The sequence below is a fragment of the Staurois parvus genome, unplaced genomic scaffold (genome assembly GCF_062004578.1).
Source record: "Staurois parvus isolate SC_StPar_1 unplaced genomic scaffold, SC_StPar_1.0 ptg000191l, whole genome shotgun sequence".
Classification (NCBI taxonomy): Eukaryota; Metazoa; Chordata; class Amphibia; order Anura; family Ranidae; genus Staurois; species Staurois parvus.
Window position 1 is genome coordinate 1,653,680 of NW_028317987.1, and position 144,179 is coordinate 1,797,858.

The 144,179-nt window shown below is 46.7% G+C and overlaps 3 protein-coding genes and 1 pseudogene across 3 annotated transcripts; 3 read left to right on the plus strand and 1 right to left on the minus strand.

Annotated features, from left to right (window-relative positions):
• Positions 1-1,798: 1,798 nt before the first annotated feature.
• Positions 1,799-109,943, plus strand: LOC149461839 (uncharacterized). Its single transcript, XM_089677717.1, has 6 exons — positions 1,799-1,814; positions 18,099-18,945; positions 23,564-23,569; positions 38,470-38,508; positions 54,326-55,067; positions 108,024-109,943. Exons 1-6 carry the CDS (start codon positions 1,799-1,801, stop codon positions 109,062-109,064), a joined length of 2,691 nt encoding a protein of 896 aa, XP_089533843.1. The 3' UTR covers positions 109,065-109,943.
• Positions 50,541-51,097, plus strand: LOC149461840 (uncharacterized). Its single transcript, XM_089677695.1, has 2 exons — positions 50,541-50,696; positions 50,786-51,097. Exons 1-2 carry the CDS (start codon positions 50,541-50,543, stop codon positions 51,095-51,097), a joined length of 468 nt encoding a protein of 155 aa, XP_089533821.1.
• Positions 82,243-84,997, minus strand: LOC149461841 (uncharacterized). The gene has a single exon (XM_089677637.1). The coding sequence runs from the start codon at positions 84,580-84,582 to the stop codon at positions 83,518-83,520; it is 1,065 nt and encodes a 354-aa protein (XP_089533763.1). The 5' UTR covers positions 84,583-84,997; the 3' UTR covers positions 82,243-83,517.
• Positions 109,944-123,805: 13,862 nt separating the features above from the next.
• On the plus strand, positions 123,806-126,553 carry LOC149461842 (uncharacterized; annotated as a pseudogene).
• Positions 126,554-144,179: the final 17,626 nt, after the last annotated feature.

The window sequence follows — 144,179 nt, forward strand, 5'->3', positions numbered from 1 at the left end:
ACCTCCTGTCTGCAGACCTATCTCCGTGCACCAGCTGTGCTTCTGAGTGGACCACCAACCAGCACTCCTACAGGCGACCTGTGCCACTTTGGGCCTGACTCCCGCTGTCCCACTCTCAGGGGAGTCCAGAACCAAGCTGCAAGGGAAGCCCTCTCTCCATTGGCCTCCATCACCAGGTATGTGATAGGAGTAGTTAAATTTGCTGTTTCCACCTGAATTCCGAGTTGGGCAGTGAATGGGGGAAGTATGGGTGCTGCAGAATTTGTGGGCTGCTAATCGGGATTTGCAAGCACATCCGGAAGGACACCATGGGTTCTACAGGCCTGTGTGCAACTTTGGTTGTGCTCGCCACTGCACCAGCTTGTACTGTACTTATGGGACTTGCCACATCACAAAGTGATACTGCAGTGCTGGTATGTGAAAGACCAGGATGTACTAGGCCGCTGGTGCTCGCCAGTTCACCAAAAGGTAGCGTGGCACTAGTACTGGCACTCTGTTGCACATGAGAGTCATCAAAATTTACCGGCAAGTGCTAGCAGAGATCAGGCCTGATTCTGCCAACACTGTGGTTTTGTGTGCAATGTATCAAGTGACAGTGACCTACTGACACTGCACTTGCTGGGGGAGAAGGGGGGTGAGTGTAAGGGCTAAACGCAGGTGCCAGGGCTGATCCCGCTAACGCTGCATTTTTGGGGACACTATACTAATGTGAACGCTGGTATAGTGCTGATCTGATCAAAAATATTGATCCGTTCAGACACTATATTAGCAATGGAGGTTTATTGTGCATGAGCGTCTTCCTAGCAATCAAGGGGTTAAATGTTATGACTGGTGTACTAACGGGCAATCTGATGCCATCTGGGAGGGGCATGAAAACCACGGGAGCACGAATCATGTGTATATATATATATATATATATATATATATGTGATTTTGCGCACTTGTGCTGCCCTGTAGCAGTATTTCTGCTGTAGGGCGGTCAGGAAGCCGTTACAGAAGCGGTTTGTTTTACGGCGCTTCATTAATTTAACTGACAATTGCACGGTCATGCAATGCTGCACCAAAATGAAATTTACTTCATTTTTTTCCACATGAATTGGGTTTTTGTTTTGGTGGTATTTGATTGCCTGTGAAGTTTTTATTTTTTGCGCTATAAAAAAAAAAGACTGACAATTTTGAGGAAAAAAAACTATATTTTGGACTGTTTGCTATAAAACATGTCCAGTAAAAAAATTTAAAAATTTAATTTTGTCAAATTTGGGCCAAAATGTATTCTGCTCCTTGTCTTTGCTAAAAAAAAATCCCAATACGTGTAAATTAATTGGTTTACGTGAAAGTTATAGCGTTTACAAATGGCGGTATAGATACTGGATTGTTTTTTATTTTTATACTAATAGCTGCGATCAGCGACTTATGGCGGGACTGCGGCGGACATTCTGACACTGGGGGGGAACTGACTTGGGATCACTGACATCCTGAGTGACACCAATACAGTGATCAGTGCAAAAAAAAAAGCACTGACACTGTACTAATGGCACTGGGGAGGAGGGGGTTAACATTTTTAGGCAATCAAAGGGTTAACTGTGTGAGGGGAGTGTTTTACTAGTGGGCGGGGAGAGGTGTGCTTCACAGGAACACACTGATCCGGAAAACTGAAATCTGCTCTCCGGAACAGTGTGCTCTAAACTGACAGGGATGAGAGCTGCATTGAAAACAATGCAGCCTTCCTGCCTGTGAGTGTTTGCCGGGCTCTGGCGAGTAATCACTGGTCAGGACCCGCTGATTGACACCCGTGGCCATGATCGGTGCCGCAGGTAGGACGGTTGCATGCCGCGCGCGCCCCCTAGCAAGTAAATAGGACGACGGTTATAAACATGATCCTGCACACAGAGGCCACTTTGTGGCAGTATATGTACTGTGGGCCGTCCCCTAGTGGAGTGATCAGTGATAATCCCATACACTGTCACTGGACTAATGACACTGGCTGGGAAGGGGTTAACATGTAGGACCATGAAGAGGATCCATGTGTGTAATTACGTGTAACGTGTGTACAGTGTGCTGCCTTTACTAACTCATCTCTCATTGAAGGAGAGAAACTTGCTGAATCTGGGCTTTATTTCCCTTAGCCCCTCCCCACAGAACCAGCCCAGGGTTGACGGCCCTCCTCCCCCGCTTTCACCTCTGTGGTCCCCCTCTTCAAAGAAGAAGAAACCTGCTAATCCACGTTAGGTCCCTTGAGGACCCTGCTGGCTACTAGTTGATTTCTATCGGGCGGGGACCTCTACATGGTCTTGTTATGGGACATTGGCCTCCGCCCTTGTTCTTCTTTGAATTGTTATTGCAAATATTATGTTTTTTAATTTTATTGCTTTTTACCTGTTTACTGGCTAGATTGGATATATTTCAGGTATTCTATTTCTCTGGGGTTAGGAACCTTTCTTATACATGTCTGTTACAGACCCCATGGTGCCGGGAAGTGTCTATGTGCTCTTCCTAATTGGAAGACTCTCCCCACTGCTATGCTTTGGTGGAGACTCTTCCAGTCCTTGACCTTGTGTCTGGGTTATTTGGTGTTTTACTGTGATAAATTAAACTCGTGAGCCAAAAACAAGATACTTCCCTTAACCTAATAAGTACTAACCATACATTTACTACTGGTGCTTCAGCACTATACACATAGCTCATAAACTGTGTTGAAGACTAAACCATAAATAGTGATATGTATCTAAATATACATATACGTGCCGCGCTCCATATTAATAACACAAACTACATATAATATATAATAGTGATAATAATATCGTGAAAACACAGTGCCCAAAACAAGTGCAACATAAACATGAAATGTGTAAAGGTATGATTCTGCCAATATGTATAACAGTCCTCTTTACACTTCTATAAATATTCCAGTGAAAGGTGAGGTACAGTCATGGCCGAAATTGTTGGCACCCTTGATATTTCTCCAGGAAATCATGTATTTCTCACGAAACGTATTGCATTAACACATGTTTTGCTATACACATGTTTATTCCCTTTGTGTGTATTGGGACAAAACAAAAAAAGGGAGGAAAGAAAGCAAATTCGACATAATGTCACACAAACCTCCAAAAATGGGCTGGACAAAAGTATTGGCACCCTTTCACAACTGCGGATAAATAAGAATGTTACAAGCATGTGATGCTCCTGTAAACTCACCTGGGGCAAGTAACAGGTGTGGGCAATATAGAAATCACACCTGAAAGCAGATAAAAAGGAGAGACGTTCACTTAACCTTTGCATTGTGTGTCTGTCTGTGCCACACTAAGCATGGACAACAGAAAGAGGAGACGAGAACTGTCTGAGGACCTGAGAACCAAAATTGTGGCAAAATATCAACAATCTCAAGGTTACAAGTCCATCTCCAGAGAACTAGATTTGCCTTTGTCCACAGTGCGCAACATTATCAAGAAGTTTGCAACCCATGGCACTGTAGCTAATCTCCCTGGTCGTGGACGGATGAGGAAAATTGATGAAAGATTGCAACGCAGAATAGTCCGGATGGTGGATAAGCAGCCCCAAACATGTTCCAAAGACATTCAAGCTGTCCTGCAGGCTCAGGGAGCATCAGTGTCAGCGCGAACTATCCGTCGACATTTAAATGAAATGAAACGCTATGGCAGGAGACCCAGGAGGACCCCACTGCTGACACAGAGACATAAAAAAGCAAGACTACAGTTTGCCAAAATGTACTTGAGTAAGCCAAAAGCCTTCTGGGAAAACGTCTTGTGGACAGATGAGACCAAGATAGAGCTTTTCGGTAAAGCACATCATTCTACTGTTTACCGAAAACGGAATGAGGCCTACAAAGAACAAAACACAGTACCTACGGTAAAATATGGTGGAGGTTCAATGATGTTTTGGGGTTGTTTTGCTGCCTCTGGCACTGGGTGCCTTGACTGTGTGCAAGGCATCATGAAATCTGAGGATTACCAAAGGATTTTGGGTCGCACTGTAGGGCCCAGTGTCAGAAAGCTGGGTTTGCGTCCAAGATCCTGGGTCTTCCAGCAGGACAATGACCCCAAACATACGTCAAAAAGCACTCAGAAATGGATGGCAAAGAAGCGCTGGAGAGTTCTGAAGTGGCCAGCAATGAGCCCAGATCTAAATCCCATTGAACACCTGTGGAGAGATCTTAAAATTGCTGTTGGGAAAAGGTGTCCTTCCAATAAGAGAGACCTGGAGCTGTTTGCAAAGGAAGAGTGGTCCAAAATTCCGGGTGAGAGGTGTCAGAAGCTTATTGATGGTTATAGGAAGCGACTGATTTCAGTTATGTTTTCCAAAGGGTGTGCAACCAAATATTAAGTTAAGGGTGCCAATACTTTTGTCCAGCCCATTTTTGGGGTTTTGTGTGACATTATGTCATATTTGCTTTTCTGCCTCTGTTTTATATTTGTTCCAATACATACAAAGGGAATAAACATGTGTATAGCAAAACATGTGTTAATGCAATACCTTTTTTGTGTGAAATACTTGATTTTCAGGAAAAATATCAAGGGTGCCAACAATTTCGGCCATGACTGTATATAGTGCCACACTCCTGTGCTTTGTGGATAGGTGTGCGCTCACCTCCTTGTCAGCCAGACAAGCTGACTAAACACACTTTTTGTCCTCACTGGACAAGGTGGGAATCTTTGCTTTATCTGCGTGTCTCCATCCACTGCTGGGTTGCCTAATTGCCACCAGAGGTCTCCCTCCTTCCACACTGGGACCTCAATGGATTTCTTATGGGGATGGTAAAGCTGGTACTTCTCCTCTCAATTATACCATGTAAGAAACAGAAACCACAAATGGTGCCTTATCCTTTGTGTGGCCAGAGCCCATTTATTATCAAGGAAACGCCACTCACATTTTAGTCCATCAGTTCAGCAAACAGCTGGCGTGTCTATCAGATCCTGTGAAGCTAGCGCCGCTCGTCCACCTCGGCGTCGTGACGTCAGAGCCCCTCCCCTACGCGTTACGCCACAGGGTCACGTGGCTTCATCAGGGGGATCATAATACAACGTCACTGCGCTCTACTCTCTATATATAGAGACAGTCGGCGCCATTTTCTTGTAGTCCGCTTGGGCGCGGCCATTTTTCCATGGTCTGTATGCACCTATTTATCTCTGATGTGTGTGATATACATCAGGAGTTATTATTACGGGTAACGGATTCACTGTACTCTATTCTGACTAAATTGTCACATAACCCCAGCTTCCAGGATCATGAGACACACGCAGCTTCACAACTGAATAAGTATAATACAAAAACCGAATGGCATGATACTAACTATTAAAAACAATCTAACTTTTATTTAAATGTGTGCTAATATAAAAACATATTGCAAATATGTAATCCCTACCAGATAAAATATATCCATGTGTGTGCCCGGGAATTGCCACACACACACATAAATATACTGAAAAATTACATAAACTTATAATATAGAAAAATCATAAAATGTAAATAAAAAATGACAATAAAATTATAAAATGTATACGAAGGTACAAATCCAAACACCCACTAAGTGATCAGAGGCCCTCATATGCGCCTCCTACCACCCCATACCCTTTTCTGTCTCATTTCTTTATTAGTTTCCCTATTCATGTGTCACTACAACTTCCACTCTACCTATTCGTTTGATATATAATGGGAACCAATTCCTATGCTTTATCAGTACTGTATTGATGTTATGTTGTGATTGAGTACTTTCTATATCTCCATATACTGCTTACAAAATAGTGTTTATTATAAAGTCCCTATGGGAGTTAATATCTGCTAACTATAACTTCTTTTTAAGAAATGAGACAGAAAAGGGTATGGGGTGGTAGGAGGCGCATATGAGGGCCTCTGATCACTTAGTGGGTGTTTGGATTTGTACCTTCGTATACATTTTATAATTTTATTGTCATTTTTTATTTACATTTTATGATTTTTCTATATTATAAGTTTATGTAATTTTTCAGTATATTTATGTGTGTGTGTGGCAATTCCCGGGCACACACATGGATATATTTTATCTGGTAGGGATTACATATTTGCAATATGTTTTTATATTAGCACACATTTAAATAAAAGTTAGATTGTTTTTAATAGTTAGTATCATGCCATTCGGTTTTTGTATTATACTTATTCAGTTGTGAAGCTGCGTGTGTCTCATGATCCTGGAAGCTGGGGTTATGTGACAATTTAGTCAGAATAGAGTACAGTGAATCCGTTACCCGTAATAATAACTCCTGATGTATATCACACACATCAGAGATAAATAGGTGCATACAGACCATGGAAAAATGGCCGCGCCCAAGCGGACTACAAGAAAATGGCGCCGACTGTCTCTATATATAGAGAGTAGAGCGCAGTGACGTTGTATTATGATCCCCCTGATGAAGCCACGTGACCCTGTGGCGTAACGCGTAGGGGAGGGGCTCTGACGTCACGACGCCGAGGTGGACGAGCGGCGCTAGCTTCACAGGATCTGATAGACACGCCAGCTGTTTGCTGAACTGATGGACTAAAATGTGAGTGGCGTTTCCTTGATAATAAATGGGCTCTGGCCACACAAAGGATAAGGCACCATTTGTGGTTTCTGTTTCTTACATGGTATAATTGAGAGGAGAAGTACCAGCTTTACCATCCCCATAAGAAATCCATTGAGGTCCCAGTGTGGAAGGAGGGAGACCTCTGGTGGCAATTAGGCAACCCAGCAGTGGATGGAGACACGCAGATAAAGCAAAGATTCCCACCTTGTCCAGTGAGGACAAAAAGTGTGTTTAGTCAGCTTGTCTGGCTGACAAGGAGGTGAGCGCACACCTATCCACAAAGCACAGGAGTGTGGCACTATATACCTCACCTTTCACTGGAATATTTATAGAAGTGTAAAGAGGACTGTTATACATATTGGCAGAATCATACCTTTACACATTTCATGTTTATGTTGCACTTGTTTTGGGCACTGTGTTTTCACGATATTATTATCACTATTATATATTATATGTAGTTTGTGTTATTAATATGGAGCGCGGCACGTATATGTATATTTAGATACATATCACTATTTATGATTTGGTGTTTTACTGTTTTATGCTGCATATCGTTGTTTTACCACTTGAACTGACGCTAGCCATTTTCTGGGCTCGGTGTCTTTTGTCTCTCCCCTATTTCTTCCTTTTTTTCCCTCACTTTTTTAATTGTTTTTCTTTGAGGGTCATCTCGGGAATTTTCATTTGGTCCTGGATTCTCGATCTCCCCTACGAGGGGATGTATGGGTCTCCCCATCGCTGTCTTGCATTTTTCTATGTCCACCTTAAGACCTAATAGTGGCATTGTTCCCTTACTCTCCTATAATGTGCAGGTTCGGGATTCCCCTCTAAGCATCTCAAGGTTTTTTCTCATTATCCTCGCGCACTCTTCTCCACCACTCTCTACTCTCGCCACCCCCACCTCCACCCAGCACCTCACTCACTGCCCTTGAGATTGCCAATCACTTCAAAAACAAGATTGACACAATTCGCAAGGATATTGCCGCAACTCACACACCCTCTCAACCCGTCCCCTCTCACACAGCTACCCCCTCATCCCCCCTCTCCCTCGACATAACCCGCAGGGACTTCGTCGCTGCTTAAACTCCCTCCAACCCCGTTCCCCCTCCCTCAGCCACCCCCTCATCACCCCTTTCCCACGGCCCCACCACTGCTCTGACTTCCACTTCCACCCCACCCTGCATTCCTCATACTGAAGCCCCCCCAACACTTCACACCTTTGACCTTACTACCATCGAGGAAGTCTCCAAGATCCTCTCTGATGCCCGCCTCACCACATGCCCTCTCGACCCTATCCCCTCACAACTCCTATGACCTCCCTCCCCCTCCATCCTACGCTCCCTCATCCACATCTTTAATCTCTCCCTCTCCTCCGGCACTTTCCCCTCCCCTCTGAAACATGCACATATCACCCCCATACTTAAAAAGCCCTCCCTGGACCCCAATGACCCGAACAACCTCAGACCCATCTCCCTGCTCCCATTTACATCTAAACTCCTCGAGCGCCTAGTCTACACCCGCCTATGATCTCACCTCAATGACAACAACCTCCTTGATCCCCTACAGTCTGGCTTCCATCCCCTACACTCCACCGAAACTGCCCTACACTCCACCGAAACTGCCTTACTCAAACTCTCCAACGACCTGCTAACCGCCAAAGCTAATGGCCACTATTCAGTGCTCCTACTCCTTGACCTCTCTGCGGCCTTCGACACAGTCGACCACCCCCTCCTCCTCAAAAAACTACACTCCCTCGGCCTCAGAGATTCTGCTCTCTCCTGGCTCTCATCCTACCTGTCACAACGCTCTTTCAGCGTTACCTATAATGCTACCACCTCCCCCTCACTCCCCCTCTCTGTTGGGGTCCCTCAAGGCTCCATCCTCGGGCCCCTTCTCTTCTCCATCTACACCTCCTCCCTTGGCCAACTCATACACTCTCACGGCTTCAACTACCACCTATATGCTGACGACACACAAATCTATCTCTCAACCCCCCACCTCACCCCCTCGGTCTCCGCCCGAATCACACACCTACTGAGCGACATATCAGACTGGATGTCGCTACACTTCCTTAAACTGAACCTCTCCAAAACCAAGTTTCTTGTCTTCCCCCCAGCTCGGACACCACCCCCCATTGACTTCTCCATCATGTCCAACAACGCCACCATCAAACCTGCCCCGCAGGCCAGAGTACTTGGTGTCATTCTGGACTCCAACCTATCCTTCCAGCCCCAAGTCCAATCTTTAACAAACTCGTGCAGACTCCACCTCCGCAACATCACCAAAATCTGCACGTTCCTAACCCCAGAAACCACTAAACAGCTCATCCACTCCCTCATCATATGATGACTCGACTACTGCAACTCCCTCCTCACTGGCCTCCCTCACCACAGGCTATCCCCGCTTCAGTCCATCCTGAATACGGCTGCCAGACTCATTCACCTTTCCAACCGCTCCATTTCTGCCACCCCCCTCTGCCAATCCCTCCACTGGCATCCGATTGTGCAACGGATCAAATTCAAAATCCTAACACTGACGTACAAAGCTGTCCACCATACTGCCCCGAACTACATCACTGACCTAATATCCAAGTACCGCCCAGCACGCACACTCCGCTCCTCACAAGACCTCCTTCTCTCTAGTTCCCTGGTCTCCTCCTCCCATGCCCGCCTCCAGGACTTCTCCAGGGTGTCACCCATCCTCTGGAACTCCCTGCCCCAACCCATCAGATTATCACCTACTCTCCTCACCTTTAGGCGCACCCTGAAAACCCATCTCTTCAGGGAAGCCTACCCCACCCCCTGCTAACTTGCCGACCTCCTCCACTCTTCCCACCACTCCATCCCCCACCTCCTAGATTGTAAGCTCGAAAGAGCAGGGCCCTCGATCCCCTCATGTTTTGCATTGTATTGGTATTGTTCTGTCACATGTTCTGTCCCCCTTTGTAATGTACAGCGCTGAGCAAACTATTGGCGCTTTATAAATACTGTATAATAATAATTATAAGTCCCTGGGAGCTGATATAGTTGCTCTGTAGGAAACCCATTTTGTCTCCTCTTTCACACCACGTTATATTCATAGAGATTTCCCTGTGTGCTTTTTGCTAATCCATCTGAGAAAGATCGAGGGGTAGCGCTCTGTTTGGCCCAGCGGTTCTCCTTTACTGAATCTAAAGTGATATGAGACAAGGAAGGGCGATATCTATTGGTTAAAGGCCACTTGGGGGGAAACTTAGTGACTTTCCTGATTTACTACGCCCCTAATGTGAATCAATTAGACTTTTTTCGATCCCTGTTTCAATCTTTAGCTCCGGAACTGGAAGGCGATGTCATTTTAGTGGGGGATTCAAATTTGGCTTTAGATCAAACGCTTGATAAATCGCATGCAACCAAACTTGTATCCCCCGAAACAAAGTCACAAATTTGCTCAACCTTTATATGGCTATAATTTGGTGGATGCATGGAGAGAGGCCAATCCTACTTCTAGAGACTACTCTCATTTCTCTAGAGCTCACAACCATAAAGCTTCTATCAGAGGTTTTTGTATCCAACGAGCCTATAGACTAAAGTGATCTCGTGAAGAGTTGATCTCTGCCAAACTAAGGAATACGAGGCTTTACTGGCCCAACGTAAAATTACTCCAACCCCGGACTTGTTACTTAAGGTAGAACAGGCTCGTTTGGAGCTTAATCTTTGTCTCCCCACAAAACTGGAAAAACAGCTACGATGGAGGAATCATAAATTCTTCACATGGCAAGACAAACCGGAGTGTTGAGAGAGACTTGTTGGAGGGCTGCCCATGTGCTGGGAGCTGCCAAGTAGCCAGAGATGAACTGGGCTAAACTTGGGGATGATGGAGTCATGAGATGTTTGCCTAAGGATTGGAACCCCATCTGTAACATACTGGAGTGAGAGTCCAGGGAGTGACTACAACACTGGAGTGAGAGTCCGGGGAGGGACTACAACACTGGAGTGACAGTCCAGGGAGCGACTACAACACTGGAGTGACAGTCCAGGGAGTGACAACACTGGAGTGACAGTCCAGGGAGTGACTACAACACTGGAGTGACAATCCAGGGAGCGACTACAACACTGGAGTGAGAGTCCAGGGAGCGACTACAACACTGGAGTGACAGTCCGGGGAGCGACTACAACACTGGAGTGAGAGTCCAGGGAGCGACTACAACACTGGAGTGACAGTCCGGGGAGCGACTACAACACTGGAGTGAGAGTCCAGGGAGCGACTACAACACTGGAGTGACAGTCCGGGGAGCGACTACAACACTGGAGTGACAGTCCGGGGAGAGACTACAACACTGGAGTGACAGTCCAGGGAGCGACTACAACACTGGAGTGACAGTCCGGGGAGCGACTACAAAACTGGAGTGACAATCCAGGGAGCGACTACAACACTGGAGTGAGAGTCCAGGGAGCGACTACAACACTGGAGTGAGAGTCCAGGGAGCGACTACAACACTGGAGTGAGAGTCCAGGGAGCGACTACAACACTGGAGTGACAGTCCGGGGAGAGACTACAACACTGGAGTGACAGTCCGGGGAGCGACTACAACACTGGAGTGACAGTCCAGGGAGCGACTACAACGCTGGAGTGAGAGTCCAGGGAGCAACTACAACACTGGAGTGACAGTCCGGGGAGCGACTACAACGCTGGAGTGACAGTCCGGGGAGCGATTACAACGCTGGAGTGACAGTCCGGGGAGCGACTACAACGCTGGAGTGACAGTCCGGGGAGCGACTACAACACTGGAGTGACAGTCCGGGGAGCGACTACAACACTGGAGTGAGAGTCCAGGGAGCGACTACAACACTGGAGTGAGAGTCCAGGGAGCGACTACAACACTGGAGTGAGAGTCCAGGGAGCGACTACAACACTGGAGTGAGAGTCCAGGGAGCGACTACAACGCTGGAGTGAGAGTCCGGGGAGCGACTACAACACTGGAGTGAGAGTCCGGGGAGCGGCTACAACGCTGGAGTGAGAGTCCAGGGAGCGACTACAACACTGGAGTGACTGTCCGGGGAGCGACTACAACGCTGGAGTGAGAGTCCGGGGAGCGGCTACAACACTGGAGTGACAGTCCGGGGAGCGACTACAACACTGGAGTGACAGTCCAGGGAGCGACTACAACACTGGAGTGACAGTCCAGGGAGCGACTACAACACTGGAGTGACGGTCCGGGGAGCGACTACAACACTGCAGTGACAGTCCAGGGAGCGACTACAACACTGGAGTGACAGTCCGAGGAGCGACTACAACACTGGAGTGAGAGTCCAGGGAGTGACTACAACACTGGAGTGACAGTCCGGGGAGCGACTACAACACTGGAGTGAGAGTCCAGGGAGCGACTACAACACTGGAGTGACAGTTCAGGGAGTGACTACAACACTGGAGTGACAGTCCAGGGAGCGACTACAACACTGGAGTGACAGTCCGGGGAGCGACTACAACACTGGAGTGACAGTCCAGGGTGTACTCTTTAAAGGCTTGCTATTACTCTAATGAGGGTAATTGTATGCATTTCAGCTATTTAGAAGTGTTCACAATTTATATCATTTTATTTATTTATTTCCTTTATTTTATTTATTTTAATTGTATTTATTTCATGTTTTGTTTTATGAGTGTACACTGATTGTTCACATTTATATATATTTATAGTGTACACAGAGTGATTTCATGATTCACGTGTTGCTCACGATTTGAATCTTGTTTTTATTTTATTTTGTGCATATTTTGTTAAGTATATATTATTGTTGGTAAAGTTATACCAGATGATATTGAAGGTAATACACTATTTTTAGTTTTTCCATTTTTTTTGAGGTACACATCTTATCTGGATTTATGGGGAGGTTGAAGTTGGACACGGAGGATTCATTTATTTGGACTTTAATTTCTTTGGACTATAATTTTGGATTTTAAACATTGACTGGCACAAATAAGATTTTTGTATAATGTCTGATAGTTACTAGATTTTGGATCCTCATGTTTAACCTTATGTACAGGGTGATGGGGGTTAATGTTGGTAGGGCCCCGGAAACGGCCCTCTTCCAAAAATATCCACTTACAGTACCAAAAGAAGACCCTTAACCACTTGCCAACTGCATATAGCCAAATGATGGCTTCATTGTGGCCGGCTAGTTCTGGGAGTGTCATATGACGTCCTCCCAGAACACGCCCTCCCGCATGCCCTTGGAGGCACGCACTCGGTGATCTCCATGATCGCTGTGTCCTACGGACACAGCTGATCATGTGATGCGATAAAAGGCCAATCACAGCAACCTTTTACCACATGATCAGCTGTGTCCAATGACACAGCAGATCACCAGGAAATGTAGTTGCCAGTTATCGGCTGCACTTTCCTCACACTGTCACAGCATGAGGAAAGTACTGCTGATAACCAGCAATTGTCAGAGGAGGGATCAGCACCGATCATCAGGGCACTGATGATCAGTGCCAAGCAGTGCCAGTCACCTGTGCCCTGCAGTTCCGCCCACAAGTGCCCAGAGGTGCCCACCATTGCCGCCCAGCAGTGCCACCCATCAGTGCTCAGCAGTGCCGTCAGTCAGTGCCACCCATCAGTGCCACCTCTCAGTGCCTATGAGTGCTTCCTATCAGTGCCCAACATTGTTGCATATCAGTGCATCATCATCAGTGCCACCTATAAGTTCTGCCTATCTGTGCCACCTCATCAGTGCCCATCAGTGCTGTCCATCAGTGCTGCCTATCAGTGCTGCCGATCAGTGCTGCCTATCAGTGCAGTCTCATCAGCGCACATCAGTGAAGGAGAAAAATTAACTGTTTGCAAAATTTTATAATAGAAACAAAAAAAACCCTTTTTTTTCAAAATTTTTGCTTTTTTTTGTTTATAGCTCAAAAAATAAAACCCCCAGCAGTGAGTAAATACCATCAAAAGAAAACTCTATTTGTGTGAAAAACAAATGGTATAAGTTTCACATGGGTACAGTGTTGCATGACCGCGCAATTGTCATTCAAAGTGCAACAACGCTGAAAGCTGAAAATTGTCCTGGTCAGGAAGGGGATAGAACTGCCCAGTAGGCGAGGGGTTAAGCATCTTACTTCTATGCTGTTAGCAGCGAGAATCACTATTGCTGAATATTAGAAGAGATCAATTATTCCGCTTCAATATGTTCAGAACAAATGAGATTGGATCCTGATTAACGACAGACTCACCTGTGTTTTACATCATAATACCAACATGTGTGATAAAACGTGGGATCCGTGGAGTCCATACATCTCCGTGCCCTAGTACTTCCTGATTTGGCTCTCTTCTCCTTCCCTCCTCTTCTCTCCTCTTCCCTCCCCTCTCCCCTCTCCTCTCCCCTGCACTCCCCTCCCCTCTCCTCTCCTTTCCTCTGACATCTCCTCTTCCCTCCCCTCTCCCCTCCCCTCTCCACTCCCCTGCACTCTCCTCTCTCCTCCTCTACCCTCTCCCCTGCCCTCCCCTCCCCTCCCCTCTCCTCTCCTCTGCACTCCCCTCCCCTTTCCTCTTCCCTCCCCTCTCCTCTACCCTCTCCACTCCCCTGCGCTCTCCTCTCTCCTCCTCTACCCTCTCCCCTGCCCTCCCCTCTCCTCCTCTCCTCCTCTCCTCCCCTCTCCTCCTCCCTTCCCTTTCTCCTCCTCCTCTCCTCCTCCTCCCTTCCCTTTCTCCTCCTCCTCTCCTCTCCTCCTCCTCCCCTCTCCTCCTCCTCACTTCCCTTTCTCCTCCTCCTCTCCTCCTCCTCCCCTCTCCCCTCTTCTCTTCTCTTTTTTTCTTCTCTTCTCTTTTCTTTTCTCTCCCCTCATTACTGTTACCCTCGTTTCTTCCTTTCTGCTGTCTCTTTTATTTCCCATGTTCTGGTGCTAGTGTAGTTCCATGTTGTATGTGTTGTGCACTATGTGTGGTGTGTATGATGAATGCTCTGTGTGATCCATATGTCTCCTATTATTGCTTCCCCTGTACAAGGTGGACTTAATGCTGGGAATGTTCTATGTGACGTCTCCAGTCATTATTGCACACATTTCCTGCTTCCCTGCGGGATGTCTGTTGTTTATTCATCCGCCTGTTTGTTGGGGATATTTCATACCTTATTTCATAACATGACACTTGTCTATTACATTTTCTGTAACTTCAAACATTTCAATAACAATATTGGAAAATAAATAGTTGGTTGCATAAGAGCTAGATTTATTTTTTCTCAGTTTTGTTTAGTTATTTTTCATCTTTCATGGAAACCACAGGAACGGTTATTTTAATGTTTCTCGGGGCTGCAGTTCCTCTGAACTCCACAAGGTGGTGATCTCACTTCTATCCAGAAAGGAAGTTATTATAGAACACAGACAGGAAGTGATGTCAGGTACACACAGGAAGTAATCTGGAATAAAGACAGGAAGTTCCATACCATAGGAAGCAGCGTGGAGACAGTGGTCGAAGTAGCAGCAGAGGAGGTAATAAGATGTTATTTTCTATTTACACCCAGTAACCCTCGTCATGTCCGTCCTCTTCCTCCATAGTCATGTCCATCCTCTTCCTCCATAGTCACATCCGTCCTCTTCCTCCATAGTCATGTCCATCCTCTTCCTCCATAGTCATGTCCGTCCTCTTCCTCCATAGTCATGTCCATCCTCTTCCTCCATAGTCATGTCCGTCCTCTTCCTCCGTAGTCACTGTGATGTCTTTTATCCCCAGCAGATGATGATACACACATATATAGTGTGGGAACCCAGATTACCCCCTTCAGGGGCAGAACATTCCCCCACTTCCGGGGCCGGAACATTCTCCTCATTGTGGAGATAAATTCTAGTAATATGGTCCTCTAAACAAACAGCACTGACAATAAATAGACAAGACAAGGACCATCCTGACCATACATGGCCTACAAAGGGCAATGATGACACTACACAGGCAGCCAATGGGCAATCATTACACTATGCAGCCAACACAATGATGGAGTGCCGGGGTCAGGAGTATGGAGCATAGAGCCCCTTACATTGCTGCTCAGGAGGAAGGAAACATTCCCCAGCCGGCCATGAAGAATATGTTCCATCATTGGTGTCAGAGGGAGGGAAATTCTGAGGGAAATAGAGGAGCTGAGGGGTCTCTCAGGGGTTACTGAGGATGAGGGACTTTAGGTCCCCTAAGGGTTAGTGGAGCTCAAGGGCTTTGAGGGGGTAGAGTAGCTGAAGGAATCTGGTAGGATAGGGTTGGGGGGAGCAGGGCTCTGAGGAAAGAGAAGGTTGTAGAGCTCAGGGGGACACTGAGGTAGGGAGGGGGGCTCTTGGTCTCTGATTGTCCTCTTACCTGCACTTACTTTCCAGACCTTCTTACAGAACTCCTACCAGGAAAGGAAGGCAACCTTCACCTTCTTACCATCTCACTGGTCAAATAATATATTCCACGATACCAAGTGGAATGAAGGACAGTCCTTCACCCCTTGGTGGGAACTTATTCATAGAGGAGGATTGTTGGTGTATTATCGACTAAAAGGTAGTCAGGGGTCAGTGCTGAACATCTTCTGGAGACATTCCAATTCCTTCCCATGACACAGGCTCTGGCAGTGCCCGGTGCTGGAATTCAGAGCCCCAGGAACCCACCACCACTCTGTACAATGTCCTGGATATTACAGTATACTTGGTAACCAAACCTGTCCCCCTCCTGTCCTCCTTCTACCCATACTAGGCTGTCATTGGAGGGAAGAGAACAGGCTCCTCCCCCACAGCTTTCTACTCCACCAGCACCATCCTCCTGCTATCCCATCCAAGCTCTTCTTTTACTGCAGAGAGTGACAGTGACATCACTCCTGTCAGTCAGCAGGCTGCCACAGATTGGAGCCTTGCAGCCGGAGTTCTGCCAATTATCCTGATTTTCCAGAAACTTAGGCCAAAAGTCAGTAAGTTCCCCTTCCTGGACATCATGATGAGCCGACATTGACCTCACAGCACTGCCTCAGAGCAAACAGGTCATAGGAAGGATCATATTTATCATTCCTTGTCTGCAGATCTAAAACTCATCAAAACCAGTTCAGAGACCAAACAAACCCAACAGAGAAAAGGGGATTTCTAATCCAGCAGGTCAAGAGGGTCCCGGGACCTCAAATATGCATCAAACACTAAACAGTCCAAACTAAATATCTTCCCATGGGGGGAGTAGTTCTTCAATGTCCAGCAACCCTCCTATTCCCCCCTCACATCCACATCCTATTATTGTGTGACCAATACCATCCAAATCATTCTTACTTTCAATTCCCAAAGTTATCCGTCTACAAGGAGACCTGTATAGATCACATGATGGCACCAATGAGGATGGAGGAGGACCGGAGTCACATGACTGAGAAGATACTAAACCTCACCCTGGAGATCATCTACCTGCTGACCGGAGAGGTGAGGAGGATTCTGGGAGGTCACATGACATCAATCTTATCTCTATTAATAAAACACAGACCTGACCGGAGAGGTGAGGAGGATTCTGGGAATCTAACATGATATTCCTATTGGTTCCTCAATACAGAGATTTCCTCTTCTGAAGTCAGGTGATCATATGACCATCACAGTGCCTCCATGTGACTCCCTAAACCCTGAGAGACACAACATGCAGAAGATTCTAGAAGTCACCAAGAAGATGATGGAGCTGCTGACAGGAGAGGTGAGCGGTGCCGGGAATTCTGGGACATTCTCCAGTAACAGACAAGGGATGTGTCTGGATGGTGACTGTATCATTGTGTGTGTCAGGTTCCTATAAGGTGTCAGGGTGTCACTGTCTATTTCTCCATGGAGGAGTGGGAGTATTTAGAAGGACACAAGGATCTCTACAAGGACGTCATGATGGACAATCAGCCGCCCCTCACATCACCGGGTAAGAGGAGACTTTATTGTAAAGGAGAGAGCAGTACGGAGGATCCACCTAGATCCCCCATCATCTGATAAACACATAGAAACAATGGATTCAGTCAGTGTGTGTGTTTCCTACAGATGGATCCAGTCATGGGAACCCACCAGAGAGATGTCCCCGTCCTCTGTATTCCCGGGATTCCACACAGGAAGGTCACATCATCCCTCATTGTTGCAAGGTTGGTGGGATGGAGCATCTAGAACATGGAACTGGCTTGTGGAGATGATGTGTGGAGTTCTTTTATGTGACCTTACATTTTACAGATGATATTTTCTCTCATTTCCTTGATTTAGAGTGGAGATCCAATCGATATAGAATTTGAGGTGAAATCAGAAGAAGAAGAGGCGTATGTGAGGGATGATCAGCAGTCTATGGAGGAGGATGGAATAACGGGGACATTTATAGAGGAGGACACTCCTACAGAGATCAGCACAGGTGGGTCATGAACACTAAATCCATTCCTCCACCCATACTGCTCACTGATTGGTCCAGAGTAGGGCGGGGACTGGGTGATATCAGCCTGTAATCCCCTGGTCACTTTCCTGAGCTGTGTTTCCCATCCTGCCTGTTGTGGGCGGAGTCCTAGTTTGGGGAAACCAATCAGCTCCTGTCTAGTAATCCTCTTTGTCTTTGTATTTTAGTCCATGGCCGGGAGATGAGGAAAACCTCAGAGGATTGTCTCACTTTGTCTCCAGACTGGAAAGTAGAAGATGAGGACATCACACAGTATAGTCCAGGAGAAAACCCGGCTCCCTCCAGTGTCCATCCGGCACCACCCAGTGTAGATGGACCATCGGATTCTTCGTATCCTGAGGAACCTCAGACTGTGCGGGACCGGGCCGGCCTTCCAACAGGGAAGAGCTTCTCCTGTAATGAGTGCGGGAAAGGTTTCCATTATAAATACCATCTTAATGTGCATAAAAGATCTCACAAAGGGGAGAAGCTGTTTTCCTGTCCTGAGTGCGGGAAATGTTTTTCATGCAAGTCCCATCTTTCCATACATCAGAGGTCTCACACAGGGGAAAAGCCGTATTCCTGTCCTGAGTGCGGGAAATGTTTTTCAAAGGAGTCCAATCTTTACACACATCAGAGATGTCACACAGGGGAGAAGCCATATTCCTGTGTTGAGTGCGGGAAATCTTTTTCTAATAAGTCATATCTTTACACACATCAAAGATGTCACATGGGGGAGAAGACATTTTCCTGTCCTGACTGTGGGAAATGTTTTCCTCAAAAGTCCAATCTTTACAGACATCAGAGATGTCACACTGGGGAGAAGCCGTATTCCTGTCCTGAGTGCGGGAAATATTTTTCACAGAAGTCTAATCTTTACACACATCAGACATCTCACACGGGGGAGAAGCTCTATTCTTGTCCTGAGTGTGGGAAATGTTTTTCACAGAAGTCCGATCTTTACATACATCAGAGATCTCACACGGGGGAAAAGCCGTATTCCTGTCCTGAGTGCGGGAAATGTTTTTCACGGAAGTGCAATCTTTACACACATCAGAGATCTCACACGGGGGAGAAGCCACTTTCCTGTCCTGAGTGAGGGAAATGTTCCTCACTGAAGTCCTGTCTTCCCATACACCAGGGGTCCCACACAACCCTGGAGGTGTATTAGTGCCTTGAGTGCGGGAAATGTCTTCTAGATGAATGTTGCTGGACATCCCAGCTCTCATGTGGGGAAGAAGCCCCCCCTGATATACACCTCAGATATACTCCATGGCTGATCTTCATCATGGAAGGAACAGTTGATAAGATGAGAGGCCCCCAAAGACATGGATGAAGTGCAGTAAATGTCGGGGTGCAGAGTGGTCAGTAGATCCTGGAAATGAAGGACACAACTTCAGCCCTTCTTGGGTGTCGGAGTTGCGTTTCCTGATAATGATATAGCGGGTTACAGAGCTAGAAGCCGGGAGAGCCCAGATCTCGTTATCGGGGAACTTTACACAGACAACAAGAACTTCTGAAGTTGATGTCCTTCATTTCAAGGCTCTACAGAACAGTGGTGACCCCGAAGCGTCTCTCTGTCTTCAGTCCATCCTTCTCCCATCCCCCAACAGGAGGGAAGGAGAACTCCGCCCCAAACTAGGGGGGAACTTTCCTCTCATTATTTCCCTTGGCTTCTGTGTGGGTTTGGGTAGTTGGAGGAGTGTGGCACGAGAGTGAACACAGCTTGTTGTTCTATGTCTACATATGGGGTCTGGGTAGAGGGGATCCACCGGAAAATATTTCTACTCTTTGATTTTGTGCAAATTGTTTCTGTTTTCACTTTGAAGGGCGATATTATGTGTGGTTTGTAAAAGGGATTGGCCCAATAGATATCACCCCACTTAGAGAATAAATGAAGTAATATGACCAGCATTAATTCAGCCATGTCACATGTTGGTCTTTTTATACAGTGATTTCCTATGATCATTGGCTCCATCTAGTGGCCATAATGCGGTATTGAACTGTTTTTCCTGACTGAGGTATTTTGGAAGTAATACATCATTATGGCCACTAGAGGGAGCTGACGATTATAGGAAATAGCTGAGTTTATTAAAATATGGCCAGAATTTGTCAAGGCTGGACACATGCTTGTCACACTCCCCCAACATATTTTTTGCATAGACCCCTTAGTTTACTGTGTCGGGGGTGGTTTCATACAAATACCTGAGATCATACTCCTACATTTTCAAGTACAGTAGACATTGAAGACATAAATTACATAAAACCACAGAATTAAACTATCCATTGATTTTAAACCAAAAATACCTCAATTGGCCTTTAGATGACGCTAAGTATCCTAGCAATTAGCACATCTAGTGTCCAAATTGTCAGGGAACACCTGAACAATTGATTTAGTCAGCCAAATCAATCAAATCACAGTATCTCCAATACAAAAAAATTATTTATAAAAATAATTTAACTGACTTAATTATTCTAAAAAATTCTTTAAGAACTCAAAGATCTGTGTAGGTATAGATTGCAGTATGAAAATCAATATTTATTTACATACGTCACTTACAAACACCATAAATAATAGTCAGATTGTGATTTACATTGACACTAAGATGTTTCTGTAAAAGCTCTAAAAATAGAGTGAATTAAATTCAATAATTAGTCTCCCTGTAAACATCATAACCAATGAAAACGGACAATAATCTGTCTCTTGCAGAAGGCATAAACTATGCAGATTAATCCACCAGTATGGCCTAAGAACAGGAACATTTTTATAAATGACTTAACTTGAAGTGATGTTATCATGGGGAGAGTTATTAGGTTACACAAAGGAATGTGGCAATTAACTTACTAGTCTAAGCAAACAAAATCAACAGAAAATATGTAATTACCCTCCAAGTATCAGGTAATCTTTTACAGAACTGATGATCAGACCCAAAGATGGCTGCTGATTAATGGTTGGGGTTGAGCTTCCACAAAATGGCATCTCTTCTTCAGTTGATGAGTGTCTTTAGATGATCTGAGTCTGAGATGATGTCTACCTTCCAGATGGCTGTGTAGATGGTCCTCCCTCTGTGAGTGTTCCTGCCGGTTTTATCTAGTTATGACTTATACACTCATCAAATGTGAATAAACCTGGCCCAGAAGGTAGAACCTTCTCTGTGATTGGGGAATCTGATTCTCTAACCCATGTTTACTCAAGCATTACCTCCCATGACCACTGGGTGTCATCCTTGGATAAGAATTGTCTGGTCTGAGTTTATTTGGGGATGGAAGTAACTAATCTGTGATCGGGAAAAATGAATATTTCACTATAACGGATTGGCCCTTGTGAAATCTATAGAATGCCTTGGAGAGTAGATATTATTCCTCATTTACAATCATTATGTTTTGGTGTAACAGTGATTAAATGGAGAATTGTAACTATCAGGAGGTTGGATTACATAAAGTGATTAGAATAATAGTTGTACACACAGAGGAGAGATAATAAAAGAATAATTTGTATACTGATCTACTGATTGATTACGGCTTTGGTAGCATGCATACAATATTCCTAACAATACCGATAAACTCCAACACACCAAATATATATCATGAGATTACAAATCAGCAAACATACCATAATATACGTCCTACATTCTTATGAGACAATCTGGTATTTTATCCCGATCACGTCTTTTTGTATAGTCTGAAATATATGGAAATGGAGGTTTCTTTTTGTACCTTTTCACCAAAACGAAATGAGTCTCAGCAGTGTTACCGGAGTCACCTTGTTACATAGTTACAGAGTTCATCTGGATGGAAAAAAGACACCAATCCATCCAGTCCAACCAACAGAAAAAACAAAACACACAAATAGAACATTACATGAGGAAATGCACATCTTTCTGTAAAGGTCTCAGTAATCTATAAACAGAAGAATCCAGAAAAGAACTCTCACAGATCTGCAGCTTTGTAGAGTTAGCATTCATAATACGCGGCTCAAAAAATGAAAGGAAGACTTATTAATCAGAGTCTAGCATCAAGTCAATGAGACTCCTGAGATATGGATCTGGTCAGGTAAGTAGCAGAGGGGGCTGTTCATCAGTTTCAGCTGCTTTGGTGTTAATGAAATTATCAACAGGTGCACTAGATGGGCAACAGTTAGACAACCCTCAAAACAGGAATTTACAGGTGGAGGCCACTGACATTTTTTTCCCTACTCATCTTTTCTGACTTTTCTTCACTAGTTCTTCTTTTGGCTAGGGTCAGTGTCACTACTGGTAGCATGAGGTCATACCTGGACCCTACAGAGGTTGCACAGGTAGTCCAACTCCTCCAGGATGGCACATCAATACGTGCCATTGCCAGAAGGTTTGCTGTGTCTCCCAGCACAGTCTCAAGAGCATGGAGGTGATTCCAGGAGACAAGAGCATGGAGGTGATTCCAGGAGACAAGAGCATGGAGGTGATTCCAGGAGACAAGAGCATGGAGGAGATTACAGGAGACAAGAGCATGGAGGTGATTCCAGGAGACAGGCAGTTACTCTAGGAGAGCTGGAAAGGGTTGTAGAAGTTCCTTAACCCACCAGCAGAACTGTATCTGCTCCTTTGTGCAAGGAGGAACGTCATGAGGGTGGCCAGAGGGCCCGACATCCTCTAGTGGGCCCTGTGCTCACTACCTGGCACCATAGAGCTGGATTGGCATTTGCCATTGAACACCAGAATTGGCAGGTCCAACACTGGTGCCCTGTGCTTTTCACAGATGAGAGCAGGTTCCCCCTGAGCACATGTGACAGACATGAAAGGGTCTGGAGAACGTTCTGCTGCCTTTAACATAATTCAGAATGACCGTTTTGGTGGTGGGTCACTGATGGTCTGGGGAGGCATATTAATGGAGGGATGCACAGACCTCTACAGGCTAGACAATGGCACCCTGACTGTCATTAGGTATTGGGATGAAATCTTTGGACCCATTTTCAGACCCTACACTGGTGCAGTGGGTCCTGGGTCCCTCCTGGTGCAGTGGGTCCTGGGTTCCTCCTGGTCCATTGGGTCATTGGTTCCTCCTGGTGCACGACAATACCCAGCCTCATGTGGCAAAAGTGTGCAGGCAGTTTCTGAAGGATGAAGGAATTAATACCACTGAATGGCCCCCATGCTGGCCTGACCTAAATCCAATAGAACACCTGTGGGATGTCATGTTTAGATTCATCCAAGCCGCCCAGTTGCACTTTAGACTGTCCAGGAGCACAGTGATGCCCTGGTCCAGATCTGGGATGAAATCCCCCAGGACACCATCCGTGGTCTCATTAGGAGCATACTCCAACATTGTCAGGCATGCATGCAAGCATGTGGGGGCCATACAAACTACTGAGGACCATTCTGAGTTGCTGCAATTAAATTTCGGTAAAATGGACTCACCTGCTGCATCATTTTTTCTTGATTTTTGGGGTGCCTTTGAATTCAGTTTCTGTAGGTCGATCCTTTTCATTTCCATCAAACAATGGGGCATCTTTACATTCCTAACACATTACCCAGCCCATGTCAGTATAGAGATCCAGCAGGAGATTGTTCCTCATTGAGATCTGATGGGTTTTCAAAGTGTTCCTTTCATTTTTTGGAGCAGTGCGTAACATAAATGTAAGGGTTGGGTAGCTGAGATGTGAGGTGATCAGTAGAAATATGTAATTGTGAATCTAGTTTCATTCCATGTTATTACAGATAAGTGTTCAGTATTCAGTCAGAGACATATGTTCACCAATCAGTGTTCAGTATTCGGTCAGAGACATATGTTCACCAATTAGCATCTGAAAGTACAGAGCAGCTTCTAGGCTGGACGTGTCACCTGGATGCCAATACAATGTTGTCACCTATGTAGCCAGAGTTTGCCACCTTCTTGAACCTAGAAGAAGAATCCTAGTCATTTCGGCTACAAGAGTCAGCAGGAGACCTTGAGAAGGCTCCGAAAGTGTCTGTCAGCTTTGATTTATATCCACAAATCAAAGGAATGTATTTCATCTCTCATAAAAGCTAAAATATTTGTTGCAGAGAGATGAAAATACTTCCTTCTGATTGGACACACTGTAGGCTACATCTGCATGTAAAACTGTATTTGTAGCCCCTGTGGAATCCCAGAGAAACACAGGAAACGGTTCTATGGTGCCTGATTGCAACAGCTGAACAGCGATTGGTACTGTTGTGTTTGGACTAACACACTGGTGTCGGAAATTCTATCCCTGACCAAGTGATCCAAACCATTCCTGGTCCATTCAGCTCTGGGCACTTCAGAACCCAGAACATCCAATGGGCTGCTACAGGAACACCCCCCAGGGTGTGCAGCCCACATCCATATTTCAATAAATTGAGGACCCTGAGATATGGACGGGGTGATTTGTATGGAGCCGGTTCCATGTGACTGGTGAATCGTGGACTTTCTCTGACTTGCTCCAGTCTCAGGATAAATCTTGCTAAAAGTTTTATTTCTGTTTTTATTCCCTTTTATTTTATTGTGAATAGCCAATCGTGTGTCTTTTTGTATTTTCGGCAACTTTTTTTCTTTGTACATATTTAATACATTGCCCACTTTTGGGATATTAAATCATAAAATGAATAAGTGACTTCTGTGTACTAAGCTCGGGCTCATATCTCCGGAGAGATTGTTGTATTGTAGAGTCTATGTGCTCGGTCTAAGTTCATGGCCAATCTGTATGCAATTGTACTGTGTGTTGGCAGATTGCCTGCAGATTGTAACATAGATCTGCCAGACGGAGATCTGTGTGTGTGTGGTGGCCCAGTAGACCAGTCTGTGGACAAACTGTTGGGTGGTGGCAAGCTACCGTGTGTTGTGTGTCTGATGTGGGGGTCTGTGGACAGTGGAAGAGTGTTTAACATCTGTGTTCTAGCTTGTAGGATAGCTGGAGGAATCCTAGAAGGGTGTGCCAATTGCTAGACTACTCCTCAATCCTTAGTGTGCACCAGATTGTATATAAGATTCATATCTGCCTGTGTGTGGTCAGCCAGCTGGAGTGGAGTCTCCCTCTAGTGGTGGCCAGAGGTAGTGCGGGCTGTGAAAGGGTATGCTGGCCAGTCTTATATGCTGAAAGTCCCCCTCACTCCCTCTTTACCCCAAGTCACGGGCGGACCATGCCTTGGTTAGCTAGTCGTCGTGGGCGTGCATTTTATCCGTGACACAGTGTATAATCCATGATGTGGGACTTCTCTTGTCCTCATTACATTGGAGTACAGAAACTCTTCCATTGTGACGTTTATTCCCGAGCTCTCCCAGAATCCCTCAGCTTGGAATAATGGCCGCTGTGTCTGCAGAAACGTAGAGAATACTTCCATATACCGCGTCTCTTCATCTTGTTCATCCTTCTCGTTGGCAGAACAATGACATCTCAGCTAGACTAGAGGATGTGGGGACCACCACGGGATTATTTGGTGTTTGTAATCACCTCCCCCCTTGTTCCTGCACTGAGGGGTCCCGGCTTCCATTCCTTCTCTATACACAGAACTAAATACTTCAGTTGGGGAAAAGTGTGTCCCTTGCGGGACTTGAGACCTGAAAATGACCCTTGTCTATTATTTGGTATAATAACTCCCATGGTTCAACCCGGGGAAACGATGAAAATATGATCTTCCTCATAGAAATTCTAACAAAAGGCAACATTTTCCATTTTAAGTCAAAATTCATTTTAAATTGTTCCCCATTCACACAGAAGGAATGTACATGCTTTGTCACTGAGCGCACTGCTAGACAAATGTTTTTTATGAATAGACCCCTAAATGTCAGGAGATATAATATATTCTATTATATTGTATTATGTTATGTTAAATTATATAAAGACGGGAAGTATGGAGCAGATAAATGAACAGACCTCCTAGTAATGTCATTACCAGGCTGCAGCTAGGGGGAGCTCTAATGTTTGAAGTGTTCCCACAGGAGAGTGATTCCTTCTATCTCACATATATTTTTTGTATGTCTAGTAAAATTGGACTTTTGAGGTAGAAGATTATACATTGTAGCGCCCTCCTAGTTCAGCCAGGGGGATCTACACCCTAATGGTTGGTCAGAAGCTGCTTAGCAGCTCAGGTGTGATAGCCAGAGGGGTCACAATGTGGTCAGGGGGGCTGAGATGAATATATAGGTAGTGCAGCACTAGACAATAATATCACATAGACAAATATAATGGAATAATACAAATAAACTGATGTGAGCACATATAGAAAACTCTTACAAGGATGTGATAGAAACACATAAGTGTATAGAAGTAAATAGAACCCCAATATTCCAGATGGCCTATAAAGTGCAATAGTCCTTGTGTCCCTCAATACATGCTACATGGGGGCATAAACCCCTTCATAGTGTGTGGCATGCACAACACAATAATAAAGTGTCCTTAATGGAAAAAATCAATTCATGATAATAATTATATCTTCATGCCGGTGTGCAACCAATCAGTGACAGTCCTCAGTGGCTGGGGTGCCCCCTCACCTTCCTGCCCCGGCCCCACAGGGCCAATCAGCCTTGCAGTATTGCTGTTCCACAGGAAAGCTTCCTTGTTAGTAGTAATGTTGGGACTCTCTCCTGTACTGGGGTCTCCCCTGAACTCTCCTGCTTCTCAGGGCCAATGACCTTCCAAACTCGTCCCCAATGAAGTAAGAAAATCCGATATAGTGTGAAACCTTTTATTGTTAAAATATAAAGACTTGGATCTACTCACATCTGTAGATGTTTTCACAGCATTAGTTCCACTACAGCATGGGTGTACTGCATGTGTGGATATATCCGGGTGCACCAAGATGGCGTCGACGCCGGATATGACGTCATTGCGCTGCCGCTCGAGCTCCTCCTACTGGTGTATCCCTGACTGATAGATGTCCTCTGTCATCTCACACAGACCTGTCAGAGCAGCACTCATGCTTTCCATAGCTAATTCTGGCATCTCCAGCTGTTCTCTAATAGCTCTGGTCTCGGTATTTAGCAACCCCATGTCCTTAGAGGTCCTCTCCAGTATATCATCAATAATGTTTGTGTCATTATTTATCATGAGTGTTATTCCCCATCCCGTGTAGGTAGGGAACCATGACCACACCTTATCACCCATCCCGTGTAGGTAGGGAACCATGACCACACCTTATTCCCCATCCCGTGTAGGTAGGGAACCATGACCACACCTTATCACCCATCCCGTGTAGGTAGGGAACCATGACCACACCTTATTCCCCATCCCGTGTAGGTAGGGAACCATGACCACACCTTATCACCCATCCAGTGTAGGTAGGGAACCATGACCACACCTTATCACCCATCCCGTGTAGGTAGGGAACCATGACCACACCTTATCACCCATCCCATGTAGGTAGGGAACCATGACCACACCTTATCACCCATCCCCTGTAGGTAGGGAACCATGACCACACCTTATTCCCCATCCCGTGTAGGTAGGGAACCATGACCACACCTTATCACCCAGCCAGTGCCATTAGTACAGTGTCAGTATATAGAATGTATCACTGATCTCTGTATTCCTGCCACTAGTGACATCACATAGTGTCAGGGTCAGTAAGCCCCTCCCAGCCAGGGTCAGCTGGCGTTAGATTGGCCGCACACTGTCGCACTCACGCTATAGGTCGCTGATCACCGCCATTACTAGTATAGTGTTTGTACGGATCAATATATTGATCATGAACAGAACTATACTAGTGCCGGCTTTGTATAGTGTCCCCAATACTCAGTGTTAGCCGGATCGGCCCGGTCACTGCCAGCACTAGTGTTCAGCCCCTCCACTGTTCTTCACAGAAGATTTGTACCAATTGTGGGCCAAGGCAATTTATACACCACAATACATGGCGACACCCAAATTCAGCTCTTGTCACACAATTCACATGGAACTCTATCACCGTTTATGAATGTAAAACTTATTGGGCCGAACCCTCAACATGGACATTACAGAAAAGAATGAATTGCAGTCATATTGGTCCGCAGACCCGATTCATCGTATGTCCGTGTTCTCTGCTGGTACATATATGTCCAACATGGACCAGCAATGTACTGGAACGTCGCTGGACTTGGAGTGGTTATACCGGGAGGATGCTTGCAGCTACAGCCATCATTCTAGTGCTGGTTTATTAGCTGGTGGTCGGCTTTCATGTAAAAGTAATCCTAGTGGCCAATTAGCTGCAGAATTGTTTTTACGATCATTTTACATGATTTCCTATAGCAGCAAATCTGATGAGATGAATGAAGTGGGTGTAAAGTGGAAGCAGTGGATCTGCAGGGAGCAGCATCTTGAGCACAAAGCACTTTATGTTGTGGATGGATTTGCACACGGTTCAGTTTCCTTCATTTATTGATAAACCCCATAAGACCAATGAAGTGGGTGTAAAGTGGAAGCAGTGGATGTGCAGAGAATAGGATTTGGAGCCCCGAGCTCTTTATCTCTGAATGTCTCCACATATTTGTAGTGTATTTGTGATGATTTCTGTGCACACACAATAGGACAGCGCTGTGACACATAATGCTCTTCTAGATGACAGGGAATCCTTCCCTTTGTTACAGCAGCAGTCCGCTAGAAGGTTTTTGTAGGTTTGGAGTTGTTACACATAGCGCGGGTTTTATCCATTTATAGTGATGACATCATTGCCCAAATCTGGGGGTCACCAGCCATTTCCACCCTTTACTCCCAGCTGGGGGGCTTTGTATCCATATACCAGATGTTCTACAGGACTAAATCTGCCATCAATGTTACTGCAAAATCAAAGGGGCCAAAACCCCTCCCCCGAGGAGTCATATATTTCTGTCCCCCTTGGTGGAAGTGGAGGTGACCCCTCTATAAGGATCTACAGTCCATACACACCCAGCACAAGGCCGGGGTCACACTACCAGACGCTTCTCGGGGCTGCAGTTCCTCTGAGCTCCACAAGGTGGGGATCTCACTTCTACCCAGACAGGAAGTCTCTATGGAAGACAGGAAGTGATGTCAGGTACAGACAGGAAGTGATGTCAGGTACAGACAGGAAGTGATGTCAGGTACACTCAGGACGTTCTAGGGAAAGGTGAGTCAGGAGGAAGCAGAGAGGAGACATTCCTGGATCTGGCAGCACAGGAGGTAATACGTAGATGAACCCCTTCAGGGGGAGGAGTTGATGATAATATATTTGCTCCCAAAGCTGGCCTACATGGTTCAGTTTTATCGTTCAGCCAGCGGGATGAGCATAAAAACTGAAGCGATTCCCCCATCCACACATTGGAGGTGGATGGGGGAATCCTCCCCGCTGCACTCTTGTATTCTGACAATGGGGGGACTCCTCCGCTCTCAGAATACACGGATCAGCACTGAAGCTATTGGTTGGCTGCAGCCGCTGGGGGAGTGGCTTTTATCCGGCAGTGGCCACACATGGATGGAAATGTAAGAGATCCATGCTGAACCAGCTGAATTTCCATGGATCTATGGTCACCTTCAGTGACTTCCTCCCCTCCCCCTCATCTCCTTCATGATGGAAGTCATGCTGAGATCATCTCCCATTGGCTGAGCAATATTCTCATTTGTCTCTCAGCTCCTTCTTGCTATTCCTCGTCCTGCCTGTTGTTTCCTTGGATTGATTTTCTGTGTAGTGACCCCGGCTTGGTCTCTTGGATGCGCTCGTCTGTTGCTTGCCCTGACCTTTCTCCTGATTCCTGGATCTCCTCCTCATCTCTCCTCCATATCCTCTTACACAGCTTTTCTCCACACCTGCAGTGACCCTGGGGGGAGGAAACTTGGCACCAGCACGCCGCCAAATCCATCCCCACCATTAGGGGCTCTGGAGACAATTGTCTGCTATTTACACTCCGTTCCTCCGCACGTCACCTGATCACATGACAGCTTACTTCCACAGATTCCGGACAGATTTCTGGATGGTAAAGGTCAAAGGTCACTCTTCAGTTTAGGAGAGGTAGGACGCACCCAGGAACAAGGATTTGGTTTGCATGGGAGCCTCATATAGAGGACCCCTCAAATCTCCTCATCCAAATGTCCCTCCATCCAGAGTCTATATGTCCTATGACATCACACTGACCTCACAGCTCTTCCTCCCAATGTCCCTCCATCCAGAGTCTATCTGTCATAGGATTCTCTGACTCTGGATGGAGGGGCATTGGGAGGAGGAGCTGTGAGGTCAGTGTGATGTCATAGGACATATATATTAACCAAAATTATTGGTAGTTGTGATTTATACACAGCATGTTTGTTACAATGAATGTTTTATTATATCTTTCAGAGTGGAATCCTCGGGGATGATAATATTGATGTTAAAGAAGAGTATAAAGAGGAGGATGAGGAGTATGGAGTGATGGAGGAGTTTTCAGAAGGACACAAGGATATGATGGAGCCACCTAATACCAGGAACCCACCAGAGAGATGTCCCCGTCCTCTGTATTCCCGGGATTCCACACAGGAAGGTCACACCATCCCTCACCATCATCAGGTAGATGAGGAACAATCACTGATAGTATCATTAGGATCTGTACATTATCTGCATTGTTACCATTGATGTCATTTTTATTATATATTCAGAGAGGAAACCTGAGAGATCCTAAAGGTGAGGTTAAAGAAGAGATAAAAGAGGAGGAAGATGAGGATGGCGGGATGGAGGAGTCAGAGCTTCTAAAGGGACACAAAGATCTGTACCAGGACACCATGGTGGAGTCATCCAGCTACAGGAACCCACCAGAGAGATGTCCCCGTCCTCTGTATTCCCGGGATTCCACACAGGAAGGTCACACCATCCCTCACCATCATCAGGTAGATGATGACAATTATTGGTAGTTGTGATTTATACACAGCATGTTTGTTACAATGAATGTTTTATTATATCTTTCAGAGTGGAATCCTCGGGGATGATAATATTGATGTTAAAGAAGAGTATAAAGAGGAGGATGAGGAGTATGGAGTGATGGAGGAGTTTTCAGAAGGACACAAGGATACGATGGAGCCACCTAATACCAGGAACCCACCAGAGAGATGTCCCCGTCCTCTGTATTCCCGGGATTCCACACAGGAAGATCACACCATCCCTCACTATTACAAGGTTGGTGGGATGGAGAATCTAGAACATGGACTCATAGAGACAATGTGTGGATTTTTTATGTGACCTTATATCTTACAGATGATATTCTCTCTCATTTCCTTGATTTAGAGTGGAGATCCAATCGATATAGAATTTGAGGTGAAAGCAGAAGAAGAAGAGGCGTATGTGAGGGATGATCAGCAGTCTATGGAGGAGGATGGAATAACGGGGACATTTATAGAGGAGGACACTCCTACAGAGATCAGCACAGGTGGGTCATGAACACTAAATCCATTCCTCCACCCATACTGCTCACTGATTGGTCCAGAGTAGGGCGGGGACTGGGTGATATCAGCCTGTAATCCCCTGGTCACTTTCCTGAGCTGTGTTCCCCGTCCTGTATTCCTGGATTTCTCTCGGATAATCTTCCTTCTCTGTGCTGCAGACACAATTTATGTATCTAGACTGGATTTATGGAGGTTCTGGGGTTCAGCTGGCAGCAAAATGTTGATTTTTCCTATAAGCATTGCATAATGTAGGCACCCAGGACATGTGACTGGGGTCTCCTGCCTTGTGCCTGACTCCTCCAGGGGACCTTCTCTGTTATCTGCTGGCTGTGCCGGGTGGAGGGATATGTCTGTAGTGTCTCAGACCCAAGTCACTGAGTGCAGTCTCAGGAGATGGGAGGCAGCGGTGTGGGACCTACATAGTTACATAGTTAGTCTGGCTGAAAAAAGACATTCCATCTAGTTGTACCATTAAAAATAAAAGTTATAATCCGACACCCACAGCTGATCCACCAGAAGGCAAAAACCCAGCAAAGCACGATCCAATCTGCTCCTGCAGGGGAAAAAGTTCCTTCCTGATCCCCTGAGAGGCAATCGGATATTCCCTGGATCAACTTTCCCTATAAATGTTATATCCAGTTATATTCTGTGTATCCAAGAAAGAATCCAGGACTTTCCTACAGCAACCCCCCCTTATGTATTGTACATGGAGATCATATCCCCCCCTTATGTATTATACATGGAGATCATATCCCCCCTTATGTATTATACATGGAGATCATATCCCCCCTTATGTATTATACATGGAGATCATATCCCCCTTATGTATTATACATGGTGATCATATCCCCCCTTATGTATTATACATGGAGATCATATCCCCCCTTATGTATGTATTATACATGGAGATCATATCCCCCCTTATGTATTATACATGGAGATCATATTCCCCCTTATGTATTATACATGGAGATCATATCCCCCCTTATGTATTATACATGGTGATCATATCCCCCCTTATGTATTATACATGGTGATCATATCCCCCCTTATGTATTCTACATGGAGATCATATCCCCCTTATGTATTATACATGGAGATCATATCCCCCTTATGTATTATACATGGAGATCATATCCCCCCTTATGTATTATACATGGAGATCATATCCCCCCTTATGTATTATACATGGAGATCATATCCCCCCTTATGTATTATACATGGAGATCATATCCCCCCTTATGTATTATACATGGTGATCATATCCCCCCTTATGTATTATACATGGAGATCATATCCCCCTTATGTATTATACATGGAGATCATATCCCCCCTTATGTATTATACATGGAGATCATATCCCCCCTTATGTATTATACATGGAGATCATATCCCCCTTATGTATTATACATGGAGATCATATCCCCCCCTTATGTATTATACATGGAGATCATATCCCCCCTTATGTATTATACATGGAGATCATATCCCCCCTTATGTATTATACATGGAGATCATATCCCCCTTATGTATTATACATGGAGATCATATCCCCTCTTATGTATGTATTATACATGGAGATCATATCCCCCCTTATGTATTATACATGGAGATCATATTCCCCCTTATGTATTATACATGGAGATCATATCCCCCCCTTATGTATTATACATGGAGATCATATCCCCCCCTTATGTATTATACATGGAGATCATATTCCCCTTATGTATTATACATGGAGATCATATCCCCCCTTATGTATTATACATGGAGATCATATCCCCCCTTATGTATTATACATGGAGATCATATCCCCCCTTATGTATTATACATGGTGATCATATCCCCCCTTATGTATTATACATGGTGATCATATCCCCCCTTATGTATTCTACATGGAGATCATATCCCCCTTATGTATTATACATGGAGATCATATCCCCCTTATGTATTATACATGGAGATCATATCCCCCCTTATGTATTATACATGGAGATCATATCCCCCCTTATGTATTATACATGGAGATCATATCCCCCCTTATGTATTATACATGGAGATCATATCCCCCCTTATGTATTATACATGGAGATCATATCCCCCTTATGTATTATACATGGAGATCATATCCCCCCTTATGTATTATACATGGAGATCATATCCCCCTTATGTATTATACATGGAGATCATATCCCCCCCTTATGTATTATACATGGAGATCATATCCCCCTTATGTATTATACATGGAGATCATATCCCCCCTTATGTATTATACATGGAGATCATATCCCCCCTTAATCTCCTCTTCTCAGTAGAGAATACATTCGGTTCCTCTAATCTTTCCTCATAGCTGATCTCCTCCATGCCTCGTATCAGTTTGGTTGCCCTTCTCTGTACTTCCTCCAGTTTCCCAATGTTCTTTTTGTGAATTGGAGCCCAAAACTGAACTGCATATTCCATTTGAGGTCTTACTAATGATTTGTACCCGGGAGGAGGGGGGGGGGGTGATATCTCTCTCTGGAGTCTATACCTGTCCTAATACAAGAGAGGATTTTGCTCACTTAGAAACCGCAGCTTGGCATTGCTGCCGTTATTAAGCTTGTGATCTACTAGAACCCCCAGATCCTTCTCCACCATTGACCCCCCCAGATCCTTCTCCACCATGGACCCCCCCAGATCCTTCTCTACCACTGACCCCTACCCCTCCAGATCCTTCTCCACAATTGCCCCCCAGATCCTTCTCCACCATTGACCCTCCCAAATCCTTTTCCACCATTGACCTCCCCATCTTTCTCCACCATTGTCCCCCAGATCCTTCTCCACCATTGACCCCAACAGATCCTGCTCCACCATTGACTCCTCCAGGTCCTTCTCCACCATTGACCCCCCCAGATCCTTCTCCACCATTGACCCCCCAAGATCCTTCTCCACCATTGACTCCCCCCAGATCCTTCACCATTGACCCCTCCAGATCCTTCTCCACCATTGACTCCCCCCAGATCCTTCACCATTGACCCCCCCAGATCCTTCTCCACCATTGACCCCCCAGATCTTTCTCCACCATTGACCCCTTCAGATCCTTCTCCACCATTGACTCCGCCAGATCCTTTTCCACCATTGACTCCCCCAGATTCTTCTCCAACATTGACCCCCCCAGATCCTTCTCCACCATTGACCCCCCAGTTGTACCCCCCTAGTATGTATGGTGCATGCATATTCTTAGCCCCCAAGTGCAGAGCCTTACATTTATCACCATTAGCCCTCATTGGCCCCATAGTCCCCCAATTACACAGAGCATTGAGGTCGGCTTGTAAGTTGGAGACATCCTGTAAGGACGTTATTCCCCGGCACAGCTTGGTGTCATCTGCAAAGACTGGAATGGGGTTTATAATCTCACACCCCATATTGTTTATATATATATTAATAAGTAAGGGTCCCAACACTGAACCCTGGGGTACCCCACTAATAACACTGACCCTTGGGGTACACCTCTAATAACACTGAACCTTGGGGTACCCCACTAATAACACTGAACCCTGGGGTACCCCACTAATAACACTGAACCTTGGGGTACCCCACTAATAACACTGAACCCTGGGGTACCCCACTAATGACACTCAACCTTGGGGTACCCCACTAATAACACTGAACCTTGGGGTACCCCACTAATAACACTGAACCATAGGGTACCTCACTAATAACACTGAACCTTGGGGTACCCCACTAATAACACTGAACCATAGGGTACCCCACTAATAACACTGAACCTTGGGGTACCCCACTAATAACACTGAACCTTGGGGTACCCCACTAATAACACTGAACCATAGGGTACCTCACTAATAACACTGAACCTTGGGGTACCTCACTAATAACACTGAACCATAGGGTACCCCACTAATAACACTGGACCTTGGGGTATCCCACTAATAACACTGAACCTTAGGGTACACCACTGATTACACTTACCCTTGGGGTACACCACTAATAACATTGAACATTGGGGTACACCAATGTTGACACTGAACCTTGGGGTACCCCACTAATAACACTGAACCTTGGGTTACCCCACTAATAACACTGAACCTTGGGATACCCCACTAATAACATTGAACTTTGGGGTACACCACTGACACCCCTAGACCATTCAGAGTATGAATCATTAACCACTACTCTCTGAATATGATCTTTCAGCCAGTTTTCTATCCATTTACATTCAGCTTTTTCCATCCCGTAGACTTTACCTTACAGAGCCGTGTGTGGGAAACTGTGTCCAAGTATACCACGTCCACCACCACCCCTCTGTCTAAGTATACCACACCCCCCACCACCCCTCTGTCCAATTATACCGCATCCACAGCCCCCCCTCTGTCCAAGTTTACCACGTCCACCGCCACCCTTTTGTCCACATATACTGCATCCACAGCCAACCCTCTGTCCAAGTATACTGCATCCACCACCACCCCTCTGTCCAAGTATACCACATCCGCTGACACCCCTCTGCCTAAGTATACCACATCTGCTGCCACTACTTTGTCCATGTATACCATGTCCTCCACCACCCCTCTGTCCAAGTATACCACATTCACCTCCACCCCTCTGTCCAAGTAAACCATGTCTACAGCCACTCCTCTCTCCAATTATAACATGTCCACCACCACCCCTCTGTCCAAGTATATCACGTCCACCGCCACCCCTCTGTCCAAGTATACCACGTCCACCGCCACCCCTCTGTCCAAGTATACCACGTCGACAGTCACCCCTCTGTCCAAGTATACCACATCCACCGCCACCCCTCTGTCCAAGTATACCACATCCACAGCCACTCCTCTGTCCAAATATAACATGTCCACCACCACCCCTCTGTCCAAGTATATCACGTCCACCGCCACCCCTCTGTCCAAGTATATCACATCCACAGTCACCCCTCTGTCCAAGTATACCATGCCCACCGCCACCCCTCTGTCCAAGTATACCACATCCACCGCCACCCCTCTGTCCAAGTATACCACATCCACAGCCACTCCTCTGTCCAAGTATACCACGTTCACAACCACCCCTGTGTCCAAGTATATCACATCCACAGCCATTCCTCTGTCCAAGTATACCACGTTCACAGCAACTCCTCTGTCCAATTATACCACGTTCACCGCCACCCCTCTGTCCAAGTATACCACTTTCGCTGCCAATCCTCTGTCCAAGTATACCACATCCCCTGCCACCCCTCTGTCTAAGTATACCACGTCCACAGTCATCCCTCTTTCCAAGTATATCACAGCCACCACCACCCCTCTGTCCAAGGATTTGCTCACCTCCAACCTAACCTGTTTCAGGATAGTTTAATACCAGCTCACCTCTACATGTTGTCTACAGTAAACATTCCACTGATTTCAGAATACTAATACCGTGAGTCCTTACCCTTATACTATATAACTTGTACATTACATACTCCTGACCCCTGCACTATATACTCTATATTGTACATTACATACTCCTGACCCCTGCACTATATACTCTATGTTGTACATTACATACTCCTGACCCCTGCACTATATACTCTATATAGTACATTACATACTCCTGACCCCTGCACTATATACTCTATGTTGTACATTACATACTCCTGACCCCTGCACTATATACTCTATGTTGTACATTACATCCTCCTGACCACTGCACTATATACTCTATGTTGTACATTACATACTCCTGACCCCTGCACTATATACTCTATGTTGTACATTACATACTCCTGACCCCTGCACTATATACTCTATGCTGTACATTACATACTCCTGACCCCTGCACTATATACTCTATGTTGTACATTCCATAGTCCTGACTTCTGCTCTCCACCCTCCCCCCACTGCTATATATACACATAATATGGATTCTCTTTGGTTACACTCAATTCCTCCCAGCTGGACATTTTATATCGGATGATGTGATTGGAGCACAGACTTTTACATGGTGATAATAATGTGATAACATCCTCCAACTTTGGACCCTTAAACAGAAAGTGATAATGAGGGAGGAGTCAATACCCCAATGATGGTGGTCTTCAGGATCAGTCCAGTCTTCATCTTGGTTGTTCTCCCCCCATCCTCACTCTCTGACCTCTGGTGGGGCTCAGCCCCGCTGTTCTTCATGACTAAATCATGGACTAAATAAGGAAGTGCAGTACTTCTTGTGTTGGGAAGATGGCGATGAGTGATAGAGGGGGTGGGGACCCTCGTCCTATAATCCCCTCATCACTGTCCCTCCTATAAAAGACAGTTCTGGTTGTTTCCTCACTCTCTGACTAAGGTCCATGAATAAAGAAATGACCTGGTAGGAGATCAGAGGAGCCATTTCCTAGTTCCCTTGAGGGTGGAATTGTAAGCTCCTCAGAGACCAAGCTGCCTGATGTGGGCGGAGTCCTGGTTTGGGGGAACCAATCAGCTCCTGTCTAGTAATCCTCTTTGTCTTTGTATTTTAGTCCATGGCCGGGAGATGAGGAAAACCTCAGAGGATTGTCTCACTTTGTCTCCAGACTGGAAAGTAGAAGATGAGGACATCACACAGTATAGTCCAGGAGAAAACCCGGCTCCCTCCAATGTCCATCCGGCACCACCCAGTGTAGATGGACCATCGGATTCCTCGTATCCTGAGGAACCTCAGACTGTGTGGGACCGGCCCGGCCTTCTAACAGGGAAGAGGTTTCCCTGTACTGAGTGCGGGAAGGGATTCCATTATAAATCCCACCTTAATAGGCATAAAAGATCTCACACGGGGGAGAAGTCACATTCTTGTTCTGAGTGCGGGAAATGGTTTTCACATAAGTCAAATCTTAACACACATCAGAGATCTCACACAGGGGAGAAGCCGTATTCCTGTCCTGAGTGCGGGAAGGGTTTCTGTTCTAAATCCAAACTTAATGTGCATAAAAGATCTCACATAGGAGAGAAGCCATATTCCTGTCCTGAGTGCGGGAAATGTTTTTCACAGACGTCCAATCTTTACAGACATCTGAGATTTCACACGGGGGAGAAGAAGTATTCTTGTACTGAGTGTGGAAAATATTTTTCACAGAATTCCAGTCTTTACAGACATCTGAGATTTCACACAGGGGAGAAGAAGTATTTCTGTCCTGAGTGTGGGAAAAGGTTTTTAGACAAGTCCCATCTTTACACACATCAGAGATCTCACACAGGGGAGAAGCCGTATTCCTGTCCTGAGTGCGAGAAATGTTTTTCAGTGAAATCCAGTCTTTACAAACATCAGAGATCTCATACGGGGGAGAAGCCGTATTCCTGTCCTGATTGCAGGAAATGTTTTTCACGGAAGTGCAGTCTTTTCAGACATCAGAGATTTCATACGGGGGAGAAGCCATATTCCTGTCCTGAGTGCGGCCAATGTTTTTCACAGAAGTACGGTCTTTCGAAACATCAGAGATCTCACATGGATCTCACATATTCCTGTCCTGAGTGAGGGAAATGTTCCTCACTGAAGTCCTGTCTTCCTGTACATCAGGGGTCCCACACTACCCTGGAGGTGTTTTAGTGTCCTGAGTGCGGGAAATGTCTTCTAGATGAATGTTGCTGGACATCCCAGCTCTCATGTGGGGAAGAAGCACACCCTGATATACACCTCAGATATACTCCATGGCTGATCTTCATCATGGAAGAAACAGTTGATAAGGAGATGAGAGGCCCCCAAAGACATGGATGAAGTGCAGTAAATGTCGGGGTGCAGAGTGGTCAGTAGATCCTGGAAATGAAGGACACAACTTCAGCCCTTCTTGGGTGTCGGAGTTGCGTTTCCTGATAATGATATAGCGGGTTACAGAGCTAGAAGCCGGGAGAGCCCAGATCTCGTTATCGGGGAACTTTACACAGACAACAAGAACTTCTGAAGTTGATGTCCTTCATTTCAAGGCTCTACAGAACAGTGGTGACCCCGAAGCGTCTCTCTGTCTTCAGTCCATCCTTCTCCCATCCCCCAACAGGAGGGAAGGAGAACTCCGCCCCAAACTAGGGGGGAACTTTCCTCTCATTATTTCCCTTGGCTTCTGTGTGGGTTTGGGTGGTTGGAGGAGTGCGGCACGAGAGGGAACACAGCTTGTTGTTCTATGTCTACATATGGGGTCTGGGTAGAGGGGATCCACCGGAAAATATTTCTACTCTTTGATTTTGTGCAAATTGTTTCTGTTTTCACTTTGAAGGGTGATATTATGTGTGGTTTGTGAAAGGGATTGGCCCAATAGATACCGCCCCACTTAGAGAATAGATGAACTACTATGACCAGCATTCATTCAGCCAAGTCACATGTTGGGATCTTTTCTACAATACTTTGTTATAATAATGGAACACATTGTGTATTGTACACCAATAATAATGACTCCGCCCCCACATTCCACACAAGGGATCTTCCTGACCAATCCGATTCCTTCCTTTGTTATTTCCTGATTCTATGATTACAATCTTGTTAGAAGTAAAACTATAATAAAGAATTTATTGAGTGAAAAGAATTGTGTGTGTCGGGGCCATGATGTGGATCTTTGGGGCCCAAACATTTCTCACAGGGGACACTTTACAAGGGACACTTTACAACTCAGTACAGTACATGTACATGCTTAAATTTACTAAAATAATTGTATTTCCATGTTCTGTGGACTGTGGGAGACCAGATATAGTGAATGCGGGGTCCGGGGAGAGCGGATATAGTGAATGCGGGGTCCGGGGAGAGCGGATATAGTGAATGCGGGGTCCGGGGAGAGCGGATATAGCGAATGTGGGGTCCAGGGAGAGTGGATACAGTGAATGCGGGGTCCGGGGAGAGTGGATATAGTGAATGCGGGGTCCGGGGAGAGTGGATATAGTGAATGCGGGTTCCGGGGAGAGCGGATATAGTGAATTCAGGGTACCGGGAGAGCTATATAGTGAATGCAGGGTCTGGGGAGAGCGGATATAGTGAATGCGGGGTCCGGGGAGAGCGGATATAGTGAATGCAGGATAAGGAGAGAGTGGATATAGTGAGTGCGAGGTCTGGGGAGAGCGGATATAGTGAATGCGGGGTCTGGGGAGAGCGGATATAGTGAATGCGGGGTCTGGGGAGAGCGGATATAGTGAATGCGGGATAAGGAGAGAGTGGATATAGTGAGTGCGAGGTCTGGGGAGAGCGGATATAGTGAATGCGGGGTCTGGGGAGAGCGGATATAGTGAATGCGGGGTCTGGGGAGAGCGGATATAGTGAATGCGGGGTCTGGGGAGAGCGGATATAGTGAATGCGGGATAAGGAGAGAGTGGATATAGTGAGTGCGAGGTCCGGGGAGAGCGGATATAGGGAGTGAGGGGTCCAGAGAGAGCAGATAGAGTGAATGCGGGGTCTGGGGAGAGCGGATATAGTGAATGCGGGGTCCGGGGAGACCAGATATAGTGAATGTTGGGTCCGGGGAGAGGGGATATAGTGAATGCAGGGTAAGGAAAGCACAGATATAGGGAGTGAGGGGTCCGGGGAGAGCGGATATAGTGAATGCGGGGTCCGGGAAGAGCGGATATAGGGAGTGAGGGGTCCGGGGAGAGCGGATATAGTGAATGCGGGGTCTGGGGAGAGCGGATATAGTGAATGCAGGGTCCGGGGAGAGCGGATATAGTGAATGCAGGGTCCGGGGAGAGCATTCATTATATCCCCTCACTATATCTGCTCTCCCCGGACCCCGCATTCACTATATCCTCTCTCCCCGGACCCCGCATTCACTATAACTGGTCTCCCCAGACCCTGCATTCACTATATCCGCTCTCCCTGGACCCTGCATTCTCCCTGGACCCCGCATTCACTATATCTGTTCTCCTGGGACCCCGCATTCACTATATCCGCTCTGCCTGGACCCTGCATATACTATATCTGCTCTCCCCAGACCCCTCACTCCCTATATCCGCGCTCTCCTTACCCCGCATTCACTATATCCGCTCTCTCCTTACCCCGCATTCACTATATCCCCTCTCCCTGGACCCCACATTCACTATATTTACTATATCCATTCTCCTGGGACCCCGCATTCACTATATCTGTTGTCCTGGGACCCCGCATTCACTATATCCACTCTGCCTGGACCCCACATTCACTATATCCTCTCTCCCCGGACCCCTCACTCCGTATATCCATGCTCTCCTTACCCCGCATTCACTATATCCGCTCTCCCTGGACCCCACATTCACTATATCCGCTCTCCCCGGACCTCACATTCACTATACCCGCTCTCCCCGGACCCCTCACTCCCTATATCCACGCTCTATAATAGAAAGACTTTAAAATGTCCATCATTGTAAATCCGTCAGCCATGTTGTCCAGCAATGCAGATCAGCATCAATCATGATGACAACTCCAGAGAATACATATGATCCATTATTGCACTGACCATGAATGACGACTTCTGGTCCCTATACGCTAAATGTAAAAGAGGGGCACGGTCTCCAGGGTGATGTCATTATCCAAATATGAGCGTGTGACTCTTTTTGGTTAGTGATGTCATGCTATCTGCGCCCCTTTACTTACATGGTTGGGGACTCCTGACTGGGGCCGGGTGACATCACTGGTAGCCATCCGCTGGTTTCTTACCACCAATGACAGGAAGGAAGGTGTTCTGTCTAGAAGTGGTAGACATACAGCTACTATATATCAGCAAATAGTCCGCCATTTGGACAAAGAACAGAACAGGAAAAGTTCAGTCCGTACTTCGATGCCGGCTGTAGAAGCTGTAGATTGACATTGAATGAAGTCTTGTAGGATGATTGGGAATGGTCTCTCCTCCTGGGAGGATGTTATTCATCATCCCTCTACTCATACACACCATTCGGGTTATGATGACCATACACTGATTGAATGTGGCTGATTGACCAGGAACCAACCCAACTCCTCTCTGCTAATCCCTTCATTGGCTGCCACTCTGCCAACAAATTCAATTCAAAATACTAACTTACAAAGCCATCCACAGCTTAGCCCCCACCTACATCACTAACCCAGTCTCAAAATACCAACCAAATTGTTCTCTTTGTTCCTCCCAAGACCTCCTACTCTCTAGCTTCTTTGTCACCTCCTCCCATGCTCATCTCCAGGACTTTTCCAAAGGCTCTCCCATACTATGGATCTCCCTACCCCAATCTGTCTATCTCCTACTCTGTCCACTTTTAGATGATCCCTGAGAACCCTTCTGTGACGGAGGAAAGGCAGGAAAGAACACACAGAGTGGATGGCAGACGCACAAAGCTTTATTGAGACAAACAGACGGCAGTCCTTTAATACGTTGGGTGACAGAGAGGGTGGATTTGCCACTAAAGGGTAACGAGGGGGCCCCACCCACTTATAGTCCACTAGGAGAGCCAAGGGGGTGTCCCTGTAACAGGGGCAGTCTGACACAGGAAAGGGGTGCGAGGAGTCACCACCGCAACAGTTCAGGTAACACAGGGGGGAAGCAGGTATTCACGGATCCAACAGGGTGCCTGGTCTCCCAGGGGTAGAAGCAGAACGCAGGTACCTGTGGAGTCCGGATCAGGCAGGTGGCCTCTGGCTCTGGCAGATGGGCTGTGTTAGTCTCTCCCCCTTCTGTGGGGCCTCTGGCAAAAAGCAGGCAGGCTGGGATAGTCTCTCCCCCTTCTGTGGGGTCTCTCACAATCGCAGGTAGGCTTTCTCTGGTTGTCTCTTCCCTCCTGTGGGGTCTCCGTGAAGCTGGGATAGGCTTGCAGAGTCTATTCACAAGGGTCTCACCGAAGCTTGAGATCCCTTGCAGACTACACACCAGAATGAATAGGAGCTCCCAACATCCACCTCTTAAACTGCTGCAGGACACTCCCCGGTCGCCTTGGCAACCGGGAGGGGGAAGGGAACACTAGACCCCAGGGAGAATCAGGCTGGTGACAGGGACATCCTGGGGCCAGGGATGATGTCTGCATAGATGAAAAGCAGGTTGGGAGGTGTGCAGAGAGCTCCCAGCCAGCTGGCCAGGAGGGAGGGGGCCCAGAGTAATTTGATTTGGCCATTTGGCCTAGTGACACGGGACAATTGGAACAATACAGAGCAGGACACTGAGGGCATGAGATACAAGGCATTAATAAGGGGATTAATAATTGGCATGCTCCCATACCGTGACACTCCTCCCCCCTCCTTTTCACAAGTGCCGATAAGGGGGACCCACCCGGGTTCCCTGGAAGGCACTTGTGGGGCCTAGCTACTGTGGGTCTGTGCTGGCTTCCCCGCCTGTAACGAATGGTAAAGTTGTAGGGCTGGAGGGCCAGGCTCCACCTAAGGAGGCGCCCATTGTCCCCAGACACCCGGTTCAGCCATGTGAGGGGGTTGTGGTCGGTGACGATGGTGAACTCCCGGCCGTACAGGTAGGGCTGTAGCTTCTTCAGGGCCCAGACTATGGCCAAACACTCCTTCTCCACTGTAGCATAGGCAACTTCCCGGTCCAGTAGTTTGCGGCTGAGGAAGGCAACGGGGTGTTCTTCCCCAGCCTCGTTGACTTGGCTGAGGACAGCCCCTAGGCCATAGGTGGAGGCGTCTGTCTGCACGAGATAGCGTCTGTTGTGGTCAGGGGCTGCCAGGATGGAGTTGCTCGCCAGGACGGATTTGAGGGCATGGAAGGCGGATTCACAGGATGGGTCCATATCACCATCCGGGGACTGTTCTTCCGGGTCAGGTCGGTCAGGGGCTGGGCCATGGAGCTGAAATTAGGTACAAATTTACGATAATAGCCGGCAGTGCCGAGGAATGCCATCACTTGCTTCTTGGTCTGGGGAGTGGGCCAGTCATAAATGGCCTGAACCTTGGCTGGCTCAGGTTTCAGTGTCCCCCCCCTACTCGGTGCCCGAGGTACTGTACCTCCGCCATTCCCAACTGGCACTTGTCTGGTCTCAGTGTCATCCCGGCCCTGCAGATGCGGTCTAGGATGGCCCCCACGTGGGCCAGGTGCTCCTCCCACGTGTCGCTAAAGATAGCTATGTCATCTAGGTAAGCGTACGCGAACTCTTGGCATCCCTCCAGTAGCTGGTCCACGACCCGTTGAAAGGTGGCAGGGGCGTTTTTCATGCCGAAGGGCATGACGAGGAATTCATACAGGCTGAACGGGGTAATGAAGGCGGAGCGCTCAACGCCCTCTTTTGTAAGAGTGATTTGCCAATAGCCCTTGCTGAGGTCTAGGGTGCTAACGTAGCGGGCTCCGGCCAGACGGTTCAGCAGGTCGTCTATGCGGGGCATGGGGTAGGCATCACTGACAGTGTAGTCATTCAACCTCCGGTAATCCACGCAAATGCGGGTGGTCCCATTCTTCTTTGGCACGAGCACCACCGGGGAGGCCCAAGGACTGCGGGAGGGTCGGATGATACCCAGCTGGAGCATCTCGGAGAGTTCTGCCCGAATGGCTGCCTTCACGGATTCGGGGACTCGGTATGGAGCCTGCTGGATGGGTTTCTGACTGTGGGTCTCCACGTGGTGGAGGGCTAACCCAGTGCGGCCTGGGGTGGCTGAGAAGGCGACGGCCCGGTCCGCTATCACGGCCCGCATCTGGGCCATCTGGCGGGGGTTCAGCCGAGCCCCCGTGGGAATCTGATCTAGGGGAGTGGTGACCTTGGTGGCTTGCAGGAGATCGGGCAGGGCTCCCTCATCTGCTCCGCCCGTGGAGGCGGGGCAGACAGCGAGCACTGGCAGAGCCCGGTCATGGTACTCTTTCAACATGTTGATGCAGACCGTGCGCTGTTGGCAGTTGCGGGAGTCGAGACCAATGACGTAACTAGTCTCATCTATCTTGCGGAGGACCTTGTAGGGTCCTTCCCAGATGTGCTGGAGTTTGTTCTGGGGGTTGGGGACGATCTTGAGCACCTGCTGCCCTTCAGTGAACTCGCGGCCGCGTGCCTTGCGGTCGTACCAGACCTTCTGACGTGTCTGGGCTGCCTGGAGGTGGCTGTGGGCCATGGTGGCCAGGCGGGTCAGCCTTTCCCGTAGCTTGAGAACATAGGGAATGACGGGGGTACCTGTGTCCTTTATCTGCCCTTCCCAATGTTCCCGGAGCAAGGATAGGGGACCGCGGACCTTCCGCCCGTACAGGAGGTCGAAGGGGGAGAACCCCGTTGACTCTTGCGGTACCTCCTGATATGCAAACAGCAGGTGTGGAAGGAGCTTCTCCCAGTCCACCTCCCCATCAACGAAGGACCTCAGCATGCTCTTCAGTGTGCCATTGAAGCGCTCGCAGAGGCCATTGGTTTGGGGGTGATAAAGAGTGGTCCGGATCGCCCGTACCCCGCAGGTGCGCCAGAGGGATTGGACCACCTCGGACATGAACTGGGTACCCTGGTCTGTTAGGATCTCGCTGGGGAAACCCACCCGGGAGAAAACGGTGACTAGGGCCTCGGCTACTTTGGGGGCGGAGATGCTGGACAGGGGGACAGCCTCGGGGTAGCGGATGGCATAATCCACTACCGTGAGGATGTACCGCTTGCGGCCTTACTGGGCCGGGCCAGGGGCCCCAGGATGTCTACAGCTACCCGCTGAAAGGGCTCGTCAATGATGGGTAAGGGGCCTTGGGGTGGTCCCCTGGGCGTCCCCTCCTGACAGATGTCATAGGTCTGACAGAAGTGGGCTACGTCCTGGGTAATACCTGGCCAGTAGAAGGCTTGGGTCAGCCGCAGCCCCGTTTTCCTCTTACCCAGGTGGCCAGCTACTGGAATGTCGTGTGCTATCTGGAGTAGCGAGAACCGGAACCGTCTGGGCACTATCAGTTGTGTGGGGCTAGCAGAGGGTTGACCCAGGCGGCTTGGGCCTACTGTGCAGTACAACAACCCCTGCTCCCACCAAAGCTGGCCCCCATCCCCCTCCTGCCACCTTCCGGCAGCCCGGGTCCTAAACTTAGCCAAGGTTGGGTCTGTGGCTACTCCCGCTTAAAGGTCTCCCGATCCCAGGTCAGGGGAAGGTCTGCGTCAGGTAGGGGTTCGCTCACCGAGTGCATGCTGGGGAAAGGTCCCATGGTGGCTTCATCTGGAGGAGGACCTCGACCTGCTTGGCACCGGGTCACCGCCCTGACGTACTGGCATCGTAGCTACCCTAGGTCATTGCCGAGTAGGATATCCCCCGGGAGGCCACCCATGATGCCGATCTGGCACTGTTGCTCCCCGAACCCATAGTCGAGGCGCACGGATGCCCTGGGGATGTGATGTCTGGCTCCTCCCGCCAGCTCGATGGCGAATCCAGGGCCAGGTTGGATGGCTTCCGGCCGGATCACTCGGGGATCAGCGATGGTCAGGAAGGCCCCTGTATCCCGAAAACCGGTGGCCGGTTGCCCGTCTACCCGCACGGCCTGCAGGTGGCGTTGTTTCTGGGTGGAGTATGAAGCCCCCGGGGGGGTGGACACTGTAAACCCCCCAGGGTTGGTTGGCGTCTGGGGGGCTCATCCATTCGCTGGGAGGCGGGGGCAGTGGTTCTTCTGCTGGATGGAGTTCCAGGTAGTGAACCGGACGGGTAAAGCGCCGGCTTCGAGAGGTGGGGCAGTTGGCTTGGAGGTGCCCTGGCTGGTTGCATCCGTAGCAGCGGTGCTTCATGGGGGGCCCTGCGAACTGGGCTCTGGGGGGTGGCCCTGCGGGATTGGCAGTGGTAGGTGGGGGGCCCGTTTTGGCAGAGGTGGTGGGGGGCAGGGCCCTTGACGGCTCAGGGGACTGCCGTTTCCAGTGTGGCTTGATGGCCAGAATCTCATCAGCCAGGGCAGCCGCCTTTGCAAGGGTGGTAGGGGCTTTCTCTCTTACCCATCCGTGCACCTCCGCCGGGCATTGGTTGTAGAATTGCTCCTTCAGAAATGCTTGAATGATTTCTTCTGCGGTGCCACCTCCAACAGGACTGTGACATCTTGTGCGCATACATCCTATAGGACGGTTCCACATGGCAGGGAAGGTCACGGAAGCGCGCCCGGTGCACTTCTGGGGTCACCGCATAATATTCCAACACAGTCTGTTTGACCCGGGCATAATCCCGGCCATCCACATAGTCCAGAGTGCGGTAGGCCGCAGCTGCACCCCCTTCGAGCAGACCCACGAGGTGCCGTATCCAATCCGTGCTTGGCACCTCCATGAGCTGGAACTGCTGCTCAAAGTCCTGAAAGAACCTCTACATCCTCGGCGGCTTTTGTGAAGGGTTTAAAGTCCTTGCGGCTGACCCGGGGAGGGGTGTATCCCGCGGACCTGGGGCTGGATGGGCAGCTTAGGTCACGGTGGCTCCCTTGGCTCTCTCCTTCATGCGCCCTCCGGATAGCCTCTCGCTTGTCCTCTGCTGTGGCGTCTGACCCCAGGAGGGCCATCTCTTCCTCCACCCGAGTAAGCCAGGGGCTCTTGGGCCCAGGATCCTTGCGTGCTGGGGAGGCTGGGGTTGATCTGCTTTTTCCTGGGGCGTCTTTGGGGTCTGCCTCCTCAATGGCGGTGATCAGATCATCTTTGGCTAGGCCCCTCCAGGAAAGGGCCAGCTCCTCAGACCTCTCCTGCAGACATGCCACAGTCCACTTCCTGTATTCGCTGGGCCGGGCCTGTTCCTGCATCTGCTGGCTTTCGCTGTCTGCCATCTCCTCAGTGTCCTGATCCCACCGCTGCCAACCAGTATGTAACGGAGGGAAGGCAGGACAGAACACACAGAGTGGATGGCAGACGCACAAAGCTTTATTGAGACAAACAGACGGCAGTCCTTCAATACGTTGGGTGGCAGAGAGGGTGGATTTGCCACTAAAGGGTAACGAGGGGGCCCCACCCACTTTAGTCCACTAGGAGAGCCAAGGGGGTGTCCCTGTAACAGGGGTAGTCCGACACAGGAGAGGGGTGCCTGGAGTCACCACCGCAACAGTTCAGGTAACACAGGGGGGAAGCAGGTACTCACGGATCCAACAGGGTGCCTGGTCTCCCAGGGGTAGAAGCAGAACGCAGGTACCTGTGGAGTCCGGATCAGGCGGGTGGCCTCTGGCTCTGGCAGATGGGCTGTGTTAGTCTCTCCCCCTTCTATGGGGCCTCTGGCAAAAAGCAGGCAGGCTGGGATAGTCTCTCCCCCTTCTGTGGGGTCTCTCACAATCACAGGTAGGCTTTCTCTGGTTGTCTCTTCCCTCCTGTGGGGTCTCCGTGAAGCTGGGGTAGGCTTGCAGAGTCTATTCACAAGGGTCTCGCCGAAGCTTGAGATCCCTTGCAGACTACACACCAGAATGAATAGGAGCTCCCAGCATCCACCTCTTAAACTGCTGCAGGACGCTCCCCGGTCGCCTTGGCAACCAGGAGGGGGAAGGGAACACTAGACCCCAGGGAGAATCAGGCTGGTGACAGGGACATCCTAGGGCCAGGGATGATGTCTGCATAGATGAAAAGCAGGTTGGGAGGTGTGCAGAGAGCTCCCACCAGCTGACCAGGAGGGAGGGGACCCAGAGTAATTTGATTTGGCCATTTGGCCTAGTGACACAGGGAACAATTGGAACAATACAGAGCAGGACACTGAGGGCATGTGATACAAGGCATTAATAAGGGGATTAATAATTGGCACGCTCCCATACCGTGACACCTTCTCTTCAGAGAAGCCTATCCTGCCCCCACCTAATATCTGTACTTTTATTTTCTCCATCAGCCCATCCCCCCAAACTATTACCTTTTGTATCAGTTGACCCTCCATTTTAGATTGTAAGCTCTAACAAGCCGGCCCCCTGATTCCTCCTGTAATGAATTGTATTGGAATTGTCCTGTCTGCCCTCATATAGTATGTAAAGTGATGAGCAAACTGTTGGCTCTATATAAATCCTGTATAATAATAATACATTCCGCTCCGTGTGTGGCTGTTCTCCATCAACAAAAGTTGGCTGTTTCTGTCTCAGGGATATGATGGAAAACATTTGTCCATCAGCATCTGCAGCCACCAGTGTATTCCCAGTGGGAGGGATTCCTCCATTCACATTGTTTGTGTGGAAGGAGAAATCTGAACAAAAGAACTAACAGTGTATGGTCAGCTATAGATTGTTCTGTTCTCTGGATCCAATCAACTGTGGAAGGTTTCCCCCATTCATGACCAGGCCATTTTTACTATTCAGCACTGCACTATTTCACCTGGTAATTGCTCGGTCATGCAACGCTTTACCCAAACAACATTTATATCCTTTATCACACAAATAAAGCTTTCTTTTAGTGGTATTTGATCAGCACTGGGTGTGTTCCATATAAATGAAAAAAGACCAACATTACAAAAAAAAATATTTTCTAACTTCTGTTATAAAAATTATCCAATAAACTCAAATTTCTTCATAAATTTACGCCAAATTGTATTCTGCTCCATGTCTCCGGTAAGAAAAAATCCCAGTAAGTGTATATTGATTGCTGTGTGTGAGTGTTGTAGCGTCTACAAACTATGGGATATATACTGAAATTTACACAGCTTTTACTTTCTGACTACTTATCACATTTCTTGAGGTGCTGCAATACCAAAATAGTACAAACACCCCAAATGACCCCTTTTTGGAAAGTAGAAACCAAAAGGAATATTCTGTTGAATATGGAAGATCTGTCCATGGAAGATTTTATTTTTTTGTCACAAGTTTTTAAAAATGGCAAAAAATGTTTTCCTTTTTTTTAAACATAGTTGCCATTGTAATGATTTACTGCTCACACATGCCATGGGTATATGTGGAATTACACCCCAAAATACATTCTGCTACTTCTCCCGAGTATGGGGGCACCACATGTGAGAGATGTTTTGGCAGTCTAGCTACACACAGGACTCCAAAATCCAATAAGCACCTCCAGGCTTTCAGGGTGTATTTTATTATGCTGCTAATGATGTCCCGGTGGCCCCGCCCCTTACATATTTAAAAACTGTCAAGCCACCTCAGAAGCAGATGGCTGGAAGCCATCGGTGGGAGCAGAGCCTGTTTTTAAATGATTTTTTCAGGTAGCGGCAGCAGCGGTGGTGATGGCGGGCATCATGATTGATGTTGGATCCACTGTGGGGGACATTCTTTTAGTGTTTTAAATAAAGGACTTGTCAGAGACAGACTCCTGTCTTTTTTCACACTACACTTTTTGTTTTTATGTCAATGTGTAGGGGTACCATGTACCCCATACTCATTCAACTGGGGGGCAGGATCTGGGGGCCCCCTTTATAAACAGGGTTTCCAGATTCTAATAAGCCCCCACGGTTGATCACTGATAGTATCATTAGGATCTGTACATTATCTGCATTGTTACCATTGATGTCATTTTTATTATATATTCAGAGTGGAAACCTGAGAGATCCTAAAGTTGAGGTTAAAGAAGAGATAAAAGAGGAGGAGGAGGAGGATGGGGGGATGGAGGAGTCAGAGCTTCTAAAAGAATACAAAGATCTGTACCAGGACACCATGGTGGAGTCATCCAGCTACAGGAACCCATCAGAGAGATGTCCCCGTCCTCTGTATTCCCGGGATTCCACACAGGAAGGTCACACCATCCCTCACCATCATCAGGTAGATGAGGAGCAATCACTGATAGTATCATTAGGATCTGTACATTATCTGCATTGTTACCATTGATGTCATTTTTATTATATATTCAGAGTGAAAACCTGAGAGATCCTAAAGTTGAGGTTAAAGAAGAGATAAAAGAGGAGGAGGATGAGGATGGGGGGATGGAGGAGTCAGAGCTTCTAATAGAACACAAAGATCTGTACCAGGACACCATGGTGGAGTCATCCAGCTACAGGAACCCACCAGAGAGATGTCCCCGTCCTCTGTATTCCCGGGATTCCACACAGGAAGGTCACACCATTCATCACTGTTACAAGGTTGGTGGGATGGAGTATCTAGAACATGGACTTGTAAAGACAATATGTGGAGTTTTTTTATGTGAGCCAATATCTCACAGATGATATTTTCTCTCATTTCCTTGATTTAGAGTGGAGATCCAATCGATATAGAATTTGAGGTGAAAGCAGAAGAAGAAGAGGCGTATGTGAGGGATGATCAGCAGTCTATGGAGGAGGATGGAATAACGGGGACATTTATAGAGGAGGACACTCCTACAGAGATCAGCACAGGTGGGTCATGAACACTAAATCCATTCCTCCACCCATACTGCTCACTGATTGGTCCAGAGTAGGGCGGGGACTGGGTGATATCAGCCTGTAATCCCCTGGTCACTTTCCTGAGCTGTGTTCCCCGTCCTGTATTCCTGGATTTCTCTCGGATAATCTTCCTTCTCTGTGCTGCAGACACAATTTATGTCTCTAGACTGGATTTATGGAGGTTCTGGGGTTCAGCTGGCAGAAATATGTTAATTTTCACCATAGATGTCTATAGACATGTCCAAGATCTCTGACAGAACATTTCTCCCAGGGTTCCTTGCTCTGTTATCTGCTGGCTGTGCCGGGTGGAGGGATATGTCTGTAGTGTCTCATCCCCAAGTCACTGAGTGCAGTCTCAGGAGATGGGAGGCAGCCGTGTGGGATCTCTGCAACTTGGCTACAGTAAATATTTATGTTTCCATTGAATAACCAATATAACAAGTCCTGACCCTTACATTGCATACTCTATGTTGTACATTACATACTCCTGACCCCTGCACTATATACTCTATGTAGTACATTACATACTCCTGACCCCTGCACTATATACTCTATGTTGTACATTACATACTCCTGACCCCTGCACTATATACTCTATGTTGTACATTACATACTCCTGACCCCTGCACTATATACTCTGTTGTACATTACATACTCCTGACCCCTGCACTATATACTCTATGTTGTACATTACATACTCCTGACCCCTGCACTATATACTCTATGTTGTACATTACATACTCCTGACCCCTGCACTATATACTCTATGTTGTACATTACATCCTCCTGACCCCTGCACTATATACTCTATGTTGTACATTACATCCTCCTGACCCCTGCACTATACAGTGGGGAAAATAATTATTTTTTCCCCTGCATATTTTGTAAATTTGCCCACTTACAAAGAAATGAAGGGTATATATTTTTGTCATAAGTGTATTTAAATGATAGAGACAGAATATCAACCAAAAATCCAGAAAAAAAACTATACAAATGTTATAAATGGAGTGTAAAATAAGTATTTGATCCCCAAGCAAAACATGACTTAGTACTTGGTGGAGGAACCCTTGTTGGCGAGCACTGAGGTCAGACGTTTCTTGTAGTCGGTTCCCAGGTTTGCAGACATCTCAGGAGGGATTTTGGTCCACTCTTCTCTACAGATCTTGTCTAAATCCTGAAGGTTTCTTGGCAACTCAAAGTTTCATCTCCCTCCATAAATGTTCTATATGATGAAGGTCTGGAGACTAGGCCACTCCATGACCATAACGTGCTATTTCTTGAGCCCCTCCTTTTGTTGTCTTGGCGGTACGTTTTGGGTCATTGTCATGCTGGAAGACCCATCCACGGCCCATCTTTAGTGTTCTGGCTGAGGGAAGAAGGTTCTAATCCAAGATTTCACAATACATGGCCCCTTCTATTGGCCCCTCAATGCAGCAATGTTGGCCTGAACCTTTAGTAGAGAAACAGCCCCAAAGCATAATGTGTCCACCTCCGTGCTTGACTGTAGGGATGGTGTTCTTAGGGTCATTGTCAGCATTTTACTTCCTTCCAACACGATGAGTCAAGTTAATGCTGTAGAGATCAATTCTCATCTCCTCTGACCACAGCACTCTCTCCCAATCCTTCTCTGAATCATTTAGATGTTCATTGGCAAACTTCAGACAGTCCTGTACATGTACCTTCTAGAGGAGTGGGACCTTGCGGGCACTGCAGGATTTCAGTCCAAGGCAGCGGATTGTATTACCAATGGTTTGGTGACTGTGGTCCCAACTGCCTTGACATCATTCACAAGCTCCACCCAAGAAAGAGATTCTGTGGAAGGTGTCTTTTATACAAATAACGAGTTGTCGTTAGCAGAGCCTTCTTAAATCGACCGGACTGATCTGTGTACCACATGAGCACCTAGCCAGTCTGTGGGAGCCAGAATCATTGTTGGTTGGTGGGGGATCAAATACTTATTTTACTCACTGAACCGCAACTCCATTTATAACATTTGGATTGTTTTTTTTCCGAATTTTTGGTTGATATTCTGTCTCTCTCATTTAAAATACACCTATGATAAAAATGACAGACCCTTCATTTCTCTGTAAGTGGGAAAACGTACACAATCTGCAGGGAGTCAAATCATTATTGTCTCCACTGTATATTCTGTGTTGTACATTACATTATCTGACTGTATAGTCCTAACTTTTGTTTCTGATATAATAACTTGTACATTAAATAGGCCTTACTTCTTTTGCTCCCATTTCCTCCCAGCTGGACATTTTATATCGGATGATGTGATTGGAGCACAGACTTTTACATGGTGATAATAATGTGATAACATCCTCCAACTTTAGACCCTTAAACAGAAAGTGATAATGAGGGAGGAGTCAATACCCCAATGATGGTGGTCTTCAGGATCAGTCCAGTCCTCATCTTGGTTGTTCTCCCCCCATCCTCACTCTCTGACCTCTGGTGGGGCTCAGCCCCGCTGTTCTTCATGACTAAATCATGGAGTAAATAAGGAAGTGCAGTACTTCTTGTGTTAGGAAGATGGTGATGAGTGATAGAGGGGGTGGGGACCCTCGTCCTATAATCCCCTCATCACTGTCCCTCCTATAAAAGACAGTTCTGGTTGTTTCCTCACTCTCTGACTAAGGTCCATGAATAAAGAAATGACCTGGTAGGAGATCAGAGGAGCCATTTCCTAGTTCCCTTGAGGGTGGAATTGTAAGCTCCTCAGAGACCAAGCTGCCTGATGTGGGCGGAGTCCTGGTTTGGGGGAACCAATCAGCTCCTGTCTAGTAATCCTCTTTGTCTCTGTATTTTAGTCCATGGCCGGGAGATGAGGAAAACCTCCGAGGATTGTCTCACTTTGTCTCCAGACTGGAAAGTAGAAGATGAGGACATCACACAGTATAGTCCAGGAGAAAACCCGGCTCCCTCCAATGTCCATCCGGCACCACCCAGTGTAGATGGACCATCGGATTCCTTGTATCCTGAGGAACCTCAGACTGTGCGGGACAGAGCCTGTTTTCCAACAAGGAAGAGGTTCTCCTGTACTGAGTGTGGGAAGAGGTTCCATTCTACATACCATCTTAATGTGCATAAAAGATCTCACACAGGGGAGAAGCCATATTCCTGTCCTGAGTGCGGGAAATGTTTCAGTTCTAAATCCCATCTTAATGGGCATAAAAGATCTCACATGGAGGAGAAGCCGTATTCCTGTCCTGAGTGTGGGAAATGTTTTTCAGTGAAGTCCAATCTTTACAAACATCAGAGATCTCACACAGGGGAGAAGCCGTATTCCTGTCTAGAGTGCGGGAAATGTTTTTCAGAGAAGTCCAATCTTTACACACATCAGAGATCTCACACAGGGGAAAAGCCGTATTCCTGTCCTGAGTGCGGGAAATGTTTTTCAACGAAGACCCATCTGTGCACACATCAGAGATCTCACACGGGGGAGAAGCCGTATTCCTGTTCTGAGTGTGGGAAATGTTTTTCAGTGAAGTCCAGTCTTTACACACATCAGAGATCTCACACGGGGGAGAAGCCGTATTCCTGTCCTGAGTGCGGGAAATGTTTTTCATTGAAGTCCAGTCTTTACACACATCAGAGATCTCACACGGGGGAGAAGCCGTATTCCTGTCCTGAGTGCGGGAAATGTTTTTCAATGAAGTCCCATCTATACACACATCAGAGATCTCACACAGGGGAGAAGGCATATTCCTGTCCTGAGTGCGGGAAATGTTTTACAAGGAAGTCTAATCTTTACAAACATCAGAGATCTCACATGGGGCAGAATCCACTTTCCTGTCCTGAGTGAGGGAAATGTTCCTCACTGAAGTCCTGTCTTCCTGTACATCAGGGGTCCCACACAACCCTGGAGGTGTATTAGTGCCTTGAGTGCGGGAAATGTCTTCTAGATGAATGTTGCTGGACATCCCAGCTCTCATGTGGGGAAGAAGCACACCCTGATATACACCTCAGATATACTCCATGGCTGATCTTCATCATGGAAGAAACAGTTGATAAGGAGATGAGAGGCCCCCAAAGACATGGATGAAGTGCAGTAAATGTCGGGGTGCAGAGTGGTCAGTAGATCCTGGAAATGAAGGACACAACTTCAGCCCTTCTTGGGTGTCGGAGTTGCGTTTCCTGATAATGATATAGCGGGTTACAGAGCTAGAAGCCGGGAGAGCCCAGATCTCGTTATCGGGGAACTTTACACAGACAACAAGAACTTCTGAAGTTGATGTCCTTCATTTCAAGGCTCTACAGAACAGTGGTGACCCCAAAGCGTCTCTCTGTCTTCAGTCCATCCTTCTCCCATCCCCCAACAGGAGGGAAGGAGAACTCCGCCCCAAACTAGGGGGGAACTTTCCTCTCATTATTTCCCTTGGCTTCTGTGTGGGTTTGGGTGGTTGGAGGAGTGCGGCACGAGAGGGAACACAGCTTGTTGTTCTATGTCTACATATGGGGTCTGGGTAGAGGGGATCCACCGGAAAATATTTCTACTCTTTGATTTCGTGCAAATCGTTTCTGTTTTCACTTTGAAGGGCGATATTATGTGTGGTTTTTAAAAGGGATTGGCCCAATAGATACCGCCCCACTTAGAGAATAGATGAACTAATATGACCAGCATTCATTCAGCCATGTCACTGAAAGGATCTAGATAACTTCCATTTTGTATTATGTACGCCATTTTAAGTATTAAGTTAGCTTTTTGTAGAGATATTAGAAGTTTAATGAAACTGTTTTCAGTTGTTCAAGGATGTATCAACAGAAGCTAACACGACCCTGACAATGTCTTTGTCTGTCTGTTTTCTCTAAAAGTTAGACAAAACAATTTGTACCAAGAAATGTATATGTCATGTTTCATGTAGTTAGCTCATGATGGAAAGTTACAAGTTACAGTTTTGAAACTCGCTCCCCCCTCCCTTATGATTATCTGTAGTCTATATAATCTTATTAATGTCTAATAAACTTTGAACATCTCTGAACATTAGCTGTCGTGATTTCCGTGTTCAAGGGGTGTTCCCAGAATTCTGCTGATAAACCAGGAATCTCTCCACAGACCGGGGGTCTCTGAGGGGAAAAGAAAATCATTCCTTTCAGCTGGGGGCTCGTCCGGGATGACCACCCACCTCACTTGGTAAGTAAACCTTTTGTCTTTTTATGACTAAAAGCTCTTTCTTGCCCTGTGTTGAGGGAAGGTCTTGAATCATTCTGTATTGTCTATATAGACCCGTGATAACCTGTAGCTGCTTTTGGTAAAGCAGACTTAACTCTTTGGTAAGAGTTACAAAATAGTGCACTATAATATAAAAAAAAGGTGTTTTGGTAAACACAGTTCTCTGGAAGAACACACTGTTTTTGGTAAAACAGTGAAGAGATAACTTTGGGAAGTTATCAAGAGGTTAATAAGTCTGTGGAGCAGATTCTGGTTTATCTGTCTTTTGCTTTTTCTTTCTGTTGCGTAGAAGTATAAGATAATTTGTTGTGTGGAACAAAATAAGATTTTAAGCTAAAATTGTTTTATCCACTGTCTAAATATGGGTCAAGGAGGTAGTTACCCACCAGGTCCCCCAGAAAAGGGAAAAATTGTAAGGATTATGTTGCTAGAGTTTGTGGAACGGACTATTATTTAATAAATCCCTGGGTGGATTGTATGGCAGGCTGGACAGAAGCTATGGGGAGTACAGACCCATTCCCAAGAAAGGGGGCAAATGATCTTTTTCATACAGACATGGTTAAGGGATTATGTATGGGGGACAAACAAGCCTTTCCTTGGTATGAGGGGGACCCACAATGGGACCAAGCTTATATGAAGAAAGGGGGAGAAAACTGGTTAAAATGGTCACCGTATTGGGTTGATAATAGCAAGGGAAAGTTCAATTTGATTTTCTCTTTAAAACAAAAGAGGAAGTTGAAATTGGATACATTAAAAATATGCCAGGAAAAGCATCAATCTGAAAAGACATGCAGACCCAAGATTGGACTGAAAACAGTTCAGACACCAACCCCACCCCCTCCGTATAATATATATCCTTCATTAAGTGGTTTTAAAAATGCTGCTGATGATGATTTTTTGATTAGTTTGGGGATGATTACTCCCCAGCCTAATGCCCCTCCAGCCCCTGCTCCTGCCCCTGCCCCTCCAGTCCCTGCCCCTGTCCCTGCGCCACTTCCCGTCCCGGATCTACAACCAATACAGCCAGGTCCCTCCACTAGACCCAAACAGATTATTAGTATAAAATCACCAGAGGAGGGTAGCCAAGTTCAAGGCATCCTTACAGAGAATAATGACAACGAAGGAGAGTTGGAATACGAAAAACAGGTAAATATAATAAAATTACAGAAAAAGGATGGTCAATGGAGAAGAAGTGACACCAGTCATAGAAAGGGCAGAGAGGTGCAGGAATTTAGAATGCAGCTTAGATCCATGGATAAGAAACCAGAGGGAAAAAGAGAAGATGAGGGGGCCGTAGGAGAAAAGGAGTTGGCTATATTGACACTACCTTTTCTCACAGCAGGAGAACTAATTCTAAAAAAACCCATAGAATTAGAAGATATTAATAAGATTGTTAAACATTGTCCCAAGCCTACAGTATCTCCTGGAGGTACACTTGCTTATTTAAAAAAGGCATGTTTAGGAAGAAATTACACACAGGAAGATATGAGATTGATCATTGATGGTATTCTGGGAAATAATCCAGTTTGGGATTGGATAAATGTAAAAAGCATTAGTCATATAGAACCAAGTAATACACAGGCTACTGCCTATAAACTGAACACCACAGAAGGTAGAAGAAACTGTTTCTCCTTACAACACACCTATCAATCCTGTTAAGAAGCCGGGTGGCTCTTACAGGTTTGTACAAGATTTGAGGGCCATAAATAATTTGGTGGTTCCATTAGCCCCAATAGTGCCTGATGTGCCATCACTCCTTACCTCCATTCCGTCCGATGCAGAATACTTTACAGTGATTGATTTAACAAATGCATTTTTTTCGGTTCCTGTGGACCACCAGACAAGGGCGCTATTTGTATTTATATTCTGAAAATTGCCAGATGACCTGGTGTAGAATGCCTAGGGCTATGTAGATATGTTTGCAGTCTACTCACTTGCCCTCCAGACCACACTGAGGTCCTGGACCCCTCCCAATGGTTCGGTCCTCATTATATATGTGGATGACCTATTGATTTGTAGTTCAAGTCAGGAGGCCAGTCAGGAGGATAGTTGGTCTCTGTTAGAATGGTTGTCAGGGAATGGTCACAAAGCATCTAAAAAGAAATTGCAATGGTGCCAAAAACAGGTTGAATACCTTGGTTTTATTCTAAGTCATGGTGAGAGGAATGTCAGTCACAAAAGAGCTGCGGCTCTCGTGGGTCTGCCCCGCCCACAAACGAAAAAGGACATGCTAACTTTTCTTGGTATGATTGGTTACTGTCGCCAATGGATACCTGATTGTTCATTCTATGATCACACTCTGAGGTCTGCCACACTTTCAGAATCACCTGACATTCTCACATGGTCAAATGAAATGGTTGATGCCTTGTGTACTTGAAGAATGCTATGGTAACGGCCCCTGGTCTTGGACTACCTGATTATAAGAAAATGTTTCATCTGTATGCTAGGGAAAATTGTACAACCATGGCGGGGGTCCTGGCTCAGGAACATGGAGGCAAGCTCCGCCCTGTAGCTTTTTTTTCCAAAGTAGTGCCAACTCAGGTTCAGGGCATGCCTGCTTGTCTGAGAGCTGTTGCATCGTGCGCAATTCTGGTGGGGATGGTTATTTCTTTCACATTGGGACATGAAACTACCCTACACACCACACACCAAGTGTCCTTACTACTGAAAAACATACACACTCAACACATGTCAGCACAAAGGTTGAGCGGATATGAAGTGATTCTTCTATCTGATCCCAACTTGATTATTAAATATTCTTCAGCAAATTCAGGTCCTACTCCAATTTTGAATGCCCTACTGGGGCTAAAGGGGGAACAGGATGAAGTGGCACCAGAACACAATTGTATAACCCACATACAGCAAGACACTTCCCCTAGGTCCGACATGTCAGCTGTGGCTCTTGATGGGGCCCCAGATGTGTTTGTAGATGGCTCATGTTCTAGGCCAAATGATAATACTTACCATGCAGGATATGGCATTGTGCAACTTCCTGACAAAATACTCGAGGCAAAGCCAATTCCATATCAGTCAGCCCAAGCAGCCGAACTGATTGCCCTTACAAGAGCATGTCAATTATTTGCAGGACAGGATGTCAACATTTACACAGACTCCAAGTACGCCCATGGTGCTGTACATGATTTTGGGGTCATTTGGGAGAGAAGAGGATTCATTGCTGCTGATGGCAAAACCATATCTCACTCTTCCTTGATGTCTGATCTACTCAAAGCCATACAGTTACCAAAAACATTAGCCATTCTACATTGCAGGGCACATACAAATCGCAGAGATCATATTGTCAAAGGAAATGCATTAGCAGATAAGGTAGCAAAGGAAGCCGCATTACAACAGGTGGCCAGTGAGCAGATGCCTTTGCTCACTTCAGGCATCACAACCACCCCACATGACCAGATGTATGCAGATTTACAGAAATTTGCTACGAAAATCGATTTAGCAGACTGGGATGGTTCTGGAGCACAACTAGATCCAGCTTCTGGTCTAGTGTGCTTAGAGGGGAAACCATGCATTCCCATGTCAAGTGCCCCATTGTTCATTGCACAGTACCACGGTCTAGGACATAGAGGATGGAAAACAACATGTGAAACATTATTGCAGGATTTTTACATTACAGGTTTATCTAGGTTGGTGAAAGAATATGTTTCTAGGTGCATTACATGTATAAGGAACAATCCACAGAACCCAAAGAAATCACAACACCAGCATCTAGTGTACCCAACTACACCTTTCACCCATTTACAAATAGATTTTACCCACATGCCAAAAACAGGACAATCAAGGATAAGTTGAGGAAGGCCACTGGAGGAACCTATACCCACTGGAAGAAGATGTTACCTGCAATTCTAGCAGAGGTAAGAATGACACCTAATAAGACTACAGGGTTATCTCCTTTTGAAATATTAATGGGAAGACCGTTCCCCACTCCTTGGGCTAGACAGCCACTTATGTTAGAAAGAGGGGACCTTGACCTGGTACAACAAGAATATGTGAAAAAATTGATTCAAACTTTAGATCAGATTGAAAGAAATGTTGCTCGCACCTCTCCTTTATTTTTCAGGAACCAACCCACCTTTTCCAAGTGGGAGATGTCGTAGTGGTCCGCCAACTCGCTAAAGACAAGAAGCAAGGCTACCCCTTTGGACCACCTACTACGGTGATAGCGGTTACCAGAACGGCTGTTCTGGTGGAGAATTCCCAGTCCTGGATTCATGCTAGTCGAGTGAAGAAGGTGAACCAAACACCTGAGAAACATGAGATGGAAAAAGGAGGTGAAGTATGAGAGAAAAATCCTCGAAGAGTGGGTGAAGTAAGTGAAAAAGGCCCTGAAGATGAAATTTTTTACTGCCCCTCATGGTGCTTTGAAACTCTGGGTCCTATTGGGCACACTGACTGTGCTCTTTTTCCTGCCAGTATGGATCCTAACTAACTGTATTTATCACCCTGAGGACTTGGGCCTAATAAAAGGTATCTGTGGTCAAGGACTAGATTTAAATGAGACCCAGATAACCAAAAGTGAAAGAAAGTCAAAAAGAAAGTTTTGAAGAGAACAATCCTTTTTCAGGAAAAATGTTGATGATGCAGTTTAAATATGCTTATGCTCAAAAGTCAGGTTATGATAAATGTTGGATATGTAGTAAGTTACATCCTAGCACATTGGAAATTCCTCTTCTGGCCGCTCCAGTCAAAATATTTTTGTTAATAAAAGGGAATGTAAGTATTGGTTTGACCAATATTACTTCTAATGCCGCCATATCTTTTCCAACTCTGGGAGTCACTCAACTCCCCGATTGGTGTTTTAGACTGGGGAATACTTCTCACAAGGGAAGGGGAATGTGCTCTCAGTCCATATTAAACATATCTGATCCTGGAAGGAGGGATGGAACTTCTTCTGTGAAACTCTGGCAAGTAAATGGTAAAACCCTGAATGAAAGTTTAGAAGGGATACAAGATAATGTGGGGAAAACTATGTTTGGAAAAGTTTTTATTTTACACTTGTTGTCACCCCTGAATTTCATTCTGCAATACAAAAATTGCCGATCTCCTTGGGAAACAATACCTATATCTGTTGTGGTAAGATCTGTTACCCTTGGATACCGAGTAATGTCCAGGGCTGGTGCTATGTAGCCCAATTAGTGCCAATTATGGCAGCTATAGACCAAAAGGAACACCAGGTAAAAGCCAGTACATACCCAAAATACCAACTAACTGAGACAGAGAAGGGAAACCAAACAAGAAAAGGTAGATCTATTCTCTACAGGGGATAAGGTTTGGTCATGGTTCCCTACCTACACGGGATGGGGAATAACACTCATGAACAAAATAAATAATTACACAAACATTATTGATGATATACTGGAGAGGAACTCTAAGGACATGGGGTTGCTAAATACTGAGACCAGAGCTATTAGAGAACAGCTGGAGATGCAAGAATTAGCTATTGAAAGCATGAGTGCTGCTCTGACAGGTCTGTGTGAGATGACAGAGGATTCTGAATGTTGTACTTGGATATATAATACCACAATGACTGTTCCAGATTATTATGAAATAATAAAGCAACACAGGGAACAGGTAGAAGGTTTGATGGAAGAAGCTAGAGCTATAGGAAAAGATGGATGGACTCCTTTTGATTGGTTAGGATCAGGATTTGGTTCCATCTTTTCATGGAAGAAAGGTATCGCTGTAAGCATAGTCATGATATTGCTTTTTGTTTTATCTTTATATCTATGTTTTAAATGCTCATTATATTGCATTGCTAGAGCTACCAAGCCGCAGAATACAAATGAAGGTTATCTAGCTATGTACAGAAAGATGAATGAAGTAAAGAATTGAGATCATGTTCATGATCTTAGAGGGGATTGAAAGGATCTAGATAACTTCCATTTTGTATTATGTACGCCATTTTAAGTATTAAGTTAGCTTTTTGTAGAGATATTAGAAGTTTAATGAAACTGTTTTCAGTTGTTCAAGGATGTATCAACAGAAGCTAACACGACCCTGACAATGTCTTTGTCTGTCTGTTTTCTCTAAAAGTTAGACAAAACAATTTGTACCAAGAAATGTATATGTCATGTTTCATGTAGTTAGCTCATGATGGAAAGTTACAAGTTACAGTTTTGAAACTCGCTCCCCCCTCCCTTATGATTATCTGTAGTCTATATAATCTTATTAATGTCTAATAAACTTTGAACATCTCTGAACATTAGCTGTCGTGATTTCCGTGTTCAAGGGGTGTTCCCAGAATTCTGCTGATAAACCAGGAATCTCTCCACAGACCGGGGGTCTCTGAGGGGAAAAGAAAATCATTCCTTTCAGTCACATGTTGGGATCTTTTCTACAATACTTTGTTATAATAATGGAACACGTTGTGTATTGTATTGTACACCAATAATAATGACTCCGCCCCCACATTCCAGACAAGGGATCTCCCTGACCAATCGGATTCCTTCATTTGTTATTTCCTGATTCTATGATTACAATCTTGTTAGAAGTAAAACTATAATAAAGAATTTATTGAGTGAAAAGAATTGTGTGTGTCGGGGCCATGATGGGGATCTTTGGGGCCCAAACATTTCTCACAGGAGACACTTTACAAGCCTTTACAGGTCATCCAGTTTCTGGTTCACCATGAATAATGGCCCAGAGTGCAGGGGTCAGGAGACTACTTCATACAGCCCTGCAAACAACGTGCAGTGGTCAGGAGTTACATCCCAGAGTACAGAGTGTAGTGGTCAGGAGTATGTGATTTACATCCCAGAGTATAGAGTGCAGTGGTCAGGAGTATGTGATTTCCATCCCAGAGTACAGAGTGCAGTGGTCAGGAGTATGTGATTTACATCCCAGAGTACAGAGTGTAGTGGTCAGGAGATGTGATTTCCATCACAGAGTACAGAGTGTAGTGGTCAGGAGTATGTGATTTACATCCCAGAGTGCAGTGGTCAGGAGTATGTGATTTACATCCCAGAGTACAGAATGTAGTGGTCAGGAGTATGTGATTTACATCCCAGAGTACAGAACATAGTGGTCAGGAGTATGTGATTTCCATCTCCGAGTACAGAGTGTAGTGGTCAGGAGTATGTGATTTACATCCCAGAGTACAGAGTGTAGTGGTCAGGAGTATGTGATTTACATCCCAGAGTACAGAGTGCAGTGGTCAGGAGTATGTGATTTACATCCCAGTGTACAGAGTGTAGTGGTCAGGAGTATGTGATTTACATCCCAGAGTACAGAGTGTAGTGGTCAGGAGTATGTGATTTACATCCCAGAGTACAGAATGTAGTGGTCAGCAGTATGTGATTTACATCCCAGAGTACAGAGTGCAGTGGTCAGGAGTATGTGATTTACATCCCAGAGTACAAAGTGCAGTGGTCAGGAGTATGTGATTTACATCCCAGAGTACAAAGTGCAGTGGTCAGGAGTATGTGATTTACATCCCAGAGTAGAGAGTGTAGTGGTCAGGAGTATATGATATACAGAGTGAAGTAGGCAGATGTAGTATGTGATGTACAGCGCACAGTGGGTAACATTGTGTCTTATACAGCCTCAGCAAAAAGAGTGCAGTGGTTAGGAACATTTCACATACAGCCCATCATACAGAGTGCAGTGGTCAGGAGCATATCATATACAGCTCTGTGTACAGAGTGCAGTGGTCAGGAGTATATCTTAGGCCTGTGTACAGAGTGCAGTTGTTAGGATCCGCCAGGTGGTGCCTCTGGCTGCCCACTTGACAGACCTACCCAAAGCGTGGAGTCTAAGTCCCGGTCTGTGCTTTCACCAGGGCCCCTGATGGTGGGGATGGACTTGAAACAGACCAGGACCAGGTCACGACCTCTGAGCAGGCCCACCAGTGGCAGAGGGAACCTCCGGGGATGTATTGGTACCGGGAGAGCCAGATGTGAGGAGGCCGGCAGGACCTAGCAGGATGGATCACGAGTAGTGGGCCCGTGGGGTAGGCGAGGTACAGAATCGGCAGGCGGAGAATCGTCAGGTCACACGCAGGGTCAGCAGGATAAGTCAGTCCGTAGATAGGTCAAGCAAGCCGGGGGTCAGGATGGGAGAAGGCAGAGTAGTCAGGAACAATCCGGGTCAAACACAGGAGAATGCAGAGTAGTCAGGACAATCTGGGTCAAATACAGGAGAATGCAGAGTAGTCAGGACAATCCGGGTCAAATACAGGAGAAGGCAGCGTAGTCAGGGTTAATCAGGGTCAAAAACACAGGTACAGGACTCAGGAACTCAGATAGACCTTGTGGCGATCAGTGACAGTGCAGGGCATCTTTAAATATTGTGCCCTGCACTGTCATTGGCCGCCCGGGAAGCGCCCCCGGGCTGTCATTGGCTGCCCGAGGCGCGCCCGCGGCTCCCACTGCGCATATGCGGCGTCCTGTCATCTGCGGCTCGCCGGGACCTGGTGCTTGTGTCCCGGCGTGAGCCGTCGCCAGCGCGCATGCGCCGGCCGACAGGACGCCGCGATCCCTGACAGCAGTGGTCAGGGTTAGATCTTAGGCCTGTGTACAGAGCACAGTGGTCAGGAACATGTCATATACAGCTTTGTGTAGAGTGCATTGGTAAGGAGTATATCATATACATATCTGTGTACAGAGTGCAGTGGTCAGGAGTATATCTTAGGCCTGTGTACAGAGTGCATTGGTCAGGAGTATGTCATATACAGCCCTGTGTACAGAGTGCAGTGGTCAGGAGTATATCTTAGGCCTGTGTACAGAGTGCAGTGGTCAGGAGTATATCTTAGGCCTGTGTACAGAGCGCAGTGGTCAGGAGTACATCTTAGGCCTGTGTATAGAGCGCAGTGGTCAGGAACATGTCATATACTGCCCTGTATATATTGTGCAGTGGTCAGGAGTATGTCATATACTGCCCAGCATGCATAGTACAATGGTCAGGATGTTGTGGTATACAGCCCGGTATACAGAGTACACTGGTGAAGAATATAAACCCTTGTAAGGAATGCAGGTATCCAGCGACAGCCGGGATGACCAGATCGGTGGGCTATGCCTAAGAAATGTGGAATAAGACGGAGTAGGAGGATTGCGATTACAGGGGGTGTAAAGTCAGAAGTAGAGATGAGCGAATCGAAGTAGGCGAAGTGGAATTCGTTTCGAATATTGGAAAAATTTCGATTCGCGCCGAATCCGAAAATTAGCATACTTCGGATGCGCAAATCGAAATTTTTCCTAAAATGGCGGCGACATGTGCGGCTACGGAGCGGGGATGTCTGGGAAGGCGCGCAGACAAGGCGCGCTGACCCATAATGCATTCATTAATGACATGTGATCGCATTAGCCAATCAGCAGCCAGCCAGCCAGCACTGTGTAATGGTCGAGCTATAAATGGCGGCCATTTTAGAATTCTCCATTTGCCTCCAGTCATTCAAGAGAGGCAGACCGCTCTGTATTAGGGAGAGAGTTAGGGCCACAGAAACGTTACTTAGGGACAGAGAAACGTTACTTAGGGACAGAGAAACGTTACTTAGGGCCACAGAAACGTTACTTAGGGACAGAGAAACGTTACTTAGGGCCACAGAAACGTTACTTAGGGACAGAGAAACGTTACTTAGGGCCACAGAAACGTTACTTAGGGACAGAGAAACGTTACTTAGGGCCACAGAAACGTTATTTAGGGACAGAGAAAAGTTACTTAGGGCCAAAGAAACGTTACTTAGGGACAGAGAATCGTTACTTAGGGCCACAGAAACGTTACTTAGGGACACAGAATTGTTACTGAGGGCCACAGAACCGTTACTTAGGGCCACAGAAACGTTACTTAGGGCCACAGAATTGTTACTCAGGGACAGACGCAGAATTGTTACTGAGGGACACAGAATTGTTACTGAGGGCCACAGAACCGTTACTTAGGGCCACAGAAACGTTACTCAGGGACACAGAATTGTTACTGAGGGCCACAGAACCGTTACTTAGGGCCACAGAAACGTTACTTAGGGCCACAGAATTGTTACTCAGGGACAGACACAGAATTGTTACTGAGGGACACAGAATTGTTACTGAGGGCCACAGAACCGTTACTTAGGGCCACAGAAACGTTACTTAGGGCCACAGAAACGTTACTCAGGGACACAGAATTGTTACTGAGGGCCACAGAACCGTTACTTAGGGCCACAGAAACGTTACTTAGGGCCACAGAATTGTTACTCAGGGACAGACACAGAATTGTTACTGAGGGACACAGAATTGTTACTGAGGGCCACAGAACCGTTACTTAGGGCCACAGAAACGTTACTCAGGGACACAGAATTGTTACTGAGGGCCACAGAACCGTTACTTAGGGCCACAGAAACGTTACTTAGGGCCACAGAATTGTTACTCAGGGACAGACACAGAATTGTTACTGAGGGACACAGAATTGTTACTGAGGGCCACAGAACCGTTACTTAGGGCCACAGAAACGTTACTCAGGGACACAGAATTGTTACTGAGGGCCACAGAAACGTTACTTAAGGACACAGAATTGTTACTCAGGGACAGACACAGAATTGTTACTCCGGGACACAGAATTGTTACTGAGGGACACAGAACCGTTACTTAGGGCCACAGAAACGTTACTCAGGGACACAGAATTGTTACTGAGGGCCACAGAACCGTTACTTAGGGCCACAGAAACGTTACTTAGGGACACAGAATTGTTACTCAGGGACAGACACAGAATTGTTACTCCGGGACACAGAATTGTTACTGAGGGACACAGAACCGTTACTTAGGGCCACAGAATTGTTACTCAGGGACAGACACAGAATTGTTACTCAGGGACACAGAATTGTTACTGAGGGACACAGAACCGTTACTTAGGGCCACAGAAACGTTACTCAGGGACACAGAATTGTTACTGAGGGCCACAGAACCGTTACTTAGGGCCACAGAAACGTTACTTAGGGACACAGAATTGTTACTCAGGGACAGACACAGAATTGTTACTCCGGGACACAGAATTATTACTGAGGGCCACAGAACCGTTACTTATGGCCACAGAAACGTTACTCGGACACAGAATTGTTACTGAGGGCCACAGAACCGTTACTTAGGGCCACAGAAACGTTACTTAGGGCCACAGAATTGTTACTCAGGGACAGACACAGAATTGTTACTGAGGGACACAGAATTGTTACTGAGGGCCACAGAACCGTTACTTAGGGCCACAGAAATGTTACTTAGGGACACAGAATTGTTACTCAGGGACAGACACAGAATTGTTACTCCGTGACACAGAATTGTTACTGAGGGCCACAGAACCGTTACTTAGGGCCACATAATTGTTACTCAGGGACAGACACAGAATTGTTACTCAGGGACACAGAATTGTTACTGAGGGACACAGAACCGTTACTTAGGGCCACAGAAACGTTACTCAGGGACACAGAATTGTTACTGAGGGCCACAGAACCGTTACTTAGGGCCACAGAAACGTTACTTAGGGACACAGAATTGTTACTCAGGGACAGACACAGAATTGTTACTGAGGGACACAGAATTGTTACTGAGGGCCACAGAACCGTTACTTAGGGCCACAGAAACGTTACTCGGACACAGAATTGTTACTGAGGGACACAGAATTGTTACTCAGGGCCACATAATTGTTACTCAGGGACAGACACAGAATTGTTACTCAGGGACAGACACAGAATTGTTACTCAGGGACACAGAATCGTTGAATTAAAGAGTATGTCAGACAACACGCAGAGGAGTGGCAGAGGAGGCAATGTTTTAGGAGCGAGCAGACGTGGCAGCAGAGGAAGGGGTCGAGGCAGCACTAGTCGCAGCCAGAGGCCAGTGCTCCCGGTGTCATCCAGCGGTCGTGTCTCCACCGACAACCCTGCCGTCATCGATTGGTTGGCTCGGTCGTCTTCCTCTTCCCAGGTCACCTCTGACACCTACAGCCAACGGTCGGTGGGTACGTCAGACACAACCGTTAGTTGGCATGGCCCGGGAGCAAGCCCACTGAAATCACGTGTCCTCTACCTGCCCCTGTCCTTTGCTGTTCCCTCACCAAGCGAAGTATCGCATGCTGTGGGCTCAGCCCCACTGTACAGTGAGGAAGAGCTAACAGAGGGCGGTCAGGAACGGGGGGAGACATCCGCCTTTTCAGCAGCCAGGCGAAGAAGTACTGGCGAGGAGAGTGGCTCGGTAGCCGGTCTAGAGACAGGTCTGTCTCCTGACCCAGACGCAGCCGAGGGGGCTAGTAGTGAGGCGGAGACCCTAATTGATGATGATGAGGCTGATCGCACTTGGCAGCCTCGTCGTCATCAGGCAATTTCTTCCGCATCATCAGGAGAAGAGGGTGCCAGCTTGGCAGCGAGCGAAACAGTCGGTGGGTTGCCCAGGAGGCAGCAGGGTCGCAGCAGTGTCAGTGGAGCCAAACGGCCACGGAGTACAGCACCAGCTCCACTGCAGCCAACCACCACGGCCAGTAGTGGTGCCGGTGCGCACGGAGGAAGTATCAGTCAGCCAGTGAGGAGTAGCGGGGGCAAAGTTTCCTACTCGGCGGTGTGGCAATTTTTCGTCAAGCCGCCCGAGGAAGTAAACGTAGCCGTATGTCGACTATGTGGCCAGAAAGTCAAGCGTGGCCAGGGGGCCCATGTTGGGACTACAGCGTTGCGTCAGCATATGCAGCGTCGCCATTTGGTGGCCTGGGAAAACCGTGATAAAGATACGGCGGTTCTGCCTGACCCAGCCCCCGCTCCATCACCCGCTCCGTTACTTGCTCCGTCACCCGACGTCAATCGCCCTCTATCAGCCAGTCAAGGCTCCAACACCTCTGCTGAGGGGAGTTGTCGCTCGTTGGCATCTTCCGCTCGTTCAGATGCTCCTTCTCCTGCTACTCCTCTTCACGGATTCCGTCAGCAGTCTTTCTTGGAATCCGTTTCCAAGAGACAACAGTTTGCGAGCACGCACCCGACGGTGCAAAAGCTGAACGTCCTCCTGTCCAAGTTGCTGGTGCTGCAGTCCCTCCCTTTCCAACTGGTGGACTCAGCACCTTTCCGAGAAATGATGGCTTGTGCCACGCCGCGGTGGAGAGTGCCAAGCCGGCATTTCTTCGCCAAAAAGGCAGTGCCAGCCCTGCATTCACATGTAGAAGAGATGGTGGGCCAGTCTTTGAGCATGTCGGTCTCTGCCAAAGTGCACGGCAGCGCCGACGTGTGGAGCTGTAACTACGGTCAGGGACAGTACATGTCATTTACGGCACACTGGGTGAACGTGGTGCCGGCACAGCCGCACCAGCAACTTGGACAGGTCACGACGCTTTTGCCTCCACGTTTGCATGTCCTTGGTCCAGCAAACATGTCCGCCTCTACCACCTCTTCTTCCGCCGTGTCCTCAGCCGCCACCCCCGTGCCAAGTCCCATTACCCGACCGGCATATCACATGTGCAGGGCGCAACGGTGTCACGCTGTGCTGCACCTGGTATGCCTTGGCGAACGTAGTCACACAGGGGAGGAACTTCTGAGTGTAATGAACAGAGAAATCGACAGATGGCTGTCTCCGCGCAAACTGAAAATCGGAACCATGTTGACCGACAACGGAAAGAACATGGTGTCTGCTCTGCGTCAAGGAAGGTTGTGCCATGCGCCATGCATGGCTCACGTGTTCAATCTGGTTGTCAAGCGGTTCCTAAAATCCACCATCCCACTGCAAGACATCCTTAAAATGTCACGTAAACTTTGCATGCATTTCAGCCATTCCTACACCGCAAAGCACACCCTCCTTGAGCTGCAGCGGCAGAACGGAATTCCACAGCATCGCCTGATCTGCGACGTTGCAACAAGGTGGAATTCAACCCTACACATGTTAGACCGCCTTTACGAGCAACGAAAGGCCATCACCGATTTCCTGATGTTACAAGCGGATAAAGGTACTCCCCTGTGTAACTTCGATGTCAGCCATTGGCAGCTCATGCGTGACACCTGCCGCTTGCTCAGGCCCTTTGAGGAGGCCACGCTATTCGTGAGTCGGCAGGACTATGGGATGAACGACGTCATTCCTCTGTTGCACGTCCTGGAACAAATGCTGTTAACAATGGCTGGTCAGGGTGCGGTAGACGTGGCGCACAGATCTCAACGCCACATGACCCCTGTGGGGGCAGGACAGGAAGAAGAGGAGGAGGTAGAGGAGGACATTTGTGCTCAGGAATTATTGAGTGAAATGGGTGGTTTTTCCACTCAGCGGACAGGAGTGGAGGAGCAGGAGCATCTGGTAGAGGAGGAGGAGGAGACAGAGGACCCAGACGCACCGTGGCAGTATGCTGTGGAGATGGAGGCAGGGAGTCCCTCGCATTCCTTGGCGCAAATGGCCCATAGCATGCTCGTTTGCTTGCGTAGCGACAGCCGAATAATAACCATCAGACAGAGGGATGACTTTTGGCTGTCCACCTTGTTGGACCCTCGCTACCGTTCCAAAATGGTGGCCTTTTTCACACCTGCTGAGAGGGAGGCCAAAATTACGTACTATAAAAACCACCTATGTAGTCAGTTGGTCTCTGCCTTTCTGCGCCAACGTCCATCCTCAGACACTGTGGGCCCTGTGCGCTCGCGTTCCGCTGCCATGGCAGCAGGGGAGGGGTGGGGTGGTAGGAGCAGTGGCAGCTCCACCAGCAGCGGCTGCCTCAGTCTGCAGTCGATGATGAGTAGCTTTCTTCACCAGCGCAGTGAGGAAACTACTAATCAGCCGCAGCAGCAGCAGCAGCATCAGGTGGACCTGGAGCAGGAGCTCAAACAACAGGCTTGGGCCTACTTGGACAGCACCCTGCCAAGCGAGGTAGACAATCCCCTTGACTACTGGGCAACGAAACTTGACCTTTGGCCCCAACTAGCTGAATTTGCCCTTGAAAGGCTGTCATCGGAGCGCGTGTTTAGTGCGGCAGGAGGTATTGTAACTCCGCGGAGGACACGACTGTCCACCCAAAGTGTGGAGAGACTCACGTTTGTGAAAATGAATCAGGCGTGGATTAGTCTGGATTTCAAACCACCAGTTCCTGACACAACTGACTAAATCCGCCATGAATCATGCCCCAAACATGTGCCACTTTCAGGTCTCCGCACACTGCTGCTGGGTTCCATTTTGTCATAGGGTGCTGGCAGATTACGGGCCTCCCATAGCTGCTGCCAGGCCCCTAATCTGCCATGGGCCCCTGTACCGCCTCCTCACGCTGCTGCAAGGTCCACAGTGTCTCATGGGTCCCTGTACCGCCTCCCATTGCTGCTGCCAGGCCCCTAATCTGCCATGGGCCCCCGTACCGCCTCCTCATGCTGCTGCCAGGTCCACAGTGTGTCATGCCATGTGCCACTTTCAGGTCTCCTCACACTGCTGCTGGGTTCCATTTTGTCATAGGATGCTGGCAGATTACGGGCCTCACATTGCTGCGGCCAGGCCCCTAATCTGCCATGGGCCCCTGTACCGCCTCCTCACGCTGCTGCAAGGTCCACAGTGTGTCATGCCATGTGCCACTTTCAGGTCTCCTCACACTGCTGGTGTGTTTCATTTTGTCATAGGGTGCTGGCAGATTACGGGCCTCCCATAGCTGCTGCCAGGCCCCTAATCTGCCATGGGCCCCTGTACCGCCTCCTCACGCTGCTGCAAGGTCCACAGTGTGTCATGCCATGTGCCACTTTCAGGTCTCCTCACACTGCTGGTGTGTTTCATTTTGTCATAGGATGCTGGCAGATTACGTGCCTCACATTGCTGCGGCCAGGCCCCTAATCTGCCATGGGCCCCTGTACCGCCTCCTCACGCTGCTGCCAGGTCCACAGTGTGTCATGGGTCCCTGTACCGCCTCCCATTGCTGCTGTCTCCAACGCCACACTCTGCCATGTGCCACTATCAGGTCTCCTCACACTGCTGCTGGGTTCCATTTTGTCATAGGATGCTGGCAGATTACGGGCCTCACATTGCTGCGGCCAGGCCCCTAATCTGCCATGGGCCCCTGTACAGCCTCCTCACGCTGCTGCAAGGTCCACAGTGTGTCATGCCATGTGCCACTTTCAGGTCTCCTCACACTGCTGGTGTGTTTCATTTTGTCATAGGATGCTGGCAGATTACGTGCCTCACATTGCTGCGGCCAGGCCCCTAATGTGCCATGGGCCCCTGTACCGCCTCCTCACGCTGCTGCCAGGTCCACAGTGTCTCATGGGTCCCTGTACCGCCTCCCATTGCTGCTGTTTCCATCGCCACACTCTGCCATGTGCCACTTTCAGGTCTCCTCACACTCCTGCTGGTTTCCATTTTGTCATAGGTTGCTGGTAGATTACAGGCCTCCCATAGGTGCTGCCAGGCCCCAAATCTGCCATGGGCCCCCGTACCGCCTCGTCACGCTGCTGCTGGGTCCACAGTGTGTCATGGGTCCCTGTACGGCCTCCCATTGCTGCTGTTTCCATCGCCACACTCTGCCATGTGCCACTTTCAGGTCTCCTCACACTCCTGCTGGTTTCCATTTTGTCATAGGTTGCTGGCAGATTACAGGCCTCCCATAGGTGCTGCCAGGCCCCAAATCTGCCATGGGCCCCCGTACCGCCTCGTCACGCTGCTGCTAGGTCCACAGTGTGTCATGGGTCCCTGTACGGCCTCCCATTGCTGCTGTTTCCATCGCCACACTCTGCCATGTGCCACTTTCAGGTCTCCTCACACTCCTGCTGGTTTCCATTTTGTCATAGGTTGCTGGCAGATTACAGGCCTCCCATAGGTGCTGCCAGGCCCCAAATCTGCCATGGGCCCCCGTACCGCCTCGTCACGCTGCTGCTGGGTCCACAGTGTGTCATGGGTCCCTGTACCGCCTCCCATTGCTCCCACTCTGCCATGTGCCACTTTCAGGTCTCCTCACACTCCTGCTGGTTTCCATTTTGTCATAGGTTGCTGGCAGATTACAGGCCTCCCATAGGTGCTGCCAGGCCCCAAATCTGCCATGGGCCCCCGGACCACCTCGTCACGCTGCTGCTGGGTCCACAGTGTGTCATGGGTCCCTGTACCGCCTCCCATTGCTCCCACTCTGCCATGTGCCACTTTCAGGTCTCCTCACACTCCTGCTGGTTTCCATTTTGTCATAGGTTGCTGGCAGATTACAGGCCTCCCATAGGTGCTGCCAGGCCCCAAATCTGCCATGGGCCCCCGGACCGCCTCGTCACGCTGCTGCTGGGTCCACAGTGTGTCATGGGTCCCTGTACCGCCTCCCATTGCTCCCACTCTGCCATGTGCCACTTTCAGGTCTCCTCACACTCCTGCTGGTTTCCATTTTGTCATAGGTTGCTGGCAGATTACAGGCCTCCCATAGGTGCTGCCAGGCCCCAAATCTGCCATGGGCCCCCGTACCGCCTCGTCACGCTGCTGCTGGGTCCACAGTGTGTCATGGGTCCCTGTACCGCCTCCCATTGCTCCCACTCTGCCATGTGCCACTTTCAGGTCTCCTCACACTCCTGCTGGTTTCCATTTTGTCATAGGTTGCTGGCAGATTACAGGCCTCCCATAGGTGCTGCCAGGCCCCAAATCTGCCATGGGCCCCCATACCGCCTCGTCACGCTGCTGCTGGGTCCACAGTGTGTCATGGGTCCCTGTACCGCCTCCCATTGCTCCCACTCTGCCATGTGCCACTTTCAGGTCTCCTCACACTCCTGCTGGTTTCCATTTTGTCATAGGTTGCTGGCAGATTACAGGCCTCCCATAGGTGCTGCCAGGCCCCAAATCTGCCATGGGCCCCCATACCGCCTCGTCACGCTGCTGCTGGGTCCACAGTGTGTCATGGGTCCCTGTACGGCCTCCCATTGCTGCTGTTTCCATCGCCACACTCTGCCATGTGCCACTTTCAGGTCTCCTCACACTCCTGCTGGTTTCCATTTTGTCATAGGTTGCTGGCAGATTACAGGCCTCCCATAGGTGCTGCCAGGCCCCAAATCTGCCATGGGCCCCCGTACCGCCTCGTCACGCTGCTGCTAGGTCCACAGTGTGTCATGGGTCCCTGTACCGCCTCCCATTGCTGCTGTCTCCATCGCCACACTCTGCCATGTGCCACTTTCAGGTCTCCTCACACTCCTGCTGGTTTCCATTTTGTCATAGGGTGCTGTATGGCCTCCCATTGCTGCTGCCTCCACCGCCACACTGTGGCTCCAAACACTGGTTTTGGCCCCGTGACTGGCCAAATGAGTGAAGTGTGCAGTGATTCTAAGATCGACGGCACTCATCTGCATGTCATACTGACTGACAGTATTATTTCTCTTCCCCAGCAGACTCCAAGGGCATTTAAATTAAAGGTACAGTGTTCTGCACTAATATAAAGTCTCTCTGAAGCCTAGAAACACCCTTTTTTAAGTTAAATTCACAGCGAATATATTCGACTCAAATCAAATTTTTTCCACGAATTCGCCGAATCAGTCGAATCGAATTTTTGAATACTTCGCTCATCTCTAGTCAGAAGGTTTGTTACCTCCATGCATTCTATATATGAAGGTAAATACCCTTCTCTGTGCAGCAGCCCCCCCCCAATACTCACCTGAGCCCCATCCTGATCCAGCAATGTGCTCAAGATCCTCTGCAGTCTGGGGTCTCTCCCTCCTCATTGGCTGAGACAGGAGCAGGGGCCATTGGCTCCTGCTGCTGTCAATCATGGCCAGTGAGCCAATAAGGGAGAGGGGACTTTGTGGACACACAGAGCAGCGGCTTGCTCCTGAGCCTGCTTGGATGCCCCATAACAAGCTGCTTACTGTGGGGACAATCATCAGGAAGGAGGGGCCAGGAGCGCCTTTGGGGGACCCGAGAAGAGGAGGATCCAGGCTGCTCTGTGCAAACCATCACACACAGTAGTAAGTATGACATGTTTGTTTTAAAAGAAAAAAAATGTTGCCTTTACAATCACTTTAAGTCTTGTTTACTAATCGACACGACACCCTCCGACACCCACAGACCATAAACAAAGCAAAAGTGACAGCAAATAACCAACCCAACTATAATACACTGTGTACAAATGGAGGGAAGCTGACATACACCGGGCAGAATCAGGGGAGCAGAGATGGGGGAACAGGATGCAGGAAACCAGAATCAAGGAAAGTATATGTAGTGATCCCCCCGTAGGGGCTGCTTAAGTTTGTTCACTCCGCCACTCTGCCTCTCAACCCCAAGAACTGTCTCAGCCCCAACTGACACCCCTGACAATAGTGAAGTACAAGGACCAATGAAAAGCACACACGGTATAATAAACACAGAGATCAGCTTTACTGTAAGACCTCTATGGGAAGTAATAAACATGAACAACAGGTATATGTTTGGAGAATCAAGAGAACAGCAAATCCTGAGACCGGAAGCAATATAACTCACTTTTACACTCAGGCTGCTTTCAGGGGATTCCAACCGTGAATAACCCCAAGAGCAGAGGAAACACTTACATGGGACCTCAAAATGGGTCTAAACCCCTTTACATAAACTCAGCTCTATGATGTCCAAGCAGGAGGAGAGCAGAAGGATGACTCTCTGTGGTGTCAGACTTCTCCCTTCTAACCCCCGACACCACAAGCCCAATAGGCAAACACTGCGCCCAACTGATGCTTCATAGCTACTTTCCAAGGTAGAGCTATTCCCTCCCACACCATGCAATATAGAGGCCTGAATACGCATGCGCGTGCCCGTATGGCACCAGTAACTTCAGTCTCTTGGTAACTGGATGAATGTTGGGGTCTTCAGCGAGACACTTTCATTGGTGCACTTAAACTCCTTAAACACTTAAAGTATAATTGTAATCCTGTGGCAGTATGTGTGCCGTGTTCCTGTCATCTGACAGTGGGAGAAATCCCTCTCACCAGATCCTGTGACTAAGGCCCAAACCATGGTCCTGGAAATGACCGGCTCCTGTGGTCACCTCACCATGAGCCCTTCACACTGTCGGTGTAGGCACTGTACTGTAGACCACATCTCTCAGGTTGGATGTTCCTTTGTCTGATCCAGATCACCAAGCATGCAGTGCACTGCCCATAAGCACTTCTTTCCCAGGTCCAATCTCTCTCCTGCCACATGCAATCTCCCCCTCCTCAGGAGAAACCCCCAAGATGGATCCCTCCACTCTGCTCTCCCTAAGCATGATGGCTTTCGTAGTTCTTTTTTAATTCTATCTCCATATCAGCCTATAAGGCCGTTTCTGTTCAAGACTCCATCGTCCACAATGCTTTGCACCTGCACTTCCTGTTTGACAGAGTCCTTGTCATTGGCTCCTTTAATGGCTCTTATTATTGGCTCTCTCACTCTCTTACAGTCTGAGAGGAGAAGGGGGGGCTGAAATCCCTCACTGCTTTGTCTGTGTCAGGGCAAGTGTCAGGTTACACAGGAGAGGCCAGTCAGCAGATCACAGCCATGAGACAGGATTAATATCTCCTGCTACACATACAAGATACAGGACACAGGATCCAGCAGGGAAGCGGCTCACAGGCAGAACACTGAGGAACTGATGAAAACTATGGGGGGATTATATACCTTCCCAGCAGCCAGCATCAGGTGGAGCCTCATTACTGACACCTTCTGTCTACTGGGAGACACAGCAATGTCTCCTCTCTACTTCCTCCTGACTTACCTCACCCAGAGCTTCCTGTCTGTACCTGACATCACTTCCTGTCTGTACCTGACATCACTTCTTGTCTGTAACTGACATCACCTCCCGTCTGTACCTGACATCACTTCCTGTCTGTATCTGACATCACTTCCTGTCTGGGTAGAAGGGCACTCACCACCTGGTGGAGCTCAGAGGAACTGCAGCTCCAAGAAATGTCTCATAGTTTGAACCTTATTGTTTCCAAGTGTACTTGAATGATCATGTCCATGTCTGGCAGATTCCAGGACTCTTCAGCGTGGCAGTGAGGTGATGACTCCGGAACACTCTCTGGGTTCCATTACCAGACACTGCAATTATACCCGACTGCAGGAGCCACCATCTCCTTTCCTACAGTGAAAGTATAATTGTGACATCAGCAGAGAGGTAGTGGGAGGGTGGGATCAGGTAAGTACCACCACTGACCACCAATGCTGGGCTGGGGGTACACTTTATTCTCACTGACACCAACAATGGGGCTTATTTTATCTCACTGACTCCAACAATGGGGCTTATTATATCTCACTGACACCAACAATGGGGCTTATTTTATCTCACTGACACCAACAATGGGGATTATTTTATCTCACTGACTCCAACAATGGGGCTTATTATATCTCACTGACACCAACAATGGGGCTTATTTTATCTCACTGACACCAACAATGGGGATTATTTTATCTCACTGACACCAACAATGGGGATTATTTTATCTCACTGACACCAACAATGGAGCTTTTTTTATCTCACTGACATCAACGATGGAGCTTATTTTATCTCACTGACACCAATGATGGATGTCAAGGAAATCATGCCCACGGTGACTGGGTAGCTGGAGTGAGATCCTTGATTGGTGGAGAAGGAATGAGGGTGGGGCTTTCTCTGAATTCTCTAGAATTCTCATCTGCTGACAATTGATGGACTGATCTGAATTCTGTGTGAAATATATCTGGTTGTTAATGATTGGCTGGAAATCAGGCGGTCACACCCCTAACCGATGACTCCTCATCTGTCGGCAGGTTTCCCCACTGACAGCTGAATGTCCACAAAAGAATTGTCAGCAATTACAAATTGTGGAAAACCCCTCAGAATGTCTCTGAGAAGAAATGATATTTTATCTTCTCTCCAACTCAGACTATATTTGTCTTAGACGTAAGAGGCCCAAAATCCCGAGTCCCTGTCAGGTCTGAGCTCCAGCCGGATACAATCACCTTCTCCACTCACATAGTTTGCTTTTGTAAATGAAGTGAGTACAGAATTGAGGAAAGCGAGGACACCCGGCAACAATGGGATTCTGTCCTATCTCCTGCACCCGGAGCAAATGAACAACATGTACCAGCCTTCCCAGCCCCATCAATGTACACTGTGGAGGCATCTTGTATGTAGACTCTGGATTCAACAAACCAGCAGCCTGGCCATTCAGGAACATACCATTGTTCAGCTCTGGGGGGGGGAACAAACATCTCTCATGGGAAGGAGCTCTGGGGAGTCAACAGACCAATCTTTCATCTATACATATGTTTCCATCTCTCCACATCACTCCATTCTTTTTCTGGACAAAACCATTATAAATATCAGCGACAGATTTACAAATCTAGGATTTTACAATGAGAACACAATGTCACAAGGGATCTATAAAAGATTTTATCCGGACACAAGATCCCATTGTAAGAAAGGAATTCTGAATATGAACAGCGACTGTTATGTGGGATCCCATTATATTCAGTGCGGGGAAATGTATCTTTTATATTTTACTGAAACCTTAGATAATAAATTACATTTATGTCCCAGAAATTCACTTTACTGTATTTTTAACTGAAATTGTACCTTTCATAAATCATTGCACTAATATTGTGTAAAATAATCAAAAATCATAAAACATCAGAACTACTAACAATTTATCCTCTAGTGTGTCTGCTGTTGTGAAGAAATATATATAATATTTGGGGGATTTAAGTAATTTTAAGGTAGAAATTATTTTTAAAACATGTAAACAAAAGAATTAAAAATGTCTCCAGGACTCCATGGACCCCTTCATTCCACACAGTCTCCAGGAACCGGGAAACCACAGAGAAACCAAGTGTCCCCCGACTTCCTCTCCAGGCTGGGATGTCACCCTGGTTGGGGGCCCCCTACAGTAGAAGAAGCAGACTGCACCTGCCTACATCTTCTTTATGCTTTGTCTGATCAGGATGGCGGTCATTTCTCCCTGAACATGGAGCCCCCTAAACACGAGGTAAACGTGGTGCAGCATTGAGCCCCGTCCAGCTGTAGTGTAGACTTTGACAGGCTGCAGGCAGCGGGGCTGGACACTGTACCTGTGCCTACCAGGTGTATTATAATGCCAGCATTACACCCACAGGGGCTGGACCCCCCATGTACAAGGGGCCTAAGAGATACCATCAGCTGGTGTCCCATTCCATCAGACCCCTATAACTGGAAGAGGACATGTTTGGGGGGATGTGTTGTAGAAGAACCCAGACCACGGTATTGTGCGATGAAATTATAATTCAACTTTATTAATCATATATATGTGACACTTTAACAACAGAAGAAAAGAGATAAATTGTTTACATTTCAAGGATCTATTTATACCATTTATATCATCTATGCTAAGAAACTGATTAACATATGACACACCCCTCATTAATACCAGCCCCGCCCACTTATGTGACCCTCCAAACATCCAAATCCCTGTAAATTCCCAGAAGACACTTTCATGTTTTATCCATAACAAGCTGATTGGGTACAAGAGAACCCCGAGCCCCTCCTGCTCATTCCCACACAACAAGTCCATGTCACCATCTACAAGGTGAGAGGACCTGAAGGAGAACAAGACCAGGACCACCAGGACCATCGCCTGACTGAAGCCATGCTCACATTTCTTTCTAATGCTGCTTCTATGGTCTCCTCAGATACGGATTTGTCAGATGTACATTAGTGGAACCCTTTCACTCCGGCCAATGTAAGGTTTCCATCAGCAGCAGCACGGCCTTATAGCTACAGCACCCGGGGGTTGTCTACATTTGTTAGGCCAACTGTCAGCTTTCTGGTGGAAGTGATTCAGCCGCACTGAAGGTCCTCCCCCCACCATGTATACCGGGCTCAGCTGTCCCTCCTGCAAGCCCAAGACAGACATGGTGGGTGTCAGTGGTGAGGGCAGAAGGAGATCAGCAAACATCTGATCTCTGATCTCCCCTTCAGTGAATGAATGTGGGAGGTGGGAGATTATGTCATTTCTGGGTTCAGCGCTGTCATTCTTCAGTCACTATGGTTTGAGAAGGAGCTGATTAGGCATGATCTGTGCTTGAACATCTTTCTTAGGGTACAGAGGTAACATTAGGGGTCTAATAATGTTCTGATGTCTCTTTAAAGAGGACCTGTGACCAGAAATATGTACCACAGGGGGGCTATCAACCCCCTATATGACAGAAGCCATGTTAAGTGTAAAAAGAGATGAAAAAAATTTAAGTAACATTATAAAAATAAAAACCCATAAAACAAATCACACGACACATTTTACATATCATTGCACAAGCGAGAGTGAGAACAATAATTCTGAGGCCATTGTTCACGGGTAACTATCTGAACTGATAACCTATAAAGGCTCTTAAAGCGTCAAACTGAAGTTTGTCACCATTTCACAAGTACACACAGTTTATAAAGTTTGACATGTTTGGTATCTATATACTTGATGCCAACCCCATATTTTATAATTTCACCAAATTGGGTCATATATTGTGTTCTTTGTGCACTAACATTATCTATTTTACAGAAAATATGTATTTGATAAACAGCTGTGCTAATATTCTGTGACATGAAAAATGGCAACTACCACTATTATATTCTCCAGAGTCTCTGATTTCAGAAAATAAAAGAAATGTTTGGGGTTTTAACTAATCATATGGCCTAAAATGTGAATATAACTTAAAAAAGCAAAATAATCTCTGGCAGTAAAAGAAAATACAGCAATATATAATATTTCAAAATCAAAACTATGGTAGCAACTAATGGCTTAAGAAGCAAACCCACCATATTACTCAACCAGGTTCCAACTAAACCCATCCAAAACATTGGATCCCACCTCCTCCCACCCAGGTTCCTGTTGGAACTCCTTTACCTTGTGCAGATATCCCCTTCTGAGATCCTCATGATCTAATATAAATGTACAACACTCTCTATCTGACACCATTTGTAGACTCCACCTTGGTCTGCCAAGAGATAGTCAGCTGCCATGCAGTTCTGTGACACCACCTTAGGTGGTGGAGCCACTTCTGCTGTCAGCTCTGCTATACCATCAATGGTGTCATTGGTTACCTGATCCGTGACTCCAGTACACCGGTTCATCTTACATATCTTAGATTCCCCATCCCGTCTATGAAGGGCTCACTGCATAAAGCATCTCCAATCCAGAGAAAATGTTTCTTCTCACTGGAAGGCCAGGGGAGTATTGGGAGAGATTGAGGCTTTCCCTTACAGATATGGGGGGGGGGGGCAACATAACCTCAAGTACAGCTATGGGTGGAATTGAAGGGAAGCCATTTTTAGGGTACTCCTTCCACAAAAGAAGCAAATGTTATCTGGAAGGACTAGGAATCCATTGGACCAATGGGGATTAAACATTCTGCAATTACATTGAGAAACCATGAAATGTTACTGGCCTGTGATTGGCTCTCCTATTGTTAGTGAAGTGAGACTCCCTTTGTTGGTGTAATTAATGGAAAGAAACCATGTGAAATGTTTCTTCCAAATCCAAAAAGGTGACCCCCTTGGGTAAGTACCCATCCTAATATTCCTGATATGAGTTTGTAGTCCCTGCTATACAGGAAACACGTGGGCAATCATTTACACCTTTTACAGCAGGACAGTAAATATCAGAACACAATTCAAACAGAAGACCAACAGCAGGAAGTCTGCTAACTGAATGTGTAATGCAATCTGTCATTAGCATTCCCAGAGTTCCCTCTGCAACATAGTTGTATCAGTTGTTGGTCCTGTCTGTAGATCTGTTATTTCCCACCTTCTGTAACAGGGTGACAACCCTGATCATTCTGCAGGAACATTACACAGCAGCGTTGTCCCCCTGTACAGGGAAGTCTTAGATAGATTATAAGTAAGACACACAACAAGTAAAGTCCAACTTCAGCTAACTCTTCTACAGCAGTTACAGCAACAGGTTCTCTATAAGGTTCAACCCCCCATATGAATGGAAGATGACAGTTGTAAGCACCCCCAGCAGTGTTATATGGTGTTTCCCAACCATCCAACTTTCATTTTGTCAAATAGCTTGGCCTTTTACAGGAAGCAGAAAAAAACTGGGAGGGTCAACAGGTAATAAAAAAGTTACAAGGGGAGACTCGGAAAAACAAAAACGTTTATGCTAATGACAGATTGCACCATTTATGTAATTATTGATTTTGGCCATTGTTACACTGTGGCGCCGATGTCTTAACTCGTCCATTCAGAGTCATTAAGGTGAACCCCAATAAGAGGAATTTCAGTCTCCCAGAAGAAGTGGTAGGAATATGACCGCACACTTAGCACTTTGTAAGTTCAGATCTCTTGCAGTTGTACCGTGTGAATAGTTTATGGAGAGGAGCAATAGCTGGACAGAAAAAAAAAAAGATAACAAGGACATCCAATCTTCACCTGATAGAATCCCTTTTGAGAAAACCAGATGAAACACAAGTGGCCAGCTGGGATTAGGTGGTACTGTTGAATATGTCCCCTAAAACAGCATTAACTCCATGTTGGATGGCCTACAGCAGCTTAAGAAGTTACTCTCTAACCAAACAGAGACCTCTATCTGGCTGGTATCTCAGCTACAGACCTGCCTGGAAAGATGTCATCCATGAGAGGAGATGGAACATGGAAAGGAGGCATTGATCATGGGAGAGGAGGTGGAACATGTAATAGGAAGTGTGGACACGGTGGGCTTAGCTGGAACCCTCAAGCCTAGCTTATGATGTATCAATTCTCAAAAGAACATGGAATGGACTCTCCTAATGAGGTTTCAGAGGCTTGGCAAGAAGCCATTGGACCCCATCCTAGACTCTGGTACTGAGGCATTGTTGGTCATGTATTGGTTGGTCAGATTCTGTCAATGAAGAAAACGCATGGGAACATAGCTCAGTTAGTGAATGATGAAAATGAATTACATGTTCAGTCAATGCTCCATAAAAAAGGATAAAGATGAGGAAAACAGTTCAGTCATTGCTGCTTATCTGAAAAAAATGTCCAAAGGTAAAATATTCACAGGCCTTCTAGGAGTGTTCCTGATGGACATAAGCACTAAACCCAATGCATCCGAACATTAAATTCCTGATTGTTCACAGATTTTTTTTTCTAAGCAGCATTTTGTCTTTTTATGTCTTCCGTCATTTGTGGGAAGACATTGGGGCTGTGAACCTAATGAGACAGCTTCAACTTCTTTAATATTGTCCAATCTTCTGGATTTTCATTTATGCAGCTCAAGCTTGTGAATCCTCTGGTGACAGATAAGCCCGGCATTACCTGTAAAAGCTTTGTCACATTCTGAACATTGATATGGCTTCTCTCGAGTGTGGATCCTCTGGTGTGTGATAAGATGTGCCATCCGTGTAAAAGCTTTGTCACATACAGAACACTGATATGGCTTCTCTCTGGTGTGGATCCTTTGGTGTGTGATAAGATGTGACTTCCATGTAAAATCTTTCTCACATTCTGAACATTGATATGGCTTCTCTCCAGTGTGGATCCTCTGGTGTATGATAAGATGTGACATCCGTGTAAAAGCTGTCTCACATTCTGAACATTGATATGGCTTCTCTCCAGTGTGGACCCTCTTGTGTATGATAAGCTCTGCCTTGGTTGTAAAACATTTGTCACATTCAGAACACTGGTATGGTTTCTCTCCAGTGTGAATCCTCTGGTGTCTGATAAGATGTGACTTCTGTGTAAAAGCATTGTCACATTCTGAACACTGATATGGCTTCTCTCCAGTGTGAGCCCTCTGGTGTGCTTTAAGACTTGACTTGTGTGTGAAAGCTTTGTCACATTCTGAACATTGATATGGCTTCTCTCCAGTATGAACCCTCTCATGTAAGACAAGGTAATCCCTCCGTTTAAAAGTTTGATCACATTTAGAACATTGATATAGCATCTCTCCAGTGTGGATCCTCTGGTGTGCTATGAGATCTGACTTCTGTGTAAAAGCTTTGTTACATTCAGAACACTGATGTGGCTTCTCTCCAGTGTGGATCCTCTGATGTCTGATAAGGCGTGACTTCCATATAAAAGCTTTGTTACATTCAGAACACTGATATTGCTTCTCTCCAGTGTGAACCCCCTGGTGTGCTATAAGATGTGACTTCTGTGTAAAAGCTTTGTCACATGCAGAACATTGATATGACTTCTCTCCAGTGTGAATCCTCTGGTGTGTGATAAGCTGTGATTTCCATGTAAAAGCTTTATCACATTCAGAACACTGATATGGCTTCTCTCCAGTGTGAATCCTCTGGTGTGTGATATGTTTTGCCTCCATTGTAAAATCTTTGTTACGTTCCAAACAAGAAATAGCTTGAAATGACTCCTCTTATGTATACTTGGGTTGGACTTTACTGTAAAGCAATTGTCACTTCCAGAACACTGAAATTACTTTTCTCATGTTGTCCTCTGAGGTTGGATCAGTGTTGAAGAGGACCCAAAGCACTTATGACATTTAGAACACGGATATAACTTGTGTCCTGTGTGAATCCTCCAGTGAACTGCAATAAAAACTTTCAGTCAATTAAGACACCCAGATGTTTGGTTTGTATTCACGAAGACCAGCATGATCGAAAACATGGTTCATCAATCCACCTGTACAGACAAAAAAATAAAAATCAGAATTCTATATAAAGGGCTAAAGTTCTTTTTAATTTTTAATGATTATTATTAAATATATCATATATATCATCGTGGGCTGTGTCAGCTTCATGGTTGTCCTCAAAGGCCAGTTGTAATTGTAAGAGTAGATGTCCAGAGCACCTCACCCCCCCCCCCCCCCCCCATTACATCAGATGTCAAGAACCTCACACCCTCAGGTGAGAAAAATGTAAATGAGCAGCTGAGAGAAGAGCTAAAAACACTAATACCCCCACAAATCTATCCTAGACATTCGATCTAAAATGTAACAATTGCAACTAGAAAACCCTCAACTGAGGGAAGAGATAATGACACCAAAGATACAAATGGAGCTCAACAATCAGGAAAGAGAATCAAAGGGGATGTTTTATACAAAGTACCCATCAAGGAACAACAGACCGGTGAGACCAATCAGCTTCCGAAATGTAACAAGACAAAGACCAGCAATAGCCAAGACAACTCTACTAATCCTGAGACCACAAATAGTGATGGCCGAACACCCCCCTGTTCAGGTCGCGGTCAAACATCCGAACCTACAGAATGTTCTACAGTAAATGTCGAACACAAAGAACTGAGAGGTGTCTTACCGCATCTGAGTATGAAGATACCGCTCAGTTACTAATATCCGGCATGAGTTATATGATGAAATCACGGTGTATTTTAGTAGTGAGACATTCATTCATGTTCCTGGTGTCAGTGGGGTTCCCCACTGACAGCTGAATGTCAAAAGAATTGTCAGCATTGCCCAACAATTAATAAAAACATCTTGTTGTCCCCCCTCTCATCCACACCAAGCCCTTCGGGTCTGGTATGGATTTTGAGAGGAACCCTCCATGCCATTGTCCCCACAAAATTCATATCAGACCCTTATCCAAGAAAGCAGCTGGGCAGGTCAGGAAAGGGGGGGCAAGTGCCCCCCTCCTGAACCATACCAGGCCACATGCCCTCAACATGGGGGGGTGCTTTGGGCCGGGAGCCCCCCAAACCTCCTTGTCCACATATTGATGGGGACAAAGGCCTCTTTCCCACAACTGTAGCCTGTGGTTGTGGGGGTCTGCAGCCTGGGGGGCTTATTGGAATCTGGAAGCCCCCTTTAACAAGGGGACCCCAAGATCCCGGCCCCCTCCACCTATGTGAATGAGTAGGCGGTATATGGTACTGCTACCCATTCACAAAAAAAATTGTAAAAAGTGATAGGACAAAGTCTTTGAAAAGTCCTTTATTAAAAATAAACATTTAAAAAATGTCCCCCAAAGTAGCTCCAACATCAATCATGATGCCACCACCACCGCTACCCAAAAAAGGGGAAAAAAAGCTCCGCTTGCGACACTGGCTCCTGGCTGTCTGACAGCTGCGCCCCTGACAACAGTTTTCATATACCCCGCCCCCTTGTGACATCACCACGCACTGTGATTGGTCAAAGTATTACACCTGACTTGTGATTAGGTGCATTGCTTTGTCCAATCACAATGCACTGTCAGGGCACAGTGCATTGTGGGGCATGGTGGGCAAACAGCCCACTGAACACCCGTACCGTTTGTGTTTGCCGAACACACGAACGGCCCATGTTCAAATCAAACTTAGGTTCAACTCGAACATGAAGCCCATCCCTACAAACAAACATCAAACCACAAGAACAGCCAACAAACTCTGGATTCTTTTTGTTATTAATAGACTCCAATGGGAAATATCTAAACACCAAACGGCTCTTCCCAGGAACAAGAGACAACAAAATTCAAGTCCAACAACTGAACAAGCGATAGGAGTCATCAATGATCCGTATTTCACCAACCCCAAACATATCATCATACACACCGACCCAAACATATCATCATACACACCGACCCAAACATATCATCATACACACCGACCCAAACATATCATCATACACACCGACCCAAACATATCATCATACACACCGACCCAAACATATCATCATACACACCGACCCAAACATATCATCATACACACCGACCCAAACGTATCATCATACACACCGACCCAAACATATCATCATACACACCGACCCAAACGTATCATCATACACACCGACCCAAACGTATCATCATACACACCGACCCAAACATATCATCATACACACCGACCCAAACATATCATCATACACACTGACCCAAACATATCATCATACACACCGACCCAAACATATCATCATACACACCGACCCAACATATCATCATACACACCGACCCAAACATATCATCATACACACCGACCCAAACATATCATCATACACACCGACCCAAACATATCATCATACACACCGACCCAAACATATCATCATACACACCGACCCAAACATATCATCATACACACCGACCCAAACATATCATCATACACACCGACCCAAACATATCATCATACACACCGACCCAAACATATCATCATACACACCGACCCAAACATATCATCATACACACCGACCCAAACATATCATCATACACACCGACCCAAACGTATCATCATACACAACGACCCAAACATATCATCATACACACCGACCCAAACATATCATCATACACACCGACCCAAACGTATCATCATACACACCGACCCAAACATATCATCATACACACAGACCCAAACATATCATCATACACACCGACCCAAACATCCTCCAGGGACAAAAGGAAGCCTCTGAGAATAAACTATTACAACTAACAGAGACCGCACAACAAAAATGTCCTCACTCCAACATCATACTGTCCTCCCTAATTCCAAGGATGGACATAACAAACAATAGAAAACTCAGCGAATCAACACAGAGCTGGCAGATAAAACCAGGTCAGAGCCTACCATTCACCTGACACAACATCATTCCATCATGACCCAACACCTCTATGACTACAAACACCTCAACTAACAAGGGGGCAGTCAACTAGCAAGAGAACCCAAAGACATTGTACTGAATGGAACCCACAACCCGGGATCTGGCACAAACTATCTCAGATGGACACAATGGGGCTGATTTACTAAAACTGGAGTGTGCAAAATCTGGGGCAGCTGTGCATGGGGGCCAATCAGGTTCTGACTTCAGCTTGTTCAATGAAGCTTTGACCATAAACCTGGAAGCTGATTGGTTCCTATGCAGAGCTGCACCAGATTTTGCACTCTCCAGTGTCTCATTGTCATCATAGGCCGTGTCCAGAATGACCACCCATCCCCCCTTATCAGCTGGCTTCAATGTTATATCTCACCTTGCTGCTAATGATGGCAATGCACCTTTCTCCTCAATGGTCCCATTATTAGGATATGACCCCAGAGTTCCTGATTATAGACTGTCATACGTCACCATCTTTATCATCCAAATGAAGGAACATTTCTGCTGCTGCATATGTAGTGGGTGGTGGAAACTTCCATTTTGTCTGTCAACCTCAGACAGACCTACTCAGTGGTGTGACTACAGATGATCCCTCAATATCACCTCTCCAAGAATAATGTCCCTTCTATCTAATATTCCTGAAACATCTATACAAGTCCTGTGCCAACAAAAACTTCTTCATGATACCTTTAGGGCTAAAGCCCAAACCTTTCCCCAGAAGGTCCATCTTACCCGATGTCAGTCCAGCTGAGGAGAAGGTGAGAATTCCGTCTATTTCTGTTGATGATGAATCATCTGTTGGGATGGTTGGATGAGTGGGAGATCCCTTGTTGCAGCGTTGATGTTTCCTACCTCCCCTGTGGCCGGATCTCTGCTGTTTCCTTGATTCTGATGGACAATATGAGGTCGGTGTTGTCCCTCTATAGATCCTAATAAAGTGCCTCCAGCAGAGGAGGGAAGTGATGGGTCAGAGGCTGTAGAAGAAGCTCTAGTGAGCAGTCTAGATGGACGAGGTGAGTCTTGTGTAGGTGGTGCTCCAAGAGTACGCCTGATTAGTAGACATTTAGATGTTGGACTCCTTCAGCTGCTCGGCTGACAATGCAGACTGCAGTGTAGACTCCACCTCTGTGATCTGTACAGCCAGACCAGGTTCTTCCTTCTGGAGAAAGGAAACTGGAGAACAATGGAGCTCTTGTTTAGGACTTGTGTAAACAGACCACTGGACTCCTCCCTGTCCACAAACAGACCACTGGACTCCTCCCTGTCCACAAACAGACCATTGGACTCCACCCTGTCCACAAACAAAGCCGGGGTCAGTTTACCTCCTAGCCCCCCATATAATAAGCTGTGCTTTCTAATGTTCAGCTAAAGTTATCTTTTTACATAGACAAGACAGTTGTCTTTTTAGGAACTTCTCAGGAGGACTTTGATCTGGTGTCATTTACCCAAAAAAAACCCTTCCCCTCCTCCACTAAGAACACCCCCTTCTCCCCCCCACAGAGGAAACCCCTCCCCCACTAAAGACACCCTCTCCACTGAGGATACTCCATTCCTCTCCTTTCCTCCTCTGAAGACACTCCTCCCCCTCCTTTCCTGCACTGGTGTTGACACCCCTCCCCCACTAAAGACACCCTCTCCACTGAATATACTCCATTCCCCTCTTTTCCTCCTCTGAAGACACCCCTCCCTCTCCTTTCCTGCACTAGGGACACCCTTCCCCCTCCCCTTCTGAGGACACTCTCTCCCCTAGTGTTGTCACCCCTTCCCCACTCAAGACACTCTTTCCACTGAGATCATCCCTTCCAGTTTAACATGTTGCCACCCGGCCTATAGCCAGATGGCAGCCGGGCGAAAAGCTCGTCCCTCCGGGTTTACGCCATATGGCAAAAATAAAAAAAAATTATGAATTTTTTTTTTTTTGTGCTGTCACCAGTCAGTGTCCCTGATCACCGCCATGACAGTTATATGATAATTCTGTACTGCACTGGTGACAGTATATAAAAAAATAGTGAAAATAATTTTTTTTTAATTTCTTCAATTTCCAAAAAATTATGACAAAAAAGTTACAACTTCAAAAAACTCGCCATGCCTCTTATGAAATATGTCACACTGTCTACTTTGCAAAAAGAGGTAATTTGGGGGATATCTGTACCGTCCTGACATTTGGGGGATATCTGTACTGTCCTGACATTTGGGGGATATCTGTACCGTCCTGACATTTGGGGGATATCTGTACTGTTCTGACATTTGGGGGATATCTGTACTGTCCTGACATTTGGGGGATATCTGTACTGTCCTGACATTTGGGGGATATCTGTACCGTCCTGACATTTGGGGGATATCTGTACTGTCCTGACATTTGGGGGATATCTGTACTGTTCTGACATTTGGGGGATATCTGTACTGTTCTGACATTTGGGGGATATCTGTACTGTTCTGACATTTGGGGGATATCTGTACTGTCCTGACATTTGGGGGATATCTCTACTGTCCTGACATTTGGGGGATATCTGTACCGTTCTGACATTTGGGGGATATCTGTACCGTCCTGACATTTGTGGTATATATGTACTGTCCTGACATTTGGGGGATACCTGTACCGTCCTGACATTTGGGGGATACCTGTACCGTCCTGACATTTGGGGGATATCTGTACTGTTCTGACATTTTGGGGGGATATCTGTACCGTCCTGACATTTGTGGTATATATGTACTGTCCTGACATTTGGGGGATACCTGTACCGTCCTGACATTTGGGGGATACCTGTACCGTCCTGACATTTGGGGGATATCTGTACTGTCCTGACATTTGGGGGATATCTGTACTGTCCTGACATTTGGGGGATATCTGTACTGTCCTGACATTTGGGGGATATCTGTACCGTCCTGACATTTGGGGATATCTGTACTGTCCTGACATTTTGGGGGGATATCTGTACCATCCTGACATTGGGGGATATCTGTACCGTCCCGACATTTGGGGGATATCTGTACTGTCCTGACATTTGGGGGATATTTGTACTGTCCTGACATTTGGGGGATATCTGTACTGTCCTGACATTTTGGGGGGATATCTGTACCGTCCTGACATGTGGGGGATGTCTGTACTGTCCTGACATTTGGGGGATATCTGTACCGTCCTGACATTTGGGGGATATCTGTACTTTCGTGACATTTGGGGGATATCTGTACTGTTCTGATATTTGGGGGATATCTGTACTGTTCTGACATTCTTGTACTGCACTGGTGACTGTATATAAAAAAATAGTGAAAATATTTTTTTTTTAATTTCTTCAATTTCCAAAAAATTATGACAAAAAAGTTACAACTTCAAAAAACTCGCCATGCCTCTTATGAAATATGTCACACTGTCTACTTTGCAAAAAGAGGTAATTTGGGGGATATCTGTACCGTCCTGACATTTGGGGGATATCTGTACTGTCCTGACATTTGGGGGATATCTGTACTGTTCTGACATTTGGGGGATATCTGTACTGTTCTGACATTTGGGGGATATCTGTACTGTCCTGACATTTGGGGGATATCTCTACTGTCCTGACATTTGGGGGATATCTGTACCGTTCTGACATTTGGGGGATATCTGTACCGTCCTGACATTTGTGGTATATATGTACTGTCCTGACATTTGGGGGATACCTGTACCGTCCTGACATTTGGGGGATACCTGTACCGTCCTGACATTTGGGGGATATCTGTACTGTTCTGACATTTTGGGGGGATATCTGTACCGTCCTGACATTTGTGGTATATATGTACTGTCCTGACATTTGGGGGATACCTGTACCGTCCTGACATTTGGGGGATACCTGTACCGTCCTGACATTTGGGGGATATCTATACTGTCCTGACATTTGGGGGATATCTGTACTGTCCTGACATTTGGGGGATATCTGTACTGTCCTGACATTTGGGGGATATCTGTACCGTCCTGACATTTGGGGATATCTGTACTGTCCTGACATTTTGGGGGGATATCTGTACCGTCCTGACATTGGGGGATATCTGTACCGTCCCGACATTTGGGGGATATCTGTACTGTCCTGACATTTGGGGGAAATTTGTACTGTCCTGACATTTGGGGGATATCTGTACTGTCCTGACATTTTGGGGGGATATCTGTACCGTCCTGACATGTGGGGGATGTCTGTACTGTCCTGACATTTGGGGGATATCTGTACCGTCCTGACATTTGGGGGATATCTGTACTTTCGTGACATTTGGGGGATATCTGTACTGTTCTGATATTTGGGGGATATCTGTACTGTTCTGACATTCTTGGACCTCAAGAAAATAGATTGGCTGTCAGTACTTCAGGATTGATCAATATTCTGATATATCACATAGCTTGTGAACTCTATAACTTCCCTACAGACTAAATCATAAATAATAATTTGGGTTATTTTCACCAAAGACATGTAGCAGAATACATCTCGGCCTAAATGTATAAAGAACAATTATTTATTTGCAAACTTTTATAACAGACACAAAGAAAAACGTGTTTTTTTTTAATTTTCAGTCTTTTTTTGTTAATTTAGCAAAAAATAAAAACCACCAAAAGAAAGTTCTAGTTGTGTGAAGAAAATTATAAAATTTTAGTTTGGGTACAATGTTGAATGACCGTGCAATTGTCATTCAAAGTGTGAGAGCGCTGAAACCTGAAAATTGGCCTGGGCAGGAAGGGGGTAAAGTGCTCGGTATGGAAGGGGTTAGGAAGCTCTGGGTAGTTCTGGTTATTAAGGATACGTGTGAATGTGGTAAAACCTTGAGATTGGAAATAATATTTGGCCTTGCTCCAAATTCTGTCAATCAGTGCTAGAGTGGGGAACTGTGCTAGGGCTTTGAACTCACCTGCTTCCAGGCATTCCACTAAATGATCTGTGGACACAATCCCTAGAAGAAGTGAACTGACCGGGTCTGGGTGTGGATTGTCCCGCCAGGCTGGAAAGTGTTGTAACTGGGCCACAATATAATAAAGAGAAGGATTGGGAACCTCAGGGCCTCCCATATCTTTAGCCTCCTGTAGAGTTTCTAGTTCAATCCAAGGCGTGGCATCCACCAGATTAAGGAGCCAAACACCATATCAAATCTTCTAAAGATCCGTATCGGAATCCAAACAGGGACGTTGTGCAGAATATAAAGTCATTGAGGGGCCCAGATCATTCTGATGAAGTTACACCTCCCTACCACGGATCGAGGGAGTTTAGTCCAGCTAGTTGTTTTCTGTTGAAATGTTTTAATTAATGGATGTCAGTTTAGATCTGTATATTTCGATAGAGTGGGGTGAATGATAATACCCAGATATATAAAGGAGGCCACTATTTCAATCTGCGCAGCTTCAGGTGGTATGGGATGTGTAAGGGTGTCCAGTGGGAGAAGGGTGGACTTATCCCAATTTATTGAGAAGCCGGAGAAGGAGCCAAATTCACTGATTAATGTCATTAGGTGTGTCAATGAGGCAAATGTATCACCCAAAAACAGAAGGGTGTCATCACCATAGAAAAATACTTTCTCCATCTGCTCTCCTCTACAAAAACCATTTACCCGGACCCTCTCCAATGGCAGCCACCAGAGGTTCTATCACTATAGCGAATAACAGCGGGTAGAGAGGACAGCCCTGCCGTGTCCCTCTGCCTAGTGTGAATGAGATGGACAGGGCATTGTTAACCCGAATGCGGGCCGACGGGGCACGATAGAATCATTGAATCCACGAAATGAAAGTGTCCCCCAGGGTTACATTTCACAAGGACTTGCCAACGGTATCTCCATTCTACACAGCCAAACACCTTAGGAGCGTCCGGAGACAAAATCGCCATCACCCATATTATCAGAAGGGATTTGAAGGTTAAGATAAAGCCTATGACTATTGATTGCTGTAGATCTGAATGAAACCCGACTGATCCGGGTGAATAAGTGTAGAGATAACCCTAGTCAGTCTGGTCACCAGTACTTCAGTAATAATTATGAGGTCTGAGGTCAATAGCGATATGGGCCGGTAGGATTCTGCTAAGGTTGGGTCCCTCCCCGGCTTCAAAAGTACGACTATTATTGCCTCATACATGGGGAGGGAGTTCTGTTCCAATGCCACCTGGAGTATTTTAAGTAGTTCAGGTAGAAGTATTCCCCCAATTATTTGTAAATTTCCATGGGCAGCCCATCTCCACCAGGAGCCTTGGAATTGGAGTATGAAGCTCCAGCCATCTGCAAGTCTTCAGGAGTGAGTGGTGCTTTAAGCTTTTGCCTTTGATGAATAGTAAGTTGAGGAAGTGTTAAAAACTCCCGCATGGTAGAGTCATCAGAAGACACTTTGGGAGAGTAGAGCGTTTCATGAAAAGATCTAAAGCCTTGTAAGATGGAGGGGGTATCTGTGACCAATTGAGTCGAGGACAGTTTTGAAGAAGAGATATGAGAAGATGGTTACTGAGCTTTTGCAATGATTGCGAGAATATGACCCGTCTTTTCCCCCTCCTCAAGGCTTCAGAAGAAAAAATGTTTATTTTCAGCATGCTGAAGTTGGACAGTGCGCAGAAACTGTTGTGCCACAAGCACCCCCTCTCTTGGCCGGCCTCAACCTCCCACTGTCTGGAGTTAGTCTTCATTCTGGAAATGTCTTTGATACACATGCCTCTAATATATGCTTTCAAAGCATCCCAAACAATCATAGGAGATGTTGAATGTCTGTATCCAAGTAGAAAGCCTTGTAATTGTTTATGCATTAAGTCAGTGAAGAGAGTTTCCACAATGTAAATGTAGAAGACCTTTTCAGGGACAAGGATATACGCATTGGGAAATGATCAGATAGGCTAAAGAGGTCACCTGAGGTGTATATGGTAGAATCAGATTGGAACCCAATGCCAAATCTTTATGGGATAGCGAAGAGTGACATTAAATTTGAGCATCTAGTGGGTGGAGGGATTACCATAAGTCCCGGAGTCCAATTTCCTTCATATGGCGTTCCAAAGGAGTGATTTGTCTAGGGCCAAGTGGGGATAATTTTTTAAGACATCTAAGGAAGTATCCAAAACTGTGTTAATGTCCCCCATTACCAATAATGGTGTTTGTGGATGGGTGGCTATAAATTGAAACAGACATCTCACCATCTCCATATGAAATGGTGGAGGTACATACATATTTGCAAGAACACATAAATGAGAGTCCCAACTGTATAACAGAAATATATAACGACCCAACGGATCTATTTTGGATGAGATAACCATGAAAGGTACTCCTCTGACAGCCATTATACTCATGCCCCTAGAGTATTGACAGTGTGTAGTATGGAACTGAAGGGGGAACTCAGAGCGTTTCAAAAGATGAAGAGTATCCAAAGTCATGTGAGTCTCCTGAAGGCATACAATGGAAGGGTTTTGATGGCTGAGGAATGTGAAGACAGACGTTCTCTTCTTTGGGTCATGCAGGCCACGGACATTCCAAGAAAGGACAATATCCTTTTGATTACTCATAGTTATGAAGGAGGTTATGAAGACTAGGAGTGTGATTCCTCCGGGGTAGTGTTCCATGTCCCAAGGAAGTGTTTGGTGGGATATCGTCAGCACGATATATACAATTATAGGGAACACCCAGAGACGATGGATCTCCTGAGACAGCATAGCAAGTGAAAAAAATATAAAAAATACCAGCTTAGGCCAAAACATGGGCAAACCTGAGTCAACTCAAAAATACCCCGCAGGGTAGCAGAAGGGGGAAGCAAAAGGACTATATGTGACATTCCAAAGGGTGTAGCCATGAGAGTCATCTGTTACTAAAGCAAAACAGGCAATCTACTCATCCCTGAACTCCGCTTTCATACTAAGGGAGAGACAAGGAGAAATTTGAGTTGGGAACGCCGGGCAATGGATAAGTCATACTGGAGCTGGACATAAGTGCCTTTCATTCCTATCCAGCCAGGTAGCTGCTGCTGCAGGGGAGTCATAGAATTGTACAGAGCCATCTGTTATGACTCGTAGCTTCTCAGGATAAAGCATGGAGTAAGACACTTGGATCACACGTAGGCGGCATTTAACATCAGTAGATCTGGCTCGCTAACGCTGGATTTCAGCTGAGAAATCTGGAAATATAGATATTTTTGCACCTTGTATGTCCATGGCAGGTGGTTGTCTAGCAAGATGGAGGATGACATCTCTATCCATGTAATGTAAAAGTTTCAGTAGACAAGGTCTGTCAGGGGCCCCCATTGGAGGAGGACGGGGTGGGACCCGATAGGCTCTTTCCACTGAGAAAAAAGGTGTTAGGTCATCTTTGCCGAATGTATTCAGTAACCAAGTCTCAATAAATCCCACAGGATTCTTTCCCTCAGCTTTCTCAGGCAAGCCTACCAGGCGAAGGTTGCTCCTACGTAGGTGATTCTCCATGTCCTCTGATCTGGCCAGGTGCTCAGATGTTCTCATGGTGTTAGAATGTACATCTTGTTACAATGGAGGGAGTTCATCCTCCAATGTGCTCACCCTGCCTTCAATGGTGGTCGCCCTCTCTCTCATCTTGTGCATATCATGGCGGATAAATAAAATGTCCTCTTTCATGCGTTTATATTCCACAGTAAGCTCTGTGAGCGATGTGCCATGAGTGTGGACTGCTGTTATTTCTTTCAGCGATGGTTCTGGGGGTTCAGGAACCTCTGCATGGCTGTCAGAGTGGGGAATAGGAGAGCAGGTACTCACTGTGCCGGAGGACAGAGAAGGCATTGCAGAGGCCTGAGGGAGCTGCCACCCCCTCTATCACTCATCGCCATCTGCCCAACACAAGAAGTACTGCACTTCATTATTTACTTCATGATTTAGTCATGAAGAACAGCATGCCTGAGCCCCACCAGAGGTCAGAGAGTGAGGAAAAAAACAGAACTGTCTTTTATAGGAGGGACAGTGATAAGGGGATTAGAGGACGAGGGTCCCCACCCCCTCTATCACTCATCGCCATCTTCCCAACACAAGAAGTACTGCACTTCCTTATTTAGTCCATGATTTAGTCATGAAGAACAGCGGGGCTGAGCCCCACCAGAGGTCAGAGAGTGAGGATGTGATGGGAGTGACTTTTGGGGGTGGGGGGACTCCTGTATCAGCTCCCCATATTCCTCTTATATGTAAGCCACTCTGTACCTGTTAGAGGTACAGGGTGATCTGTCCTGATATTGTGCAGACATGTATAGGTGGGGTGTAGGGGTTGTTCATTTTACACTGTCAGGTGCTGCATCCCATTGTTCTACTGTATCTTGCTTGCCAGCAAACTATTATGGGATGTATGTGTTCCTGTATTGTCTACTGTCAGGTGGTGTATCCCATTGTTCTATTGTGTGTCTTGGTTTGGTGGGGGGTGTTTCCGGCAGCCCTTCCCCCGGATAAGACAGCCTGCTGAGGTGTTTCCTGTTACTGGTTGTATTTCCCCGCCCTGTGTATATATCTTGTGTTTGTGTTAAAATAAAGCAGTCTACTTCCTGTCTTATTTCATGTATGGTCAGCGGTGGTGTCTGCGGTCGGTGTTCGGACAGGGAAGTGAGAGCTTAATGGAAATACCCTAACGCAGTCGGGGTCCGGTTCCGTTACAGAGGAAACAAAACCAGAACTGTCTTTTATAGGAGGGACAGTGATGAGGGGATTATAGGACGAGGGTCCCCACCCCCTCTATCACTCATCGCCATCTTCCCAACACAAGAAGTACTGCACTTCCTTATTTAGTCCATGATTTAGTCATGAAGAACAGCGGGGCTGAGCCCCACCAGAGGTATTGTACCCCCACCGGCAAGTATTGTTTTTAATCTTTATCCCTGCTGAGAGCAAGCCGCAGGGCTCTCCTTTCAGGTGCCAGCCTCTGCCACCCCGTGTGTGTGAACCTCTCCTGTACCTACTATGCGGTAGAGGGTAGAGGGGATGGAGGAGAGCGGACATGTTCACTCCCTTCTTGTCCTGACCCAGAAGTGATGTTATGAAAGATTTCCCGACCATCAAGGCCGGCAAAGAATGTAATGCGGTGCGTTGTGCACTATATTACATCCAATGGAGTACAGGGGAGACATTGGGGGTCTTTTAGACCCTGGATGTGTCAATAAAGAGAACCTGTCATCAAAAGTCATCACATAGAGGACTTTGTCCCCTTAAGTAAAAATGTTTTTTTTAATTGTAAACATTTAAAGTTACACCCAAGTACATAACTCCTCCCCTTAAAAAATGTTGAGGTCCCCCCACCCCCACATATATGCATGCCCAAGCATAAGAGCACACGCTGGAGGGCCTACACGTGATAACATTGATTGTGATACACGTTACATATCGCCGGTCACACCAGAATGAGAGGATAATTCTAGGAGCAGACCTCCTCCGTACTCTATACTGATGACCTAGAAGGGGCTATAAATGTGTCCCCTATAGATAATACCGGGACTAAAGGTTGTCACCATTTCAGCACACACAACTTAAGGTTTGACATGTTGGATATCTATTTACTCGCTGCAACCTCGGCTTTTATATTTTTACACATAAATGGGTCATTTATTGCTTTTTGTGCCCTGAAATCAGCTTAAGTGTATTTTTTAATGAAATTTTGCATTTCCTAGACTTTGTGATAATATTTTGTGACATAAAAATTTGGAACTGCTGCTATTTTGTTCTCTAAAGTCTCTACTTTCAGAAAATTGATATTTTGGGGGTTTTGTGTCATCTTCAGGATAAAATTATTTTTAACGTGTGCAAAAAATGCAAAAAAGGGCTCTGGGAGTGAAAGGGAGAAAGGATAAGCAGGACACTCCCCTTTCCTGAGGAGCAGCCAATCGGTTCTCATTACACTGCAAGGTCTCTCCCCTCCCTGCTAGTCGCCGGGTGCGGTGCTGGAGACAGGCGGGGGAGGGGAGGAGGAGATAAACAGAACAATGTTACACATATTACACATTTAAGTTGTTATAAAGCCCCTTTTGTTTTTGAAACCCCCAACATTCCTAAAATAGCCTCAGATTTATATACATTTTCTGTTACAAAGGAATGTTTCCTTCCTCCTGAGCAGCAATGTAAGGGGCTCTATGCTCCATACTCCTGACCCCGGCACTCCATCATTGTGTTGGCTGCATAGTGTAATGATTGCCCATTGGCTGCCTGTGTAGTGTCATCATTGCCCTTTGTAGGCCATGTATGGTCAGGATGGTCCTTGTCTTGTCTATTTATTGTCAGTGCTGTTTGTTTAGAGGACCATATTACTAGAATTTATCTCCACAATGAGGGGAATGTTCCGGCCCCAGAAGTGGGGGAATGTTCTGCCCCTGAAGGGGTTCATCTGGGTTCCCACACTATATATGTGTGTATCATCATCTGCTGGAGATAAAAGACGTCACAGTGACTATGGAGGAAGAGGACGGACATGACTATGGAGGAAGAGGACGGACGTGATGGTGGAGGAAGAGGACGGACGTGACGATGGAGGAAGAGGACGGACGTGACGATGGAGGAAGAGGACGGACGTGACAATGGAGGAAGAGGACGGACGTGACTATGGAGGAAGAGGACGGACGTGACTATGGAGGAAGAGGACGGACGTGACTATGGAGGAAGAGGACGGACGTGACGATGGAGGAAGAGGACGGACGTGACTATGGAGGAAGAGGACGGACGTGACTATGGAGGGAGAGGACGGACGTGACTATGGAGGGAGAGGACGGACGTGACTATGGAGGGAGAGGACGGACGTGACTATGGAGGAAGAGGAAAGACGTGACTAAGGAGGAAGAGGACGGACATGACTATGGAGGAAGAGGACAGATGTGACTATGGAGGAAGAGGACAGACATGACTATGGAGGGAGAGGACGGACGTGACTATGGAGAAAGAGGACGGACGTGACTATGGAGAAAGAGGACGGACGTGACTATGGAGGAAGAGGACGGACATGACTATGGAGGAAGAGGACAGATGTGACTATAGAGGAAGAGGAAAGACATGATGGGGGGTTACTGGGTGTAAATAGAACATAACATCTTATTACCTCCTCTGCTGCCACTTCCACCAATGTCTCCTCTCAGCTTCTTCCTAAATTTCCTTCCTGTACCTGACATCACTTCCTGTCTGTACCTGACATCACTTCCTGTCTGTGCCTGACATCACTTCCTGTCTGTCTTCCATAGAGACTTCCTGTCTGGGTAGAAGTGAGATCCCCACCTTGTGGAGCTCAGAGGAACTGCAGCCCCGAGAAGCATCTGGTAGTGTGACCCCGGCCTTGTGCTGGGTGTGTATGGACTGTAGATCCTTATAGAGGGGTCACCTCCACTCCCACCAAGGGGGACAGAAATATATGACTGCTCGGGGGAGGGGTTTTGGCCCCTTTGATTTTGCAGTAACATTGATTGCAGATATAGTCCTGTAGAACATCTGGTATATGGATACAAAGCCCCCCAGCCCAGAGTAAAGGGTGGAGAGTGATTGAAGTAGATGCAAAGTGGAAGCGGTGGACTTGCAGAGAACACTATACTGAGCACACAATATTGTCTGTCTCCATGGATTTGCACAGGATTTGAGATGATTTCCTATAGCAGCAAATCTGATGAGATGAATGAAGTGGGTGTAAAGTGGAAGCAGTGGATGTGCAGGGAGCAGCATCTTGAGCACAAAGCACTTTATGTTGTGGATGGATTTGCACACGGTTCAGTTTCCTTCATTTATTGATAAACCCCATAAGACCAATGAAGTGGGTGTAAAGTGGAAGCAGTGGATGTGCAGAGAATATAATTTGGAGCCCCGAGCTCTTTATCTCTGAATGTCTCCACATATTTGTAGTGTATTTGTGATGATTTCTGTGCACACACAATAGGACAGCGCTGTGACACATAATGCTCTTCTAGATGACAGGGAATCCTTCCCTTTGTTACAGCAGCAGTCCGCTAGAAGGTTTTTGTAGGTTTGGAGTTGTTACACATAGCGCGGGTTTTATCCATTTATAGTGATGACATCATTGCCCAAATCTGGGGGTCACCAGCCATTTCCACCCTTTACTCCCAGCTGGGGGGCTTTGTATCCATATACCAGATGTTCTACAGGACTAAATCTGCAATCAATGTTACTGCAAAATCAAAGGGTCCAAAACCCCTCCCCCGAGGAGTCATATAGGCCGGGGTCACACTACCAGATGCTTCTCGGGGCTGCAGTTCCTCTGAGCTCCACAAGGTGGAGATCTCACTTCTACCCAGACAGGAAGTCTCTATGGAAGACAGACAGGAAGTGATGTCAGGTACAGACAGGAAGTGATCTCAGGTACAGACAGGAAGTGATGTTAGGTACAGACAGGAACAAAGGAGACATTGGTGGAAGTTGCAGCAGAAGAGGTAATAAGATGTTATGTTCTATTTACACCCAGTAACCCCCATCATGTCCGTCCTCTTCCTCCATAGTCACTTCCGTCCTCTTCCTCCATAGTCACGTCCGTCCTCTTCCTCCATGGTCACGTCCGTCCTCTTCCTCCATGGTCACGTCCGTCCTCTTCCTCCATGGTCACGTCCGTCCTCTTCCTCCATGGTCACGTCCGTCCTGTTCCTCCATGGTCACGTCCGTCCTCTTCCTCTATGGTCACGTCCGTCCTTTTCCTCCATAGTCACGTCCGTTCTCTTCCTCCATAGTCACGTCCGTCCTCTTCCTCCATACTCACGTCCGGCCTCGTCCTCCATAGTCACGTCCGTCCTCTTCCTCCATAGTCACGTCCGTCCTCTTCCTCCATAGTCACGTCCGTCCTCTTCCTCCATAGTCGCGTCTGTCCTCTTCCTCCATAGTCACGTCCGTCCTCTTCCTCCATAGTCACGTCCGTTCTCTTCTTCCATAGTCACGTCCGTCCTCTTCCTCCATAGTCATGTCTGTCCTCTTCCTCCATAGTCATGTCCGTCCTCTTCCTCCATAGTCACTGTGATGTCTTTTATCTCCAGCAGATGATGATACACACATATATAGTGTGGGAACCCAGATTAACCCCTTCCGGGGCAGAACATCCCCCACTTCTGGGGCCGGAACATTCTCCTCATTGTGGTGAGGTGGTCTTCTCATAGGAGTGAGCTGAGCTCTCCTGGGTTCGGTTCCAGTGTTGCTCAGTGAACTGGCTGAACTCAATCCTTCCTGAAGTCAATGGCAGCCAATGCACAATAGTTGGGCTAATAGACAAGGGGGTGTCAGACAATCACCCTGAGGGACATGTACAATGCAGGAATCCAGTTGGCCGGGAGCAGGGAGGTTTAAATGGTTAAAGTGAAACATTATAAATGTCCAACACCTATAACCCCTCCCCTCCCGGGCACTTCTACCCCCTCCCTGACCAGGCCGATTTTCAGCTTTCAATGCTGTCGCACTTGGAATGACAATTGCGCGGTCATGCAACACTGTACCCATATGACAATTTTATCATTTTTTTGTGACAGATAGAGCTTTCTTTTGGTGGTATTTAATCACCTCTAAGTTTTTTATTTTTTGCTAAACAAACCAAAAACCACTGAAAATTTTGAGGACAAAATGTTTTTTTTTTAGTTTTTGCTCTAAAATTTTGTAAATAAGTGATTTATCTCCTGTACTGATGTGCGCTAATGAGGCTGCAGCGATGGGCACTGAGAGGCTGCACTGATGGGCACTGATGTGGAGGCACTGGTAGGTGGCACTGATGGACATTGACAGGCGTCACTGACGGGCACTAAAAGGCAGCACTCATATATAACACTGATAGGCGGCATGGATAGGCACCACTGATGGGCGCTGATAGGCGGCACTGACTTGCACTGATATGCAGCACTGACTGGCACTGGTAGGTGACACTGAAAGGCAGCTCAGATGAGCACTGATATGTGGCATTGATGTGCACTGATGGTCACTGGCAGGTGGCACTGATGAGCACTGACAGGTGGCACTGCTGGGGCTACACTGTTCATCAGGGCACACTGATCATCAGTGCCCTGATGATCAGTGTACATGTTCCCTCTGAGGAATGCCGATTACCGGCTCTCCTCTCCTCTGTCAGCGTGACAGCCCGAGAGGAAAGAAATGCCAATAACCGGAATTTCCCTGTTTACATGCGATCAGCAAGGATTGTGTCCAATCATAGCTGATCGCTCTTTGGCTCTTCAATCATATCTTTGGCTCTTTCCATTGATCAGTGATCCGCTGTGTCCAAGGGACACAGCACACCACTGATCGCCGTGCTGCGCACTCCCGGAGCCACACACGCATGGTTAGAGTGAGAGGACGTCATATGACATCCTCCCAGAACAAGAGAACCGCCTTGCACTTGTCATTACCTTATATGGCAGACAGGAGGCAGTTAAATGACATTTTTGGGGAGTGTCCTAATCTTGGGGGGTTTCCTAATATTGGGGGTTGTCCTATTCCTGGGGGGTTGTCTTCATCCAGGGGAATATCCTAACCCTGGTGGATGTCCTAATCCTAAAGGACATCCTAATCCTGGGGTATGTCCTAATCCTGGGGGGTTTCCTACTCCTGGGGGGGTTGTCCTAATCCTGGGGGGTTTCCTACTCCTGGGAGGTGTCCTAATCCTGGAGGTGTCCTAATCCCCCCTGTGAAGGGGCATCTCTGATGTACAGAAAGTGCTGCAGCAGTGCTGACATTTACAAAGGGAAAAGTGTTTATCCATTTGTCTACCAGCACCTTCCTGGTTTACAGGAGTGCACGCCGCCCCTTGCTGCTCACGCTGTGGTTGGACACAGCATGAGTTTGTTGTCAGGCTTGCAGCCAATGATTGTGGCTGTGAAGCTGCTGATAACTGTGGCCAACCACAGCACAGAGATCAGGGTGTTAGTGATCACACAGCAAGATCTGGCTGCTTCTTCTCCCTGATCTCACTTACCATTCAGAGCTGAGATCAGGAAGAAAATCCATCCAGTCTGGGAGTACAATCAGCACACATACACTTGTTAGGCACACAGTGAACCCCTTGATTGCCTTCCTGATCACCCCCGTCACCCAGCCACAGTCATTAGTACAGTGACAGTGTACAGTATTATCACAGATCTCTGTATTAGTGTCACTAGTGACATCAGTCAGTGTCCCCCCCAGTCAGTGTCAGTTACTGCCATTCTCTGATTGGCTGCCACATTATCAGTCACACTATAAATCGCTGATCACTAGTATAGTGTTTCTCTGGACTGGTATCCTGGTCATGGTCAGAACTATACTAGTGTCCCTGATAGTATGGTGTCGCCATAAATGCAGTGTTAGCAGGATCAGCCCTGATCACTGCCACCACTTGCATTTACCCCCCCAACAAATGCAATGTCGGTATCATTTTTCAGATCACTGCCATCTCTGATACATTGTCTGCAAAACCACAGTGTCAGCAACATCTGAGCCTGATCTCTCCTACCACTAGCAGATCATTTTATTTCTAGCACACAAGCAGTCCCTGATTGCTAGCCAGGAGCTCTTTTTCCCATAGTCACCACTAAGTAACTGTAAATTTAGTGTCCAAAAAAAGGTTCCCTAGGGAGGCGTACAGGATTCCTAGCATGACAGATGGGAGTGAAGGGGAAGCCTCACTACCAGAATCCGGCTCAGATTATGAACCTGTAGAGAGCAGTGCCACCCCAGCAGGTAGGTCTGATGATGGTGAAGAGGTCCCTGCTAAGATCAGGCACACCCAACCCCATTCCCAGGTTGCTGAGGTGCTAGAAATGCAGGATTATTCTCATATGCAGCACAGTGACAGCACTAACACTGCACTACCTTTTGCTGGATTGACAAGCACCAGTGTCCTAGTGGAACTTTGTGTAGAACAGGCCGGAGGTAATATGATTTTACTTTTTTCCAGTTCCTGCCAATCAGGCAACAGAATCTATTAGGGCTGATATACTGTGTGTGATACTTCAATGGGCTTCTGGTGTAGATAGGCCGCAGCACTGATTGGGCTACAGAGACTGTGTCTCTATGTGGCAGTCTGCATTGTAAGAATCCTGGACTTTAGTAACCGGCAACAACAACTATGGAACCTGTATCACATGGTGGTGTGGTGTGGGTTAGGAACTCTCTCACCAGTCCTTCAAAGTAGTGGTGTGAAATGATGTCCTTGTTGCTGGGGGGCCCCTTTTCTGGCTGTCTTCCCATGGAGATAGCAGTGCCAATGGCAGTGGCACAATCCACCTACATGCAGGATTGACTATCCTGCCTCTCTGTACAATCAACAATCTGGAAATTCCCTTCTCCATCCTCTGATTCAGTCTGATCCAGCCTGAGGCCTCCTGGATCAGCACTCTGTTCTCACACGCACCCTGCCTCTCCTCTCCTCCCCTTTTATATGCTCCAGCCCCTTTACTCACTTAATTGGAATCTCTAGTTGTCAGCTGAACTGAATGAAGAAATCCTGCTTGCAGCATACAAGTCCCAGCGTTCTCAGCGTTGCTGTACAATTTCCTGTGTCAACTGAATTGCAAAGCACAGCCATCTTGTGGCCATTTAACAATCTGCAATTAGTAACAATGCAGTGTGTTACATAATATAAAAACCCAGTGATGATCAAATACCACCAAAGTAAAGCTTCATTTGTGTGAAAAAATGATATAAATTTCATTTGGGTTCAGTGTTGCATGACCAAGCAATTTCCAGTTAAAGTAGTGCAGTGCTGTACAGAAAAAAAATGGCCTGGTCCTGAAGGGGTAATACCTTCTGGTGGTAAAGTGATTAAACTGTGTGTTAGGTTCTTTATAGGTAGAAAGGTAAGGATGTGGAACTCCCTTCCACAGTTGGTGTGTCAGCGGGGAGTGTAGATACATTCACAAACCTTTTAGATGTGTTTCTTAGGGAACACAATGTAAAGGGATATGGAAGAGGATGGTGCCATAGACACGCAGATACACACAATGTGGCTGAACTGGAGGGACGAGTGTCTTTAGTCAACCTTACCGACTATGTAACCATTTATCATTCCTTGTCTGCAGATCTAAAACTCATCAAAACCAGTTCAGAGACAAAACAAACCCAACGGAGAAAAAGGGATTTCTGATCCGGCAGACCAAGAGAGTTCTGGGGTCTAAACACTAAACAGTCTAATCTAAACGTGTTCCCGTGGGGGGCGGTAGTTCCTAAGGTATAACTGAAGGTAAAACTTTTTTGTAGTTTTGGAGTAGAGAGGAATTAGAGCATCTGTCAGTTTTCATTGCGGTTTCTGCCCCCATTTGTCCCGGTGACCATTATAACCAAAAGTGAAAGAGAGTCCCAAAGACATCAGAACACTTAACAGAGAGTAAATCGTCCAATGGGGAAACTAGTTCTGGTGACACCGCAGAATTCCCTCACTTTGGGGGGATTTCCTCTCACTTCTTGTTTTGGCTCAGAGACAGGAAGTGAAGGGAAATCTCCCCAATGGGACACAGATGGCAAAAACACCTGACAGAGGTTATAACCCTCCCTTACTCTATCCAAAATGAAACAAGTGGCCTGTCTTTAGTTACACTTTAAATGTCCAGCAACCCTCCTATTCCCCCCTCACATCCACATCCTATTATTGTGTGACCAATACCATCCAAATCATTCTTACTTTCATTTCCCAAAGTTATCCGTCTACAAGGAGACCTGTATAGATCACATGATGGCACCAATGAGGATGGAGGAGGACCGGAGTCACATGACTGAGAAGATACTAAACCTCACCCTGGAGATCATCTACCTGCTGACCGGAGAGGTGAGGAGGATTCTGGGAGGTCACATGACATCACTCTTATCTCTATTAATAAAACAGACCTGACCGGAGAGGTGAGGAGGATTCTGGGAGGTCACATGACATCACTCTTATCTCTATTAATAAAACACAGACCTGACCGGAGAGGTGAGGAGGATTCTGGGAGGTCACATGACATCACTCTCATCTCTATTAATAAAACACAGACCTGAGTGGAGAGGTGAGGAGGATTCTGGGAGTCTAACATGATATTCCTATTGGTTCCTCAATACAGAGATTTCCTCTTCTGAAGTCAGGTGATCATATGACCATCACAGTGCCTCCATGTGACTCCCTAAACCCTGAGAGACACAACATGCAGAAGATTCTAGAAGTCACCAAGAAGATGATGGAGCTGCTGACAGGAGAGGTGAGCGGTGCCGGGAATTCTGGGACATTCTCCAGTAACAGACACGGGATGTGTCTGGTTGGTGACTGTATCATTGTGTGTGTCAGGTTCCTATAAGGTGTCAGGGTGTCACTGTCTATTTCTCCATGGAGGAGTGGGAGTATTTAGAAGGACACAAGGATCTCTACAAGGACGTCATGATGGACAATCAGCCGCCCCTCACATCACCGGGTAAGAGGAGACTTTATTGTAAAGGAGAGAGCAGTACGGAGGATCCACCTAGATCCCCCATCATCTGATAAACACATAGAAACAATGGATTCAGTCTCAGGAGATGGGAGGCAGAAGTGTGGGACCTCTACAGCTTGTCTCATGTGGACATCTAGGCCACCGCTGATTGCTGAATACCAATATTATGAGTCCTGACCCTTACACTGTATACTCTATGTTGTACATTACATCATTCTAATACTATATAGTCCTAATTGTTTTTTCCTATATGATAAGTTTTGCATTACATAGTCCTGACTTCTGCTCTCCCCCTCCCCCCACTGCTATATATACACATAATATGGATTCTCTTTTGTTCCCCCCATTTCCTACCAGCTGGACATTTTATATCGGATGATGTGATTGGAGCACAGACTTTTACATGGTGATAATAATGTGATAACATCCTCCAACTTTGGACCCTTAAACAGAAAGTGATAATGAGGGAGGAGTCAATACCCCAATGATGGTGGTCTTCAGGATCAGTCCAGTCTTCATCTTGGTTGTTCTCCCCCCATCCTCACTCTCTGACCTCTGGTGGGGCTCAGCCCCGCTGTTCTTCATGACTAAATCATCGACTAAATAAGGAAGTGCAGTACTTCTTGTGTTGGGAAGATGGCGATGAGTGATAGAGGGGGTGGGGACCCTCGTCCTATAATCCCCTCATCACTGTCCCTCCTATAAAAGACAGTTCTGGTTGTTTCCTCACTCTCTGACTAAGGTCCATGAATAAAGAAATGACCTGGTAGGAGATCAGAGGAGCCATTTCCTTGTTCCCTTGAGGGTGGAATTGTAAGCTCCTCAGAGACCAAGCTGCCTGATGTGGGTGGAGTCCTGGTTTGGGGGAACCAATCAGTTCCTGTCTAGTAATCCTCTTTGTCTTTGTATTTTAGTCCATGGCCGGGAGATGATGAAAACCTCTGAGGATTGTCTCACTTTGTCTCCAGACTGGAAAGTAGAAGATGAGGACATCACACAGTATAGTCCAGGAGAAAACCCAGCTCCCTCCAATGTCCATCCGGCACCACCCAGTGTAGATGGACCATCGGATTCCTCGTATCCTGAGGAACCTCAGACTGTGCGGGACCGGGCCGGCCTTCCAACAAAGAAGATGTTCTCCTGTCCTGAGTGCGGGAAGAGGTTCCATGCTAAATCTGGTCTTAATGTGCATCAAAGATCTCACACAGGGGAGAAACCATATTCCTGTCCTGAGTGCGGGAAATGTTTTTCAGTGAAGTCCAATCTTTACAGCCATCAGAGATCTCACACAGGGGAGAAGCCATATTCCTGTCCTGAGTGTGGGAAATGTTTTGTAAAAAAATCAGATCTTGTTACACATCAAAGATGTCACACAGGGGAAAAGCCATATTCCTGTCCTGAGTGTGGGAAATGTTTTTCAGTGAAGTCTCATCTTTATAGCCATCAGAGATTACATACGGGAGAAAAGCCATTTTCCTGTCCTGAGTGTGGAAAATGTTTTTTACATAAATCAGAGCTAGTCAGACATCAAAGGTTTCACACGGGGGAAAAGCCGTATTCCTGCTCTGAGTGCGGGAAATATTTTTCAGTGAAGTCCAATCTTTCCATACATCAGAGTTCGCACATGAGGGACAAGCCATACACCTGTCCTGAGTGCGGGAAATGTTTTTCACACAAGTCCATTCTTCACAGACATCAGAGATCTCACATGGTGGAGAAGCCCCTTTCCTGTCCTGAGTGCAGGAAATGTTTTTTACATAGATCAGATCTTCACAGACATCAGAGATCTCACACAGGGGAGAAGCCTCATTGCTGTCCTGAGTGTGGGAAATGTTTTTCAGCGAAGTCCAATCTTTACATCCATCAGAGATCTCACACAGGGGAGAAGCCATATTCATGTTCTGAGTGTGGGAAATGTTTTGTACATAATTCAGGACTTGTAAAACATCAAAAGTTTCACACGGGGAAAATGGTTGGATGATTGATTGTCACATTCATCCAACAAATTTTCTATAAATAGCCCCCTTCTCTTTCATGGTCAGGCATGGCTTCATACTAATCCCTGAGATCATACTCAGACACGGATGAGTACAGTCCACACCGAAGGATATATGTTATTAACCCAACACCATTATACCAACCATTGATTTAACATTGAAAATACTGCATTTGGCCTTTACATGGTGCTAAGTGTCATAGAAATGATCACCATCTAATAGCGAGTATGGCATTTTCCATATTAAATCAATTCAATCCATTTAAACAGCTCAGCAAATAGCCTAATAACATTAATTTCCCCATCCTATTCACACAGGAGGAATGGACATGAACTCTCACCAGGTGAATGGTTCTACACATTCTTTATGAATAGACCCCCAAATGTCAGGAGACGTTTCTATAAAGACGGGAAGTATGGAGCAGAGAAATGAAGAGACCTCCCAGCAATGTTATTACCAGGCTGCAGCTAGGGGGAGCTCTAATGTCACCCCAGCAGAGGGATCCCATCTAGCCCACATTAACCCTCTCACTGCCAGAGCTGTTTCTGCATGATTTTGCACACATGGGAAAATGCAGATTTTGGTCCTGAAGATGAGATAAACCCCCAAACATCTATTCTGTGACATCAGAGGCCCTGGAGAATAAAATGGTGGTGATTGTTAAGGTGTTCCCCGTACACAGATTCCCCTTCATATCCGCCTTTATTTCCTCCTTTCCCCCATTTTCTATGTTGGGATCTTTTCTACAATACTTTGTTATAATAATGGAACACGTTGCGTATTGTATTGTACACCAATAATAATGACTCCGCCCCCACATTCCAGACAAGGGATCTTCCTGACCAATCTGATTCCTTCCTTTACTGTTTCCTGATTTTTATGCTTCAATCTTGTTAAATGTAAAATTATAATAAAACATTTATTGAACAAAAACTATTGTGTGTGTCGGTGCAATGAGGGCAAACTTCAATATAGAACATTGCTCCTCGGTGACACCTCACACCCTTCAATAACGGGGCAGAGTGCGGGGGTCAGCAGTATATCATATACAGCCCACCATACAGAGTGCAGAGGGGGGCTGTAGTGTGCCCCCCTCCTGATCCATACCAGGCCACATGTCCACAACATGGGGGTCACCTTACCAGGAGGGATTCCCCCAGGCATAGCACCTTGGCTGGTGGCTGTGGGGATCTGTGGGTGGGGGTCATATTGGATTCTGGAAGCCCCCTTTAATAACAAGGGGCCCCCATATACCATCCCCCCATGTGAATGAGTATGGGGTATATAGTACCCGACAATAGCACCAGCCCAATGACAGCTCCCTAAACTGTCATCATCTACATAAGTGAAGGGACAGGGATGGTGGGACCTTATTGCCCAAATGTGACCAGTGACCATATTTGGTCAGTGATGTCACTGCTATCCCCGCCCCCTTCCTTACATGGCAGGGATTCCCAATGACATCACTGATTCCTGGGGGTGTGGCCGCTGTACCCATCCATGTCTTCCTCAGGCACCAGTGACAGCGGGAAGCTGTTATATATAGAAGTGGTAGAAATGTCTCTTCTATATGTGATGATCGGCTCCTGCAAAACACGGGACCGGAACAGGCAAAGTTTGGTTTGTACTGTCGTCTCATCCCTACTCTCCGACAACTAAACCCAGAGATCATCCCAAGTGGTCATTGTATTTGTCCCTTACATTGGTGACCAATGGGAGAAGGACCCCTTATATCAGTGATCAGTGTAGTGGTCCCTTACATTGGTGACCAATGGGAGAAGGACCCCCTTATATCAGTGGTCAGTGTAGTGGTCCCTTACATTGGTGACCAATGGGAGAAGGATCCCCTTATATCAGTGGTCAGTGTAGTGGTCCCTTACATTGGTGACCAATGGGAGAAGGACCCCTTATATCAGTGGTCAGTGTAGTGGTCCCATACATTGGTGACCAATGGGAGAAGGACCCCCTTATATCAGTGATCAGTGTAGCGGTCCGTTACATTGGTTACCAATGGGAAAAGGACCCCCTCATATCAGTGGTCAGTGTAGTGGTCCCTTACATTGGTGACAATGGGAGAAGGACCCCCTTATATCAGTGGTCAGTGTAGTGGTCCTTTACAAAAGACTAGAAGGTTTAAAAAGAACTAAATGTGAATGAATCACCAGGACCTGATGGCTTGCATCTGAGAGTCCTCAAGGAATGAAGCCAGGTAATTGATAGTCATTCCTCATCTTTAGGAAAGCTTAGTGACTGGAATGGTGGCAGCAGATTGGTGAAAATCTAACGTGGTTCCAGTATTCCAGAAAGGACTGAGATACATATCTGGAAGCTCCAAGCCAGTCAGCCTAACATCAATAGTTTGTAAACTATTGGAGGGATGATAAGGGACCATATCCAGGAATTTGCTGATGAACGTAGTATCATTAGTAGTACCCAGCATGGATTTATGGGAAAAGATCGTTCTTGTCAGACCAACCTATTAACAATCTATGAGGAGGTGAGCTGTGATCTGGATAAAGGAACCCCCGTGGATGTAGAAGCAACGAGGATTGTGTCACTTCCAGAGTCACTCAGATGTAAACAAGCCATTTCCAGCTTGTGAAAGCATCAGAATGAACTGATCTTGGTTTGGTCGGATGTTTTTATGGTCAGATTGGGATCTGGGGTCCAATAGACCCCAGATGTCTCAGTAAAGAGAACCTGTCTGATAGCAATAAAAGTCCTGAAAAAAATTGGGACAGTGAAAAAATAGAAAGAAACTTTAAGAAATAATTAAAAAATGAAAGCACCCCCCCCCCATGTTTGCACACAAAGGCTAACACATACGGAAGTCCACCACGCATTGTATACGGTGTTCTCACCACACGTGTCTCCACACAGGTATGGCTGGAAATGTCAGAGTAAGAGCGATAATTCCGGCATCAGACCTCCTGTGTAACTCTACACTGGTAACCTGAGTGACACCTATGGGGGGTATTTAGGCCCTGTAGTTTGGCGCCGTTCCACTGATGTTTGTAATTTTAACTTCTTCAGCCCCAGCCACTGCATATGTATGTTTGCAGGGCGGCACGGCTGCACAAAGCCACGTTTTAAAACGTGGTTTTGCAAAACAGGTAGGGGGCACGCACGAGGCGCGCGCCCGCCCTACCTGTCCCGTGGGTGTCAGCAGCGGGTCTCCACCGCCGGGTCATGGACGGTCATTACCGGCCGTTTTCCCGCGATTCGCGGTGATCGCTGACAGAGAGCAGGGCTGCATTGTTTATACACAGCCCTGCTTTCTGTCAGTTGCCTGTCAGCTCGTGACAAGCTGAAGAGGGAGAGAAGAGTTTCTCTCTCTTGATCAGCCTGCCCCCGTCCAGCACACACCCCGCCCCCTAGTAAAACACTCCCCTCACACAGTAAACCCTAAAAATGTTAACCCCTTCCTCCCCAGTGCCATTAGTACAGTGTCAGTGTTTTTCTTTTTCACTGATCATTGTATTGGTGTCACTGGGGATGTCAGTGACCCCAAGTCAGTTCCCCCCCAGTGTCAAAATGTCCGCAGCAGTCCCGCCATAAGTCACTGATCGCCGCCATTATTAGTATAAAAAAATTAAAAATCCCAGTATCTTTCCCGCCATTTGTAAACGCTTTCATGTAAACCAATTAATTTACACGTATTGAGATTTTTTTTTAGCAGAGACATATCGCAGAATGCATTTTGGATGAAATTTGTGACAAAATTTTATTTTTTTATTTTTTTTTACTGGACATGTTTTATAGCAAAAAGTCCAAAATATTGTTTTTTTTTCTCAAAATTGTCAGCCTTTTTTTTTATAGCTCAAAAAATTAAAAATGCACAGGCGATCAAATACCACCGAAAGAAAGCTCAATTTGTGGGAAAAAAGGATGTAAATTTAATTTGGGTGCAGTGTTGCATGACCGCGCAATTGTCAGTTAAAGTAACACACCGATGTAACACAAACCTCTTCTGTAACTGCTTCCTGACCACCCTACAGCAGAAATACTGCTACAGGGCGGCATGGGTACGCAAAATCATATATATATATATATATATATATATATATATATATATATATATATATATATATAGGTGATTCGCGCTCCCGTGGTTTTCACACCCCTCCCAGATAGCATCAGATTGCCCGTCAGTACACCAGTCATCACATTTAACCACTTGATTGCCAGGTGCATGCTCATGTACAATAAACCTCCATTGCTAGTATAGTGTCTGAACGGGTCAATATCTTTGATCAGATCAGCACTATACCAGCGTTCACATTAGTATAGCGTCCCCAAAAATGCAGCGTTAGCGGGATCAGCCCCAGCACCTGCCAACACCTGTGTTTAGCCCCTATGCTTACTCCCCCTTCTCCCCCAGCAAGTGTAGTGTCAGTAGGTCACTGTCACTTGATACATTGCACACAAAACCGCAGTGTTGGCAGAATCAGGCCTGATCTCTGTTAGCACTTGTCGGTAAATATTGATGACTCTCATATGCAGCAGAGTGCCAGTACTAGTGCCACGCTACCTTTTGGTGAACTGGAGAGTACCAGCGGTCTAGTACATCCTGGTCTTTCACATACCTTCTTGATTTTTGGAGCTGTTTTTCACAAAATATCTGTATGCGTTGATTGTGGATCAAAGCATTTTAAATGCACAACAATTTATCGCTGCCAACCCAAATTCAAACTTTGCCAGACCATTCGCATGGAAACTCATTACGGTTTTCAAATTTACATTTTTTGGGGGCCTAACCCTCAACATGGGTATTACTAAAAGAAATGAATTGCGGTTGTATTGGTCCGCAGACCCGATTCATCATATGCCGTGTTCTCTGCTGCCATGGCCAGGCATAGATATGAGAGTATAATGTGTTTTATGCATTTCAGCGACAATACACTCTGTCATCCTCGGGGTGACCCTGAATTTGACCGGCTCCACAAAATTCAGCCCCTCACAAATCACCTTAACTAAAAATTTGCAGATGTCTATACTCCCTGTCAGGAATGGACTCAGCACTGGTGGTGGGACTCACCTGCCGTGTGGGCTGCAGTACCAGGGCTGACCAGCGGGTGCTCTCAGCAGTCAGAAGCTCACTCCTGCAATCAGCCAACACCTGGGGCTGATTGCAGAAGGTGTATTTAAGGAATGGCCAGACCTGCAGTCAGTGCCTTGGTGTATGTTTCCCATGAGCCCCTGTACCTGCATCCTGTCTGCTTCCTTCTTGATTCCTGATTCTGCTTTGATCCTGACTCTGAGTGAACTCCGCCTGTCCTGACCTTGGCTATTTCTGACCACTCTTCCGCTCTCTCCTGGTACCCTGTTTGCCCGTTTGCTACCGACCCTGTCAGGGCTCCCAGGTATGACCAGAGGTGTGTGACTGAAGCAGGGAAACGCAGACCTCAGATATGTTATAAACAATATAATTTATTAACACTAACAGTACAAACATAAACGCAGTGCAATACTAAAACATAATACGGTGCAAACAAACCAAACCACCCACAGATAACAGTCTATACAAGCAAGCGTCGTCAGGCAGGCCGGGTCAATATCAATTGGGCAGGTAGGTACAGGGGGAGCAAGCGGAGAATGGTCGGGGTCACAGGCCAGGTTCAGCAGGTAGCAAGCAGCATAGTACAGAGGGTCAGGCAGAGGGATGGTCCGGGTCACAAGCCAGGGATCAGAACAGGTAGCAAGCAGCGTAGTACAGAGGGTCAGACAGAGGGATGGTCAGGGTCACAAGCCAGGATCAGAGCAGGAGAAGTCAGCAAAGAAACAGGATGCAGGACAGATACAGGGCCCAGGACAAACACAACACCAAGGCAGAGTCTGTGGGTCTCGCCATCCCTTAAATACCCCAGCATCATCAGTTCCAGGTGTTAGCTGGCTGAAAGGTTGAGTCTCTGATTGCTGGGAGCACCCGCTGGCCAGCCCTGGTACTGCAGATCAAAAGGCAGGTGAGTCCCACCATTGCTGGCCAGTCCATTCCTAACAGACCCGGCCTGCCCGACTACGTTAATTTGTATATATGGTTATCTGTTGGAGTTTGGGTTGTTTGCACTGTGTTATGTTTACCTTGCACTGTGTTTGTGTTGTTTAGTCTTAATAAATTGTCTTATTTACACTATACCTGAAGCCTGCGTTTCCCTGTGTCAGTCCACACACCTCTGGTCATACCTGGAGCCTTGACACTCCCCAGCAAAACATCTGCGTTGATGAGTCCTTAATTAATTTTTCTGGCCGCCTTGCATTCAAACAATTTCTCCCCAGCAAGCGTGCCAGATATGGGGTCAAGATGTAGAAGACCTGTGAGAAGACAACAGGCTATACTTATAAGTTTCGGATTTACGAGGGAAAAGATAATCACGTGGAGCCCCCCGGATGCCCAGACTACATGGGGAGTAGTGGCAAGATAGTTTGGGACTTGGTGTCACCATTTTTCCATATGGGGTACCACTTATACGTGAACAATGTTTATTCAAGCGTGCCACTATTTATACATTTGTACAATCTTGGAACTGGCGCATGTGGCACCATGTGACCTAATGTGTGCCCACCATTAGAAGTGGGTGGATGCAGGGTGGTATATTCTAATGGTGGGCATACCACACACTTTTTCTGCCAGAGATTTCTTCTCATTTTTTCATTCAGTCCACAGGCTGCATACAAAAAAAGGAACATAACATATACACCCAACAAGGACCAGCAACGTACTGGTACATCACTGGACTTTGAATGGTTATACCAGGATGATGCCTACAGCTGCAGGCCTCATCCTGGTATTGTTTTTTTCAACCAGCGATCGGCTTTCATGTAAAAGCAATCCTAGTAGATAATTAGCTGCAGGATTGCTTTTACAAGCAGCGGGAGATGATGCCCCCTCCCCCACTGCCTTCCAAGGTTTTCTCGGGCAGTCCCGTGCCATCAGGGGAACCTGAGAATGTAGCCGGTGTTTCTGCCAGCTGACTACGGAACTGATTGGAGACCAGAATGGTGCCAATCATCTCTATAGTCTAAGAATTCGGAAGCTACAAGCATTTCATCACTTCAGTTTCTCAGGATATAAACAGCGCCATTTGTAAATTGGGAAAGCATCTGATCACACCGATGTTGGTTTGATTAGATAATGTAAGGGCAGAGGAGATATCTAGAGGCTGATAGACCCCAGATTTCTCAAAAAAGAATATATGACAATGCCCATTGAAGTTATCGGGGATATTTGCGTTCCCTGTTATAGCATTAAAAGTGATAAAATACAAAAAAAAATTAAAGGGACAGTGTAAAAATAATTTAAAAAATCGAAATAATTAAAAAACAAAATTGCCCCTCCCATGCGCGCACACCTGTGTGCACAAGCCTTGACCCTGTGTCGGTATGTAAACAGCGGTTGCACCATACATGTGAGGTATTGCCGTGAACGTCAGATGAAGGGCAGTAATTCTAACACTAGACCTCCTCTGTAAATCTAAAATGGTGCATTTTAAAGGCTTTAAAGCGTTGCCTATGGATATTAAAAATGTTTGCAGTTTGTCGTCATTGAACGGGACATGTGCAGTTTTAAAGCATGTCATGTTTGGTATCTATTTACTCGGCATACCATTATCTTTTAGATTTTACCAAAAATTTGGCCAATATATTGTATTTTTGTGCATTAAAAGTTAAAAAAGTTTATTTTTTTTAAAATTTGCTTTTGAAAAATCGCTGCACGAGTACTATTTGCCATAAAAAATTGTAGTACCCACCATTTTATTAACTATGGTGTTTGCTTTAAAAAAATATATAATGTTTGGGGGTTTAAATTAATTTCCTAACAAAAAATACTGATTTTTTTTCATGTGAACAAAAAGTGTCAGAAAAGGCTTGGTCTTCAGGTGGTTAGAAGAGTGAGTGATGTGTGGCATAAACTTCTAATGCTGGGCATAAAACGCCCCCACCCCCCAAAACGACCTCTTTTTGGAAAGTAGTCACCCCAAACTATTTGCTGAGAGGAATGTTGAATCAATAGAAGAATTTATTTTTTTACCACAAGTTTTTGGAAAATGACAAAAAAAATATATATTTTTTTATACAAAATTGTCACTTAAATGATTTACTGCTCACACATGCCATGGTTATATGTGGAATTACTCCCCAAAATACATTCTGCTACTTCTCCCGAGTATGGGGGTACCACACGTGAGAGACATTTTGGCAGTCTAGCCAAGTACAGGACCCCAAAATCCAATAAGCACCTTCAGGCTTTTAAAGGGCTTTATTTCCTCATTACACTTCCTCACTACCTATCACAGTTTTGGAGGCCCTGAAATGCCAGGATAGCACCTAACCCCCCAAATGACCCCTTTTTGGAAAGTAGACACCCCAAGGAATTTGATAGCAAGCATGGTGAGTATTTTGCAGATCTCATTTGTTGCCACAAGTTTTTGGAAAATGAAGAAAAAAAACAAAAACATATTTTTTCTAATCTTTTTTTATATTTCAAAACCTTGTGAGAAAAAATTAGATCTGTAAAATACTCCCCATGCCTCTTTTTAATTTCCTTGGGGTGTCTACTTTCCAGAAAGGGGTCATTTGGGGGGTTTGGTGCTATCCTGGCATGTCAGGGCCTTCAAAACTGTGATAGGTAGTGAGGAAGTGAAATGAGGAAGTTACCCACCTTCAGGCTTTCAAAGTGGTCATTGGATTTCAGGCTCCTGTTTGTGGCTAGGCTCCCAACAATTTTCACACATGTGGTACCCCCATACTCAGTAGAAGCAGCAGAATGTATTTTGGGGTGTAATTCCACATATACACATGGCTTGTGCGAAAAATATATCATTTAAATTACAACTTTGTGTAAAAAAAAAAAAAGGTTTTGTCATTTTCCAGAAACTTGTGGAAACAAAAATCTTCCATGGACTCAATATGCCTCTCAGCAGATAGCTTAGGGTGTCTACTTTCCAAAAAGGGGTCATTTGGGGGTGTTTGCGCTATCCTGGTATTTTAGCACCTCAAGAAATGTGATGGGCAGTCAGAAAGGAAAAGCTGTGTAAATTGCAGTATCTATACCATAGTTTGTAGACGCTATAACTATCACACAAAGCAATCAATATACACTTATTGGGATTTTTTTAACCAAAAACATGGAGCAGAATACATTTTGGCCTAAATTTATGACAAAATTTTAGTTTTTTTGGATATTTTTTATGACCGAAATGAGAAAATATTTTTTTTTTTTAATTTTTCTTCAAAATTTTCTGGTTATAGCGCCAAAAATAAAAACTGCACAGGTGATCAAATACCACCAAAAGAAATCTCTATTTGTGTGAAAAAAAGGACATAAATTTAATTTATGTACCATATTGCATGACCGCGCAATTGTCTGTTAAACTAGTGCAGTGATGTAAAGCAAAAAATGGCGTAAATTACAGTATCTCTCCCATAGTTTGTAGACGCTATAACTATCACACAAAGCAATCAATATACAATTACTGGGATTTTTTTTACCAAAAACATGGAGCAGAATACATTTTGGCCTAAATTTATAACTAACTTTGAGTTTACTATATATGTTTTATAGCTGAAAGTAAAAAATATTGTTTTTCTTCAAAATTTTTGGTCTTTATATGTTTATAGCGAGAAAACTAAAAAGTGCACAGGTGATCAAACACCACCGAAAGAAAGCTCTATTTGTGTGAAAAAAAGGACGTAAATTTCGTTTGGGTGCAGCATTGCATGACCGCGCAATTATCAGTTGAATTAGTGCAGTGCTGAGTATTAAAAAGAGGCGTGGTCATTAAGGGGGGTAAATCCTCAGGAGGGCGAGCAGCTAGACTCCATCCTGGTATTCTGCAGCAGAGACTGGAAGGTGGCGGACTGATTGGGGGACCTTGTTGTCTACCAGTAGAGTGTGAATGACTTGTATTCCCAGATAATAATATATAATATAATCCCACGTTTACACACTATATATATATATATTTATATCTGGTGGTATATCATTGTTGATGACTATATAGTATATTGTTGGGAATTATAATGATTTCTATGGTATGTTTCCCTGACATATATGACACCTCAGCTTCCATTCTTCCCTTGGTATATATATATATATTTATATTTGGTGGTATATCATTGTTGATGACTATATAGTATATTGTTGGGAATTATAATGATTTCTATGGTATGTTTCCCCTGACATATATGACACCTCAGCTTCCATTCTTCCCTTGGTATATGCCTGGATTTAGGACACTCAATTGTTGTCCCTTTTCTTATATCGCCTTGTTTTGATCCAACAACTGATCACTACTTACTGACCTATCCGTACCCCACTACTATCTAATATTTACTGTGTATTTGCTGACACTTGTATATGTCACTCCAGCTTGTATCCTTCAAAATACCTAAGGAAAAATGGCGCCTGCTTAGCCGTGCGTGCGAACTACGTTACGTCTTCTCAAAGATGGCGCATGTATAATGAGCATGCGCAGTCGTCTATATAAACTGATGGCGCGTGGCTTGGTGTTATTGGTGTTCCCCTCAGATGACGTGCGGGTGCACGAAACGCGTAAGGGGGAACCAATAACGCCATGATGTCACGCAGCCGTAGCAACGTGGAGCTCCGGCGGCCATCTTTAACTCTGGCCGGTTAGTCCATGCGGTTTTGCTTACTCACCCTATGTGTTTTTATCTGGATACCTATTATTATCTCAATAAATATTCATACTACTACACTATGGGATGTGTTTGCCTTGACCCCCCCGGGGAGTATTGATTTACAGACATCCAGAGAGGGAGCCTCTATTACACCCAGTGAGCTGCACCCATTCATCCCTTAAGGGGAACTCTGGAAAACCCGGATTCATCATCTTAAAGTCCCAGGACCCATCCCCCATAAGAGGGAGTTTACTCTATTCCTGCCCTGAGATGACCATTAGATGACAGCAGGATTTATTACAAAACGCACTTTATTTTACGCGTTCCGGTGAGTGCGCATTTCTTCCATACTGATTGCACAGCACCGTTTCCAGGACTGTACAGGATATATGAGCACTTAGTCACTTTATGAACTTTTATATGTCTGGTGTTATTTATATCTCATGAGTTTATTTTTCAGAATCAATTTGTGAATATTTGTCACTTTTATGCACCTTTTTGACCTTTTACAATAATTTTCGTGCTGCACACTATTATTTACATTGCTGATTGTAAGATGTTACTTGGTTACCTTGTGCATAGCGGCTGATATCCATCTATGTGCGCTCACATATACCTACCATACATACTGTATCCCCAGATGGTGGGGACTGGACCTCCTGAATGAACGATAGGGAAACCTGAAAATTGTCCTGGGCAGGAAGGGGGTAAAAGTGCCCGGAATTGAAGGGGTTAAAGGGCAAATATGACAAGAAAACATTCAAAATGCTGAACACAGCACAAGGGATCACACCATGAGACATTTCTCAGGGCTGCAGTTCCTCTGAGCTCCACAAGGTGGTGATCTCGCTTATACCCAGACAGGAAGTCTCTATGGAAATGATGTCAGCTACAGAAAGGAAGTGATGTCAGGTACAGACAGGAAATTATGTCAGGTACAGATAGAACGTTCCATGTGGCACAAAGAAGAGGAGACATTGGGGGAAGTGGCAGCAGAGGAGGTAATAATGTTATTTCCTATTTACTTTCAGTAACCCCCATCATGTCCATCCTCTTCCTCCATAGTCCATCCTCTTCCTCCATCATCATGTCTGTCCTCTTCCTCCATAGTCACGTCCGGCCTCTTCCTCTATAGTCATGTTCATCCTCTTCCTTCATAGTCACGTCCGTCCTCTTCCTCCATAGTCACGTCCGTCCTCTTCCTCCATAGTCACGTCCGTCCTCTTCCTCCATAGTCACGTCCGTCCTCTTTCTCCATAGTCATGTCCGTCCTCTTCCTCCATAGTCACTGTGACGTCTTTTATCTCCAGCAGATGATGATACACACATATATAGTGTGGGAACCCAGATGAACCCCTTCAGGGGCAGAACATTCCCCCACTTCCGGGGCCGGAACATTCTCCTCATTGTGGAGATAAATTCTAGTAATATGGTCCTCTAAACAAACAGCACTGACAATAAATAGACAAGACAAGGACCATCCTGACCATACATGGCCTACAAAGGGCAATGATGACACTACACAGGCAGCCAATGGGCAATCATTACACTATGCAGCCAACACAATGATGGAGTGCCGGGGTCAGGAGTATGGAGCATAGAGCCCCTTACATTGCTGCTCAGGAGGAAGAAAACATTCCCCAGCCGGCCATGAAGAATATGTTCCATCATTGGTGTCAGAGGGAGGGAAATACTGAGGGGTCTGAGGGAAGAAGAGGAGCTGAGGGGCTGTGAGGGTTTAGTAAAGCTGAAGGACTTTAGGGCCTCTGAAGTTTGAATTTGGGACCTTTTAGAGGGTAGTCAGGCTGCAGGGCTTTGGGGGAATAGGGGGCTGAAGGGCTCAGGGGACTCGGAAGGAGGGGAGGTCTCTGGTGCCCCCCCACCTGTACTTTTTTTTTCCGACCGTACAGAACCAGCAATCTTAACCATGTTATTGTCTCACTGGTCATGTGACATGTTCTGGAATTTCAAGTAACATAGAGAAGGACATTCCTTCACTCAGTGAGCACTTGTTCTTAGAGGAGTCCTGATTCAGCTGAAAAACCAGTTCAGAAACAAAACAAACCCAACAGAGAAAAGGGGATTTCTGATCCGACAGGACAAGAGGGTTCCAGGTCCTTCAAGATGTAACAAACACTAAACAGTCCAAACTAAATGTCTTCCCATGGGGGGAGTAGCCCTTACATGTCCAGCAACCCTCCTATTCCCCCCTCACATCCACATCCTATTATTGTGTGACCAATACCATCCAAATCATTCTTACTTTCATTTCCCAAAGTTATCCGTCTACAAGGAGACCTGTATAGATCACATGATGGCACCAATGAGGATGGAGGAGGACCGGAGTCACATGACTGAGAAGATACTAAACCTCACCCTGGAGATCATCTACCTGCTGACCGGAGAGGTGAGGAGGATTCTGGGAGGTCACATGACATCACTCTTATCTCTATTAATAAAACACAGGCCTGACCGGAGAGGTGAGGAGGATTCTGGGAGGTCACATGACATCACTCTCATCTCTATTAATAAAACACAGACCTGACAAGAGAGGTGAGGAGGATTCTGGGAGGTCACATGACATCACTCTCATCTCTATTAATAAAACACAGACCTGACCGGAGAGGTGAGGAGGATTCTGGGAGGTCACATGACATCACTCTTATCTCTATTAATAAAACACAAACCTGACCAGAGAGGTGAGGAGGATTCTGGGGGTCTAACATGATATTCCTATTGGTTCCTCAATACAGAGATTTCCTCTCCTGAAGTCAGGTGATCATATGACCATCACAGTGCCTCCATGTGACTCCCTAAACCCTGAGAGACACAACATGCAGAAGATTCTAGAAGTCACCAAGAAGATGATGGAGCTGCTGACAGGAGAGGTGAGCGGTGCCGGGAATTCTGGGACATTCTCCAGTAACAGACAAGGGATGTGTCTGGATGGTGACTGTATCATTGTGTGTGTCAGGTTCCTATAAGGTGTCAGGGTGTCACTGTCTATTTCTCCATGGAGGAGTGGGAGTATTTAGAAGGACACAAGGATCTCTACAAGGACGTCATGATGGACAATCAGCCGCCCCTCACATCACCGGGTAAGAGGAGACTTTATTGTAAAGGAGAGAGCAGTACGGAGGATCCACCTAGATCCCCCATCATCTGATAAACACATAGAAACAATGGATTCAGTCAGTGTGTGTGTTTCCTACAGATGGATCCAGTCATGGGAACCCACCAGAGAGATGTCCCCGTCCTCTGTATTCCCGGGATTCCACACAGGAAGGTCACACCATCCCTCACCATCATCAGGTAGATGATGACAATTATTGGTAGTTGTGATTTATACACAGCATGTTTGTTACAATGAATGTTTTATTATATCTTTCAGAGTGGAATCCTCGGGGATGATAATATTGATGTTAAAGAAGAGTATAAAGAGGAGGATGAGGAGTATGGAGTGATGGAGGAGTTTTCAGAAGGACACAAGGATATGATGGAGCCACCTAATACCAGGAACCCACCAGAGAGATGTCCCCGTCCTCTGTATTCCCGGGATTCCACACAGGGAGGTCACACCATCCCTCATTATTACAAGGTTGGTTGGACTGAGCATCTAGAACATGAATTTGAGGAGAAAATATGTGGATTTTTCATGTGAGCTTATATTTATATATTTTTGGTGAAATTTCTCATTTTCTTGGTTTAGGGTGAAGATCTGATAGATATAGAATTTGAGGTGAAAGCAGAAGAAGAAGAGGCGTATGTGAGGGATGATCAGCAGTCTATGGAGGAGGATGGAATAACGGGGACATTTATAGAGGAGGACACTCCTACAGAGATCAGCACAGGTGGGTCATGAACACTAAATCCATTCCTCCACCCATACTGCTCACTGATTGGTCCAGAGTAGGGCGGGGACTGGGTGATATCAGCCTGTAATCCCCTGGTCACTTTCCTGAGCTGTGTTCCCCGTCCTGTATTCCTGGATTTCTCTCGGATAATCTTCCTTCTCTGTGCTGCAGACACAATTTATGTATCTAGACTGGATTTATGGAGGTTCTGGGGTTCAGCTGGCAGCAAAATGTTTTTCAGCACAGGCAATACTAGACCTAGGCACCTGGGGTGTGTATCTTGGGTGTTCTTCCCCATGCACAGATCTAGTTATATCTCTGACAGAACATTTCTCCCAGGGTTCCTTGCTCTGTTATCTGCTGGCTGTGCCGGGTGGAGGGATATGTCTGTAGTGTCTCAGACTCAAGTCACTGAGTGCAGTCTCAGGAGATGGGAGGCAGCGGTGTGGGATCTCTGCAACTTGTCTACAGTAAACATTTAAGCTTCCATTCATTAATGAATACCAATATTATGAGTCCTGACCCTTACACTGTATATTGTACATTACATACTCCTAACCCCTGCACTATATACTCTATGTTGTACATTACATACTCCTGACCCCTGCACTATATACTCTATGTTGTACATTACATACTCCTGACCCCTGCACTATATACTCTATGTTGTACATTACATACTCCTGATCCCTGCACTATATACTCTATGTTGTACATTACATACTCCTGACCCCTGCACTATATACTCTATGTTGTACATTACATCCTCCTGACCCCTGCACTATATACTCTATGTTGTACATTACATACTCCTGACCCCTGCACTACATACTCTATGTTGTACATTACATACTCCTGACCCCTGCACTGTATACTCTATGCTGTACATTACATACTCCTGACTTCTGCTCTCCCCCCCTCCCCCCACTTCTATATATACACATAATATGGATTCTTTTTTGTTCCCCCTATTTCCTCCCAGCTGGACATTTTATATCGGATGATGTGATTGGAGCACAGACTTTTACATGGTGATAATAATGTGATAACATCCTCCAACTTTGGACCCTTAAACAGAAAGTGATAATGAGGGAGGAGTCAATACCCCAATGATGGTGGTCTTCAGGATCAGTCCAGTCTTCATCTTGGTTGTTCTCCCCCCATCCTCACTCTCTGACCTCTGGTGGGGCTCAGCCCCGCTGTTCTTCATGACTAAATCATGGAGTAAATAAGGAAGTGCAGTACTTCTTGTGTTGGGAAGATGGCGATGAGTGATAGAGGGGGTGGGGACCCTCGTCCTATAATCCCCTCATCACTGTCCCTCCTATAAAAGACAGTTTCCTCACTGTCTGACTAAGGTCCATGAATAAAGAAATGACCTGGTAGAAGCTCCTCAGAGACCAAGCTGCCTGGTGTGGGCGGAGTCCTGGGTTGGGGGAACCAATCAGCTCCTGTCTAGTAATCCTCTTTGTCTTTGTATTTTAGTCCATGGCCGGGAGATGAGGAAAACCTCCGAGGATTGTCTCACTTTGTCTCCAGACTGGAAAGTAGAAGATGAGGACATCACACAGTATAGTCCAGGAGAAAACCCGGCTTCCTCCAATGTCCATCTGGCACCACCTAGTGTAGATGGACCATTGGATTCCTCGTATCCTGAGGAACCTCAGACTGTGCGGGACCGGGCTGGCCTTCCAACAGGGAAGAGGTTCTCCTGTCCTGAGTGCGGGAAATGTTTCCGTTATAAATCCTATCTTAATAGGCATCAAAGATCTCACACGGGGGAGAAGCCGTATTCTTGTCCAGAGTGTGGGAAATGTTTTTTAGAGAAGTCCCATCTTCTAACACATCAGAGATCTCACACAGGGGAGAAGCCGTATTCTTGTCCAGAGTGTGGGAAATGTTTTTCAGAGAAGTCTAGTCTTTACAGACATCAGAGATCTCACACGGGGGAGAAGCCGTATTCTTGTCCTGAGTGTGGGAAATGTTTTTCAGAGAAGTCTAGTCTTTACAGACATCAGAGATCTCACACGGGGGAGAAGCCGTATTCCTGTCCTGAGTGTGGGAAGCGGTTTTCAGAGATGTCTAATCTTCACACACATCAGAGATCTCACACGGGGGAGAAGCCGTATTCTTGTTCTGAGTGCGGGAAATGTTTTTCACAGAAGTCCAATCTTTACACACATCAGAGATCTCACACGGAGGAGAAGCCGTATTCCTGTCCTGAGTGCGGGAAATGTTTTTCACAGAACTGCAGTCTTTTCAGTCATCAGAGATCTCACACGGGAGAAGCCATATTCCTGTCCTGAGTGCGGGAAATGTTTTTCACAGAAGTCCAATCTTTACACACATCAGAGATCTCACATGGGGAGAAGCCGTATTCCTGTCCTGAGTGTGGGAAATGGTTTTCAGAGATGTCTAATCTTCATACACATCAGAGATCTCACACGGGGGAGAAGCCTTATTCCTGTTCTGAGTGTGGGAAATGTTTTTCAGATAAGTTCAATCTTCACAGACAGCAGAGACTTCACACGGGGAAGAAGCCACTTTCCTGTCCTGAATGAGGGAAATGTTCCTCACTGAAGTCCTGTCTTCCTGTACATCAGGGGTCCCACACAACCCCGGAGGTGTATTAGTGCCTTGAGTGCGGAAAATTTCTTCTAGATGAATGTTGCTGGACATCCCAGCTCTCATGTGGGGAAGAAGCACACCCTGATATACACCTCAGATATACTCCATGGCTGATCTTCATCATGGAAGAAACAGTCCATAAGGTGGACAGAGGTCCCCAAAGACATGGATGAAGTGTGGGACCGGGTTGACCATTGATATCAGGAGAAGAATAACAATGGAGTCCTGCCCTAGAGCACTGGGCTGACTTTTCATTGGGGTGCAGCCTATATGCTAGAGATGGTTTGCACCTAAATGGAAGGGGGTCTGCTGTGCTGGGGGAGGGGTTTATGGGACGGCTGGAGGAGTATATAAACTAGGATGGAGGGGGGAGGGAGAATTTGATTATAACGGGGTAGACAGATCAGATGGGTCAGTACTTATTGGGGTGGAATGGGCAACGATGGGGGGAGGGCTATGGCAGATGATAAGAAGGTTCCCATGTTACAAACAACCAGTGGAATTGGTACCATTTGTATGAAAATAAAAAATACAAAAAATCCGTGTGAACAAGGTGTCAGTGAATGAACAAGGTGTTGGTGAATGGACAAGGAGCCAGTGAATGAACAAGGTGTCAGTGAATGAACAAGGTGTCGGTGAATGGACAAGGTGTCAGTGAATGAACAAGGTGTCAGTGAATGAAAGTGTTTGTTCCCCAATGCCAGAAGTGTGCCCAGCACAATAGGTGAGTTGGAAGGTTTGGTGCATGAAGAGAACTAGGATTGAATTGGTATTGCTGAATCTTGGCTTCATTCCTCACATGACTGGGCCATTCATATTCCTGGCTAGGTTCTCTTTCGGAGAGACGGGGGAAATAGGAAAGGGGGTGGAGTCTGTCTCTATGTGAGAAGTGATCTCAGAGCGAGTGTGAAAGAGGACCTAGTTGATGGAGAGTGTGATGAGGATGAAGTATTATGGGTGGAGCTGCACATGGGGGGCGGTACTACAAAGGTCATCATTGGAGTTTGTTATAGGCCTCCCAGTGTTAATGAGGAGGTGGAGACTCAGCTCCTCCCACAGATGGAAAGGGCTGGGACAGTGATAATAATGGGGGACGAAAGTGTAAAGGATCCTCCTGCGCTCAATGGAATGATTACTATAACACAGCTGCTGTCACTTAACTAATACCAACAAGTGCAAACAAAAAGAAAAAATAGTGAAGCGCTTATATCTCATGAATAGTTAAAATAAAGTGCATACAAAAAAGGATTAATATAAATCTGATATTCTTGTGTGACAAATCTATATAATAAACACTAATACCTCCCTTTAGTGGGAGAAAAAAATAGTGCAACTGAATATAATTAAGCTTTAGTGATTCAACACACACTTTAAAGAGACCTATTATACCGCGTGTATTAAACATTCCAATATATATAACCAAATGTGAGTAAATTAGTGAATATACAGATTAATTATCCACATAAAATAGTGCCTAATTCATACACATTGCATATACATCATAAGTGAAAAAGAAAAAATGTCCATGCATGTGACTCTGTGCTTTTGGAAAACACACGTGATCTCCACTTCTAGGTGCAAATAATCTCCTCCAAATGGCAGCAATGCCTGCTCACCTCCCCTCCTTGACCCACACAGGGCCCCAAAGCAGTTCCCACCTCAGTGGTGTATCTCCTCTGGCAGACTCCTTATTCCTCCTCCTCTCTTTTTCAGACTCATAGAAAGACATAGGTACCATGTGACCTGCTGTGACCAATCACAGCAGGTCACATGACAGTTGTATACATGGATGGCTTCATTCATGATGCCATCCATTGTATACTAGTGCCTAGCTGTGAATGGTCACAGCTAATCACATGCACATGTCATGTGATTGGCTGTGACCAAATCACAGCTAAGCACAAAAAAAAAAAAAAGCTGAATGAATCGATTTCATTCAGGTAAATGCTTGCTTATAGCAAAGTAATTCTTTGCTATAAGCAAATTGTGTAAAAAAAAAAAAAAAAAAAATACTGATCACTTCCCCAAAGTAGTACAATGTTACTATGGTAACATTGTACTATTTTGGTCATAGTAAAATATGAAAAAAAATCTTAAAAAAAATAAAAAAAATTGTAATAAAAAATTAAATATAAAAAAAATATATATATATTTTTTTTTTCATACTGTCACCAGTCAGTGTCCCTGATCACCGCCATGCCAGTTATATGATGACGCTGTACTGCACTGGTGACAGTATGTAAAAAAAAAAATAGTGAAAATAATTTTTTTCATTTTTTCATTTTCGGAAAAATTATGACAAAAAAATACAACTTCAAAAAACTCGCCATGCCTCTTATGAAGTACGTCGGACTGTCTACTCTGCAAAAAGGGGTCATTTGGGGGATATCTGTACTGTTCTGACATTCTTGGACCTCAAGAAATTAGATTGGCTGTCAGTACTTCAGGATTGATCAATATTCAGATCTATACCATAGTTTGTGAACTCTATAACTTTCCTACAAACTAAATAATACATCCTAATTTGGGTTATTCTCACCAAAGACATGTAGCAGAATACATCTCGGCCTAAATTTATGAAGAACAATTATTTATTTGTAAACGTTTATAACAGAAACAAAGAAAAATGTGGGTTTTTTTCAAAATATTTGGTCTTTTTTTGTTAATTTAGCATTATTATTTTTATTATTATTTTTATTTAGTTAATTTTTTATTTTATATTTATTTTCAATTTTTATTTATTTTTATTTATATGTATAATTTTTTTTTTTGGGGTATTTATATCCTCCCAATATGTAAGTCCATTAAGATTCATTATATAGAATTATTTTTAATATTAGTATATATTAAAGTCTCAGGAGTCATATTAGCGTATTAATAAAGTTGTAAATTTGGTTTTAAAATGTCTGAGCATTCTAATTAATTTTATATTTGAATGTAACAACTATTTAAGGAAGGGTATTGTAGGCATAATCATTTATTCAGCACTAGAGTTTACCTATGGGGTAGGATAATATAGTCCTATGTATGTGAGTGCTGGACTTCAACAAGATGTCCGCCGTAAGTCCGCCCTCACTATAGAATTCAATGAGGCTTTTCCCTATAAATACAATCGAGTCACCAGGGGGCGGTAACCCTGATGAAGTCACAACGCACGTGACGCAACACGTCGGTTCGTCATTCCTCGTGACGCATGTCCGGACGCCGTGGCCATATTGGATTCCCCAGTGCATGCAGATTTACCCATAGGTTGTGGTGAAAACGCCTGTTAACCAAGAGGACTATGTGAGTGTAACTATTTGTGGTGTTTTACCCTTTCTTAATAAATATACTACACTATGGAAAGTTTTATGTCTTTCTATGAGTCTGAAAAAGAGAGGAGATGGAATAAGGAGTCTGCCAGAGGAGATACACCACTGAGGTGGGAACTGCTTTGAGGCCCTGTGTGGGTCAAGGAGGGGAGGTGAGCAGGCATTGCTGCCATTTGGAGATTATTTGCACCTAGAAGTGGAGATCACGTGTGTTTTCCAAAAGCACAGAGTCACATGCATGGACATTTTTTCTTTTTCACTTATGATGTATATGCAATGTGTATGAATTAGGCACTATTTTATGTTGATAATTAATCTGTATATTCACTAATTTACTCACATTTGGTTATATATATTGGATTTTTAATACACGCGGTATAATAGGTCTCTTTAAAGTGTGTGTTGAATCACTAAAGCTTAATTATATTCAGTTGCACTATTTTTTTCTCCCACTAAAGGGAGGTATTAGTGTTTATTATATAGATTTGTCACACAAGAATATCAGATTTATAATAATCCTTTTTTATATGCACTTTATTTTAATTATTCATGCGATATAAGCGCTTCAATAATGGGGGACGGTAACTACCCGGAAAGTGACTGGAGTAATGGGACTGCAGGAACAGATAAAGGGCAAACATTTTTAAACCTACTACAGGACAATTTTATGGTCCTGTTCATAGAGGCACCAACTAGGAATGATGCTCTCCTGGACCCGGTCATCTCCAACCATGCAGAGCTTATTACGAATGTCCATATAAAAGAACATCTGGGTAGCAGTGACCATAACATGATTTCTTTTATTGTTAGCTGTAAACAGCAAGCACATACGGGAAAAATAAAATCACTCAATTTTAAGAGAGCTAAATTTCCAAGGCTGAGAACAGCTCTCCAAGACTTAGACTGGGAGGGAATATTGGCATTGATGAACACAACACAGAAATGGGAGTTCTTCAAAAAGACTATATGGCCTTGATTCACTATTGGGCGTGGGCGCATATTCGTGGGCGAACGACCATTTTTCATGGGCGACCGTCTATTTTTTACCCTGCAACCTAATTCACTATTGAGCAGAGCCCATAAGCAGATGTCCAATCTAATTCACAAAAAGACACACGCCCGGAAATCAGACTCACAAAGCAGACTTGCTAAGAAGCACGTCTAACACCATGAAAAATCACTGCAGAGACATTCACATTGAAATTTGCTTTGCCAAATATCAGGACTTCACTTTAAACAATATCTGACATTTCAAAAAAAAATTAAGAATGTGTTAAAAATAGTTTTTCAAGGAAATCGACACAGTAAAAATCTAGACGCCCGTGCAGTGTCTTTGGCAGATAGAACTGAGCATGTGCAGAACACATTTTAGACGTCTGCCATGGGCGTTTGCTTTTTAGCCACTGCCTAATAGTGAATCTTACTGTGGAGTCCTCTGACAGCCGGCACTCGGTCACGTCTCCTGTGTGTGGAGTCCTCTGACAGCCGGCACTCGGTCACGTCTCCTGTGTGTGGAGTCCTCTGACAGCCGGCACTCGGTCGCGTCTCCTGTGTGTGGAGTCCTCTGACAGCCGGCACTCGGTCGCGTCTCCTGTGTGTGGAGTCCTCTGACAGCCGGCACTCGGTCACGTCTCCTGTGTGTGAAGTCCTCTGACAGCCGGCACTCGGTCACGTCTCCTGTGTGTGGAGCCCTCTGACAGCCGACACTCGGTCACGTCTCCTGTGTGTGGAATCCTCTGACAGCCGGCACTCGGTCGCGTCTCCTGTGTGTGGAGTCCTCTGACAGCCGACACTCGGTCGCGTCTCCTGTGTGTGGAATCCTCTGACAGCCGGCACTCGGTCGCGTCTCCTGTGTGTGGAGTCCTCTGACAGCCGGCACTCGGTCGCGTCTCCTGTGTGTGGAGTCCTCTGACAGCCGGCACTCGGTGGCGTCTCCTGTGTGTGGAGTCCTCTGACAGCCGGCACCCGGTGGCGTCTCCTGTGTGTGGATTCCTCTGACAGCCGGCACTCGGTCGCGTCTCCTGTGTGTGGATTCCTCTGACAGCCGGCACTCGGTCACGTCTCCTGTGTGTGGAGTCCTCTGACAGCCGGCACTCGGTCGCGTCTCCTGTGTGTGCAGTCCTCTGACAGCCGGCACTCGGTCACGTCTCCTGTGTGTGGAGTCCTCTGACAGCCGGCACTCGGTGGCGTCTCCTGTGTGTGGAGTCCTCTGACAGCCGGCACTCGGTGGCGTCTCCTGTGTGTGGAGTCCTCTGACAGCCGGCACTCGGTCACGTCTCCTGTGTGTGGATTCCTCTGACAGCCGGCACTCGGTCGCGTCTCCTGTGTGTGGAGTCCTCTGACAGCCGGCACTCGGTCACGTCTCCTGTGTGTGGATTCCTCTGACAGCCGGCACTCGGTCACGTCTCCTGTGTGTGGAGTCCTCTGACAGCCGGCACTCAGTCGCGTCTCCTGTGTGTGGAGTCCTCTGACAGCCGGCACTCGGTCGCGTCTCCTGTGTGGGGAGTCCTCTGACAACCGGCACTCGGTCGCGTCTCCTGTGTGTGGAGTCCTCTGACAGCCTGTCCTCTGACCCGTGGCTCCTGGGACCGGGAGGCCATCCGGATGTCGAGCGGTGGACGAGAGGTCGGAGGGCGAGCTGTCGGAACCCGATGCGGGGGCGACGGCTCGTCGCTCTTCATCGATGGAGCGGGAGCGCGCGGCTGATGGGGCATTTCCTGGGCAGCCTGGTGAGTTACCTGTTCCTGTGTCTGTCTCCTTTTCTTCTGCGTTGCGGGATCTGTTGGAGGGCGGTCAGGCCGCCCCGGTGGGTGCGGCCTCGGCGGCGTTCGTTGGCGGCGTTCCCCTGTCTGGTTTTGGTGGGGGTCTTGGGGAGGTACTTTCCGGTTTGCGGGACTTGGTGCGGCGGCTGGAGTGGGGCGGTGTTGGGACCCCTGGGCCTGCTTCTGCGTGGCTCCCGCCGGCCGGTGGGGATGGGCTCGCGGTTCCGGGACAGGACAGCGGGGTAGTGCGGGGCCTGGGGGTCTCTTCTCCGCTTAGTTCTGGGCCTGGGGTGGTTGCCGCGGAGTCTGGGGTTATGGGTTCTGCGGTTCCTTCCGCGGTTTTGGGGGAGGGTTCGGGGGTGTCCGGACCTGTCGGCGTGGCGGACTCTGCGAAGGGGGAAGTGTATGTGTGTTTTGAGGACCCCTTGGGTGCGCATTTGCAGTCGGCCTTGCGGGAACAAATTTGGAAAGGGGAGTATGTGGATATATTCACGCTCTTGCCTTTGGAGCGTTTTCCGTTTGATGGGTCCAGGGTTGATGACGGTAGACGGGAGGATGCGGAGCGGCGGCGTTTTCGGCTTATCCCCCGTACTTTTGCGAATTGGTTGTAGGCTTTCGCAATCATGGCCAGTGTCATTGGGGAGAAAGCTCCGGAGCATTGCTCGGCGTTGTTCTGTTACCTGGACGCCATTAGTGAGGCTCACAGGGTTTACGGCGGGTCCGCGTGGCTTCGGTACGATGAGCAGTTTAGGCAGCGGAGGGCTGTTCGCCCGTCTTTGCGTTGGGACCACAAGGACATTGGCCTCTGGATGCGGCTCATGGCGCCGCCGAGGGCTCCTGGTCCGTTTTTTCAGGGCGGGGCCGGTGGTTCAATTTCCCCGGGACAATCGGCCGCCAAGCGTAGGGGTTTCTGCTGGCAGTTCCAGGAGGGCACTTGTCGTTTTGGAGGGTCCTGCAGGTTTAGGCACGAGTGTTCCGGGTGCGGTGGATCCCATCCTTTCTCGCGCTGTTTCAGGCGGGGTAGAGGCCCTCCCGGAGAGCCTGCGGGTAAGAGGGATGACACCGGTGCGGGTGGACAGGATGGAGCCTTTCTTAAATAGATATCCTGATCGGGCTGCGGCGGTGCTGCTGGCGGCAGGTTTTTCAGAGGGTTTTCGCATCCCCTGTACTTTGACTTTGGTCCCCCCCTTAGCTCGGAATTTACGGTCGGCCTTGCAGCATGCTGAGGTGGTTTCGGCTAAGTTGCGGAAGGAAGTGGGGTTGGGTCGTATGGGTGGTCCGTTTACTTGTGCTCTGTTTGCGGATCTGGTGGTTTCTCCTTTGGGGGTTGTGCCTAAGAAGGAGCCGAATGCGTTTCGGTTAATTCACCACCTGTCCTTCCCTAAGGGGGGGTCGGTGAATGACACGATAGATCCGGAGTCGTGTTCGGTGTCTTACACGTCCTTTGATGCGGCGGTGTTCTGAGTTCGTCGGTATGGGCGCGGTGCCCTCATGGCGAAGTCCGACATTGAGTCGGCGTTCCGGCTGTTGCCGGTTCATCCGGACAGTTTTTGTTTTTTGGGTTGCCGTTGGCAGGGCGCGTTTTACGTTGATAGGTGTTTGCCCATGGGATGTTCTATCTCTTGTGCGTTGTTTGAGAAGTTCAGTTCGTTTGTGGAGTGGGTGGTTCGGGATGTTTCGGGGGTGAATTCGGTCATCCATTATTTGGATGATTTTCTTTGCGTGGGTCCGCCGGCTTCCGGGGTGTGCGCGGTTTTGCTTGCTACGTTGCAGCACGTTGCTGACCGTTTCGGGATTCCTTTGGCGGCTGACAAGACGGAGGGTCCGGCTTCGGTGATGACTTTCTTGGGCATCGTTTTGGATTCTGGCGCAATGGAGTGCCGGCTGCCGGAAGAGAAGCTGTTGGCCCTGCAGGGTGAAATTCGTGCGGTTCAGGGGAAGCGTAAAATTCAGCTGCGGCCCTTGCAGTCCTTGTTGGGGAAACTTAATTTCGCTTGTCGGATCCTGCTGATGGGTCGGGTGTTCTGCCGCCGGCTGGCGGCGGCGACGGCGGGTATTGCCTCCCCTTTTCATTTCATTCGGCTGACTCGGGAGCATCGGGAGGACTTGCAGTTGTGGCACACCTTTTTGGATTCTTTCAACGGGCGGGCGCTTTGGATGTCGGGCCCGGTTAGTAATTTTGACTTGGAGCTGTTCACGGACGCGGCGGCTTCTGCGGGATACGGGGCCTTTTTCCGGGGTCGGTGGAGTGCGGCCTCGTGGCCGGCTTCCTGGCGGGAGGCAGGTTTTCTCAGTAACCTAGCGCTGTTGGAACTGTTTCCAGTGGTATTGGCGGTTGAGGTTTGGGGGGAGAATTTTCGGAATCAAAAGGTGCGTTTTCACTGCGACAATTTGGGGGTGGTTCAGGTCATCAATCGGGTCTCGGCTTCTTCCCGACCGGTGGTGGCCCTGCTTCGCCACTTAGTGTTGCGTTGCTTGCAGCTGAATGTTTTTCTCCATGCGGTACATCTCCCTGGGGTTGACAACACCTTAGCTGACGCTTTGTCTCGTTTTCAGTGGGACAAATTCCGGGAGTTGGAGCCGGCGGCGGAGCAACACGGGGTTCCTTGTCCCGACTGGCTGTGGGAGATTGCCTTGGAGTCGTTGCGGGTTGGATCCGGCGGTCGGTGAGTGAGGCGACTTGGTCTGCTTACTCTACGGTATGGCGGGAATGGCTGGAGCTGTTGCGATTGGTCGCTATTGATCCCTGGGGGCCGGAGGTGCGTGTGGCAGTGTTGTACTTCTTGGCGCAGAGTTTGGAGCGGGGGGTGTCGGCGTCCGCGGTGGATCGCCGTCTAGCGGCATTGGCGTTTTTCTTTAAGTTGCAAGGGTGTCGGGATTTTACTAAGGATTTTTGGGTTCGACAGGCTCTGCGGGGTTATCGGAGGGCTCATCGTTGTAGGGATTCTTGTCGTCCGGTGTTGTTCGCGTTGTTGGGGTCTTTGTTTGAGCATTTGCGGACTGTGTGTTCTTCGGATTTTGAGGTGGTTTTATTTCGGGCTGCCTTTGCGGTGGTTTTTTTTGGGGCTTTGCGAATTGGGGAGCTCGTTAGTCCGTCCAAGTCGGTTCTTGGGGGGTTGTTGGTGGAGGAGGTTGTGTGCTCCGGTGATTGGGTGGAGGTTCTGGTCCGTCGGTCTAAGACGGATCAATTGGGCAGGGGTGCGAAGGTGCGTTTTTTCGCTCTTCCGGGTTCACTGGTGTGCCCTGTTCAGGCGGTTCGGGAATTTTTGTCCCGTCGCCCTGGGGGGCGGGGGTCCTTTTTCAGGCATGTTGATGGCTCCCCTTTAACGCGTTTTCAATTTGTGGCAGTTTTTCACCGGTGTTTGACGGCTGCTGGTTTGGATGCGTCTTTGTATGCTTCGCACTCGTTTCGGATAGGGGCTGCTACGGAGGCGGCTAGATGGGGGCTGTCGGAGGATGTGGTGAAGCGCATTGGTAGGTGGGATTCCCAGAGATTTCGCCTGTACGTTCGGCCGCATTTGTTGTGGGCTTAGTGGGCGGTCCTGGGTTTTTGTTTGTTTGGGTTGTGGGAGGTTGTTGCGGTTCTGTCCCAGTGCTGTCTTGTTCTGGCGGTATTGTTCTTTTCTTTCAGGTGGAGCGGTGTGCCTGGTGTGGATCCTGGGTCACTCGTATGTGTTTTGGGGGGCCAGGCGGGCTGATGTTCGGCCCAATGGCAGGCAGCTGGGGTTGGATAGACGGGAGGTTTGTGTCCGCTGGTTGGGTGTGCCGGGCATGTTGTGGAGTCGTGTCGTGCCAGAGGTGCGGCATTTTGCGCGGCTGGATAGGCCACCGGATGTGTTGGTGATTCACGCGGGTGGCAACGATTTGGGGGGTAGGTCCATGCGGGAGCTGGTTAGAGATGTTAAGCTGGATTTTCTTCAGTTGTGGCGTGAGTTTCCGGGGATGGTGGTGGTGTGGTCTGACATGGTCGCCCGCACTTCTTGGCGCTTGGCGCGGTCGGTGGAGCGGCTCAACAAGGCTAGGATTAAGGTCAACCGGGAGGTGGGGCGCTTTTTTAGTCGTAATGGAGAATTGGTGGTTCGGCATGTGGAGTTGGAGGTGGATACTTGGCGGTACCTTCGCAGTGATGGAGTGCATTTGAATGCGGTGGGCACGGATTTGTGGTCCCTGGAGCTGCAGGACGGCATAATACGGGCGGTTCGTTTGTGGCGTGGTACGCATGGGTAAGGGCTTACCCAGCGTGCTGTGGCGGTTGTTGGTCTTTGGAGGCGGTTCTCATCTTGGAAGGAAACAATGGTGTGGGACCCCATCCGTGGTATGGGGGGCCCGGTGGATATTCCCAGTTAACCAAGGTTTAACTGGAAGGTGGTGGTGCTGCACTGTGGACGGTATGGTTGTCTCCGAGCTGGTTGGTTGCGGCTGGAGGCCTAGTGTATATGGTTGTCCGCAGGTGCATTTTGGATTGTTTGTGGGTGCCTTTGAAGACCAACAACAATTCTTTGGTTTCGTTAAGGAACGGTTGATGTATGTAAAATGTGAAGTTGTTAATAAAAGGTCATGTTGGCCATTTACTCCAAAATGGTGTCATGTTTTTGTAAAGTTTATTTGGTTAAAGGGGGGGGTTTGGAGTGGTATGGATAGGCAATGGTGGAAGTAGGAGTGGACAAGCCTATCTATGGTGCAGTAGTCAAGAAATGCCCGTAGTGAATAGGGAAGAATGGAAATAGCGCAGGGCATACATGACTAGGCCCAGAGTGGTAGGGAACGGAAAGGGTTAAAATTTAGCTCCAAGGGGTGGGGAATGCATTGGGAAATACGGGATTGGCAGATGTGGAGTGTAGGAGGTGTCTGTGGCACCGTAGGGTGGGGGTTGCTGCGGAAGGGGCGTCAGTGCAGCTGGATGGGTGCAAGGACCAGAGCTTCCCTCCCGCCCTCCCTGTTGGGTTGGGTATAGGGTCTTGTCCGGGGGCAGGTGCGCAGGAATCTCGAAAAAAAAAAAAAAAAAAAAAAAAGGTGACACTGGTTGGAGGGGTGGGTTTTCTGTTGGTTCGTGGGCGGTTGTTGGTCTTTGGAGGCGGTTCTCATCTTGGAAGGAAAACAATGGTGTGGGACCCCATCCGTGGTATGGGGGGCCCGGTGGATATTCCCAGTTAACCAAGGTTTAACTGGAAGGTGGTGGTGCTGCACTGCGGACGGTATGGTTGTCTCCGAGCTGGTTGGTTGCGGCTGGGGGCCTAGTGTATAGGGTTATCCGCAGGTGCATTTTGGATCGTTTGTGGGTGCCTTTGAAGACCAACAACAATTCTTTGGTTTCGTTAAGGAACGGTTGATGTATGTAAAATGTGAAGTTGTTAATAAAAGGCCATGTTGGCCATTTACTCCAAAATGGTGTCATGTTTTTGTAAAGTTTATTTGGTTAAAGGGGGGGGTTTGGAGTGGTATGGATAGGCAATGGTGGAAGTAGGAGTGGACAAGCCTATCTATGGTGCAGTAGTCATGTGTTTTCTAGAGAATTACTAACTAGTTGTGTTTTCAGTTGTGTGTAGCATTGCGATTTCTATTTGAGTCTAGATGTTAAATTGCTAATAAATGGCCACAATTCTCAAATACCTTTGAACTCTCGCTGCAACAAATGGCGTATGTTAATACACTCACATTCACATTCATTATATCCAATATCAGGTACCATGTCAATGCACAAATCGCACCTGAAATTGCACACCCTGGATGTGACTTGTCATGTGATTGGCATGGCCAGCAGCTTGCTCTTTGCATGGCAAATTGCACACAATGTTACTGGGGGCCAACACCACTGTCACATCTAATCTGATGCGGCAATTGCCCAACTTACAGTGAAGTTGCACGAGTTCACAATCCAATTGGATGTGAACAGAGCCTACAGTGGCCAATAGGGTGCGACTTGGTCTACGATTTGCAAGTCACCTGTCATGCCAATTGCATGGCAATCGCAAACAATGTTACTGGGGGCCACCCGGTCACATTAAAGCAGATTTCTAAGTGGTGTTATTGACACCACAGTCACATCATGTGACTTGCATAGAAGTTGCATGATTTCAAAGTCGGGGTACATGGTGATTTCAAGTGCAATTTGCAAGACATCCGACATCGATCTCTCAGCAAATTGCATGAAAAGTAGTGTATTCATTACTCTATTATTACTTGCGGCTCCAACCAAGTTTGAACCACAACAATATGAACGCTCCAATAGCGGCACATTGAGTGGGACTTGGCATGTGATTAGCACAACATGCAAGTTGTAAATCGTCTGCAAAGTCGCACCCTATTGTCTGCTATTAGAGCAGTGTTTCTCAACTCCAGTCCTCATGGACCCCCAACAGGTCATGTTTTCAGGATTTCCATTATTTTGCACAGGTGATTTGATCAGTTTCACTGCCTTAGTAATTACCACAGCTGTTTCATCTGAGGGAAATCCTGAAAACATGACCTGTTGGGGGTCCATGAGAACTGGAGTTGAGAAACACTGTATTAGAGTGACCACATGGGTGCGTTTCAAACACTGATTTCTATAGTAGTACATGTTCTACTTTAGTGGCAATTTGCATAGAGATCTGTGTCAGATGTCTTGAAAATTGCATCGATTTGTCATTTTCAGTATTGCAAACAAGATGTGGTCATGTGACTGTCTTACCTCATGTGAGAATCTGGAGGGAATTGTGACCATAGTAGCAATAAAGGTTCCAATTGGGGTTCCCTTTCACATCCCTGCTCAATGTTCTGTTGTATGCTGCACACGTACATTTCACTGTATATTTCTTTCTGATTTGTGGGGCCTGTATACCAAGGGTTAATGCAGGTAGGAAGGGGATTCATCAGGTGCAAACACTTTCACTGACAGTGGTGGGTGTGGCTTCATTGGGGGTGGGGCCTGTATACCAAGGGTTAATGCAGGTAGGAAGCGGATTCATCAGGTGAAAACACTTTCACTGACAGTGGTGGGTGTGGCCTTCATTGGGGGTGGGGCCTGTATACCAAGGGTTAATGCAGGTAGGAAGGGGATTCATCAGGTGCAAACACTTTCACTGACAGTGGTGGGTGTGGCCTTCATTGGGGGTGTGGCCTGTATACCAAGGGTTAATGCAGGTAGGAAGCGGATTCATCAGGTGAAAACACTTTCACTGACCAAATTAAGGTCAGTGGTGGGTGTGGCTTCATTGGGGGCGGGGCCTTGTTTGGCGCTCCAAATACAACCTAGCTTATATAAAGATGTGCAGTAGGGAGTGATTTGGCCTGTTACTAGGCCGGGGGGTTTGTGACTAAGTCCTTGCATGGTGTGGTTTGGGGGAGGAAGAGATTTTGTGCTGAATTGCCCCAGACACCACTCAGACTGTGTTTGGAGGGGGGAGAGATTTTGTGCTGAATTGCCCCAGACACCACTCAGGCTGTGTTTGGGGGGGGGGGAGAGATTTTGTGCTGAATTGCCCCAGACACCACTCAGACTGTGTTTGGGGGGGGGGAGAGATTTTGTGCTGAATTGCCCCAGACACCACTCAGGCTGTGTTTGGGGGGGGGAGAGATTTTGTGCTGAATTGCCCCAGACACCACTCAGGCTGTGTTTGGGGGGGGGAGAGATTTTGTGCTGAATTGCCCCAGACACCACTCAGGCTGTGTTTGGAAGTGGGCTGGAAATGTTGGCATATTTTTGGCCTTGTAAAGTGTTTGTGTGTTATTGCACAATGATTGTGTTTTTTCTCTTTGCATTGAAAGCCTCACACATGTCAATCGTTTTGTTTAAAATCTGCCCTTGTTTTAATTTTGCTTGCTTATTTAGACTCCAATGCATTTTTCTGACAAACCTGCTGACAAATGTATGTGTAGGGGATTTGTAGAGGTGGGAGGGGATTTGTAGAGGTGGGAGGGGATTTGTAGAGGTGGGAGGGGTTTTTTTTCACATGCTTTGTTTTCTTGATATTTTGATCTGAAGACTTTTTTTGTGAATGGATCTTCATACTAAGTGATTGTGTAAGTAAATCTTATGTGCATGAAAATGTTACTTGATTCATCTTCCCCTTTGTTTCCTGCTATAACCTGAGCACACACAGTTCACTAGAAGTATCTTTAGATTGTAAGCTCTTATGACCAGGAGTGTTTTATTTTCGCCACATCAATGCTATTCTTTTTGTGACTCACCAAGATATTGACTGTACCTACTTGTTCCTGCTGACCAAATAAATGAAGATATATTTGATTAATAAATGTTGGACTGTTGTTTTTGTGTTTATTTTATGTTCACTATTAGAGATGAGCGAATCGAACATGACGAAGTGGAATACGTTCCGAAGATTTGGAAAAATTCGTTTCGCGACGAATCCGAAGATTAGCAAACTTCGGATGCATGAATCAAATTTTCCCAAAAATGGCGGCGACATGTGTGGCAACGGAGAAAATGGACAGAGAAGATGGGGCGGGGATCTCTGGGAAGGCGCGCAGACAAGGCGCGCTGACCCATAATGCATTCATGACATGTGATCGCATTAGCCAATCAGCAGCCAGCCAGCACTGTGTAATGGTGGAGCTATAAATCGCAGCCATCTTAGAATTCTCCATTAGCCTCCGGTCATTCAAGAGAGACAGACCTGTGTGTATTAAGGGACAGAGTTAGGGCCACAGAGACTTTAGGGCCACAGAATCGTTACTCAGGGACACAGAATCGTTACTCAGGGACACAGAATTGTTACTCAGGGACACAGTGTCTCTGTCGTCTGCTCACGCTGCTGACGGCTTCCGCTTTTTAACCTAGGCCTGTGTATGGCTTCAGAATAATGCTGCCTCCACCGCCACCCTGCACCATGTGCCTCTGTCGTCTGCTCACGCTGCTGCCAGGTCCATACTGATTCATGGCCCCCTGTACCGGCTCCTCATGAACGTGGTTCAGCGGGTTTGCATCATTTAACGGCAAATCATTGACAAACGCTGGGACGTTCAGTGTTGTGCGCATTAAGCCAGACACCAAAGGGCAGCACAGACCTGTTATTACTCGCTCAAGCATGGCTGAACAAAACCAGTCTCTACCACAAATTGGACCCAGACCTGCCCAGGGTCTCGTAAGTAGATTGCACGGAGGAGTAGAGTTCGTTATTGGAATTAACTGTGAGGGACTTTTAAACCTAGGCCTGTGTATGGCCTTCATTTGAAGCTGCTTCTGCTCCGCCACTCTGCCATTGGACTCTTGATAGTCGTCTCCCCACGCTGCTGCTGGGGGGACTTTTTAACATAGGCCTCTGTATGGCCTTCAATTTTAGCTGCTTACGCTCCGCCACTCTGCCATGGGCCCCTGTACCGCCTCCTCATGCTGCTGCCAGGCCCGTAATCTGCCATGGGCCCCCGTACCGACTCCTCATGCTGCTGCCAGGCCCGTAATCTGTCATGGGCCCCCGTACCGACTCCTCATGCTGCTGCCAGGCCCATAATCTGTCATGGGCCCCCGTACCGACTCCTCATGCTGCTGCCAGGCCCGTAATCTGTCATGGGCCCCCGTACCGACTCCTCATGCTGCTGCCAGGTCCAGAGTGTGTCATGGGTCCCTGTACGGCCTCCCATTGCTGCTGTCTCCATCGCCACACTCTGCCATGTGCCACTTTCAGGTCTCCTCACACTCCTGCTGGTTTCCATTTTGTCATAGGGTGCTGTATGGCCTCCCATTGCTGCTGCCTCCACCGCCACACTGTGGCTCCACACTCTGGTTTTGGCCCCGTGACTGCCCAAATGAGTGAAGTGTGCGGTGATTCTAAGATCGACGGCACTCATCTGCATGTCATACTGACTGACAGTATTATTTCTCTTCCCCAGCAGACTCCAAGGGCATTTAAATTAAAGGTACAGTGTTCTGCACTAATATAAAGGCTCTCTGAAGCCTAGAAACACCCTTTTTATAAGTTAAATTCGCAGCGAATATATTCGGCTCGAAGCGAATTTATTCAGCGAATTCGGCAAATCAGCCGAACCGAATTTTTGAATAATTCGCTCATCTCTATTCACTATATGACCAACCTTAATAGTTACTTTGTATCTTACAAGCTACATTTGAGTAGATTATATAAGAGTGTGAATATGCAAGTGGGTGCAAACTGGCTTTTTCAAAAACAAAAAAAAAAAAAAAGAACCAGTTTGCATCACAATATTATGTACCAATGAATACGTCACATTCACTGTGCAGCCAGCTACAGGTTTTCTACAATTCGATTTACAGTTATAAAATAGTCCACACTTTGTTGATTTTTGGCCTTTGGAAACCAATATATATTAGCCAAGGTTAAACAAATCACTAAGTAACACACATTCACGAAAGCTATCATAGCCGTGCATACAAATGCGCGATAGGGTACAAAATTGCGCGATCGCATACGAATAAGCGCCAAACAGGTGTCCCCATGGCGCAGGAGCGGCTGTCCTCCCAGAAGTCCGTCATCACGTGTGCGTGCACCCGGAAGTGGTTGTGGGGAGTGTAAGTGGATGAGAAGTGGTTGGAGGTTTTGTGTTGGTTGAAAATTTTGATAACTTTATTGGCATTTGGACATGGCGAGAGCACAGCTCTCAGCTGAGGAGATGATCCTTATATGTACAGTAAGTGTGGCCATTGCAAATATGTTCATAACATGTGAGGGACAGGTAATTGTAATTTTGTGGGTGGGGCCTAGCAGAATCTCACTTGGTGCACATGCTACTTATCTGTACATTAGCTCCTGGGTATTGATGGGTCAATGATATTAACCACTTGCCTACTGGGTACTCCTACCCCCTTCCTGTCCTGGCCAATTTTCATCTTTCTGCACTGTTACCCTTTGAATGACAATTGTGCGGTCATGCCACATTGTACCCATCTTAAATTTAGATCAGTTTTTTCAGACAAATAGAGCTTTCTTTGGGTGGTATTGACTTGCTGCTGTGTATTTTACTTTTTGCTCGATAAACCACAAAATAGCTCATAATGAATAAAAGTCTGTTTATATTATAACATTTGGTAAACTGGTAATTTAGCAACACTGATGTGTGTTGATGAGGCAGCACTGGTGGGTGGCACTGCTGGCCACAGGTGGGCAGAACTGTTGGGTGGCACTGGTGGGCACTGATCATCGGGGCCGACCCCTGCTCTGATAACTGCTGGTTCTCGGCAGTACTTTCCACACATTCTGACAGCGTGAGGAAAGTGCAGCCAAGACCCGGCAAATGCATTTCCCTGTGATCAGCGTGTCATTGGACGTGGCTGATCACATGGTAAAAAGCCGCTGTGATTGGCCTTTACCACATCACGTGATCAGCTGTGTCCTTAGGACACAGCAATCACGGAGAGCGCGTTCTGCCAGGATGTCATATGACGCCCTCCCAGAGCTGCCTGGATGCAGTGTAGCGTTATTCGGCTATCTGCGGTCGCCAAATAGGTAACCAGCTAGGCCTTCATGGCTAATCTTTGAATATCTGGACATGTATACTGCGTATAATGCATTACATTCTACAATGTGTTGGTGTACATGGTATTACAGTGTGCAATGCGTTCTCTATCCTGCATGACAGTGTACAGCGTATCACAGTCTACAATGTGTGGGTGTACACGGTATTACAGTGTATTACAGTGTGCAATGCGTTGTACACTGCAGTGTGCACTAAAGCATTTTACACACATGCACTGTACACACTAAAGCATGTTACACTCATGCACTGTACACACTAAAGCATGTTACACTCATGCACTGTACACACTAACATTTGACATTTCTAGTGTGCAATGCGTTAGTGTGCAATGCCTTGGACAGTACAATGTATTTGCAGTATTGGTGTATGTTTATTAAGCACAGATAATTCCTCTGATTTTAGTTACAAGGAGAAGTCTTCTCTGTCCCCCTGTTTATGAGGTGGAGGACAATTGT

Bases quoted from the DNA above. Each gene is read 5' to 3' on its own strand.
- LOC149461840 (XM_089677695.1), top strand. From the start codon at position 50,541: ATGGAGGAGTCAGAGCTTCTAAAAGAATACAAAGATCTGTACCAGGAC. The intron at 50,697-50,785 runs GTAGATGAGGAG...TTATATATTCAG, and splicing joins CCATCCCTCACCATCATCAG to AGTGAAAACCTGAGAGATCC.
- LOC149461839 (XM_089677717.1), top strand. The intron at 38,509-54,325 runs GTATTCCTGTCC...AACAAGGAAGAG, and splicing joins TCTCATACGGGGGAGAAGCC to GTTCTCCTGTACTGAGTGTG. The intron at 55,068-108,023 runs ATGGGGCAGAAT...ATGATGAAAACC, and splicing joins ACAAACATCAGAGATCTCAC to TCTGAGGATTGTCTCACTTT.
- LOC149461841 (XM_089677637.1), bottom strand. From the start codon at position 84,582: ATGGAGGCAAAACATATCACACACCAGAGGATTCACACTGGAGAGAAG.